This window comes from Monodelphis domestica, chromosome 7, assembly GCF_027887165.1.
Source record: "Monodelphis domestica isolate mMonDom1 chromosome 7, mMonDom1.pri, whole genome shotgun sequence".
Classification (NCBI taxonomy): domain Eukaryota; kingdom Metazoa; phylum Chordata; class Mammalia; order Didelphimorphia; family Didelphidae; genus Monodelphis; species Monodelphis domestica.
In genome coordinates, this window is record NC_077233.1 from 95,257,877 (window position 1) to 95,370,847 (window position 112,971).

General features: G+C 43.3%; 2 protein-coding genes across 5 annotated transcripts; both read right to left on the reverse strand.

The window, feature by feature from the left end:
• Positions 1–4,162: 4,162 nt before the first annotated feature.
• On the reverse strand, positions 4,163–28,982 carry IBA57 (iron-sulfur cluster assembly factor IBA57). Of its 2 annotated transcripts, XR_008913489.1 has the most exons (4): positions 28,568–28,965; positions 13,603–13,946; positions 5,086–7,322; positions 4,163–5,038 (listed from the first exon to the last, which is right to left on the reverse strand). XR_008913489.1 is itself a non-coding variant. In XM_001376822.4 (3 exons), the coding sequence occupies exons 1-3, from the start codon at positions 28,903–28,905 to the stop codon at positions 6,931–6,933; spliced, it is 1,074 nt and encodes a 357-aa protein (XP_001376859.1). In that variant the 5' UTR covers positions 28,906–28,982; the 3' UTR covers positions 4,163–6,930. The 2 variants fall into 2 exon arrangements, 1 of the variants encoding a protein (XP_001376859.1); XM_001376822.4 differs by having other exon boundaries at positions 4,163–7,322; positions 28,568–28,982.
• Positions 28,983–58,750: 29,768 nt separating this feature from the next.
• On the reverse strand, positions 58,751–104,696 carry GJC2 (gap junction protein gamma 2). 3 transcript variants are annotated; one of them, XM_056805166.1, is made up of 2 exons: positions 104,030–104,696; positions 58,751–63,797 (listed from the first exon to the last, which is right to left on the reverse strand). In XM_056805166.1, exon 2 carries the CDS (start codon positions 63,775–63,777, stop codon positions 62,335–62,337), a length of 1,443 nt encoding a protein of 480 aa, XP_056661144.1. In that variant the 5' UTR covers positions 63,778–63,797; positions 104,030–104,696; the 3' UTR covers positions 58,751–62,334. The 3 variants fall into 3 exon arrangements, with proteins under 3 accessions (XP_056661144.1, XP_056661143.1, XP_056661142.1); XM_056805165.1 differs by lacking the exon at positions 104,030–104,696 and adding an exon at positions 72,500–73,654; XM_056805164.1 differs by lacking the exon at positions 104,030–104,696 and adding an exon at positions 66,826–66,915.
• Between the last annotated feature and the right edge of the window lie 8,275 nt (positions 104,697–112,971).

Sequence of the window (112,971 nt, forward strand, 5' to 3'; positions counted from 1 at the left end):
AATGCCAAGCAGATTTTATTTTTACCTAAAAGAAATGAGAAGGCACGGAAGCTTTTTAAGCAGAGATGTGATGTGGTCAAAGTTGAACTTTAGAAACATTAGTTTGGCAGCTGAGTAGAAGATGGATTGGAGAGGGAAGAGACTATGTATAGGTGGACCAATCAGGTATTATTGAAGTTAAAACTAGAAGTGATGGGAATCTAGTACGAGTAGAGAAAATTAAATAGTTATTAGGGATGTTGAAGGAGCAAAATTGAGAAGACTTGACAACGGATTAGATATAGAAACTGGAGAACAAGGGAGTTGAAGATAATTCCTAGTCTATTGTCCCTTTAAGGTTCTACCCAGTTTTTTCAGAGCAGTTCAGCACTGAGAGGAACAACCAGAAAAAGTATTTTTATGTAAATAAAAAGGATTTAAATCAGCTAGTAAAGGATGTAATATATTGCCTTTGTCATAAATGATCGCTTTGGTGCCCAAAAGGGGCAGGAAAAGAACTTTGGTTTAAAAAAAAAATGCTAAAATACATGAGATGGTCTTCAGAAGGCATTAGAGTAATTGAGTACAGAAAATAGATGGTGGCAAAAATAAAAAGGCAAATAACCCAGTGACAGATATATTGTGATCTCTCATTTGTGTGTAAACAGTTTGATGATTTAAAAGGACAGGGAAAACTCCTGTTAATTAAAAAGACTTTTAAAGTATCTACTATATTCCAGGGACATTTGTTCCTCTCACCAGGTTGTCAACTAAATTATGTATCATGTATGATAGATATATCATGTCTTATTTAAACTTTCTTTCTCTCCCAGCAACTAGCACAGTGCTCTGCATACAATAGGCAATTCACAATTATAAGATAGTCTTCTTTCACAGCATGACAAATAGGGAAATGTGTTTTGTTTGTAAGATAGCTCTACCAATATCAAATTACAATCTCAGGGAAGGTATTGGGGGGAGGGGAGAAGTTGGAACTCAAAAGGTTAGAAAAATGAATGTCAAAAATTGTTTTTACACAATTGGGGAGGGGGGAATAAAACATTACTGAAGAAAAAAATCACCAAGAGGCACCTTTGAATTTAAAAAAAAATGGAATAAATATCAGTCTCTTGGACAGCCAGATCATAAGACTTGAAAGTGGAAGAGCCTTAGAGCTCATTTATTCCAACTTCCCTGATTTTCAGATGAGGAAACTGAGGCCCATAGAGAAAGTGACTTGTTCAGGATCATACAGGGAACAAGAGGTAGTCTAAGATTTGAGGTTTCTAAGTCTGCTCTAGTCCCAGAACTCTCCTTAATCCCCAGCTGGAGCTCAAGAGACCCTAAGGACAAAGTTCCCATGGGTTTTTATTTGGGGGCTCTGGTTTTAGGTGATTATTCTCTTGAACAATATGGAAATATGTTTTGCAGGATAATACTCGTATAACCCAGATCAAGTTGCTCTCCAGATCTGGGAAGGGGAGGGGAAGGGAAGGGAAGGGACAGAGGGAGGCAATTTGGATCATATAACTTCAGAAAACTTATGTGGAAAATTATTGTATATAATTGGGAAAATAAAATATCTTTACAAAAAAACAAGGTTCCCATTGGAGTCAAAGATTTCTCTACATCTGTATCTTACTTGAATCTCTTTGTTCTTCTTGTTCGTTCCTATTTGTGTTTCATTGCTTTGTTAACCAGAAGAGAAAGTATTGGTCAGTGCCTTGTAAATCTTGAAATCTCTGACTTGTGAATGTTAAAAATTTCTCCATTGGGGAATCCTCCATTGGAACAAATTCCCTACTGGAAACATTCCCCATTTTGATGTGAGAACTTGCCAGGATCAGAAATGGGAGGACCTCTACTCCATCCATACTTAAGACTGCTTTAGGGGAAAAAAATCCTTGCTAAACAATGAAAGTACTTGGACCCATGCTTGTGATGAGGCAGGGAGTTCTTTGAGCCATGCCTGTTTTTAGAATTGATACAATGGGATGCTAGGTACCTATAAAGGTCGGGCAGGTTTTCTCTTAATGGGATTAGTCAACTCAACTGTGTTTTCTCTGGTTCAGACTTACTGAGGGGATTAGTCGACTTAGCTGGAATTCAGATGGGCTGTCTTTTAGAAAATATCTACGGTGATTGGTAGATGGAAGAACTTAGGGGAGGTGACATAGGAAAAAAACCCCTGTATAAGAAAAGGAATCTCTTGAGCAAGGGAGGCTTGGAGATACTTAGAGGCTTAGATCCTTGGAATCCTTGGAGATAGGATCCTTGTAGATAGATCCTTTTGGAGGTGGCCCTTTGAAGATCTCTTGAGAAGAAGTCCCTTGGGAGACTGACTCTGGCTGGAACTCCCTCTGGGGAGACTCTGTTCCCCAGACATCCTTGCTTAAGACAAATCTTGTGGTGAGTGATAACTGACTGGTTTCTCTCTTAAGGCTTAGGCCTGGGTTGGCCAGGCCTGCCCTGGGCCGACCTATTCTTTTCTCATTAATTCCTTTTCTCTCTCCTTCTCCTTTTCTTTAACTCCTCATTGTATTATTAATTAAATTCTCTATAAAACCCAGTTGACTTGGGCATATTCATAATTTGGGAATATATTCCCTGGCGACCACCTTATATTTGATTTAAAAACCAAGACACAAGTGAAACATATTTTCTGCAGTAAAATTTACTCACCCTCTCTTATATCTATCACAATTTATATCTTCCACTCTTTTAACTGCCACAGTTTATGGCAGACAACAATTTTTAACTCTTACAGTTTATGGCCTTCAAATACAGTTTAAGGCTCTCAATCATTTTAAATATTACAGCCTCTAGGTACAAGCAAGTGGGCAATGGCAGGATGGAGGGAGAGGGAGCCCTTCCTTGTTCAAGCTTCACCTTTCCATGCTTTTGTTTCCTCTTTGTATCTCCAGTGCCTCACAAACAGTAAATGTACTTAATAAATGTACTTCCTTCCTTGACAACAGTCCACTGTTATTTGGTTGGGGTTTTTTTGTCTTGACTGACTCTTCATGACCCCATTTGGGGTTTTCTTGGCAGAGATACCAGAGTGGTTGGCATTTCCTTCTCCAGCTCATTTTAAAGATGAGGAAACTGAGGCCAACAAGATGGAGTGACTTGCCCAGGGTCACGCAGCTAGTGTCTGAGGATGGATTTGAACTCAGGAAGATGAGTCTTCTTGACTCCAAACCCAGCACTCTTTCTACAATACCACCTAATGGCTCTACAACCCATTGATAGGCCATTAGGCAAAGCCTTCCCAGTTGAGTTGGTCTTCCTTCTGCAAATAGACCCAAGAGGAAGTGGTTGAGGAGGTCTACAGTGAAAGTTGAATTCCTGACCATCTCTTAAAGCCTACATTAAATGCCACCTATTCCCTCCCCTTCTGCCACCCCCAGTCAGTAATACCCTTCTCCCTTTTTGGACCTCACATCCCAGAGGCCCACAGTTTTATGGATGAAAGTCCTTTGTTTAGTTTCCTTCTAAACTCCATGGGGGCAGGGACAATATCTCATCTAAATTCTGTATTTTCCTTAGCAACCAGCCAGGACACTGCTCTGGGTAGAGTAGGCATTCAGCACATGCTTGTGAACTGAATATTAACATCCCACCAGACCTGAGCTTTCTAAAGGCTTGCAGGATATGTAGTTCCTCATGAGTAGGGATGATTCCATTCATTGTATTTGTAGTTCCAGTGCCCAGAACAGTTGGCAATTAAATAAACAACAACAACAACAAAAAACCCTTACTTTCTTAGTATCAAGACAGAAGAATGGTAAGGACTAGGCAGTTGAGGTTAAGTGACTTGCCCAGGGTCGCACAACTAAGTGTCTCAGGTTAGATTTGTACCCAGATCCTCCAAACTCCAGGCCTGGCTCTCTATCCATTGTGTTACCTAGTTGTCTCAACAGTTGGCACTTTTAATAAATACTTGTGAATTTAATGGAATATTTCAGCTTCTCTCTCCCCTTCCCTATTTCCTCCCCATCTTCCCCCAGAGTGTAACCTCTGGAAGGGCAAGGGACATGCCCTATCTAATCTTTGTATCGGATCCAGGGCCTTTCAAGGTTCTACATGTGGTAGGCATGCAGTCTTTGTTTAAGTGAATGGATCTAGAATGGGCGTGAGGGGGAATGACAGGAACCCCCCCCCCCAGGTCAGTCCATATAGATTATTGGCAGAACTACTTTTTATTAGGCAAACATTATGAGACTTTTTCTTCACACATGAGCATTCACCAAGAGTCCCACAGAAAGACAGAAAGGTTAACTGCACAATAAAACAGGATTCAAGGTAGTGATTGTTTAAAACCCCATTTAGATGGAATACATATACATATGTGTGTGTATGTACATATATTTAAATATAAGCACCTATAACTAATTTAAAATAAATTAAATTCAAATGGAATTGCTCCCCAACTGCTATGGAAGGGGCCACCTTTCGCAGAGGAGCCAATGAAAATGTGCCATTAACTGTCCAGTTGGTTTTGTCCTCCAGGAAGTGTTTTACCCGTAATTAAAACCCCACTGCATCTGGGGCAGAGGAGGAATAACTGAAGCCATTTCTAAGTGGCTCATTTTTTTTCAGGGTCATTTCTGAACAGGAAGCGGGAGCAAAGTGAAGGTTTCCAAAGTGCTGTCCTACCCAAAGTTTTTGGCAAGAAACAATTAGTGAGGAACTTTTAAGTGCTGTTAGCTTTCCCTGGGAGGGGAGGATGGATTAATAATTAAGAGAGACAAATAGCCTCCTTATCTTCAAAGTTAAACTTTAAGAGGAAGATGAATTAATGAGTTGTGTTTTTAAAGCATGAGTTCTTTTATTCCTGTGTGATCTGCATATGTGTGCCTGCATGTGGGTAGGCCTATTTATAGCCTTCTGCCTCCCACAGAGAACTCTGGGCCCCTCTGACTGGAAGTGGATAAAACTACAGACTTGGCTGGTCTTGGCCAGGATCAGAATCATTTGTCTAATGATGATCAGGAAGTTGTCCACAGAAAGAAAAGGAACAAAAATATCCCAGCAAACTATTAAACCCCTGAGAAACCTTCAGGCATTTTAGAGAAAACTATCACTATTAAACCCCTGAGAAACCTTCAGGCATCTTAGAGAAAACTATCTCTTAGTGGGGCTGCCCAACAGATGAGGAATATGCCATTGACTCTGGGAGGTTTTTTGGTTTATTTTTTCAGTACATCTTCTCCCAAGAGAAAGACGAGAGCCTTGTCTCAGGACTTTTCTGAGGGGCCTCAGGAGCTCTGTCCTTAAAGCCTGGATCCGAACCTTATTTTTAACATCATAGAATCCTAGGATCCAGAGCAGGCATTCTCTACCTGGGGTCTGTGAACCTCTTTTTAAAATATTTCAAAAACTCTATTCCAATAGCCTTGGTATTTTGTTTTCTGCAGTTAAAACAGTCTGAAGATAGTAATCTTTACCAGACTGACAAAAATGGTTTAGAACTCCTACTGCAGACCTCGAAGTGAGTGTAGATCATTTTACAGACAAGGAAGTCAAGGCCCGGAGAGAAGAGAGATGCCCAACATCACAGAGGCTAGATTTAGGTCTCTTGGATTCCACATCTGGGTCATGTTCCGAACTGGTGGAGGCAGTAGCATGTGGTTAGAGTACATTATATGAGGGTCTTTTACTCTGGCTCTCCACCAAAGGAACTACTCACAGCCACTCATGCTCAGTGCTACAGAATTGTCACAGAGTCGGCCCCAAGTGAAGAAGATTCTGCCCTCTTGCAGGTGAAGTGTGAGGGAGAAGAGGGCAATAACCCTGAGGCAAACCAGTGTCTTCTTGGCAGTCTTCCGTATCCACACTGTGCTAACTTCTGTGTTTCCTTGCTGATAATCCAGCAAGTTGGCTGATGCTTCTGGTTTGATGCTCTCTAAGAGACAAGCCTAGATTCACCTTCTCACTCGATGGACTAAGTGTGGGCAACAGAGCCTGGCTTAAACTTGGCAATGCTCTGCTCTGGTCCCTCCGTGATTCTCTCTCCTCTCTGTCTGTCTGATGTCAATGGTGACTATTATGGCAAGAATAGGACACAGACTTGATGTGTTCCCATTGTGCTGTCCAGCCTGTAACATCTGGGCTCAGCTAGGACAGCTTTTCCCCTGAGTGCAGCATATCAAAAAGTTCATGCTAAGTCGTTGCAGGAGGGATCAAAGAAAGCTGGGGGCAGGGAAGTTTTTGGCTAAGAGAATCAAAGCAGCCTGGAAGCACTGGAAGATATGGGGGCTACATACTAGATAGAGTGGTTTTTATTTGTTTTTGTTCAAAAGGAAACTTTTTTTTTCCAAGAAAGCATTCACACAAAATTCAAGTGCTAGTCAGAAGAGTACCTAACAATTCGGTTTTACTCAGTCCACAGGTACATGGACAAGGTCCTGGGCTGAGTCCTCCAGAGGCCACAGGGCTCACCTGGGAAATGACGAGCTCATCAGTACCAGCAAGAGGGGCACACAGATTTCTGCCATAATAAAACCCAAACCACCAGGAAATAGCTTCAAGTCAGAGGAAGCATCAGCTCTGTGGCATTCCCTGAACCTTGATTCCCTACATGTTAGCCAAAATCCTCAGCTTTGGCCTCTCTGATGACTGCTTCTCCCCCCAGGAGCCCTTTGGTAGCAAGTTCCTCTGATAACAGATCCGGCCAGACCCAGGATATGGTCTCTCCTACCCTTTTGTCCTCAGGGATTCTGGAATAGCTGGTCCTGGCCTGAGAGGAGCCCAACAGCATGTTCCATCTGTTCTGTGGACATGGGCTATTTATAGCGACACCAGCAGCACTAGACAAAGGAAAAGGTAGCTCCGTCCCCGGTGGGATACACTCTCCCTCCCCACCATCGAAGCAGGAAGGGAGAATGTCTACACAGTGTGCACAGAAATGGGTCCAGTAAAATCCACCGGCACTGCTGGGGGCTGACATCATTTGCTAGCTGTAGGCCACCAGTCTGGCACAGATGGAATGATGCTCACACACTGACCTCCGGAGGTCTTGATGTGAAGAGGGCCCTTGATTCTCTCAGTCCGAAGCAAAGCAATGCCCAGGTCACCCTCTCTTGCCCGGTACTTCCCAGCTGCCTTTCCTGCTTCCGTGAGGACATTGGCCCCGGCAGAGATGCCTTCCTCCGGGAGGGGAGCTGAAAACCGAATGGGGAAAAGGCGTTTGCGGATGACTCCCATGTGCTGGGTCCGAGCGGTCAACTCCTGTCCGATGTAGCAGCCTTTGGTGAAGCTGACCCCATTCATGAAAGTCAGGTTGGATTCCAAGGGCAAGGCCACGCCGGGTGGCAGGTCTCTGACCCCTTCTGGAATTCCTATGGAGAGAGAAGAGGAGAAAGTGAAGTCACCCACAGACCCAGGTCTCTCAGGGCTGGGAACAACCCATCCCCCTCTGTACCACACCTGGTAGATTCTTTCCATTCAGCTGGCAGAGAGGCTGCTTTGAGCTTCCAAACAAGTAATCATGACATTTCCCCCTCCAGCATTCTTTCCATGCTGCCAGGCTGCCTTTGATCAAAATGAAATCAAAACGCCAAAAAAACAACCAACAAACCCCCAACCTTTCCACGGCCCCGGTGGCTCCATTAGGGTGAGAACGCCCAGCCTCAGAGTTTAGGGCCCTTTCAGACAACGTGCACACCACAGGGAGCGACTGTCAATCAAGAATGTCTGAAGACTCTTTGGAGGCAGCACAGTGTCGTCCCATATGGGAGTCAGAAGAAGCCCTGAACTTAAACCGTAGTTCACTTGCTGTCCGTGCTTGCCACATTACCCAGGGCAAGTCATTTCATCTTCCTCTGCCTTGGTTTCCCCACTGATGTAATGGGGATAGTGAGACGGGTCCTGAGGCCTTCACAGAGTTGTGAGAAAAGTGTCTGGTGAGCAGTGAAACGCTGGAAAAGTGTGAAATTACTTTAAGATGCTCTAGAGTGGTGCTGTAAATCTTGAAATCTCTCAGACTTGTGAATGTTAAAAATTTCCCCATCAGGGAATTCTTAATTGGAACAAATTCCCTACTGAGAAACATTCCCCATTTTGATGTGAGGACTCACCAGGATCAGAAATGGGAGGACCTCTACTCCAACCCTACTTAAGACTGCTTTAGGGGAAAAAAACTCCTTGCTAAACAAAGAAAGTACTTGGATCCATGCTTATGGTGGGGCAAGGAGTTCTTTGAGCCAGGCCTGTTTTTAGAATTGATACAATGGGATGCTAGGTACTTAAAAGGGTCGGGCAAGTTTTCTCTTGATGAGATTAGTTGACTCAGCTGTGTTTTCTCTAGTTCAGACTTACTGAGGAGATTGGTTGACATAGCAGGAATTTAGATGGGCAGTCCTTTGGAAAGCGTCTACAGTGATTGGTAGATGTAGGGACTTAGGGGAGGTGACATGGAAGAAAAACCCCTATATAAGAAAAAGCAGAATCTCTTGAGGATATATTCCTTTTGGAGGATCTTTGATGAGGATCGCTTGGGAAGAATCTCTTGAGAGAGGCTCTGGAGAAGGGAAGCTCTTGGAGGACAATCTCTAAGGAGGTCTCGCTGGAGCTCCTCTAAGGGGACTCTGTCCCTCTGGAGGCTCTGGAGAGAGGCCCTTTGGAAGAGTCTCTGGTTGGAAGGCTCTCTGGTGAAGTCAGCTGAGGTGGAGCTGGCCTGGTGTCACTAGAATCCTTGTTTAGGCAGACCTTGTGGTGAGTGTTAAAAGACTGACTGACTGATTCTCTCTCTTAAGACTCAGGTCTAGGCCATATTGGCTTGAGGCCCTTCATAATTATTCCTTTCCTACTCTTTCTCTCTTTCTCTAATTCCTCATTATATTATTAATTAAAAATCTCTATAAAACCCAGTTGACTTGGGTATTTGAATAATTGGGAATATTTCCCTGGCGACCACTTTATATTTGATTTAAAAACCCAAGACACTGTAGTGAAACATATTTTCTGAGATCAAATTTACTCACCCTCCCTTATATCTATCACAATTTATATCTTCCACCATTTTAACTCACTACAGTTTATGGGCTTCACTATTTTAAATCTCACAGTGCTCACTGTGAGATTAAAAATAATTACAAAAACTGTCTAGGTTAGAGGCATCAAGCCCAAGGCCTGCCCAAAGTGGCCTGAGCCAGAGAAAATATATTTGGGGAACGTTTAACAAAATAAATAATAAGATAATGCGTAGGTAATTTGTCATTTTCTAGGTCAGTGTCAGCCTGCAGGGATCCGTTTTTATTTCCATTTGACCCCAGTGGTGGAGGACTTGCCCCTAGCTGGGAGAAGCCTAGGCTATTTGAGAGACACGACATTTTATATATACACACCTACTATATTCATATATTCACATATTACCTCTGCATAGACATAATGGATACACGAGCACTTACACACGCATATATACACGAAGCAATTAGCAAACAAGATTACTCGAGAATAGAAATGAAGCAATTCTTGTTCTCTGATTTTAAGTATTCATGAAAGGCAGCTGGGTGGTTCAATGGATAAAGTACCAGGCCTGGACATGGGGAGATGCTGGGTTCAAATCTGGTCTTAGATACTTCCTCACTGTGTGACCCTGGGTAAATCACTTAAGCCCCATTGCCTCCCTCTTTCACCTTGGAACTGATACTAAGACAGAAGGTAAACATTAAAAAAAGGATTATTCATGAATAACTATGCTTCCTAAGGGGCAGACAGTATATATATTCCCTTGAAGGAATCAAATATAGGGCAATTCACACTGCAGTTATAATTGTGTAAAATATGGTATTTGGTTCCAGTTGAGTAGAAATATGTGGTGTTAATTCAACAAATGCAGCCACATCAGGGGACATAATACTGGCACCATTCGTGACTTAGCTGTGTGGGTGAATCATTCATTATTGCAATTAAATACAACTTTCATGAAATTAATCTGATGTAAAAGTGATGGCAGCACCTCAGAAATCTAGGGACCCCTTCCCCCAGGGTCTTTCCTCTCTCTCTCTCTCTCTTCTCTCCTCTCTCTCTGTCTCTCTCCTCTCTCCTTCTCTCTCTCACTCTCTCTCTCCCTTCCTCTCACTCTCTCTCTCTTTCTCTCTTCCTCTCTCTCCTCTCTCCTTCTCTCTCTCCTTTCCTCTCTCTCTGTCTCTCCCTCCCTTCCTCTCCCTCTCTCTCTTTCTCTCTTCCTCTCTCTCCTCTCTCCTTCTCTCTGTCTCTCTCCTTCTCTCTCTCCCTTCCTCTCTTTCTCTCTCTTTGTCTCTCCCTCCCTTCCTTTCCCTCTCTCTCTCTCACTCCCTTCCTCTCCCTCTCTGTCTTTCTCTTCCTCTCTCTCCTCTCTCCTTCTCTCTGTCTCTCTCCCTTCCTCCCCCCCCTCTCTCTCTGTCTCTCTCTCCCTCCCTTCCTCTCCCCCTCTCTCTCTGTCTCTCACTCCCTCCCTTCCTCTTCCTCCCTCTCTGTCTCTGTCTTTCTCTCTCTCTGTCTCTCTCTCCCTCCCTTCCTCTCCCTCTCTTTCTGGCTCTCTCTCCCTCCCTTCCTCTCCCTCTCTTTCTGGCTCTCTCTCTCTCTCTCTCTCTCTCTGTCTCTTTCCCTCCCTTCCTCTCCCTCTCTCTCTGTCTCTCTCCCTTTCTCTCCCTCTCTCTCTCTGTCTCTCTCTTTCTCTGTCTCTCTCCCTTTCTCTCCCTCTCTCTCTCTGTCTCTCTCTCCCTCCCATCCTCTCCCTCTCTTTCTGTCTCTCTCTCCCTTTCTCTCTCTGTCTCTTTCCCTCCCTTCCTCTCCCTCTCCCCCCCCCACAAGAATCCTCTCTGTGATGCTGCTCACCAGGGGCTCTCTCACCTCCAGAGAAAGGGAGCCCCTGATCTCCCCAAGCAGCCTGGCCAGCTCAGATTTTCTCCCTGAAAAGTTTCTCCTCCCAAGGAGCCTAGATCTGCCTCGGGCAACTTCCACCCCCAGCTCTCAGTTCTGGCCTCTTAGATGGAGCAGAACAAATGAAATCCATCTTTCCCAAGAGCCTTTCAAACCCTGTGAGACAGCTCTCAGGTCCCTTCTCCAGGCTACAGACCCAGGACAATGGGCAACTCCTCATCAGGTTTAGTGCCGGCCCACGGACACGCAGGCACCCATTGTAACCAATGTGGTCATTCCACAGACCAAGAGTTTGAGGGGCATCCAGGGAGGGGAAAGAGTTCATGATCCCCCCCCTCCCCCCCCCCCCCCCCCCCCCGCTGGTGGGGTCAGGGTCCGAGGCCTGGCTGCTGCTCTGCCTTCTCCATCTCCCACAGTTCTTTGTGTGCAGACTGAGATCTGCCTGGGAGGTTGGGATGCAAGGAGGCCCCAGGCTCTTCAGGAGACTCACAGCAGCCTTCCAATTCATTCCAGGGGCCCAAATGAGTAAATGGGGGTGAGTGGGTTTTTTTAAGCTATCAAGAGGCAGCTATGTGGCCCAGTGCATGGAGCACCAGACTTAGACTCAGGAGGTCCTGGGTTCAAATTTGACCTCAGATACTTCCTAGCTGTGTGACCCTGGGCAAGTCACTTAACCCCCATTGCCTAGCCCTTACTGCTCCTCTGCCTTGAAACCAATACATAGTATGGATTCTAAGATAGAAGGCAAAGGTTAAAAAAACAACCAATGCAGATAACAACAACGACCATCCTCCTCCTCCTCCTCTTGGCTAGCACTTCTATGGTAAAGTTTGCAAAGCACTTTATAAATACTCTCATTTGATCTTCCCGATCACCCGGTGATGCTGGGGGTGTCACTGTTCTCCCCATTTTTCAGAGAAGGCCCCTGAGGCCGGGTAAGGTAATAGTGAGTGTCTGACTCCAGGTCCAGCTCTCCGTCCACAATGCCAGCCCCGCATTGGATGGTCATTGGCAGCCACGGCTCAGGCTGCTGGGGGGCGGGCCTCCCCGCCTCAAGAGGCTCTACAAGGGGGCCTATGAGGAGGGCCAAGGCCCCTGGAAGGACTGGGTGAGGAGGGCGTCATTTCAGGGAGAGACCGTTTCCTTTTCATTGTTCCTGTGACGGACACAGTTGGCCTTCATCATGTCGCTAGGAAGGCTCCTAGAGAAAAGTGCATTTACCTGCTGCGTCTTTCCAGATTTAGAGCTAGAAGGGATCTGAGACATCATGCAGCCCCCCTCAGAGATGAGAAAGCAGGCCTAGGGAACACACACCGATGGATAATGACTGAGTGGCAGAGAAGAGATTCAAACTCGGGCCTTCTGACTCCAAGTCCTAAATTCTTCCCATCCCAACCTTTTTTTTTTTTAAACTCGTCTTCTGTCTACAAAGAGCAGCAAGGGCTAGGCAATTAGGGTTAAGTGACTTTCCCAGGGTCACGCAGCTAGAATGATCTGAAGCCAGATTTGAACCCAGGTCCTCCAGATTCCAGGCCTGAAGTTCTATCAGTGGGAAGCTGAGCCTCGGAGCTGGCTTGACGCCCAGGTCAGGGCTCTTGGCACTGTCATTTATAACCCCCTCACCAGGTCTGCCTTCCAGGGGTGACTGAGCAGGGAAAGAATAGCATGCATCTTTAGCAGCTTCTGGTGGGCTTCTTGCTCTGGAGGGAGCCAGGAGGACAGTATGAGAAGTGGAAAGGCAGAACCCAGAATGTCAGGGCTAAGGAAGGCCCTCAGAAAATGCATCCACAGTATACGAGCCACACGGGCACAGAAGGAACTGCTGGAATCTGACTGCACGTCAAAGCACGCTATCCTGTGCTTTATTTCCTTCAGGGGTTGCTTGTTGCATGTGTGATACATGCCTTCGGTCATATGGAATGGAGTATGGATTTGGAATCTGACGCAACACATCAGAAAGCAATTGTCAGAAATTTTTTCCACATCGTGATCATCGTGACTATCATTATTATTATTTAACCACCTGGTCCAAGGGCTCTTAACCTAGGGGTTCATGAACTTATTTTATAAAATATTTTTATATCTGTTTTTTAAAAACCCTTGCCTCCTGTCTTAGAATCAACCGTATGGATTGGTTCCAAAGCAGAAGAGTGGTAGGGCTAGGCATTGGGGGTCAAGTGACTTGCCCAGGGTCACACAGCTGGGAAGTATCTGAGGCCAGATTTGAACCCAGGACCTCCCATCTCTAGGCCTGGCTCTCCATCCACTGAGCCATCCAGCTGCCCCCTCTGTTTTCCAATATAATTAATTTTCATTATAGTTGTTGTTTAGTCTTTTTTAGTGGTGTCTAATTCTTTGAGAGAAACCTCCTTTTGAGGATGTTTTGGGAAAGACATTGGAGTGGTTTGTCATTTCCTTCTCTAGCTCCAGCTCACTTTACAGATAAGAAACTGAGGGGACTTGCCTAGGGTCACCCAACAAGTACGCGTCTGAGGCCAAACAAGCTCATGAAGATGAGTGTCCCTGACTCCGGGTCACGCTACCCATTGGGCCACCTTGTTCCTTTGTAATCCTGCCTGCTTTATTTTCTATATTTAACAACCTGATTCTGAGAAGGGATACCTGCGCTTTCCAGGACTTCCCAAGTCCCACGACACGGAAGAGGTTCAGGATCCCTGGCCTGCGCGACTCCTGAACAGCTCTGGGCCAGAGTCCCCTCTCCGCTGCCCACCCCAGCGGCGAGCTCTCATTTACCTTTTTGATACCTGTGCTTATGATAGTCCTGAGAGTGTCTAATCTGGGTCTTGGGAATCACCTCCTGGGCCAGATCTTCCTTGTGGATAATTAGCCTCCAGCCCATGCACGCTGCTCTGGGGTCCGGGGTGAGGACCAAAGGTTTGCCTCCTTTCTCTAACAAGGGCTTTGCGGAGGCCTCAGCTGCAGTTTGTGGGAGGACAGCCCAGAGAGAGAGATCTGGGCACGGGCTGATGCTGACTTTCCTGCGGATCTTGTAGAGTTTGAGGTGGTTTTGAACAGCCCCAGATACGGAGCTGTCGACCTCCAGGAGAAAGTGAGGCTCCTCTTGGTGTTCATGGAGTCTGGGAAGAAAAGAGAAAGAAGGTCTTGAGCAAGGCGGGAGGAAAAAAGATCCAACTTCAAGAATTCAACCCGTATCTAGAAATCACCTGTTGTTTTATTCAAGACACCGTATTTGGTGCTGAGGATACCCAGGTTAAAATGGTTTAAAAAAAGAAAAAACTCTTCCTGTTTTCAAGGGAAGGAATCTAGTGGGGGGTGAAAAGGTTAAGATGTGAGCAAGACAAACGTATAGGTATTCCTTCCACATTGAGGGGGTTGGGGGTACAGCACTGAGATCTGGAAAACTTGCTTAAGATATTTTGGCTTTTGTGTTCTTTTTTGCAAATTTTAACTTTTTCTTTGTTTTAGCTTTAAAAAGAAATGGTGTGTATGTTATTAAGAACAAAATATATTATTATATAATACTATATACATATTTATGCATTTCTGAGTTTCTAAACCTTTTCTGTGTCCTCTGCAACTTCTGCAAAACTCCCCCCAAATTCCCATTTAATTTCTTTTTTTTTTAACCCTTACTTTCTGTCTTAGAATGAATACTGTATATTGGTTTTAAGGCAGAGGAGTGCTAAGGGCTAGGCAATGGGGGTTAAGGGACTTGCCCAGGGTCACAGCTAGGAAGTGTCTGAGGTCAGATTTGAACCTAGGACCTCCCGTCTCTAGGCCTGGCTCTCCATCCACTGAGCCACCCAACTGCCCTGCCCCATTTAGTTCTTTATGCTGACAGGCAAAATATTGAAACCACAATGGAAAAGTCACAGTGTGGAAGGGATACTTGTCCTATTCAGACAAAGCACTAACAGAAATCTGGAAAGGAAGATTTTCATTTTCAGCTGGGTGTGGAACCGGGGAAGGTTCAAAATCTGTATGAAGTGAATCAGAGAAGTTTGGTTTTGCCTCCAAGCATCTGTGATCGAAGAGATTAACTAGCTAGTTATCTATGGGAGCTAGGCAGTGCAATGGATCAAAAGCCAGCCTTGAGTTAGGAAGACTCTTCTTCTTGACTTCAAATCTTGACAGACCCTGAACAAGTCACATCACACCATTTGCCTCAGTTTCCTCATCTGTAAAATGAGCCGGAGAAGGAAATGGCAAACCACACTAGTATCTTTGCCAAGAACTGTCCAAATGGGGTCCCAAAGAGTCAGATACTACTGAGGAGACTGACCAGCTTTCAGTCTGTCTGTCTGTCTCTCTCAATGTTCAATATAGAAAGCACACAAACAACTTTACATAAGGATGGAGTTTCTGTCCCCATCTCAGTACAATACGGGTTCTGAAGAGTGTCTCCATCAAGGGACTATACTAAGCTATCAACATCTGGTCTTTTTTTTTAACTTTTAAACTCATCATTTATTTATTTATTTATTGTTTGGTCAATTTCAAACATTATTCCTTGGTTACAAAAATCATACTTCATTCCTCCCTCCCCTCCCCCCCACCCTTCCCGTAGCCAATGTACAATTCCACTGGGTATTGTACATGTCACCTTGACCAGAACCTATCACCATGTTGTTTAACATCTAGTCTTTTTAACCAATCTCATATTTAAAAGATTGCCGGTGAAGTCAGGGGAGGGATCAGTCTCAGTCTGTGGTTAGGGATGGACCTCTATAATATCACCAAAAATAGGAGTAGTAGGTAAGGTAGGCAGCTGCCCAGAGTATAATATACAAGGGAACAACACAGAGAGAGACTTTTTAAAAAACAGTTTTGTTTTTTTTAATAAAATAATTTAAATTTAAAAAAAAATAATAATAAATGCACCTACCTAGAGCAGTTGGGTAGTTCAACAGATAGAGAGCCAGGTCTGGGGACAAGAGATCCTGGGTTCAAATCTGGCCTCGGACACTCCCTAGCTGTGTGACCCTAGGCAAGTCACTTAACCCTAATTGCTTATCCCTTACTACTCCTCTGCCTTGGAACTTATCAATTCTAAGACAGAAGGCAATGTTTTTTTAAAATAGTTTTTATTTTTTGAAATATTTTTCCATGAAATGAGGGGATGCCTTTCAATTGGGGAATGGCTGAACAAATTGTGGTATATGTTGGTGATGGAATACTATTGTGCTCAAAGGAATAATAAAGTGGAGGAATTCCATGGAGACTGGAACAACCTCCAGAAACTGATGCAGAGCGAGAGGAGCAGAACCAGAACATTGTACACAGAGACTGATACATTGTGGCACAATCGAATGCAATGGACTCCTCTACTAGCAGCAATGCAACGACCCAGGACAATTCTGAGGGTCTTATGACAAAGAACACTATCCACATTCAGAGAAAGAACTGTGGGAGTAGAAACAGAAGAAAAACATCTTGATCACATGGTTGATGGGGATATGATTGGGGGTGTAGACTCTAAACAATCACCTTAATGCAAATAGTAATAATATGGAAATAGGTCTTGATCAATGACACATGTAAAACCCAGTGGAATTGTGCATCGGCTACAGGAGGGGCTGGGAGAGGGGAGGGAAAGAACGCTAATCATTTAATTAATTAAATAAATATTTTCAAATAAAGATATTTTTCCATGGTTACATGATTCATGTTCTCTCCCTCCCCTCTTCCTGAGTCAACAGGCAATTCTACTGGGTTATACATGTATTATCACTCAAAACCTATTTCTATATTATTCATTTTTGTAATAATCTTTTAAAACCAAAACCTCAAACATATATAAGTGATAAATCATATGTTTTCATCTGAATTTCTGCTCCAACAGTTCTCTCTGGAGGTAGATAGCATTCTTGTCATAAGTCCCTCAGGATTGTCCTGGATCACTGCACTACTATTGGTAGCAAAGTCTATTACATTTGATTGTCCCACAATAATTCACTTTCTGTGTATACTGTTTTCCTGGTTCTACTTATTTCACTCTGCATCAGTTCATGTAGGTCTTTCTAGCTCTTTCTGAAATCCTCCTGTTCACTCCAGAGCACAATAGTATTCCATTGCCATCATATACCACAATTTGTTCAGCCATTCCCCAATCAAGGGACACCCCCTCATTTTCCAATTTTTTGCCACCACAAAAAGTGCAGCTATAAATATTTTTGTATAAACAGTCCCCCCCCCCCCTTAAATTTCTTTGGCATACAAACCCATTAGTGATATTGCTAGGTCAAAGGGCATGTATTCTTTTAAAGCCCTTTGGACATAATTCCAAATCAAGGCAATGGTTTTAAAATAAATTCATCTCCCTTCACTGCTGGAAAACCAGGCTCTCCATAACCAATAGGGAATGATTTTGCCATAAGGAAATCTTATGTATTATAGGGAGGGCTCAAAGGCTCTGGTGAACAATGATAATTTTGCCTAGGTTGTAGAAATGCCTCTGCAGGGGGGGGGTGGGTGGTGGTGGTGGGAGGGATTAGGGGTATAGTCTGGAGCCTGAAGCCTGAGTCAGGCTTATAGTCTGGAGTCCAGGGAAGAATTTCTCCACTGGACAAACTGTTTTTTTTCTTGTGGGAAATAGTGGCAATGATGGGCAGCCATCCACAGCTGAACCGCATGCAATGCATGGTGAGAGATGGAGGCAAGAGGAGCCTCTTAGGGAAGTCCAAACCTGCTTTTTTGCTTATACATCTAGTCTTTGTGGATTCTTGCTTGACCTTAAGTAACTTGTTGACTGACCTTAGACTCCAGGCTTCCTCCATTTCATCCTTTGGATTCCTTCCACAGCTTCTAGAAGGTGGCCCCTTCTCTAGCCTACTCGTTACCTTGTGAAAACGGACCCCATTACACCAAACAACCCCCTTCTTTCTTCTGGCCCCTCCTCAGCCCCCCCACCCCCCTTACTGCTATGGGTCCAGAGAGCTACACTGAGGCCAGGCGGAGAGCCCTTGGGTAAAATGAGCCTGGGGTCAAGGGGAAGAGCTGGATGCACACCCCTCTGCAGGCTTCCCTGACCGCATCCCTGCTACCCAGCCACACCAGACTTTAGTAATCCTCATATCTGCAGAACTTGATGCTGAACAGTGAGAAAGACACAAAGCTGAGATGAGGGACAATCTCTGCTAGCCTACTATTCTTGTTACTGGGGATAGAAAGGAAGCACGCATACTACACTGGATAATCTAGCTCTCCTGGGAGGGGAATGGGAATCGGACTTTTAAAATTCTTTAAAACTCCTTAACCTTCTGTTCTAGTATCAGTTCTAAGACAGAAGAATGTCAAGGGCTGAGGCAATCAGGGTTAAAGGACTAGCCCAGGGTCACACAGCTAGGAACAGTCTAAGGCCAGATTTGAACGCAGAAGCTCCCATCTCTCCATCTGGTGTTGTATCCACTGCGCTACCCAGAGCCCCAGGAGCTAGACTTTAAAAGATGCTTAGGGGCTGAGCAGACACATAAAGGCAGTGTGAGTATTTTAAAACATAAAGAATAGCAAAAAGCAAAGGATCAAAAGAAGATGTGTTTAGGGCCAGCACTTAGGTTTTACTAGAATGTGGCATGGAAAGGATGGGGGAGGCCAATAGGAAAATAAGGTGCCACCAGCTGGTGGAGGATCTTGGATGCTAAAGAAAAGAATCTAAACTTTCTTAGAAATTAAGTGCCTTTGTGCACCATAAAGTGAAGAACCTGGCTGGTTGGAAGGCTTGTTTGGGATAATTTGAGTTACTTTATAAGCAACAAAGAGTGAAGACAGAAGAGATAACACTTCCTTTATTCTAACAATCTCCTCAACACTTACAAAAAATCCTCTAGGCCAAAATATGATCATTTTTAATTATTAAAAATCTCAATAAACTAATTTTTAGAATACATTTTAAATTAAAAAACTTCCTTAGATTTTTTTTTAATCAACAGAACAATCCCATATAACAAATAAGCGGTCAAACAAAACCAAATACATTGGCCATGTATGAAAATGGATGTCTTGTTCTACACTCACAGACTACTCCCTCTCTGAATATTTTGCCCCAGTCAACTTTTTTTGTTTCCTAAATTTTTAAAATTCTGAACTTAAACAATGAAAAAAAAAAGCATTTCCATACACATAGAACATAAGAGAATGGTATATGAAACCATGAATTTCTACTTCATACCACTTGCTTAAAAAGAAAGTAAATTTCACATATTCTATTCAAAACTTTCCTACCTATTTGTGCTTCCTTCTGAACTTTTCCCCAAACCCTTCCCCTTCCATGTTTGTATACTCTTCTCACGTACCCCAATTATATGAAATTGAAAATTCTACCCCCTTCTTCCTTTCTATACTAATATGTTTCTTTTGCCACTCTTAAAATCATAAAAACAGAACTAATCCATCCCCAAATCCTTGGTTTTTCTTATTTAATTCCCTTGATATCCTTGGACAACATTAAGCTTCTGAAAGGATACTATCTGTTCTCTCTCATTAGTATATTAGCACAGCATTATCATATGGTCCATTCTAATTGTTCAAAAAAACCTTATCTTTCTAGTTTTTCTAAATTCTTGTGTTTATATTTCAGAATCACTATTCAGCACTGGCCTTTTCATCAAAAATTCTTAAAATTCCTTTATTCCATTCAAAGGCTCCCTCCTCTCTTTTGTTTTACCTTCTGAAGGATTATACTCAGCTTTTCCCAAGTTTTTTGCTTAATTGCAAACTTCTTTTGTCTTTTGGAATGGTATAGTCCAAGATATCTTCTAATTTTTAGTAGAAGCTGGCAGCTCTTGTGTGATCCTGACTGTAGTATCTGGATAAACTTCTAGGTGCTTGAGATATTTCTTCTCTCATGTGGGAACTCTTCATCTTGGTTATCATATTCCTAGAACTTTTGTGTTTGGAGCCCATATCAGGAAAAATACTAAAGTTGATTCTTTTTAATTTTGCTTTGCTTTCTTTCTACTTTTAATAAAACTGGGCAGTTTTTGTTTATGACTTCTTAAAACAATGTCCAAGCTTTTTTTATTAAACCAAAGTGTTCATGGAATCCATTGATTCTTAAATGAGCTCTCCTTGACCTGTACCCTAGGTCAACTGTTTTTGCTATGAAATAGTTTACATGTTTTAATTTCAATCTTTTGATTTTGTTCTAACATTTCTTTCAGTCCCGTGGAATCATTGATTTCTGCTTATTCTGTTCTAATTTCTAGGGATTCCATTTCTTAGAGAGGGTTTACCACTCTTTCTTCTAACTTAGTCTTCTATCATTTAGTGCTTTTATTTCATTTTTAATTTTCTTTCTTCATTTCTTTTAGATATTCATGCAGTACTTGTAGTAGTTACTTTCTTTTTGGGGCCAAGAGGAATCTCCAGATCTACAATAATTTTTTTTATACTGGCAATTATTTTCTTTGATCTATTCATATTTCTTGCTTTAGTTCCTACATCAGGACTTTGTGCTAGGGGTTGGTCCTATCCCCTGCTGCATTTGAGTGGTGTGGTTGGCCCTGCTTAGTCTCATTCTGAGTGCCCTAGGTGTCTGTGCTGACCTCTACCTCCTAGTAATAGGAGACTCTGGATCTCTGGGGTTCAGAGGGCTGGGTCTTCAGGACCTTGTAATAGGAGGCTCAGGATCTCTGGGGTTCAGAGGGCTGGGTCTTCAGGACCTAGTAATAGAGGGCTCCGGATCTCTGGGGTTCAGAGGGCTGGGTCTTCAGGACCTAGTAATAGAGGGCTCCGGATCTCTGGGGTTCAGAGGGCTGGGTCTTCAGGACCTAGTAATGGGGGCTCCGGATCTCTGGGGTTCAGAGGGCTGGGTCTTCAGGACCTCATAATAGGAGGCTCTGGATCTCTGAGGTTCAGAGGGCTGGGTCTTCAGGACCTCATAATAGGAGGCTCTGGATCTCTGGGATTCAGAGGGCTGGGTCTTCAGGACCTCGTAATAGGAGGCTCTGGATCTCTGGGGTTCAGAGGGCTGGGTCTTCAGGACCCTCTATTAGGTTTCAGAACAGAAGAGTAGGGACACCTGGGCTATCCCTCTCTAGTTTCTACTGCTCCTAGCTTACAAGGCTTTACTAAGACTTTCCCATCACTTTGTGGCTCTCCCCTGGGCTTTTTCAGGGAGCTCTTTACCCTTTCTGCCTTTGAACACTGAATCTCACAGGCTATATGCAGCTCTAGCCCTTTACTGTACTGTCACTAAATTGTTTTATGTGGCAAAGGCATATGGACCTCTATGGGAGTCCTCTTCTGATGTCTTGTTGGGTTGTGGAGGCGGTCCACTTAGAAGCTATGCCAGGGAACTGCAAATTCTGGCAAATCCTAAGAAACAGCTTTCAGGCCAGGCCTGGCAATGTACCACCTTTGTCCAAGAAATGGCGTGGCTACATGCTGAGTGATACATCTCTAGAGGATTATCCACCAGGTATGAATTTTTTGACCAACAACCCACTACTACTACTAATAAGGGATTACATCAGAGGAGAGAGAACCCAATGGGTAAATCCAAGATTCTTAAAGTGAAAATGCTGAATTGTGTGACCTTGAAGAAGCCCTTTAAACCTTTCAGTTTCTTTATCTGTAATGAGGGACAATAAAATCTCCACTATATACTTCACAGTGCTGTGGTGAGATAACATGTAAAGTAGTTTATAAACTGTAAAGGACTATGTAAATGCTAGTTATTGCTATTTTACCTCAGTTTTCTCATTTTTAAAATGAAGATAATCCCTGCTCTATCTCCTTTACAGGAGTTTTGAAAGTATATTATGTATTGTAAAGTACTAAAGAAATTGGAGCTATGATGACGTGATATTCTTTTTTCTCTCTTCTGGATTTTTGACAAATTTGAAAAGGATTTACTGTCACAAGCAGAACTGGTAAATAGTTCTGGAACTAAGAGTGGATAAAGCATTGCGCTTGGTGTCAAGAAGATGTGAATTCAAATCCAATTTTAGATATTTCCTACCTGTGTGATCCTAGGCAAATCACTTCACCTCTGTTTGCCTCAGTTTCCTCACCTGTAAAATGGGGATAATAATTATCCCTATTTCCCAGAACTGTTGTAAGGATCAAATGAAATTATATTTGTAAAACACTTTGCAAATATTAAAGTGCTGCCATCATCATCACCATTGTTATTGTTGTTATTATAGAAAGAATTAGTAAGTTGTGTTCCATGCCAAAATTCCCAGTGAGAGCTCCCTTTTCAGCGTGCTGCCTTGGGCCATGGACAATTTCAGGGGAAGAAGCATGATGTGGTCTTGCTGTCAGAAGAACAGGGCTCCAATCCATTCTCTGACCTTACAGACAGTAAGGCCTCAGGCTGGAGCTCTAAATGGCAAGGCAGTAGGGATAGGGAGCAGGAACAAGGCCAGACTCCAGATCTGCCACTGGGTGGCACTGGTGCCATAGAATGCCTGAAGAACCTGGCACTTGGGTGCAATCCAGACTAAGGAAGAGAGAAGGAACCATCAGGTGCTCTCTATTTCTAAACCAGAACCTGATCCATGAATCCTCAACTAGTGATCATGTCCAGGCCTGCCCCTTCTCCTAGGGGCCAGCACCAATGGTCAGGAAGTTTTAGCTTACATGAAGACTAGGTTTAGAGCATCTTTGGTATTCTGGATCAAGCCAAGAGTCTGATCCTCTCTTCTAAGTGATGTCTCTTAGAAGCATGTTGGCGAACCTATGGCATGTATGCCGGAGAGGTCTGCTCCCCTCCCCCTCTCCACGCCTGAGAACATTTCTCCCATCACCCACCCCTCTGCTCAGCAGCCCAATGGGTGCACTTCCTCCCTCCCCTGTATGGGGCAAGGTGGGGGCTCACATGTGTGAGGGTGCAGTTTGGGCACTGGATCTCTAAAAAGTTTGTCATCACTGCCTTAGAATATTTGAAGGAAACTATCCTTCCTTCCCCAACCTTCACCCTCTTTTCTCCCAAGGCTTCTCTTCTCCAGGCTAAAATGACTGATTTCTTTAACTACTCTTCCTGTGTTATAATCTCAAGCTTTCACCACCCTGGAAGTACTCCCCAAGATCTTCCCTTGCTTATGAATGTCCTTCCTAAAACCCAGTGATGAACCCCATCATTGGTTCTGAAAAGTGTCTTCTCTCTGTCACATGTAAAATAAGAAAGTTGGACCAGATGATATATAAAGTTCCCTCCTGATATTCTGTAATTCTAAATTATATCAAGGCACCCTCCAGGCCAGACAAATTAACCACAGACTTCCCTTACCCTTGGCCCCAAAGGCCCTCCCACCTACTCTGTCCATAAACTCCTAACCACTATACCTCTCTCACCATCAGGAAGCTCCCTCTCTGATCAGCCTGGACTAACTTATGTATGGGGCACTGAAGGTTTACAAAGCACTTTCTTTACAATGAGCCTATGAATCACATGGTTTGTTATCTCTATATAACACATAACTAGCTGGCTTTGGACTCCAGGTCACAGAATCACAAAAGCTCAGAGTTGGAAGGGCCTGAGGGGATCCCAAAGATGATCTGATTCCAATATAACACCTAAACAATCTCCCTCTACAACATACTAAACTTGTTATCCTGCCTTTGCTTGATGGCCTTCAGGGAGAAAAGCAAACCACGAGCTCCCAAGGCAGCCCATTACTCTTTTGTATAACTCCCAAAGTCAGGGAGCATATCCTCTCGTCAAGCTGAAATCTGCCTCTGCAAAATTCTACCATTGCTCCTATTTTCTCCCTTTGGAGCCAAAAAGAGCAAATCTAGTCCTTCTTGATAGGATGATCCACTTGAAGACAAGAGAGAGAGAGAGAGAGACAGAGACAGAGAGACAGAGACAGAGAGAGTCAGAGAGACAGAGACAGACAGACAGACAGACAGACAGAGAGGGAGGGAGAAGGAGAGGGAAAAGGAGAGGGAAAGGGAGAGAAAAGTAGAGGGAGAGGGCAGAGGGAGATGGCAGAGGGAGAGGGGAGAGAGAGAGAGAGAAGGAAGGAAATGCCCCTCCTTCATGAAGTTTTTCTCCTTTCCCTTCCCTTAATTTTTTTTTAGATCCTTAATCTTCTCTCTTAGTATCAATTCAAAGACAGAAGAGCAGCAAGGGCTAAGCATTTGGGGTTAAGTGACTTGCCTAGGATCACACAGCGAGGAAGGGTCTGAGGCCACAGGTCTTCCTGACTCTAGGCCTGGTACTCTAGCTACTGTTCTACCTAGCTGTCCCTCTCCTCTGTCCATCCAATTTTTACCCATTCTATATGGCCAGCTCCAATCCAGTCTTTTCCGTTGAAGCCCCATCCTTGACAAATCCAGCCTTCTCTTTTTATTATTCCCTTTATCTCTCTCTTCTCTGAATACCTAGAGCACTGGTGTCTGGGGCTATGGAGGGAACTAATTACTTTAAGTCTTAGAAGAACTGCCATCTGTGAGAGGGATTAGCCTGGTTCTGCCTGGGCACTGAGGGCAGAACAAGGAAGAAGGCAGTGGCTTGTTGCCTCCCAATGCCTATCCTCAGCACTTGCTCACTCCCCTCTAGCACGGTTTCTTGTGCACTTGTTCCTCTTTTCCCTCACTAAATGAGAAGCTCCCTGAGAGTGAGGTCTGGGTCATATCCCTCATTGTCACTCTAGGATCACCACGCTTGGTGCTGTGCAGTACAGGGGCTTCATAATCATCCCTGGAGAACATCTGCTTGAAGGGATCCAGAGCACAATCAGCAGAACCAGGTGACAACTCCCATTGGCTTGATGTTCTCTCACAATTCCAAAGGACTGATGATGAGGGTTGCTAGGGGACTCAGTATAGAAAGAGCCAGACCTGGTATAGGGAAGACCTGGGTTCAAATTTGGCCTTGGATACTTCCTGGCTGTGTGACCTTGGGCAAGTCATATAACCCCCATTGCCCAGCCCTTACCACTCTTCTGCCTAAGAATCGATAATTGGTATTGATTCTAAAACAGAAAAGTTTAAAATTTTTAAAAAGACTGCAGGCTCCTCACATCTTAGCACAGAGGTGATGTTGAGAGGGGCAGCCTGGTGTGTGTGCAGATGTGGCCAACACGAAATGAATTCATTTCACTCAACAGTACTTGTTTGTTACAAGGGAAGGCCTGTTGGTGGACAGTGATAGCAATATCAGATATCAAAAACAAGGAGGAAGGTCACTTAAAACAGTTCTTAAAATACAAAAGAGAAGGGGACACAGCTAAGTAGAGTAATTTGGTTACTAGTTGGATAAATATGATGTACATTTTTAAAAGACAGAAGAAAAGACAATTCTCTTTGTATGTTCATACTTGTCAAGTTCATAATGGAAGAGAAAATGTAAAAGAAAAAATCACTTGAATCAAAGGGCAAGAACAACAAAATGTACGGTGTACACAACAAAAAAAGTAAAAAATGAAAAAAGCCCTTCATTGGGCTTGATAAAGTACTGAGCAGGGGTTGGGCTCCAATGACCAGGCCTGATAATAAGCAGCCTTTTTGAGGTTAAAAAAATCTGACATACATTTCAAGCCCCCCTTCCTTTTCCTGGTCTTTCTTTTTTCTAAGTGCTTACAACACTTATTCGCCTACTGGCCCTAGGTTAGTATTGGGTTAGTCCTTGATCTGTGAACCCAGGCTCTTCAATAATGGCAACCATAGTCAATATTCATCATGGCGACAGAACTCACTCCTTTAGCCCTTTGAGCTTTGAGAAGGTACTTTTCTCATAAACGACCTTGTGTGGTCTGGTCATGGAGAAAACATCGTTCCATTTTAGAGATGAAAAAACTGAGGTCTACAAGGGAAGTGATTTGCCCCAGATCCGACAGCTACACAGGCATGTGAGAGCCAAAGTGGGTGCCTGGTTTCCTGATTCTACATGCCTGTGGCTAGCCTGGCCGTCAGTGTCTCGAGGGCTGAGTCCTCTCCTCTCCTATCCCTTCCAGCACCACTTAGCAAAGGGCTGCTCAAACTGAAAGGATGAGGTGCTGCCCTCAAGCCATCCAGGCCAGAGCCCAGCCTCGGGCGGCGGCTGGGCTGGGCTGGGCTGATAGCTGATAAATAGGTAGGAGAAGCTGCCCTGCACCCCTGTAGATAAAGGCTGCTAGATTGTGGCCTGTGCTGTTTTCCCCAAAAGGATAGACAAGGGCCAAGACTCGCCTCTGGGCCAAGGCAAGAAGATGGGACTGACCTCAGCTAGCTCTGTGACCCTGGGCAAGTCACTTAACCTCCCACTGCCTAGCCCTTACTGCTCTCCTTCCCTGGAACCAATCACAGTATTGATTCTAAGACATAAAGTCAATAAATAAATGCTTGACTGACAAACCTGACTTCGGGTTCAATGCCCAGCACATATGGCCCTTCCCCAGACTCCTAAGCACCCCCTCTACCTGCTGGGGATACAAACTGGGAAATGAAGAGCTGACCCAACTGAGGGTGTGTGGGGGGGAAGTGACAAACCAGCGAGATCCTCTCCAGAGAGGAGGAAGAAGGAGAGGAGGAAGAAGGAGAGGCGAGAAGGAAGGCCTCGCAGAGGAGAGATCACATTCAGAGCCCCCGGAGGGTAACTGGTGCGGAGGAGGGTCCAAGGAGAGAACAGGGAGTCTGGCTAGAAGCAGGACCAGCACATAGCAAACACTCGCTCGATGTAGGTGTGGAGAGACTGACCAGTCTAAACTCACAGCTGCTCCATGTCTCCAGAGTCCTGCCCCACCATCCATCCCCTCCTGAGCTCATATTCCCGCCACCACTTGCTAGCCCCAGGACAGGATCCTTTGGGTCTCCTCCCCCTGACACCCCGCCACCTAGAAGAGCCTGCGCCATCCTCCTAAGGCGATCCAATACTGTCTTCTCTCTTATTTCTGGGCCCTGCTCCTGACTCACCCTCTCCTAGTCACACGGGTACCCTTCAGGACACAATCGCTGAATCGGAGCTGGAAGGAAACTCCAAGGCAAGAGTCACCCAGTGCCTGGGCTCTCAGGGGGCACCCATTCAATGCTGCTGGACCAACTGGCAAGAAACAGGAGGGCAAACCCCACATCTCGAGCCATTATTCAGCCCCATTTGGGAAGCACTCCTAGGACTCAAGGTTCAATGGCACATGGCACATTTATACATTGGAAATTGGCAAATAATAAAAATCAGAGCCTTGTATCAATTCCAAGACAGAAGGTAAGAATTATTTATTTATTTTTAAAAAGTATGTTGTAGGCATATTTTTTTGGATGGCCAATTGTCAAATTTCCCAGAAAACCCCAGAATAGAGCCAAAGGCATATTTGACTTAATACTTGAGTAGACTGTGGGCAGGTTAACATAGAAAGACTTTGGAAATAGCTGGATTTGCTGTCAGGAAATCTAGGTACAAAGACTGGCTCTCTAGTCGAATGTTAACTGGGGCAAGTCTCTTCCCCTCTGCTAGGTGGCACCATGGGCATATTGGTCCTGAAGTCAGGTGGCCCTGAGTTCAAAACTATCTGCAGACACTAATTAGCTATGTGATCCCTGGACAACCTATCTTGCCTCAGTGTCCTCATCTATAAAATGGAAATAATAATAGCACCTACCTCTTAAAATTGTTTGAGGATGAAATGAGATAATATTTGTAAAGGGCTCAAGACTGTATCTGGCATACAATAGGTGCTTAATAAATGCTTATTCCCTTCCTACCTCTTCCCCACACTGCCTTTGTAAAATAATGGGGTTAGATGACCTCTAAAGATAGGATGACTATGACCCACTTATATTAAAAGAATGTGATTAGAATGTAATGAGATATAACATAAACTTGAAAAGGCTATTAATGGAATCATTGCTACAGTATTATTATATCAATTATTAATCTTGAACAAGTCATTTCACCTGTCTCAATTTTCTTCATCTGAAAAAGGGGGGTAAAAATACTTTACCTACCCCATAAGATTGTTGTGAAGTTCTAAAGTGATTATATATGCATAATATGATATATGAAAGATGTTGCATTGTGTAAACATGTTACACATATATACACATACATTGCAACATGATATTTAAATATCAGCTGTATTAGAATGATTTTTGCAATTTTACAGGCAGTAGTATGGACCCTTCCAGTAGGTACCTAGGTCATTTCTCCTCTTTCTAAACTTCAGCTTCCTCCTAAACTGGGGACAAGAATACTTAGGGAGAGAGGATGTCATTGGGCACATCACTTCACCACTGTTTGCGTCAGTTTCTTCATGCGTAAAATGTAGAGAATAGCTCCCACCTCCCAGAGTTGTGAAGACAAAATTAGATGACTGTAGGTACTATCTGAAAGCTAGCTGTTATATTTTTATCATTATTAGAAACATGGACCTGGCATTTCACTGGTATGAAGAAACTCGCGTTATCAATGCAGGTGGGCACTTCTTAAAACTATAGTCTTTGAGAGCTGTCTAAGGCTCTGAGAAGTAACCTACCCAGGGTCACACAGCAGTACTGAGACAGGAAGCACTATAGAACTACCGGTTTTCTGCACCTATGGCCAGCTTGCTTGGCAATAAACTACACTGTTTCTCAGTAAGGATACTGACAACTCCTTATTTCGCAGGCTTATTATAAGCTCAAAAGAAATGTGGGTGATTCTCAAGAAGCTGTAAATGTCAGTTATTATTATACTGATATTAATAAAAGGTACAGATAATCCTTTTCTTCCTCCCTCCGCCCACCACCAATATGGAACTCGATGTAGTAATTCACCCCCTAGTCTTCAACATGGTCTTTCCCATCCTCCCCTCCACCCCCGCCAATCCCATCGCACCTATAGAGGATGACGTCATAGAGCGTCCGGCCCTGGACGTTGAGGAAGTGAGCGTAGTGCGCGGGCGCCGGGGCCGGCTCAGATGTTGCCCCGCCCTCAGGGACCGGTCGCGGCAGTTCATTGGTCACTAGCCCCAGAAGAAACGACTCTGTATCGGGCCCGTGCACGCGCAGCGCGTCGCGATCACGCAGCGGGAAGTACAACCAACTGCCGCCGGCTTCCACGTCCCTACCGCTTCCTAGGCTCAGGCGGCGCCTCAGTCCTGCGCCAAACGGCAGCCCCCATAAGGAACTGTAGAGGCCTGGGCCTGCCCAGCGGAGAAGTACCGCCGCAGCCATCTTGAGGAGTAGCACTGTGCCCTTTACGGGAGGAGGCCACAGCTCCCCTCCCCCCACCACGGCTCAGGCCCGCCCACAAGCGAAGGCGCCCAATGAGGGGCGGGAGGGGTGGGGTGATTATGGCTTTCAATCAATCTGCTAGCCAATCGTGTAAGCCTTATCCGTCGGACTATGCTTGGGGGAGCTCTTGCTATGCTAGCTGAGCTGCCTTTCTTTAGAGAAAGTTCGGATATTTTACCCTTGGGAAGCTTATAGTTCTTGCGAGTGAAGAAAAAAGCGTCACCAAAAGCCTTCCTCCTCCAGGAATCCCTCCTTCCTAAACGCAGCAGGGAGGATTTTTACCACAAAGCTTTCACTTTCCTCTTCCACTTTCTCCAGTACTTGGAACTGACAACCTGCTGATTCTCACTTAATAGAATAAGAAAAAACTGGATTTAAAGACAGAGGTTCTGGGTTTGAATTAGAGGCCGTTGAGAGGAAGTTTGATTTCTCCTCCCCTACACCTCAGTTTCCAGTCCTTGAAACTACATGCCATCTCCCACCCCAGCATTTTTTGCAGTCTGTTCCCCAGACTTAAATCAGTTTTTCAAATTCCTAAATTTTACAAGCTTTTATTAAGTGCAAGGTAGAAGACACCTTAGTAGGTATTGAAGATACAAATGTGAACAGTGCCTGTCCTCAGGAAGCTTGCCTGAGGCTAGTAGTGGTGTAATATTACCTTCGTATAGATAAATAAATAGGAAATGTTTTCAAGAGGAAAAGAGCTATAACTAGGCAGGTGAAGAGACTTTCCATAGGAGTTGTACATGAGCTGAGCTTTGAGTGAAGGTGTATTTGGGGAAAAAAAGAGAACGTGCACCCAAAGAATAGGGTGTGCTTGCTTGTGCAAAGGCTTAGAGGAAGGAGATGGTAAGTAGTCCATTTTGGCTAGAACATCAAGGAGAGTAACTTGGAAAGGCAGAGCAGGGAGCCCTACTGTCTTACAATTGGTTTGCTTTAAGAGTAAAGCTTTAAGAGTTTATATTTTTTGTCTTGTTTGGGCACTTTTGAGGATTTGAAATTCTGTATTGATAGCATGACTGTTGAACTTCCATGATTATAATATATGACATGTGTAACTATAATGCATATTCCTGTAGTGTGTAAATGAATAAAATTTATGTTTGATGTATCACTGTAGCACTAGATTGGAAATTCTTAAAATGTTTTTAATATGAAAAGTCACAGTGAGGAAAAGATTTTTGTGTGGAGGCCAAGAATTGCATACCTAGAGAAGTTTTCACTCCTTTAACATCTTTTCCCTTCTTTTTTGGTAGTCTGGCCCAAACAAATATTCCGTAGAAAACAAAATGTTTAAGCTGTCAATGACATTTCCCAGAATATGAATCAACTTTAATGGTTCCAGGGACTTTAAAAGAACCGGAACTGTCCTAGGTATGCAATTCCTGACCTCATAAACATGAAAGAACAGACCTTCCCTCTACATATTACTGTAATTGGATTATTGAATATTTATAAGGTTCAATAAATTTACAAGGCAGGAATGACCAAATTTCTTCAGTGCCTTTCACTCAGGGTGCAGATCAATAGAGACAGAACAAATATCTGCTTCATTCTGAATTCAGTTCCATGATCTCTTAATATTTTAAGATTTCCCAAAATATAAAGCAAATAGTCACAAGGCTGAAATTTTGAAACCCCTCCTTTCTGCCTCATGGTTTATAATATGTGTGTATATATAAACATATACAAAAATAAAATTTTCCTATCACCCCTATTGCCTCTCATCCTAATAGGATGAGAAGAAAACTGGATTTAGAGACAGAGGACCTGAGTTTGAATCATAGGTATTTGAGAGGAAGTTTGATTTCTCCTCTGTGTATATATGTGTATATGTACATATCTGTGCACATATAGCCCAACATTCCCTCATTCCTATGCCAGGACTAACTTGGCTCTTCCAACCTGACTTAGGGCAACTACTCCTGGGCACCCATGTCAGCAATATCACAGGTGCCTTTTGGAAAATTCCATCCACCTGTGGATATGTATTTAAAATCTCCTTTTAGTCAAAGCAAAAATATTAGGAATATTTTCCTTATTCTTTCTATACTTTTTCTCCTCCTTGGGAAAGTGAGTTGGACAAAAGCTAAAGTATTTCTTGGAGAAAGTGATTAATAACAAAATCACTAACTTCATTACTCCAAATGACTGTAAGATACATACTGATGGAAGGGAAGAGGCCCTTTTGTTTAACTCTAAGAGTAAAGGGAGTGGTTGAGTGTGATGGTGACTTGATAACACAATTCTGGAGTTTTAACCCCAAATTGTACTTTTACATATTGTGACCTTTACCTTCCTCAATGTAGATGTCATCTAAAATTTTATCAGAGCAGAGGGTCATTTTAGAAACATGGGGAATTATTACCAATTTGCATCTCTCATTAAACTAGAAATGACTCGGACACAAATCAAAATGAAATGAAATTAATTTGACAAATGAACCAAAATTGCAAAGTATAGATTAACATTAAATATTATTTTCCCTTGATATCCCTCTACAACACACCTACCCTATATACACATATCTACAGCATGCTCTTCAGATTATTCTGTAGCTGAAGCAGGCACCCCTTGTAGGGCAGGCAGGGAGTTCCTAGGCAATGATGGTAAGAGCTTCACCACTCTTTTTGTCTTGTGTAGGACCTAATGAGTTGGCATGGATGGATTGGACTGCATTCCCCAATGCAGGTCTCATTACATTCTCTTTTCCCCAAACCCATCCCTCCTCCAAACATACTGAAAAGATCAAAATTACTATTGCCTTAAGTTTCTATTGTAATTGATTTTTATGCCTAATTGATTTTTTTTTAATTGAGAGTACATCTGCTTAAAACCACCTTTCTATTTCCTTGAGAACTCAGAAATTTAGCCTTCCCTGAGTCTGCTTAAAGTTAGTTTAAATAAAATGGTGTTTGTTTTTTATCTCACATTCTGGTACTCACTGGAATACTTCCTGACTATTTGTTTATTAAGCCCCACAAGTTAATGTGTTGCTATCCTCAAAAGATATGCCATCTCTCCTTGCCGGTCTTTGTGTAATTATGGAAGTCTTTATCTCTTCTAAGGAGACAGCAAAACAAAAAGTCTAGTAGTTGTGATCCTCTAGCAAATACTACAAGATTACAAGACCCCATTTCTCCAGACCATGAGCTTCGTCAGCCAGTCAGGGTATGATGGCCTCCAGCACATTTTCCTGAATTAAAATCTGGCCTTAGACACTTATTAGGTGTGTGACCCTGGGCAAGTCACTTAACCCTGTTTGCCTCAGTTTCCTTATCTGTCAAATGAGTTGGAGAAGGAACTGTCAAACCACTCCAGTATCTTTGCCAAGAAAACCCCAAATGAAGTCAAAGATAACTGGAAAAGCAAGGGTTTGCTAGAGAAGGGTGGGGATTAACCTCTGAATGCCAGTCCACATTCTTTAACTGCACTGTTCCAGCCTCGACTTTATAGCCTTTTTTTCCATGCCCTCCTATGTTGTATGTGAGTAGAGACTCCTTTTCTTAGAGTCTCTGGCTTTGCTAAGGTTGCCAGTCTGACTGGCTTTGTTACCAATTAGATGTATCACTTTTTTTTTTTTAATTTGCTTTCTGTTTTAGTAACAACTCTAAAACAGGAGGGCAAGGGTTAAGCAAAGGGAGTTAAGTGACTTGCCCAGGGTCACACAGATAGGAAGTGTCTGAGATCAAATTTGAACCCAGGACCTCCCAACTCCAGGCCTGACACTCAATCCACTGTGTGACCTAGCTGCCCGTATATGCAGTATATGCATCACTATCAATAGACAGATCTTACTTGAGTTTTTACCTCAGGCTACCTTTATTGGATTTACTGGATACTTCTTTCTTTTGAGGGTATTACCACCCTTTTAGTCATCTAAGATGAAAGTCTAAGAATTGTGGGGGGAAAAGACCCCTTAACCTTGATTGGATTTTAGTGATAGTGATAGGTTTAAGATAATCAGTATTGTGATTCTAAAGTGATTAGCATAAATCCATTATAATCTCAATATAATCAGTAGAATTCATGATTTTTTACATGAATTTCTAACTAAAGCATAAAAACAGCTTCTATCTTAAGGTCAAAAAAGGTTTTTTGTGTTGTTAATAATCAAAATATTTAAAAATTTTAAATATTGTTTCTTTTTTGCTTTATCGGTTTGAATATGTCTATTTTGTGTATATTTTTATGTATCCATTAGTACAATAGTATATATAATATACTTTTTTTTTTAACCCTCACCTTCCATCTTGGAATCAATATTGTGTATTGGCTCCAAGGCAGAAGAGTGGTAAGGGCCAGGCAATAGGGGTCAAGTGACTTGCCCAAGGTCACCCAGCTGGGAAGTGTCTGAGGCCAGATTTGAACCTAGGACCTCCCATCTCTAGGCCTGGCTCTCAATCCACTGAGCTACCCAGCTGCCTCCTACATATATAATTTGTAAAAAAATAAATATATATATATATTTGGGGCATATTATAAACTGGGCCTGACTAACAAGTTCCCCCAGTAGTTTATGTTCAGGATTGGAATAAAATAAGGCACTTGTAAGTCATTTAATAGTTGATAAAAGAATTGCTTAGCCATTACTGGAGAAGGATGTTCAACAACTTTCTCAATGGGTGGGGGAGGAGATGGAGGGAGGGAAGGGAGAGAGAAATTGGAACTAAAAATAAACTTTTTTTTTTAAAAAAAGGATAGGTTTTGAGAATACCTTGAGTTGATTAAGCTGAAACAAGTTCCCTTCCCTGAATTAGCCCATCACTTTAGACCAATCTGGAGCTCCTCATGTTTCTTCTATACTTGGCCTTTAGGCCCCCAAGCCAACCAAGTCTTGAGGATGACTATAATACCTTTGGTGGAAAAAACTAGTCTGACTTGCATGGGGATTAGAGCATAGCTCCTACCACAGAGTCCATATTCTCCAAACTTTTTTTTTATTACATTTGAATATCAATTTTAAAAAAGTTTTAGGGTGCACCTGGGTGGCTCAGTGGATTGAAAGTCAGACCTAGGATGGGGGGGGGGGCGTGTTCTAGATTCAAATCTAGCCTCAGATACTTCCTGGCTGTGTGACCCTGGGCAAGTCACTTAACCTCCATTGCTTAGAAAATTACCACTCTTCTACCTCGGAACCAAAATACATAATATTGATTCTAAGATGGAAGGTAAGGTTTTTTTTTTTTTAAGTTTTAAGCAGGTACCCAACATATAGGTATGTGTGGATATATGTATATGTTTATATAAACATATGTATGTGTGCATGCATAAATATATGTGTGTGAAATGGAAAGATCATGTTTATAAAGTGGAAAATATATATATATATCTATATCTATATATGAAATGAAAGCTATAGGGGTGTGTGTGTACACATCCATCTAGCTAAATTAAAGAACACTGACTCAGAAGTCAAGTGAGTTACTCCTTTGACTTCAGTTTCCTCAGCTAGGAAATGAGGACATTTGTCTTGGTGGCCTGTGAAGGCCCTTCTAACTCTCAATCTCTAATCCTATAATCCAACAACTACCTTACTATTATGTGACTATAAAACACAAAAACAGAAATGAAAAAGTACAAGAGAGAGGAAATATTTTTAAAATGTGAACTTCATCAACAATATAAAATCCCTTTTTGCTCTTGCTAAATAGTATTAATATAAATATAAATTAATATGAAGAGCAGAATAGGCTTCCTATTTTTAAAAAATCTCAGTTCTTCACCCTGTGAGAAAACAATGTGAAGGTTTAGTTCTAAGTTCAGCTTATTTTGAAACCTGGTTTTAATGACTCTCATAGTTGAAAAAGAGACCTCATAGAGATACAGAGATCCAAATGGCTGCTCTGAATAAATCATGATGTTCATTTTTCAGTCCCATCCATCAATTATACAAACATTTTTATTGAAATTCAACAAATTTCCCTCATCAGATGTTAATTAGTTTGGTTTTGCAACTAATCAGAAAGTGTTGCATTTTTACATTTTTTTTTTGGCAAATATGTTCAAAACCCAGTGAAATTCTTCTTCTGGAACATTTTTAAACAGGTAAAAAATTCTGTTTTCATGTTTTTAAAGTGCACAGGTTTATCGGTCGCACGTTTTGGGAACAAATTCATTAGAGCATTAAGTAAGATCTCAAGGCACAATACACACTTAAGATGAGATTCATAGAGAATGGTATTGTATATAAATCCATATGTCCTGTAATATTCTTGGTCATCTTTGAAGATATTTGGTTGACTCTAGTCAGATCGTCTTTGATGTTGCCTTACAATGAGATTGACCAAGAGCCTGCACTAAGAATCAGACAAGGACCAGCTTTGCCATTTTCATTTTGGTCAATTGCACATAAAGTATTGCTAGTATTATCTTAAATCTGCTCTTTCTTTGCTGGAGTTTTAGATGACTTGTCCCTAATTCATAAATCTAATTAAATTAACATGTCATATTATGCCAAAGGTGAGCAGATGAATGAGGATCCATTGTCATCATCTTTTTTTAACCCTTATGTAATAATTAAATGGGTTTGACAAATATAAGAACAAAAATATTGTTGTGGTCATCATTTATAATAATTAACTCAAGTCAAAAGGCTGTTAGTAGCTTTAGTAGCTTTATTACAGCAAGGTAAAGTATCAACTAGAAAAAACACAGAACTATTAAATAGTCAAAAATCACTCTTTAATCAAGGGAAAAGGGGTTAGCGCTACTAATAGGACAATAGAGCTGCTTTCCAAGACTGCACAGAGTCAAGACGCCCCGGTCACCAGCCCCTGGGAGTGCCACCGACTCAGGATGGGCTCCAAGGAACAAAAGAAATTGGGGAACCTATATACCACTCTAGGTGACCTGGGGGGTTTAGGATTAGAGGGACAGTTGATTGACTTTACAATGGTAAGAAAGGAAAATGAGGAGTTCCAGACAGGAATAATAGTGAGAGGCTGATGCCCTACAATGGACACAAAAGGGAAAGACTCAGCCCAGGGCTGGGTCACCTTGGTCATGGACCTTAGCCTAGGGGGAGAAACCATTGGGACAAAAGGGATGTTCAATATTGGATGGACTGGATTCCCACCCAGACTACCAGGAAGTTCACTGTCTGGGGAAGAGGGACCTTCCCTCAGGGGGAAACCTCTCCTGTGACAAGGTCAAAACCTGGGGTTTCTACACTCAAACTAAATAAACTGGGGATCTCTAGATTTCCATGTTGACAAGAGAAAATAAGAGAGGGAAATGTAGGAAGGAGGTAGAAGATATTGCCTAGCTAAATTCCCTAAGCCCAGATCCAAAGAAATCCAGCTCAATTCTGACAAAAGCTCCCTCAGGTCCCCATCTCCAACCTGGAGTCACGGTAGTCTCTTCAGCAAGAGTCTTGCCAGCACAGAATCAATCTCCAATACAGAAGTCCAAGGCATAAGAATCCCCAAAGCAGAAGACCCTCCAATGCAGAAGTAGTTCAGCAAGAGTCATCAAGGCAGCAGAATCCCTCTTTCACTTAACTTCTGTCCAATACCACGTACTGGTTCTAAGGCAGAAGAACAGTATGGGCTAGGTCATGGGGTGAAATGACTTGCCCAGGGCCACACAGTTAAGGCAGTGCCTGAGGCCAGATTGAACCTAGGATCTCCCATCTCTAGGCCTGACTCAATCCACTGAGCCACCCAGCTGCCCCTATATCATCATCTTCACATTGTGAAATGCCCCTTCAAGATACCTTGAATACTATACATGCTATGACTGTCTGATATATGGACCAAGTAAAGACTCTCCTATTAATCCATATAGTAAACATTTAGTAAAATCCTTTTAGATAAAATAAATAGAAATAGAAGTTCTATTTTCACCCCATACAGCAATGGATAACCTCACTTTGAAGGCCACTTTGAAGACTGTTGAACTAGGGAAAGAATTGGTTAGTAGACCGCTGCCACCGCCCACAGGGGTGTTTTTGAGGGTTTCTCAGATGGGTGTCGGTAGTAGAAATAGACAGGAAGCACCACCGCAGTGATACAGTCTTCACTAACCCCTTTCCTCCATAATCTTTGGAATCTCCAATCTGAAAGAAAGAAATTACCTTTTGTCTTGAACTTTTGTCTCATGTGTCCTTCTGCCTTAACAGAGACCTAGATTGACCCAGATTCCACCATGGGGAGGCAGTGTGGTGTAGTGAGAAAAACATCCTCCCCAACCATCCATGTCCTGACTGCCTAAAACTGTATGCATCATACTTTACTACTGAAGGCTCAGACCAGGGCCTTCCTTTCTCCTCTATTCATACTTTTGATGACTCCAGAGAGCACAGAGCCTGAAGTCAGGAAGTCCTGAGTTCAAATTCAATCTTAGACACCCATCCCCTGGGGAAAAGCAAAATAAATTATAGTATTTCAGTGCAAAGGGATACTTTTGTACCATTAAAAATAACATATGCAGACTGAGATATTTCTTCATATATAAAACTTTATGGGAAGTAATGCTCCCCCGAGTTGAGCAGAGGCAGCAACTGCCAGTTGGTTCCTGGGCAAAAGCAATAAAGATGGGCCAGTAGCACTCAGGATAAAGGCCAACATCATCTAGGCTCTGGATTCTTGAATCAGTGATTTATTATAAGCAGCCGTATTCTATCTGGCATTTACATGGGACCTTAAGATTTATAAAGCAATCTGAATATGTCAACCTTACAGTTACCCTCTGAGGTACTTTGGTTATAATTATTATCCCCATTTTACAGGTGAACAAACTTAAGCTCTGAGAGGTAAGGCAACTGGCTATAGAATCACAATGAGGGTTGGAAGTAGGATTTTAGACCTGACTTGAAGTCCTGTCCTCTGTCCTCTATGCCACCGAGTGGCTCTAGAATGGCATTTTCCCTGGGCCTCTTTAGCCCCCAGCCCCTTCTTAGAAATGTTCCAGGAGGTCTTACCCATGGTCCCAAATTTTCTTCTTTTCCTGTTCTCCAACATGAGGGCCTGAAACTCCTGGCCCTTTCTGATCCTCAAGCTTGCTTAGCTCCCAGATTGCAGATTTGCTCCCCTATCACTTACCAGTTCCCAGTTACATAAGGCTAATTCTTCTTCTGCTGTGGCCACTGAATCTTACTGAGTGACTCTCACGTGCATTTGCTCTTTTCCTTCAGCTATCACATGCACTTGACCATCAGAATATTTCCTAGGATTTATTTACAAGGGAAAAGAGTCATATCCAGATTCTATAAGAAAAAGACTGTGGGTCACAGAGAGGAGTCTCTCCAGCGTAACACTGATAGTTCATCTAATCTATGTCAAAAGTTCCTTCCAGTAGGATTCCAGGATAAACTATAGGCCATCTGTCCAAACTTGCTCATAGCTGCCAAAAGAAAACTCACTTTATTTCAACAGATGCAGAAAAAGCCTGTGACAAAATACAACACCCATTCCTATTGAAAACACTAGAAAGTAAAGGAATAGAAGGGTCTTTCCTAAAAATAATAAACAGTATATATCTAAAACCATCAGCAAACATCATCTGCAATGGGGATAAACTAGAAGCCTTCCCAATAAGATTAGGAGTGAAACAAGGATGCCCATTATCACCTCTATTATTTAACATTGTACTAGAAACACTAGCAGTAGCAATTAGAGAAGAAAAAGAAATTGAAGGTAGTAAAATAGGCAAGGAGGAGACCAAGCTATGACTCTTTGCAGATGATATGATGGTCTACTTAAAGAATCCTAGAGAATCAACCAAAAAGCTAGTGGAAATAATTAACAACTTTAGCAAAGTTGCAGGATACAAAATAAACCCACATAAGCCATCAGCATTTCTATATATCTCCAACACATCTAGGCAGCAGGGGTTAGAAAGAGAAATCCCATTTAAAATCACCCTAGGCAATATAAAATACTTAAGAATCTATCTACCAAGACAAACATAGGAATTATATGAACACAACTACAAAACACTCTCTACACAATTAAAACTAGATCTAAATAATTGGAAAAACATTAATTGCTCATGGGTAGGATGAGCTAACATAATAAAAATGACCATCCTACCCAAATTAATTAACTTATTTAGTGCCGTACCTATCAAACTACCAAGAAACTTTTTAACTGAATTAGAAAAAAAAACCTATAACAAAGTTCATTTGTAAGAACAAAAGATCAAGAATATCAAGGGAAATAATGAAAAAAAAATGTAAAGGAAAGTGACCTAGCAGTACCAGATCTTAAATTATACCTTAAAGCAGTGGTCACCAAAACCATATGGTACTGGCTAAGAGACAGATAGGAGGATCGGTGGGATAGACTTGGGGTAAGTGACCTCAACAAGACAGTCTATGACAAGCCCAAAGATCCCAGCTTTTGGGACAAAATCCACTATTTGACAAAAACTGATGGGAAAATTGGAAAACAGTATGGGAGAGATTAGGTTTGGATCAACATCTCACACCCTACACCAAGATAAATTCAGAATGGATGAATGACTTGAATATAAAGAAGGAAACTATAAGTAAATTAGGTGAACACAGAATAGTATACTTATCAAATCTTTGGGAAAGGAAAGATTTTAAGACTAAGCAAGAGTTAGAAAAAAATTACAAAATGTAAAATAAATAATTTTGATTATATTAAATTAAAAAGATTTTGTACAAACAAAACCAATGCAACCAAAATAAGAAAGGAAGCAACAAATTGGGAAAAAATCTTATAACAAAAACCTCGGACAAAGGTCTGATTACTCAGATATGTAAGGAGCTAAATCACTTGTACAAAAAATCAAGTCATTCTCTAATTGATAAATAAATGGGCAAGGGACATGAAAAGGTAATTTTTAGATAAAGAAATCAAAACTATTAATAAGCACATGAAAAGGTGTTCTAAATCCTTATAATCAGAGAAATTAAATCAAAACAACTCGGAGGTATCACCTCACATCTAGCAGATTGACTAACATGACAGAAAGTAATAAATGTTGGAGGGGATGTGGCAAAATTGGGACATTAATGCATTTCAGGTGGAGTTGTGAATTGATCCAACCATTCTGGAGGGCAATTTGGAACTATGCCCAAAGGATGCTAAAAGTCTGTCTGCCCTTTGATCCAGCCATAGCACTGCTGGGTTTATACCCCAAAGAGATAATAAGGAAAAAGATATATACAAGAATATTCATAGCTGTGCTCTTTGTGGTGGCAAAAATTTGGAAAATAAGGGGATGCCCTTTAATTGGGAAATGACTGAACAAATTGTGGTATATGTTGGTGATGGAATACTATTGTGTTCAAAGGAATAATGATCTGGAGGAATTACATGTGAACTGGAACGACCTCCAGGAATTGATGCAGAGTGAAAGGAGCAGAACCAGGCGAACATTGTACACAGAGATGGATGCACTGTGGTATAATAGAATGTAATGGACTTCTCTACTAGTAATAATGCAATGATCCAGAACAATTCTGAGGGACTTATGAGAAAGAACACTATCCACATTCAGAGAAAGAACTATGGGAGCAGAAACACCGAAGAAAAATAATTGCTTGATCACATGAGTCGATGGGGATATGATCAGGGATATAGACTCTAAACGATCACCCTAGTGCAAATATCAATAATATGGAAATAGGTCTTGCTCACACATATAAGAGGGTTAGGTGACTTGCCCAGGATCACACAGCTGGGAATTGTCTGTGGTGTAAAGATAATTTTAGGATTTTGACTTAAATCCAAATTAATTGGTTGCCAGGGGAAAATCCCAAATAAAATACTCAAATCAGTCTGGAAATATATGGTAATTTTAATTAATATAGAGGGAAGGAATTTAAGGAGAAGGGAAGAGGCTATAGGATTTCTCCCACCTGGCCTGTGCCAGGGTTAGTTTAAAATCTCTGCCTCTAGGTCTCTGAGGAAGATGAGAGGCTTCTAAGAGGATAAAGTTGGAAAGTAAAGGAGGGAAATTTCAGCCAGAAACTCACCACCAAACTGGAAAATAGCTGTAGCCACGTCAAGATGCCAAAAGGCCCAGTATGCTGCTATCAGCCATCTCTCTGCCACCAAAGGTACCTGAGAGAGGAAGTGAGCCAAATATATAGACCTTTCACCCTTGTGTCCCCTCCTCTAAATGCCCATTCTTTAACTCTCTCTTCTTTGATTAGATTATATCTTTAGAGTTACTTAACACTTCTTTGTTACGTTCACCTTTTGTTAGTTACTTGACCTTTTTGTGATTAATTTAACCTTTATAGTTATTTAACACCTTTTTGTATTAAGATCTAAAAATAGACTTAGCTTAAAGTTCTAGCTTCACTATAAGGTAAGAGCTAAGTACCTTCATTGTTCAATCAGGAGATTACAACTTTATCTTCCCATAAAGTAAGGTCTAAATAGGGTGGAGTAATTTAAAGTTCACAGTAGTCAGATTTAAACCTAGGACCTCCCATCTCTAGGCCTGGCTCTCAATCCATTTAGCTATCCAGCTGTCCCATGGAAAAAAATATTCTAAGTTAACTAATTAAATAAAATTCCCCCCAAATAAAAAATAAATTAATAAAAAATGTTTATAGCCAGATTCTATGTGGTGGCAAAAAATTGAAAAATAAAGGGATGTCCTTTGAATGGGGAATGGCTGAACAAATTGTGGTATCTGTTGGTAATGGAATACCATTGTGCAGAAAGGAATGATGAACTGGAGGAATTCCATTTTAACTGGAACAACCTCCAGGAATTGATGCAGAGTGAAAGGAGCAGAATCAGGAAAACATTGTACACAGAGACAGATACACTGTGGCACAATCAAGTGTAATGGAATTCTCTACTAGTAGCAATGCAGTGATCCAGAACAATTCTGAGGAACTTAGGAGAAAGAACACTATCCACATGCAGAGAAAGAACTGTGGGAGTAGAAACACAGAAGAAAAATCACTGCTTGATCACATGGGTTGATGGGGATATGATTGGGGATGTAGACTCTAAACAGTCACCCTAGTGCAAATATTAATAATATGAAAATAGGTCTTGGTCAGTGACACACGTAAAACCCAGTGGAACTGCTCATTGGCTACAGGAGGGCGATGGGAGGAGGGGAGAGAAAGAACATGAATTTTGTAACCATGGAAAAATATTCTAAATCAATTAATTAAATAAAAAATTTCAAACAAAACAAAAACAAAAAAAAGAAAGCTCACTTTCTTCTCTAACTTCTGAACTAAACTCATCCCTTGGTTTATAAGCCTGAATTTGCTTATATACGTCAAGAAAGCCTTCTGAGCACAGGCTGAGTTCCTGGTATTCTGACCATATTCATTCCTAAATAATTGGTCATCTAATTATCCACGTCCTGTCCAGACCCCCAAAAGCAAAAAGCCAATGAACACAAGTGAGTAAGTATAACAGGAATCCTGATCTCAGAGAATAAATAATTAAGCCTATTTCCCGCCTTTACCCCAAAGAATGAGGGCTCCAATGGAAGCAGGGGGGTGAGGTGGCCAGTAGCAGCAACAATGGGGAGAGAGCCCAATGTCCGAGAGGAAACTAGTGCCCTTTCAGAGCCAGGTCTGAACGTCTAGAAATCTAGGCTAAAGCTGTTCAGAAAGAAGTCCTTTGGGTGTTTAGATTTTTGTTCCCTCCCTCTCTCCCCACCCCCAGGTCCATGTCTGAATCGTGTAACAATGGAAAAAAAATAAATAAAATTTTAAAAGTTTGAAAAGAATTGTCTAAAAAGATAGCATAAAACAAAATAAAAGTGGCTATGTAAGGGGCAACTAGGTGACTTACTAAATGAAATCTACACCCAGTACTGGAAGGTCCTGGGTTCAAATGTGAGATCAGACACTTCTTAGCTGTGTGACCCTGGGTAAGTTACTTAACCCCCACTGCCTAGCCCTTACCTCTCTTCTGCCTCAGTACTGATTCCAAGATGGCAGAAAAGGGTTAAAACAAAGTCTTTGTGCTTGCCCTTTCCCTGGGCTCTCTGGCACCCAGCACAGTCCCCCACCTCCTTTCAAGGGCCCTGGCTGTTTGACACAGACCTAACATTCATGCTTCTATAATGACTGAACACTTCCAAAGTGCTTTTCCTCTAAACAGCTCGGTGAGGCAAGAGCAAATAGGAGTAGCGTGCGTAAACCCTCCTTTTAGGGAGAGCCCAGGCTCAGAACAATGAAGTAACTGGCCCATAACCACCCAACGCAGACAGGCGAACCCAGGCTCCATCTGGCAGGCCGCCCTTCCGTCCGCCTCTCGGCACTGTTCCTGGGGCGCATGCTCCTCAGTCTGGCCCGGCTTTAAGCTCCCCTCCAGCACCGGCTGGCTTCTCCCCACCCCTGCCGCCAGGGCCCTCCGGCTCCTCTCTTCTCCAATGAAAGGCCTTCCTGTTCTGCTCCCCAGAGCCGGACTTGACCCCTGACCAGGAATTCCTGTTGTGGGTGGTCCCTGTGGCCTGGTACAGTGTTGCCACAGGCCAGCTTCTGGGGAATAGAAAACGGAAGAAGGATGAGAATAATAACAAGGCACAGGCAGGACCTGGCTTGACCCAGAGGGCCTCACGGGGCACATTCCTCCCGGTTTCTTGGCTGTCCTTTAGAGGCAGGAGACCCGGATCTGACAGCCGAAGAATTCCCTTCCCACCCTGCAGCAGCCTGGGCCAGAGAAAAGCTTTCAGGAAGAGGGAAAGAATGAGGCTGAACTACCAGAAGATGCCACCTGCATTGGGTGCCAAGGATAACGAAGGCTGAGCCAAGCAGGCAGCCAAGAAGCTGGCCCACTCCCATTGACACTGTAGCTTTAGGCCTGGAGCCCAGGCCTTATGCCAGGCAGCCCGTGGACATGGGCAAAACCTCCCTTGCTGACCTGGAGGACCAGGATGTCCCTGTGGCCCATTATTCCTCTGGTCTTCTTTAGCTGTGGCCTAGTCGCCCTTTGTGGCCATGCCCGCCTGGCCTCCTGCTTCTTCCAGTCGGATAGAGTGGGAAAATGCTGTTTTCAGTCATCAACTTTTTATAAAATGCCTATGTGTGGCAGGTGCTGGGGATAAAGATGGAAATGAATAAAAATCAAGTGTCTTCTCCTTTTGCCCTAATGACGTGGTCAAAAAGAAAAATGGTTAAGAAAAGCCAAAGGAATATTTATTGCTGCTCTTTTTGTGGTGGAAAAGAATTGGAAACTAGAGGGATGTCCCTTGGTCTGGGAATGGCTGAACACATTGTGGTCTATGATGGTGATGGGATACTACCGTGCTGAAAGGAGTGATGAACAGAAGAGCTGGAAAGACCTCCATGGATTGATGCAGAGTGAAATAAGCAGAACCAGAAAAACATTGTACACAGTAACTGAAACATTGTGGAACAATCAAATGCGATAGACTTTGCTACTAACAGCAATACAATCATCCAGGACAATTCTGAGGAACATAAAAAAAAATGCTATCTACCTCCAGAGATAGAACTGTTGGAGAAGAAATGCAGATGAAAACATGATTTGTTTATTTGGGCATATGTTTGGAGGTTTTGATTCTATAAAATTATTCACTTACAAAAAATTTTTTCTTTAAAATATATCTTTATTTCTCAATAAACTCAAAGCTTTTTTTAAAATAAAGTTTTAACACATTTTGCATTGACAAAAGAAAGTAATTTCATCCACATTGACTGAGAAGGCTAGTGACCATTAATAAAGAAGCAATCCTACACATCTTGAATTACCAAAAAAATCAAGAATTTCAATTGCTACACAAATTTAGAAAACTGAAAAGAATTTCCTGTTTTGTCTAATAGACTAAAGGTGGGTTTTTTTTCTGTATATATATTAATTTGGAAAGAAAAGTTGTAAAAAACTACTTTTAAAAAGTTAGGAGTTTCTTCATCTTTAAATGTTTTAGATAAAAAAGAAAACCCACATAAACCCACATTTAATTTATCTACTTCATTATTGGATGGTCTTTTAACCTTCCCATTCATACACAGGTATAGATGAGTGTTCTGAACCTTTGTTTGTTCCAACTATCACATTTGGCTTTTTTTTTTAATTAGAAAAATGAGAAAAATAATATGTTTTTCATGATAATACATGTGTAACCCAGATGGAATTGCTTGTCAACTCCAGGAGTAGGGAGGGAACAATAGAGGAAGACCTCATGTTATTCAATTAACATATGTGGAAATTTGTTACTAAAATAAAAAATCCAAATTAAAATAATATTTAAAAAAGGGAAAAACCAAAGGACAAGACAGAAGGGAAAGAGTATCATTATTTGTTGATTAGCTCAAAGTCAATAAATATTAGTTCCTTACTCTATGATAAGCCCTGAGTAAAACACTGGGAATACAAAAATAAGACATGACCCAGCCCTCCCTTTCAGACATTCAGATGGACCACTTGAAAGTAGAATCACAGGAGCCAGCTGGGTAGCTCAGTGGATTGAGAGTCAGGCCTAGAGATGGGAGGTCCTAGGTTCAAATATGGCCTCAAATGCTTCTTAGCTGTGTGACCCTGGGCAAGTCACTTAACCCCCCATGGCCTAGCCCTTACCACTCTTCTGCCTCAGAACCAATACATAGTATTGATTCCAAGATGGAAGATAAGAGTTAAAAAAAAAAAGAAATAGAATCACAGAATGTTGGAGCTGGAAGAGACCTTTGAGATGATCCAGGAACAGGAAAATGAAGCTAAGTAGTGACCATGTACTATACTACACTGCTTCTAGATTACAATCTGGCTGAGGAGGTGGGGTTAGATGGGATGTCCATGGCTAAGTATGGTTCTATGTGGGCTGTGAAAAGGCCCAGCCTAGCTCTGATGCTATTTTAGCAGAGTTAGCTTGGACAAGTCATTGAGCTGCTCTTACCTCTATCCATGATTGAAAGTGATTTCCCTTTGCTCCGATTTTCCCAGGGCACTTTGTGCGCTTCCTACAACAATATGTCTTGTATTATATTTATTTATGACCATGTGGCATTGCCACTACCAGATTATAAGAATCTCAAAGGAAGAGATTCATCTTTACATGCCTCCCTTGTGCCAAGTGGAGGGCCCTGAATATAATAGATGGTGCCGTGGAGAAAGTACCAGGCTTAGAGTCAGGAAGATTTGTCTTTCAGGGTTCAAATCTGGCCTCAGACACTTACTAGCTATGTGTCTCTGGGCAAGTCACTTACCCCTGTCTGCCTCAGTTTCCTTATCTGTAAAATAAGCTGGAGAAGGAAATGACAAACCACTCTAGTTTCTTTGCCAAGAAAATTCCAGTTGGGGTCACAAAGAGTCAGGCATGACTGAAAAAACTGAATAACAACAAATGCATACCTAAAAAACTAATTCAATTTTCTGAATCAAGTTGGTCCTTTGCAGTCTAAAGATACCTCACTTTTTTGTAAGTAGGTCTTGGAAAAAGAAACTTCAGCTAGGTGGTAGAGTAGGTAGAGCACCGGGCCTGGAATCTTAAAATTTTTAACTTACACTATTTAAAATTTAAAATCTGGCCTCAGACACTTACTAGCAGTGTGACCTTGGGCAAGTACCTTAGCCTCTGCATGCCTCAGTTTCCTCAGCTGCAAAATAGGGATAATAATAGCACTTACCTCTCAGAGCTGTTGTGAAGATCTAATGAAATAATATTTGTAAAGCACTTTGCAAAGTACCTGACATATATATATATATATATATATATATATATGTATATATGTATATCCAATGTTTATATAATGCCTTTACATAAAGGCATTATATAGACATTGGCTATTCTTTTTTTTCAAGTTTTGGGAAATTTTATTTAATTAATTAATTTAGAATATTTTTCCTTGGTTACAAAATTTATGTTCTTTCCTTCCCCTCCCCCCAGCCCCTCCCGTAGCCAGTGATCAATTCCACTGGTTTTATATGTGTCATTAATCAAGGCCTATTTTCATATTATTGATATTTACACTAGGATGATCATTTAGAGTCTACATCCCTGATCATATCCCCATCAACTCATGTGATCAAGTAGTTATTTTTCTTCGGTGTTTCTGCTCCCACAGTTCTTCCTTTGGATGTGGATAGTGTTCTTTGTCATAAGTCCCTCAAAATTGTCCTGGATCATTGCATTGCTGCTATTAGAGAAGTCCACTACAATTCGATTATACCACAGTGCATCCATCTCTGTGTACAATGTTCTCCTGGTTCTGCTCCTTTCACTCTGCATCACTTCCTGGAGGTTGTTCCAGTTCACATGTAATTCCTCTAGTTCATTATTCCTTTGAGCACAATAGTATTCCATCACCAACATATACTACAATTTGTTCAGTCATTTCCCAATTGGAGGACATCCCCTCATTTTCCAATTTTTTGATTGGTATTATCTTTTTTCAATTTGGTAAATAGCTTAAGGTACCTACTGTGTGCAAGTCATTTTACCATCCACTAAGGCTACCAAAAAATAGTCCCTGCCCTCAAGTGGCTTATATATAGTCTACTAGGGGAAGATATACATCACATACACAAATAAGTCAATGCAGAGTTTATTCAAAATAAAGCAAGGTAATTTCAGGAGAGTGAAAGCACTAATAACAGGACATCAAAACCATAAAGATATGTGCACACAGAGACATATATAGATGTACACATACACATATATGTATATAGAATATATATTTCCATTATCAGTACATATCTCTACACAAATACAGATATGTGTATATATACCAATTGTAATAGATAGATAGTCTGTAATAGATAGATATTTCCTGAGGGTGTCTATTGATTCTCTAGATGACTAATGGATCAAGTTTTGCCTACCCTTCTCCCTCAAATGCCTTCTGTTTCCTCCCTCTTCAAATCTCCCTTCCTCCCCTCTTCAGAAGCCTTCAGCTTCCCTTCCCCCTTTCCCTTCAGTTTCACTCAGTGTGAACTATGATGCTTTAGAGAAAATACTCTTTTCTCTCCTTTTACTCAAGTAAGGGTTTATTTGGGGAAGACAGGAAAGGATGGAGGATAAGGTAAGAGGGACAGGCTTCCCTATTCTATACAAGGAGCCTTGGTTTGGAGGATATTATGAAAATGGCAATCAGTCACTAGCAGGGACAGTCAGAGAGATTAGGAGGACAACTGTATATCTTCTTTTCTTCTATCCAGGTAACCTCAGTCAGTCAGCAAAAGCTTCAGGGTCTTCACCATCAGCCACAAGCAGCCAAAACGTAGTCCAAAAGCCAGAAACCCCAGCTTCTTCTCCACCACTTTCTCAGAAGCCAAAAGCTTAGTTTCTTCACCACCAGTCACAAGTCCTTCAGCCCAGTTCAGCCTGGCTTGGCTCCAACTGTCTTTCCCAGGAACATTCCAAATGGAATGTTCCTTTTGATTGACAGCTCTTCTGCCCTCAGTTTTCTGTCTTGCATGCATGTCTTCTCCACACAATGTATACATGTGTATGTTTGTGCATAGATTGTACACCAGTTTCCACAGAGATATCTATGAATAAATTTGTCTATCTCTGTGAAAACTGATATATGTATGTATATGTGTGTTTACACATATACAGACATACACATGTATATATATATGTGTGTGTTTCTCTAACACCTATAGATAGTATATATATATATATATACACATATACATCTAACTGCTTCAATGAAGTCTCAGTCCAACCAAATGTCTTTCCAAGCCCTACTTGCATAAAGTTGAGGCATCTTTAAACTCCAAAGGACCAACTTGATTCAGAAAATGGATTCATTCTTTAGATAGGTATTTGTTGTTAAATATTTAGTCATTTCCATCATGTCTGATTCATTTGGATTTCTAAGATCTCTTCCACATCTAAAGCCTATGACTTTTTTTTGGAACCCTTCCTGTCTGTCTATCTATGGAAACTGGTACAGACACACAAAGACAAAGACATCTATACATATTGTATATTTATGGATGTTGGGGGGGGGGGTGGAGGTACATCCTGCTGCTGAATGAGTAGCCCCATGGAAGGAAACTTCCATCTGGAGTCGGAAGACTTGGGTTCCAATTTTTGCTCTCCTCCCAATGCCTGTGTGATCCTCCTCATTTTAGCTCCTTTGGCCTCGATTTCCCCTCTTTCTCCATCTTTACAATGAAGTGAACAACAGAAGGTCTCTGCCAGTGATAAATCTATAATCTTATGAAGGAAGTGGGTGAGTCTCTTTGTGAAAGCAATACAAAAATCCTCCCCCTATAAAAATAATCACAGCTTGCATTTAAGCAGATGTTCAAAGCTCTTTCTTTTTTTCTTTTTTTTAGGTTTCAGGGGAGAAAAGTAATTTTATTTTAATTTTTTAAAGCTCTTTATAACAGTATTGTGTGGTAGGGAATACACATATTATTAGCATTTTATGAAGGAAACAAGGGCTCTGAGAAGGAACTGACTTGCCTATACAGTTAATAAGTGGCAGGTCAAGGAGTTAAGACTGAGTTCATCGCAGTCCCCATCTGGGGTTCCTTCCATTCAGCTGCCCCTCAGGAAAGAAGAGAAAGACACACTATTTAGTGAAGGGGCTGGAGCAGTCAGGGAGATCCACTCAATGGATGGGAAATGAGAAGATCTGGGTCCAAATCCTGGTTCTCCTGGTTCCTGACTGTGCATTTCTCCACACTGAGCCTCAGTCCACTCTTCTGGAAAATGAGGGAGGTGGAGTAAATGGTTTTAAAGATCTCTTTCGTGCCTATGACTTTTTTTTAAAACCCTTACTTTCTGTCTTGGAATCAATTATCCAAGGCAAAAGAGTGGTAAGGGCCAGGCAATGAGGGTTAAGTGACTTATGCAGGGTCACACTGCTAGGAAGTGTCTGAGGTCACTTTTGAACCCAGGACCTTTTGCCTTTATATCTGGCTTTCTGTTCACTAAGCCACATACTAGCCACAGCTTATGACATTTTACACCAGGACTCTAGCAGACATGGAGAAGTCCTCATCCCCTTATGGTGACAGGGACTTGGACTTGCAGGGGGGTTCAAATCCTATCTCCAATCTTTTCTAGCTGTGTAAGCCTGGGCAAGTCACTTAACCTCTCTTTTGTCTCACTTTCCTCATCTGTAAAATGAGAGGTTTGGACTTGATGACCTCTAAGGTCTCTTCTAACCTTAATTCTAAGATCCTGTGATCTTTATAATGTAGGTCGCAGAATATACAGTTGTTGTTTTAAAAAATTATTTTCATAAAACTTCCCTCTGATATGTTAGCTCTTCATTAGAATATAAGCTCCCCAAGGGCAGTATTATTTTCATTTTTAAAAATTATCTCTATTGCATAGTGCAATGTTTGGCATATAATAAAATATTATCAAATTCTTGTTGATTAATTGATTGTGGCCAATCTGCTTGAAAGAGGTGATCTGATGTTATTCAGTGGAAAATTTCTCCCATGTTTCAGTAAACATTGGGTTTGAGGTGAATAAATACAAACCATGTGATTTAAAGAGGAGATCAGGGAAAGCTTCAAAAAGAAATTGATAACTGAGGCTGTTTGTTTTTTTTAAAACCGTTGCCTTCTGTCTTAGAATCAATACAATGTATTGGTTCCAAAGCAAAAGAGTGGTAGAGGCTAGGCAATGGGGGTTAAGTGACTGGCTCAGGGTCACCCAGTTAGGAAGTGTCTGAGGCCAGATTTAAAACCAGGACCTCTCGTGTCCAGGTCTGGCTCTATCCACTGAGCCAACTAGCTATCTTTTGAGGCTGGGTTTTGAAGAAAATGAGAATTCTGTTGTAGATTTGCAGAGGGAATGTATTTCAGGCATGGAGAACTACTTATGGAAATGCATGGAAGCAGGAGAAGGAATGTCATAATTGGGAGAACAGCTAGTAGTCTAGTTTGGCTGAAATAAATAGTTTGAAATGAAGTCAGAAAGGTGGTGGGAAATAATTGTAGAGGACCTTATATACGAGGGTAAAGAATTTGTATTTTATTTTTTAAAATATACTTTGATTCTTCTTGGTTTTTACATCATAGTAATTTCCAGATACACATCTCCAAAAATATCCCAAATGATCTCTTAAAACAACAAACATTTATTTTTATCATTTTTTTTTACCAAATATGTGGATTAACAAATTTCCATACAAGTTTTTCTAAATCATATGATCAAAATTATGTCCTTCCCTCTCTTCCCTTTTCGATTCAGTCTGGGTTATCCATGTATTATCACACAAAACATATTTCCATATTGTTCATTTTTGTAAATGAGTAATTCTGTAAAACCAAAACCCCATAACATAAACCCAAATAAACTACAGTCAAGAATAGTATGCTTTGAAGAAACAGAAAGGAAGATCAGTGGAATAGACTGGGGGAAAGCGACCTCAGCAAGACAGTATACGATAAACCCAAAGATCCCAGCTTTTGGGACAAAAATCCACTATTCGATAAAAACTGTTGGGAAAATTGGAAGACAGTGTGGGAGAGACTAGGAATAGATCAACACGCCACACCCTACACCAAGATAAATTCAAAATGGGTGAGTGACTTAAACATAAAGAAGGAAACCATAAGTAAATTGGGTAAACACAGAATAGTATACATGTCAGACCTTTGGGAGGGGAAAGGCTTTAAAACCAAGCAAGATATAGAAAGAATCACAAAATGTAAAATAAATAATTTTGACTACATCAAACTAAAAAGCTTTTGTACAAACAAAACCAATGTAACTAAAATCAGAAGGGAAACAACAAATTGGGAAAAAATCTTCATAGAAACCTCTGACAAAGGTTTAATTACTCATATTTATAAAGAGCTAAATCAATTGTACAAAAAATCAAGCCATTCTCCAATTGATAAATGGGCAAGGGACATGGATAGGCAGTTCTCAGATAAAGAAATCAAAACTATTAACAAGCACATGAAGAAGTGTTCTAAATCTCTTATAATCAGAGAGATGCAAATCAAAACAACTCTGAGGTATCACCTCACACCTAGCAGATTGGCTAACATAACAGCAAAGGAAAGTAATGAATGCTGGAGGGGATGTGGCAAAGTAGGGACAATAATTCACTGCTGGTGGAGTTGTGAACTGATCCAACCATTCTGGAGGGCAATTTGGAACTATGCCCAAAGGGCGACAAAAGAATATCTACCCTTTGACCCAGCCATAGCACTGCTGGGTTTGTACCCCAAAGAGATAATGGACACAAAGACTTGTACAAAAATATTCATAGCTGCGCTCTTTGTGGTGGCCAAAAATTGGAAAACGAGGGGATGCTCTCCAATTGGGGAATGGCTGAACAAACTGTGGTATATGTTGGTGATGGAATACTATTGTGCTAAAAGGAATAATAAAGTGGAGAAGTTCCATGGAGACTGGAACGACCTCCAGGAAGTGATGCAGAGCGAGAGGAGCAGAACCAGGAGAACATTGTACACAGAGACTAATACACTGTGGTATAATCGAACGTAATGGACTTCTCCATTAGTGGCAGTGTAATGTCCCTGAACAACTTGCAGGGATCCAGGAGAAAAAAACACCATTCATAAGCAAAGGATAAACTATGGGAGTGGAAACACCGAGGAAAAGCAACTGCCTGAATACAGAGGTTGAGGGGACATGACAGAGGAGAGACTCTAAATGAACACTCTAATGCAAATACTATCAACAAAGCAATGGGTTCAAATCAAGAAAACATCTAATGCCCAGTGGACTTATGCGTTGGCTATGGGGGTGGGGGGGTGGGGGGGAGGAAAAGAAAATGATCTATGTCTTTAACGAATAATGCTTGGAAATGATCAAATAAAATATATTAAAAAAAAAAAAAGAATAGTATGCTTTGATTTGTATTCTTAGTCCAACAGTTCTTTCTCTGGAGATGAATAGCATTCTTTGTTTTAAATCCCTCAGAATTGTCCTGGATCATTATACTGCTGAGTATAGCTAAGTCTATCACAGTTGTTCATTTCACAATATTGCGGTTAGTGTGTACAATGTTCTCCTGGTTCTGCTCATTTCACTCTGCATCAGTTCTTGTAGGTCTTTCCAGTTCTTTTTGAAATCCTCCTGTTCATCATTCCTTATAGCACAATATTTTTCAAATACATCACCATCATAGACCATAATTTGTTCAGCCATTCCCCAACTGATGGACATTCCTTTAGTTTCCAATTCTTTGCCACCACAAAAAGAGCAGCTATAAATATTTTTGTACAAGAAGGTCCTTTCCCCTTTTCTTTGCTCTCTCTAGGATAGAGACCTAGTAGTGGCATTACTGGATTAAAGGGCATGCCGTGTTTTATAGCCCTTTGGTCATAATTCCAAATTGCCCTCCGAAATGGTTGGATCAGTTCATAGCTCCACCAGCAATGGATTTGTGTCTCAAAAACATCCCCTTCAACATTTGTCATTTTCCTTTACTGTCATAATGGCCAATCTGATAGGTGTGAGGTGGTACCTCAGAGATGTTTTAATTTACATTTCTCTAACCAAGCAGGTTTCAGAACATTTTTCATATGATTATTGATTTCTTCATCTGAAAACTTATTCATATCCTTTGACCATCTGTCAATTAGGGTATAACTTGGATTCTTATAAATTTGATTTAGTTCTTTATACATTTGAAAAATGAGACCTCTATCAGAGAAATTTGTTATAAAATGTTTTCCCAGCTTGCAAAACAAAAAAATTTAAACAAAACCAACCAACAACGTGATAGCATATGCATTGTTCTACCTCTATAGTCCCCCACTCTTCTACTGAAAGGAGAGAGATACTTCCTCTGGATAAATCAGGGCATCAGGAACCACAGAAGTATTTTAAGGAGTGGAATCAGCATAGAGATGAGATTAGAGTTGATGAGCTTAACTTGAGAGGTGCATCTTGTCTTTGCTATCTGTGTCTTCTACTTATTGATGAAGATGCTGGCAAGTACAGACTCAGCCAGTTAGTTCTGTGCTAGCAAGTGACCTCCCCAATCTTCAATCCACTCAGGACTACCTTCTGGGGCCAGTCATTTAGCCATAGCCTAATCTACCCAACTCTATGATTCCATTTTATCTGTAGGGTTTGAATTTTCAAATCAAACTGTTTTCAGCCCTTTGCCAACTTGCAAGTCTCTGTTCATTGAGCTTTTGGCTTGGAGTCCAGGCTGCCACATGAAACTGGCCGCCCAGATGACTTATTTTCCCCGCCTGTTGTCATCTCCTCCTCCTCTATTTGCTTTTGAAAGCTGGGCTGTGGGACAGTTGAGGAGGGATGGAAACCCAGCCGTTGGAGGGGACACAGGTCTCTGCAAGGCTGGCTAGGGTTTTCCTGGAGCTGCTACTCTGGGGCCTTTTTTTCCTGTTATTCTCCTCTTAGTCACCAGTCCCACCCCTTAAGCCTAATCCTGGAGCTCAAAGAGAGGAAAGCTCTCTCTGCTTGGGGGTGTCTCCATTACACCTCCCCACACATACACACACACACACACACCATGGCAGCAGTCTATGAAATATTTCTCGTATGAGCACAAGGAAAATTGGCTCAATGGATGGAAATGAGTTACATTGAATGTCTCATTCCTTTCTGATTGTGCTCTAATATCCGATTCTCCACCTTTCACGTCCTGTCTTTCCCTGTCCTCTGGCTTTAAGCATCCTAGGACAGGTGTGAGATTCCCTAACTGGAAAAGGAAATTTCAAAACAGCAGCTCTTCCCTAGACCACGGGTTCACATTCTTCTGGGTTGTTAGGGGATTCAAATTAGTCAAGAGCCAGGCCATGTCTTTCTTTATATAACACTCCACCTTTCTCCCCCAGCCTTCTTACATCCTAAAGGAGCTGATTCTTCCTTCCTGGGCTTATGGTCTCAGGGGACTTTGTTTCCAGCTCTTTTTCAGTGAGTCAAGGCAAAAATATATCCTTAGGCTGGGAGAGATCTTGAAAATTGCAGAAGTTGCTCCAAGTATGAGAGTAGGTCAAGGCATGGAGGATATGGTGGGGAAGACATTGAAGAAGCTTGATGCCCTTGTCTCATATCCACTCTCCTAGGTACCAACTCTTCTGCTGGAAACTCATCTAGGGATCTTTTGCTCTAAGAGCCAGAGATTCCCCTCATGCTTTCACCAATGACTGACTGTTCCATCTCTTAGGCCCTGAGCTCCCTAGGATCTTGAGGACCTAGTCTTTTGCTTGAGTTATGAACTGCATTCCATTCAGACTTTATTCACCTGTCCCCACTATGCTAGTGACTAGATGTGGGTGACCATTTTTTCTTCATGGTTGCTTACATTTTTTACCTGCCTGAGGGTCAGAGGATTTTGAGCTCAAAGGGGTTATAGAGATATACTAATCAAACATTTTACCATGAAAGAATGAAGGCTTAGATAGGTCAAGTGACTTTGCCAAAGCCACACAGATACTAACAACTGCCAATGTTTGGATGATATTTTAAGGTTGACAAAGGTCTCTATGAATATGATCTCATTTAATGGTACCCGTTTTTCAGAACTGAGGCCCAGAGAGGTGAATTTACTTGCCTTTGGCTTCAGATGCTCAAGTGGATCCATGTTCTCATTGATTCCCAGCAATGCAGACTGTGATTTCTCTGTGCCTGTACTATCCCATGTTATTCTTGTTAATTGTTTCCCCCAAAGTTCACCATGGAGGTTCCACCCAGCATACTGCAAGTCTTTCCTGAAAGTCACTCCATGCTTTCAGTGGAGCCAAAGCAAGAGAGAACAGTCAAAGAGAAGGTCCCATGGGCAAGGGGCATTCTTTATCCATTTCAGCTTTCCTCCGTGGATAGATCAGCCAACCAGCTTGGTTTGTGTACCCATGGTCATGCAGATAACAAGTGTCAAAAATGGCATCCAGACTCTTCCTGGCTCCAGGTATAGCACTAGTAGCAAAGCTGAGACACAAATATTTTAGCAAACATTTCTGGCATAAGACCCTAGGTTGGTTTAGGATTAAAGACAGCCTTAGAGTTTGGGTTGGGATTAAGGTTGGGGTTAGCATAAATTTTGGATTAGAACTGTGAATTGTTTTGGATTTGGGATTAAAGATGGCCCTGGAATTTGGGTTACAGTTAAGGTAGGGGTTAGGATGAGGTTTGGACTGGAACTAGGAATTCTGGTTGTGTTTAGAGACAGGTTCATGCTGTGGAATGGTAGATTAGGATTAGATTTGAGAGTCAGGACCAAGGTAAGACTTAAATTCTTCCCCCACCCCCAAAACTTCCTAGATATGAGTAGAGTTGAATCATAAGTGGTAATGCTATTTAGGAGTCTGGGCTGGGACAGGGGAGTCCTGGTCCTGATTGAGAAAAGAACAGAGACGTTGAGATCACTTGGACATGAACCCCTGACAGGATATACTCTCTCCTTTAAAGGGGCTGATATGGTCCATGGCAGATACCCCCATAATCAGAACTTAAAGATGAGTTAATGACCAGGGTTAGAATTCAGTCCATAGCTATGGAAGGGTGTGAAGCTTTAGAAGGAAATGATTCTTCTCCTGTTTTGATCTTTTCTTCCTCTTTCCTTTGTCCAGAGGGGGAGGAAGAAGGGAGCCAGGGCAGGTCTGCCAGGCTGTGTCAGTGTTCCCCTAGAGAGGATGAGCTTTCCTGACCTCTATTGAGTTCTGGCACCTTAATGACCCATTGTCCCAATGGAGGACATAGCTGAACAGAGCTGGAGGATGGAGAGAGGGGGTTGGGTGGAAGATGGGAAGTCTATTTCTGTGTGGAATGTTTCTTTTCTTTGTTTAAAAAAGTATTTTTTTTAATTGGAAACCTAAACTTTATCCAAACACAAGGATGGAAATCCAAAATAAAACTTAAACATTCTGAATGATTTACATTTTGAAACTTCAAGATGCAGGTCGCAACCTTTTAGTAAAAACTATCTTTGTAAATTATTGTTTTTAAAAACTTAGATATCCCCAGCTGACCAATCCTTCTGGGTTTAGCCAGGCTGATCTAAGGACCACAGTCTTGCCCTAACTTGGGAATTGCTTCCTTGGGTCTTGGTTTCTTTCTTGGTAAAATGAAGGAGTTAGACTGGATGACCTCTAAGGTCTCCTTTAGCTCTAATACTCTATCACTTGTTTTTACATTCCTTCCGTTTGTGCCATGCTGGTTGCTAGTGTACTGTCGGGACTGTTAGAAGCCTTCCCAGTTTAATTGGTTTCATCCAGAGCGTACATTTGATTTATACAACCTTTAAGAATCCAGGGTCACCTCCACACCACAAGGAGGCACCAAAGGAAGACTTTAGTGGTGATAACAATGGAATAAAAGGGAAAATAGAAGAACTTATTTGCTTTGGGTCCTTTCTTGATTGTTTTCTTTTTCTTTTACTCTTTATTAGCCTTTCAGTATTCTCTATTTTTTAAATGAAAAAATTTTAAATTAATAAATTTTTTTCCCTTCCACCACCTCCAACCCATTGAAAATGAATAAAAGAAGGCCCAAATCCTTGTTACAAATATGCATAATTCATTAAGAGAAGACATCTGTTCCTGGATAGGGTGATCCTTGAGGAGAGAGACATCTTCTGTCTGTAGTTTTACCTCCAGCACCATGAATAGAATAATCAATTAATCTGTAAACATTTATTAAGTGTCTACCATGTGCTGGTGATATAAAAAGAGACAAAAGGAAGACCCTGCCTTCAAGGAGCTTATCATCTAAATGGGGAAATTAGTGTAACCCTTCTCCTATATCACATCCCTTTAAGTATTTGAAGACAATAATTATGATTCTATTCAGTCTTTTCTTTTGCAGGTTAACTAAGTTCCACCAATTGGTTCCTTTAGCCAATCTTTGTTGAAATAGGAGGGAACTCTACAATTAAGATCTCACACAGACACTGCAAAAAATTGATTTGGGGACAGCTAGGTGGCTCCGTGGTTTGAGAGCCAAGCCAAGAGATGGGAGATCTTGGATTCAAATATAACCTCAGACACTTCCTAGCTGGGCAAGTCACTTAATCCCAATTGCTTATTCCTAACTGCTCTTCTGCCTTGAAATCAATACTTTGTATTGATTCTAAGATGGAAGGTATGGTTTTTTTTAATTGATCTAGAACATTGCTCAGTGAGTGAGATTAATGGAGAATCAGTGTTTCCAGGGGAGTTAGGTTATCATATCATGTCATATCATGTTTTAGGAGGAATGATCCTCAATTCTCATTTCCCCCTCAATATCCTGCCCACTATGAGTGGATTTAGAAAGCTTTGTTGCTGTTATTTTTAATATGGTTATGATCAAAATATAGGTTGTTCAAATTCAGCTTTATTTCTTATGCATCACTTTATATGTGTTCTCACACAGTTCCTGTTTTAGTCATGGAATTTCAGAATTTTTTTTTTTGTGATATAAAAATATTCCATTGTCTCACTATGCCAAAACTGATTAAGTCATTCTCCAGTCAATGGATATGTTGATTATTTTCAATTTTTCAATATTCTTCATAAAAAGTTTTTATTAAAAGGTTGGGTTTTTTTTTTAACAGTTAGGTTATTTCTTTTTTTTTTGTCACATCCCCTTAGTTAATGAACCCTTTGAAGGCAGGAGGGCCCAATGTATTTCTTAACGAGAATTAGCCATCTTGGTATCTTTTCCACCAAAAAGTCTGAAAGCTTTGAACACAGGGTTTGATAATGATGAATGAATGAGAATGAATAACTGAATGACAGTGAGTGAATGAACAGAGAATGAGTGAGTAAGTGAACCACACAATTTAGTGTGGTTCCATCTTGGCTGCATTCCATCTTGTATTGTTATGTGTTTCATGGATGTGAGTTGATTTCTCAACTAGGCTGGGAACATCAAAGAACAGTTATTGTATCACCTTTTCTTGTCAAGCCTTGGATATAAAGACTAGTCCAGGTCTGGGAAAATAGGAGGCACACACAGGATATTGTAAACAAAAGTCAAGTTTTATTTCATTTATTTATTTCATTCTATTAGTATTGGAACCTGCATCTCCCATGGTGAAGTGGGGTTGGCTGAGTGATGACATGGGGAGAGAGGACCGAAGGGAGGGGCCTCCTGGCCTCCTGCCCCTCATCCTGCTATCCTAAGAATCAGGCTTCTCAGCCCTACACTGGCAGTCCCAGATGCAAAGGTGAGTTAGTGCTGGAATAGAAACAGAACTCACTGGCTAGTTCATTGGCTGGCCCTGAGGCTTATGAAGACTTCAAGTATTTCTCCGGGGAATGGAAAGTCAATGGTTTTCGGGGGAAAGGAAGTCAAAGGTATCCTCAGTGAAAGTACCAGGACCTTGAAAAAGGGAATATCTGCTCTGAAACTCCCCTTCATCTCTCCACTCCCCAAACCTAATTTTAGGAGAGTCTCAGAGTACAGAGGACCTAGGAAATCACTTGGACCTAGAAGATAATTGACCTGGAAGTAAGAAATCAGGTTGTGGTGCCAGGAAAGTGAGAACAAGTGAGCTAGAGCTTACCCAATGCCCATGAGCCTGGTTTTGTGTTTCCCAGAGATGTGAATTTGTCCTAGTCACTAGAGGGATTACTTTTCTGGGTATGTAAGGAGAGAGGAGATGCCATAAAATGTCATTTTAGGGTGGCTCTAGGGAGGCAGAATCCTGGGTTGGTTTTGTTAATAATTAAGAGTTATCCCCTGCCACCCACCAACTGTGTTTCCTCTAGGCTAAGATCTTTGCCTGTTGACTGTGTTGTGCTTGACTAGTCCCTTCCTTTCGTCTCTCCAGCGGTATAATCGGCTATGCCTGAGGAAACTTGAGTCTGGGAGACAATCTCAGCCCTTTACCGGAGAGAGGAGGGAGGATTCTGGCATCCCTAGAATCACCTTCTAGGCATCTCTATACTCTTGAAATAATGCTGAATTCCTCCAGATCCTCATTCCATCTCTACTCTCAGTCTTCCACTCCCCAAGACTGTCCATTTCTCTTCCCATTGGGAAGGGAATACTTGCTTCCTAGTCCCAAGATTTATAGACCATCCAATCTGGGAAAGGCATTGAAGAGTGAATGTGGACTGACAGATCTGGAAGAAACCCTAATAATTATCAAATGTATCCTCTCTATTTTATAGAAGAGAAAACAGGTCCAAAGAGGGAACCAATCCACCTATGATCACACAACTAGTCAGTAAGACAGTTGGGATTCACTAGAACCTGTGGTCAGGAGAGCCTAGACCAGACACACACACACCCACACCTCCACTTCCTTCTACTTTCTGTTTCATCACCTTCCTCCATGCCTTGAAAAATCCATTTTGTGCCTTACCCCTATACTAACAGGAGGGTTTATGCTTAATGAGGGGTCAACTAAGGCATTAGCTGGTAACTCATATGTAACTAACAGGTATAAAGTATAAATGCTTTCTAGAGAACAGAGAGACCTTTGGAAAGCTAAGGAGCCTTTAAAACCCAAAGCAATCAAGAGATGATGGTAGAATCTCAAGCACTACAACAGGTAGTCAGAGGGAATGACCCTCAAATTACACTGTGAAGGCAACCTCTTCTCTAACTCTTTCTTTTTTTAAACCCTTACCTTCTATCTTTGAATCACTACTGTGTATTGGCTTTATGGCAGAAGAGTGGTAAAGGCTAGGAAATAGGGGTTAAGTGACTTGCCCAGGGTGTCACAGCTGGGAAGTGTCTGAGGCCAGATTTGCATTTAGGACCTCCCATCTCTAGGCCTGGTTCTCAATCCACTGAGCTAGCTAGCTGTCCCCTCTCTAACTCTCTCTAGGGACAGTCATGGGAAGAGCATTGCTTTGGCTTTAGGTCATAGCCACATGGGCTCCAAAACCTGTTGGACTTACTTCTGAAACTTCTCAGCTCCTGGGGGCCTCTAGAAGCCATCCTTTTATCACTATTTTAATTCCCTTCTTTTTAACATACCTTTCTTTTCCCCTCTCTCTCCAGCCTGGATCCTGACTCTTGCTGGGATCTGAGAGGAAGCAGGAGAGAAAATGGGGATGATGCCAGGCAGGTCCTCACCACACTCACCAAATCTTGTCTCTTGGATCATGGTAAGGATACCACAGTGAATTTTGCTTTCCCCAAAGAGTGTGTCTTGTTGCTTTAGGAGGGAATGGGAATGAGGATAAAAAAGGAACTCCTACCTCTTCCCAGATGGGGGGACTGTAATTCCTTCCCCGAGGCTTCCCATGCTTTAGACAAACCTCTAACAAATACTAGTCAGGGCAAGAATACCCTTTGCACAATTAATGGGGCCATGGATAGGCTAAAAGACTGTACAAACACGTGGTAATATGGTGAAGAGATAAGGTCAATGATCAATTAGCTGCCCAGTGGAAAGATGGCAACAAGACTCCTAATGCTGAGAATCTCCACCACATGAATCCATCATTTATGTTTGACTTGGGGATGTATTCTGTGGTTCTTTCCAAGGAGAAAGGGGAGAGGGAGGGACTCTTTATCTTTTAGTTGTCTGGCTCAGATAGAGATTAAAATAGGTCTGCCTTCCCTGATCACATGCCAATGAACAGCCAGGAAAAGACAGAACCAAGGACAGAGACACAACACTCTAGGCATACTGCTCACTCTGTGGATGAGTTTCTACCTCAGCTCTTACCACAAGGAAAAGCAGAAGGTGAATTTAATGTGCGATCACTGAATCCCAGACCCTAGATGGCTCTTTTCCTGTCCCCCAGAAAACCTAGGGTCCTGTGACATTGAGCTAGAGGGGATTTGAGACAGCCTCTAGAAGCTCACCTGAAATCTAAACCCAAATCTTGCCTCCCAAGCAATTGTGCTTTTCTCTATACCAGTGTGCCTTAGAGGCAGCCTTACCATTTCCAAACTCAGATTCCCTTATGAATGGTTCTAGAGAGCTGGCAAAGGGGCGTTCCCAGCAAATTATGAACCCCAGGATGTCTGCCTCTTCCTCTTCCATAGTTCTATAGGGGTCATGGTCATATGGAAGTTGTGTCCTTTTTCCTAGATCATACTACCTGTAAAAGGGTTTCTTTTGCCATCTTTAGAAAAGATACATCTTCTAAAAGAAAATTGTGATGACAATGGGTCAAGTGAGCCTTAAATTTAAACTCCATTGCTTCACCTCAGAGCCTTGATTCCTGGTATTCCCCAATTTCCCCACCCCCAAAACTCAGAAAGGGGGAGGCAGGTTGAGTTGCCACCCACAGGGTTTAAATCACAGTCACAGGTTACAGCTAGTCCAATGCCTTCATTTTACAGAGAAGGAAACTGAGGCACAGATAAGGGACATGATTTACCCAAGGTCACACCAATAGGATAACCAGTATCCAAACCCAGATCTCCTGACTCCAGGACCAATCCTTTTCCCACTATCCCACATTTCCTTATTTCTCCTCAGTCTATGAACTAATGCACTTCTGGGTTACAAAACCAAGGCCCACTTTGGGACTGGGTTTAAGGTGACGTTGGGTCCAGTTTGGGGGAAGGAATGGAGGCTAGGGGTCATATTAAGGTTGACTCTTGGCTGTCCTCTTTCCCCCCACCCAGAGGTCTTCATATCCATACAGATGTCTTGCCATCTTTGCTGCTGACGCTGCTGCCTTTCTCCGAGTTGGATTTGGCTTTGGCCCCTTGCTGCCCTGGGGCACCATTGGAATGATTCTGCTCCACAATGGTGCCTGCCGAGGCTGGGCTGTCAGTCCTTGAAGGCAGTGGCCCGACCTGAGCTGTATAAGCAGGAAAGCCGTTGCTCCTGACCCCAGGGGCAGGGTCCTGGGTGCCAGCCTGATGATGAGTAGCTCGGAAGGCAGCAGCCAGATCCATGGGTGGAGGATTCTCCTCTGAGCCAGGGCCCTGAAGCTCTTGCAGCTCCTGCAGGACGCCATTGGCCAGGTTCTGCTCGTGGGCCAGGAGGCCTCCAGGCACGAGGCGCCCGGCTGCCGCTGCCCTCTCATTCCTGACCACCATGTTGTACTCAGGAGGGCAGGAGATGTTGCGAGCGTACAGGTAGCCATGGGGTAGCTGCCGGGGCGCGGGTGGGGGGGAAGGATAGCCGGCCGAACCCTGGTCGCGGCCCCCGACCCTGCGGCTCCGCACCGCATCCTGCAAGCTGCCCAGGCCCAGGTGGGCCATCTCACAGAGATTCAGGATGAGGCACAGGCAGCTGACCACGTACATCACCAGGAGGAAGACAGTCTTCTCTGTGGGCCGAGACACAAAGCAGTCAACGGTGTGAGGGCACGGATCTCGGCTGCAGCGGAAGAAAGGTTGCACCTCGAAGCCATACAGGAGGTACTGCCCGACCAGGAAGCAGATCTCAAAGGAGGCCCGAGCCAACAGCTGGAACACGTAGATCTTCATCAGCCCCTCCTGCTGGATCCTTCGCCTCCCATCATGCTTCTGGTTGGCAGGCCCGGCCTCTGGAGCCCCCTTGCCTTTCTCCCCCGCCAAGGCCTCCTTTTCTTCTTCTTCTTGCTCTCTGTCCTCCCTGCTCCCATCGCCAGCCTCCTCTTCTTCCCCCATGCCAGCCCCAAGGCCAATCATGGGCTCCTCCTCTCCGCCATTCGGGGTGTCTGCCCAGCCCGGGTGGGCCATGGGCGGCAGCCTCCTCCTCTGGGGACGCCTGCGGCCCCCGCGGCCACCCTGGCGCCCGCGCCTGGCCCGGCGCCGCTCCTCCTCCGAGGCTCTCGCCAGACGATGGATGGCATAGCCAAGGTACATGACGGACGGCGTAGAGATGACCACGATCTGGAAGACCCAGAAGCGAACGTGGGAGAGGGGGGCAAAGGCGTCATAGCACACGTTGTCGCAGCCCGGCTGGCGGGTGTTACAGGTGAATTTGCTCTGCTCGTCCGAGTAGATGGACTCCCCCCCTACTGCGGTCAGCACTATCCGGAAGACGATCAGCACGGTCAGCCAAACCTTGCCCACAAAGGTGGAATGGTTGTGGATCTCCTCCAACAGCCTCGTCAGAAAGCTCCAGCTCATGTTGGTCATAAGGGCTGATCAGTCAGGACCTGTGACATGAGAGACGGCAAAGAGAAGGCATGGGAGCCAAGAACGAGAGAACCGGAGCTGGAAGGAGCCTCGGAACCCACGTCCACACTCCTTTCTGCAGGGCCTGACATAGAGCAGATGCTTAATAAATGTCTGTTACATTGGACGGAATCCTGGCTTTCAAACTGTAAGCAAGTCAGTACCCCCTCCCTCTTCCCCCCTGAGACTCAGTTTCCCCATCCATAAAATGGGAATAAAAACACCTGCACAATCGACTTCACAGGGTCAATGTAAGGAAAGCATTCTATAAACGTCTACGTATAAGTGTGCTAGAAATGTGATTTATTATAGCATGCCTTATAAATAGCATTCCAGCCTCTGCTCAAATTCTTCTAGTAATGGGGCCCTCCTACCTCTGGCACTCCCTGATTTGTTTTGAGAGCCCTTCTGTCACACTTTCTTCAATGCCACCTATATGGGCTCCTTCCTCCAACCCAGTGTATCGATCTCTTACAGTCCTCTCCCTGCCTCCTGATTTGTTAGAGGAGGGCAGTGATTCTGACCTCCCTTTCCATTCCACTCCAACCTCCCTTTAGCTTTTGACTTCTGACTTGCTACTTGTCCATTTCTTTTCTGTAGAGACTCCTTCACTTCCCTCAACTCCAATTTCACCCACCTGCCAGGGGTCTCCCCTCTCACTTCCTTGCTTTATTTTTCCTCCCCTTCCAAACTTAGGAGGTCCCAGAGTGTCAGGGATCTCTCTACATCCCTCCTCAACCCCTAAGGAGTCATGTGTATCTCCTGGAGTGCTTATCCAAATGCCATTCAGCTTCCCCCTTTGAGAATGCTGGAAACTGAGTCTGAGGAGGGGATTCTAGATCTTCTAGTCTTCTTATTGTCTGGGAAGAATCAAGGTAGGGAATGAATGGTTCCAAGGACTAGAGAGAATCAGGGTGGAGGCTGAGGGGCAGGAGGCTGAGGAGTTAGAAGTCTCACTCTTTAAAAATTTGAATTGTGAGTCATTATCATGGACAGATGGGAAACATCAACCTTGTGTCCCTGGGGTGTTGAGAACCTCCTAAGAAGCCTCTCCACTGAAAGAGCTTAGACGTCCTTGATCCTAGCCTTACCCACTCAGGTCCTCTGAATCACCACAGGATTCTCTTTCTTTCTGCCACTGAAGGTAGGGAGAGGGGAGACGCAAGGCAGAACAGAGCCAGGCATGGCAGTCTGGTATAGTAAAAAGAGCCGAAGATTTGAGACCAAAGGCTCTGGTTTCAAATCCTGACTCTGTCACTTAGAGAACAGTGGGCAAGTCACTCTCTCTAGTTAGCCTTCAGTTTCCTCAATGGAGTTGGATCAGATTGGCAAAGATGACAAGACAGAAATGGAAGATAATTTGGAATTCTATAGTAATAGTTGCTAAATTGTATATACTCTCTGGCCCAGGTATACACTACCAGGCATTAACTTTGAGGAAAAAGACAGGAGGAAAGGAGGATGCTATATATAACAAAACATAGTAGCATTTATTGTAGTAGCAAAGAACTAATAAGGAAGGAAAGAAACAAGCCTTAATTTATGCTTGTACCTACTGTGCGCCAGGTACTATGCTAAGGGCATTATGCATATCATCTCATCTGATTCTCCCAACAATCTGCTATTTTTTTATTATTATTTTATATATATAATTAATATAATTAAATTATTATCCCTTAGTGAGGAAACTGAGGCAAACAAAGGTTAATTGAGTTGCTTAGAGTCACCCAGCTAGCAAGTGTCTGAGGCTGTATTTGGTCTCGGGTCCTCCTGATTCCAAACTCAGGCACCCATAGATTGGAGAATGGTCAAATCAATTGTGGTATATTAATGCAATGGAATACGATTGCATCATAAGAAATGACAAATGGGAAGAATTATATGAACTGATGCAGAGAGAAGCATGCAGAACCAAGAGAACAATTTTCCACAGCGACCACAATAATGAAAAGAAAAACAATTCTGAAAGACTTCAGAACTCTGCCTAATGTAATGACCAGCCATGACTTCAGAAGGACTAAGTCAGCTAGGTGGCACATTGGAACACGAGTTCAAATCCCATTTTCTGGCACATATTACCCATGTTACACTTAGCAAGTTATTTAACTTCTTTTAGCCTCAATTTCTTTGTCTGTAAATGGGGGTTGGACCAGAAGGTCCCTTCGGGATCTGAATCTATGACCCTATGGTGAAGCCCATTTCCCATCTCTTCTGAGAAAAGGTGGTGTACAAATGAGAAAAGGTGGTGTACAAATGAGGAATCAGGCTTTTTTTTTTTTCAGGCTGATATGCTGAATTTGTGGTTTAACTCCTTATGAGGGAGAGGAAGGGAATTTTTGGTTTTAAAGAAATCATTAAAACGTTTTAAAAATAGATGTTCTCAAAGGAAGTCCCTTCTCATTCTAAACCCCCTGCTCCCGGGGCCCTCCTGCCCTTCCCTCAGCCTGGATGCCACTCAGTCCAGTGCCCTGAAGGTGTCTCCCACAGCACACCCACCCACCCACCCACCCACTCTTCCTGGAAAGTTTCCTGCCCTCTCCCTGGCTCGCCCTTTAGAGTGAAAGGTTCCTAGAGACGAGGCAAAGATTCCAGAAGACTTTCGCATAAAACGTGCGTGCCAGGAGTCAGGGAACCTTGGGGGGGGGGGGGGTGAGGCTGCCCCTCTCTGCTGTGGCCCCCCAGCCAACCTTTACCTTCTCCATCAGAATTTCCGAGCTCGAGAAAAAACAAACCAAAAAAATAAATAAATAAATAAAAATAAAACCAAACCAGGCTAACCCAGAAGAAGAATCTACATATCCGGAGAGCCACAGACAACCACTGCGAGTGACTGACGGACCTAAGCTTACATTTTCCTCAAAGAGACACAAACAGACCAACCCAGTTAGCCGGTCACACACACACACACACACGGAATGGGAGGGCCAGGAACATCCCAGAGCAGAGGGGCGCTTGGAGTGGGGTGTCCCCGACCCCGAGGGGGCAGGGGAGGGAGGGAGTGCTACTCACAGAGTCATGGTCCTCCCGGATCCCACTTCCAAGCCCGCTCCCGGGCGGGCTCTGCAGCCTCCTAGCTCGGCCCCGCCCAGCCAGCCCAGCCCTGCCCTGCCCAGCCCCAGGCACAGCGAGCCAAGGCTGTCCCTGATTCCGCCAGCTCCCAGCCGGGTCACTCTGGCGGCAGAAGAGAGGAAAGAGTCATGGGCTAGGTGGGATCGATAGAACCCCAGGTCTAATCGGGGCTCTGCCTAAACTCACTGCAGGAACTTGGCCATATCCCCTCTCTGGGTCTCAGTTTCCCTGCCTGTAAAACGAGAGGACTGGACTTCGCGGTCCTTGAGGTTCCCCTGAGATTTGACTCTTCTGAATCCCGGAAGAGATCCCCTAAACTCTAAGTCAAGTAGTTCTGGAATAGTGGAACTGGGGGAGACCCAGACCTGGGCACATCCTCACCCCACTCAGTCCCAGAGCTTCCCAGGAAGACCTTGGCTTCTCCGGGTTCTCCTCCTACCTGTCTGAATGGTACTTTTCAGTTTTGTGTGTGTGTGTGTGTGTGTGTGTGTGTGTGTGTGTGTGTGTGTGTGTGTGCTGGATCCTTATCCATATCTTGTCTTCTAACTATGGATATGACCCAAGGTTTTGCCCTGGGACCTCTTCTTTTTCTCCGTTATCTCTCCTGGTGATCCCCTGGGTTCCCCTGGGTTTAATGATCATCTATATGCAGATAGCTCCCAGATAGCTCTGTTTCCAGCCCTTTCCACTCCCCTGAATTCCAGTTCCCCTTCACTAATGCCCCATTGAGTATCTCAGGATATGTTGTGGGAAAGTATTAGCTTTCCCACAAAACCCATCCCTCTTCCAGTGTCCTGTTTCTGCACTGTCCCATCCTTCTAGTTATCCATATAAGCCAATCAGTGGCCAAGATTTGGTTCAACCTCCACAATGATGCTCATATTTGTCCCTTTTTCTACACACACACACACACACACACACACACACACACACACAGAGCTTTCATCACCTCTTGACTATTGCAATAGACTCTTAATTCCCTTTAAACCATCCATCATACAGCTACCAAAATGATATTCCTAAGGCACCTATCCGAGTCTGTCTGTCACCCCTGGGTTCAGTAAACTCCAGTGGAATTTCTAGAATCAAAAGCAAATCACTGTGTTTGGCACTCAAAGGGCTTTATAACCTGGTTCTAGCCTGGTTTTTTAGGTTTATGTATTACCCTGGGCAAGTCACTTAATCCCATTTGCCTCAGTTTCCTCATCTGTAAAATGAGCTGGAGAAGGAAATGGCAAACCACTTCAGTCTGTTTGCCAAAAAAATCCCAAACAAGGCACAAAGAGTTGGAAGTGACTGTTAGATGGCTGAAAAATGCAACATATTACCTCCCTTCTCTCTATGGCCTTCTTGCTCTTCCTCACATACATATAGCATGCCATCTCTAGTGTCCACGTCTTTGGATAGCTGTCCTGTATTTCTGAAATGCCCTCCCTCCTCTCCTTGCCTTTTAGAGTTCCCATCTTGAGCAGTCACACCTCAGATGGGTTCCTTCTCTCATCCCCTATCTTGTCCTGCTCTCCTCTTGGCCCAGGTGCAAAAATTCTTTGTTAGGGCTCTGGAAAGTATGTAGGATCATGGAATTTTGATCTGGAAGGAAAGTTAGAAATCATCTAGTCTAACCCCCTTCATTTTATGGATGATGACTCTAAGGCCCAGAAAGTTGTATGATTTACCAAGGTCACACAGGCAGCAAACAGCAAAGCTAGAATTTTTTTTTAACCCTTACCTTCCATCTTAGAATCAATAATGTGTATTGAATCCAAGATAGGAAGATTGGTAAGGGCTAGGCAATGGGGGCTAAGTGACTTGCCCAGGATCACACAGCTAGGAAGTGTCTGGGACTAGATTTGAACCCAAGACCTCTTGTCTCTGGGCCTAGACCAAAGCTAGAATTTAAGCCTAGATTCTTTGACTCTAAACCCACCACTATACCATATTGCTTCAATACTCTGGCAAAAATCATACTTCTCTTCTATGGTTTAGATCTATATCTATAGATGCCTATGGGACACCTCCACCAGGATGTCCTAGAAGATATCTCAGACTCGACATTGTCTAAAATCAAACTCATCCTCTTCCCAAAATAGGGCAGCTGAACTTGGATTCAAAAGGTCTGGAGTTCAAATTCTGCCTCAGACATTTGTTACTTGTGTCTGTTGGCAGGTCACCTAGCCTCTTTTTCCTCATTTGGAAATTGGAATAATGAGGACATCTACTTATTAGGGTTGTGGTGAAGATCAATTAAGATAATCTCATATAATGCTTTGCAAACTTCAAAGAGCTATACAAATGTTAGCTATTATTTCTACTGATCCCAATGATCCAGACTTGAAATCACACCACCTTGACTTTTCTCCTTTATTCCCTAATCACTCTCCCTCCATAACATCTCTTAAATTCATTCTTCCTTTGCCAGCTCCAGCTCTCTTCACTTCTTGCTCTGGACGTTGTGGTTTTTCTTTTTCTAGAAATACTACAATAGATCCTTATCAGGTTTTTCTGATTTCAGTCTTTTTCCTTATTCCAGGCTTTCACACACATCCTACCATATTGATTTTCCTAAAGTGCATCTCTGATCGTGTTGCTCTTATGCTCAAGAACCTTCGATGACTCCCTTCTTACTGAATAAATGGCATTTATATAGCACTTTACAAATATTATCTCATTTGGATCTCACAATAACTCTATGAGGTAGATACTAACAGTACCATTTTTGATATTTTGTAGGCAAGGAAATTGAGACTCAGAAAAGTGAGATAATTTGTTCAAGGAGTTTCGTGTGAGACTTGAACACAGGACTTCCTGACTTTAGGACCAGCACTCTACCCATTACACTCTGCTATGCCAAGGCTTCTCAGCCTAGAATTCAAGGCTCTTCATGATCTGGTGCTAATATACCTTCCAGCATTATCTTCTTTTATACATGTAGCTATAGAATTATTTACATAGTTATAGAACTGTAGACAGTTAGAAGTTGGAGAGATCTTAGAAATAATCTATTCCAACCAGCCACTTCATTTTTACAAAGGAGGAAACTGAAGATCAGGAATGGGGGAAGTGTCTTGCTCTAGGTCATAGAACTGGACAGTAGCAAAACCAAGTACTTGAACCAAGGTTTCCCTGCTCCTCTCCTACTACACACACAGAACTGCCTACCCTAGGCAAGTCAATTCACTGGAATTCTCAGACTGCAAAATCTCTAAATAATACCAAGTCTTTCCTTCCTCTCTCTCTTCCTTCCTCTGTCTCTCTCCATCTATCTTTCTTTCTTTCTTTCTTTCTTTCTTTCTTTCTTTCTTTCTTTCTTTCTTTCTTTCTTTCTTTCTTTCTTTCTTTCTTTCTTTCTTTCTTTCTTTCTTTCTTTCTTTCTTTCTTTCTTTCTTTCTTTCTTTCTTTCTTTCCTTCCTTCTTTCCTTCCTTCTTTCCTTCCTTCTTTCCTTCCTTCTTTCTTTCTTTCTTTCTTTCTTTCTTTCTTTCTTTCTTTCTTTCTTTCTTTCTTTCTTTCTTTCTTTCTTTCTTTCTTTCTTTCTTTCTTTCTTTCTTTCTTTCTTTCTTTCTTTCTTTCTTTCTTTCTTTCTTTCTTTCTTTCTTTCTTTCTCCTTCTTTCCTTCCTTCTTCTCTCTCTCTTCCTCTGTCTCTCTCTTTCTTTCTTTCTCTCTTCCTCCCTTCTTTCCTTCCTTCTCTTTCTCTCTTCCTCAGTCTCTCCTTTCTTTCTTTCTTTCTTTCTTTCTTTCTTTCTTTCTTTCTTTCTTTCTTTCCTTCTTTCTTTCCTTCTTTTTTTCTTTCTTTCTTTCTTTCTTTCTTTCTTTCTTTCTTTCTTTCTTTCTTTCTCTCTTTCTTTCTTTCTTTCTTTCTTTCTCTCTTCCTCCCTTCTTTCCTACCTTCTCTTTATCTCTTCCTCAGTCTCTCTTTCTTTCCTTCTTTCTTTCTTTCTTTCTTTCTTTCTTTCTTTCTTTCTTTCTTTCTTTCTTTCTTTCTTTCTTTCTTTCTTTCTTTCTTTCTTTCTTTCTTTCTTTCTCCCTTCTTTCCTTCCTTCTTCTCTCTCTCTTCCTCTGTCTCTCTCTCTTTCTTTCTTTCTCTCTTCCTCCCTTCTTTCCTTCCTTCTCTTTCTCTCTTCCTCAGTCTCTCTCTCTTTCTTCTTTCTTTCCTTCTTTCCTTCTTTCCTTCTTTCTTCTTCTTCTTTCTTTCTTTCTTTCTTTCTTTCTTTCTTTCTTTCTTTCTTTCTTTCTTTCTTTCTTTCTTTCTTTCTTTCTTTCTTTCTTTCTTTCTTTCTTTCTTTCTTTCTTTCTTTCTTTCTTTCTTTCTTTCTTTCTTTCTTTCTTTCTTTCTTTCTCTCTCCCTAACCTTCTGTATCTGAGACAGATGACTGGTAAGGGCTAAGCAACTGGGTAAGTGACTTGACCAGGGTCAAAAGCTACAAAGTGTCTGATATCAGATTTGAACCCAAGTCCTCCTAACTCTAGCCTAACTGGCTCTCTAGCCACTGAGCTACCTAGCTGCTCCAGCAAGTCTCTTTTCTAGAGAGCTTTGAGGTTTGTAAAAGCTTTCCTCCCAGGACCCTTGTGAGGTGGGTGGCAAAAGTGTTATTACCCTCATTTTACATCTGAGGAAACTGAGGCTCAGGAAATAAAAGAAAGTCACCTAAGGTCACAGGGCACTGACCAAGCTCAGACCACTCAGAGGATCATGTGAGACAAGGGAGGAAGAAGTCATGTGTGAAGGAAGGTTTGTGTGTGCAGCCTATCTATGTCATGATAAATGTCACCAGGGAAAGTAAACAAAGAAGAAAAGAGATTCAGCTTTTGCCAGTTTGTGGAGAAGGCCAGCCCAAGGTCGGGCTGACAGCACCAAATGATGGTGTGTATGTGAGCAGACCGTGGTGTGTGAAGGATGGATCACCTTCTAACAGCCCAGAATCTTGGTTCTGTCCAGACTTCTGAGCGAGCGCCCCTACTGGGGCTGATGATTTGGATACCAAAAGGTTTCTCAGTTTCTTGTGCCGAGTGAAGCTCCAAATGCCTGAAGGATGGAGCCGTCAGGGAATAGGAAAATGTAGACTTCAGGGGAGGGAATAAGGAAGATTGCTCTCTTAAGGACTGGGGTGCTCCCTTGTCCAACTGGGCTCCTAGCCTGGATCTCCACGCTCAGAACAGGGACTTTCCTGCCTTGAGCTTCAGCCCTTCCTCAGATTGGTGGCTCCCTGAAGGCAGAGCCAGAGCTCCCCTTCCTCAGAGGACTGGCAGCCCAGCTATGGCCGGGAGGTGGGGGTAGGGGAGAGAGAGAATTAGGTCTGGAGTTGGGGGTCCCACCCTCTTCTTGCCTCTAGTCAGTGAATGCTGAGGGGCAATGCACACAGTCACGCACCAAAGCACACGTTCCCCACGCACAATCTCGAGCCCACACGTGCTTCACGCAAACATCCACACAAGGATGCCAAGATCACTGCTTTCCACACACAAAACCACAGCCAGGGAAACACAGTGTTGCCCACACATGCCTATCACCACACGGAGAGGCACCCAAAGGAACAGCCACACACAGATCCAGCCCCAAAGATTCAGCCCTTCCAGGGGATCCTGAACGTCCCTTCATCCCCACCCCTTCCAAATACCTGCTCCAGGGTGGCTCCGTCCAGGAGAGGAGAGGAGAGAAAGAAGACAAATCCAGGGCTGGCTGGAGAGATGGCGCTGTCCTTGCTCTCCCTCCCATGGATGGCCGAGAGGGCTGAGGGATGGACACATTTCCTGACCCTATTTATGTGCCCACAACCCTGCTCCACCCCTTCTGCTCCCCTGCCTGAGGTCCTGGGGAAGGGGGAAGGGCTAAGTAGAGTTCCTGGGGAAATGGTAATGGGCCTCCTGAATCCAGGGGAAGGCAAAAAGACCTCAGAGAACACCTACTTAGAAACCTCTCATTTGATGAATGGGGAAACGGAGACCAAGAGAAGGGCCCAAAGAAAATAGATTCACACACAGAGCCAGGATTAGAATCCAAGTTTTCTAATTCCAAACGAAATGCTTTTTTTCACTCACTATAGTATGATGCCTCTTGAGTCTAACCAAGACTCAGATCTGCAGGGGTCCCCTGCAAATCCAGAGGGAGCCAGCCACTGACTTCCTTAAGGCTCCCCCAAATCCTAATGGTGCCAACGGCCATGGCAGGGCTTGAGGAGATCCAGAAATGCCCTTTCTTCAAACATATGCCTCAGGACACAATTCTGCACCTGTGTCCACACCCCTCCACCCATTTCCCCAAGATTTCAGGAGCACCAAGCTCTGTTTAGAGAGCTTATCGATTCTGATCATCCACACCCTTCTCAACTGGAAAGTTCTCTCTCTATTCTAACCTTCATTTTGACAGTTACGTTGAAAGATCAACTTCCTCTGGCCCCAGTGCCCATAGGTTACAGAAGGCAATGGATCACAAGCTCCAAAGGAGACCATTCTGTGGCTCCCCCCACAAACAGTCCCCTATTCCAAAATAATCAGAGAGAAGTTACAGGATCAGAGAAGCTGAGTCCCAGAGGTAAGTGACTTGTCCAAAGGCCACAGAGGTAGAAAGTAGTAGAGTCAGGATTCAAAATCATGTTCCATCACTCCAAGTTCAATACACTGCACTGGACCATAATTCCACCAGTATCTCAGGATGCTGAATATAGAATGTCGGAGCTGGGAGGGTTCTTAGACCATGAAATGTCAGAGATGAGAGGAACCCCAAATAAGGATCATCTCATTCAAAGCACTTATAGTACAAAGGAGGAAACTAAGATACAGAGATGGCAAAGTCTCCCTAAGGAGACCCAGAATCAGACCTGGAACCTAGATGTCTACCTTCCACCAAAGAATCAATACTATGTGTTGGTTCTAAGGCAGAAGAGCAGTAAGGACTAGGAAATGGGGGTTAAGTGACTTGCCCAGGACTTCACAGGGCTAGGAAATCTTTGAATTTTCAGCCAGATTTGAACCTAGGAACTTCCATCTCCAAGTCTGGCTCTCTATCCACTGAGCTACTTAGCTGCCCCCACTCGCTCCGCGACGAGGTGTCTTTTCAACACTTTAGTTCAACAAGAGTCTTCTGAGCCATTGTGTTTTGTTCCTCCTTCCATTTATATCAAGTTTCCCAACTCCAAATTTCAGACTCAAAAATATGTTTGCATATTTTGGAGAGAGAGAGAGAGAGAGAGAGAGAGAGAGAGAGAGAGAGAGAGAGAGAGAGAGAGAGAGAGAGAGAGAGAGAGAGAGAGAGAGAGAGAGAGAGCATTGCTTCATCTCATTTTCTCCAACTCTAGGAACCTTTCCCATTACATCAAATTGCTTTTCAAGGTCAGTAACACCAGTTATATCCTCCTGAATAGCCTTTTCCCCCTACCCCCTCTTCCAAGATAGAGAAAGGGAAGAGAGAGCAATGGTTCCCATTTTTAGGTAACCCTCAGATTGAGTTGTCAACAAGCGCTTATTAAGCACCTACTATGTGCTAGGAATTAGACTGAGTAGATGAGACAAGGTACAATCCCAGAACTACTAAGATGGAGACTTCACTAGTAGTAGCCAGATGATGTTATGGACCTAAGAGTTCAATGGACATTTCAGAAAAGAATGGAGTAGCCAGTGGTGATCAGTGAGATCAGCCTTCTTGGAGGTGAACTGGGAGTTGAGATTTGGAGATGGAGAAGGGCAGAGTTTGGCATGAAGGATGGGAAGGGAAAGGGTTTCACGTCAGGGAATAAGTCTAGAGGAGTGGTCTGCCTGCTGGCCTTTTTTCTTGCCTCCCTTCCTCATGGCTACCTCTGTTCTGGCCATCTTCGCCTCTTACCTGTACTATTATGATCATCTACTCCATTCTCTTTGCTTTCCCTTTCCATCTGGTACATGTTGTCCAAGTTATTTTCATGGACTCTTGAGGTCATGACATTTCCCTACTCACAGACTTTCAGGCAGCAGCTACCCACTGCCTACTGAGTAAACTCCAAACTTCTTATCCTTATCCTTGTCTTTACCAAAGCCTTCCCCAAGCTGGCTCCCCATTACTCCTCTAGCCTCATTCATACTCTTCCCCTTGGGACATTTACACAGCAGCCAAGCAGAAGTCTTCCTCATTCCCTGACAGCCACCCCACTGTCTCTGGTCCAGTAGTGGCGGGCAACTTTCTCCCATGTCTCAAGTGGATCCTCTCATTACTGGCCCTTCCCCCAGTCTCCTAATCTTTGCTTGTGGACATCCTTCCCCTTGGTCAGAGACCAATTCAGGAGCCTCTTCTGTTCCCCCAGCATAGAAGAGGAGACGAGTCTGAGAGAGTGACAAGACTGGCCCAAGGTGAGAAAAGTGGAACAGCCTGGACTCAGAGCCGGGTCTTCTGACCCCCCAAATGATGCTCTCCCTAATATATCAGGTCAGTCTCGTTGTGTAATAAATATCTGTAGAACTGAATTGAATTGACCTCTTTCAATATGTGCTCCCCCACCCCCCTGCCCCAACTCTTGTTTCTCTCCCCGGGGAAGCACTTACTGTCCTCCAATCACAGCGCAAGTATCAGAAGGAGACAGTGGATTATCATTTTAAAGAGAATCCTGGAGAAAATATTGGTTTTCACCCAAATGGATGGAACACTAATGGTGGCATTTCAGGCAGTATGACAGGCCACTGAAGTATGTGTGTGTGTGTGTGTGTGTGTGTGTGTGTGTGTGTGTGTGTGTGTGTGTGTAGATGTACATTTGCCCTTCTGGTTCCTCTCACACTATACTCAGCACCTGGGCCATTTATCAAGCTCGCTGGCCTTAATGGGATGGGAAACCTGGCCCTTCCCTCGACCCTCTCAGCTGTTGTTTGGCCCTTGGACCATTCATATCCCTGTGTCTGCCCTGTAGGCAGCCAATTCTATTCCACACCCCTAAAGACCCTAGAACCAAGCTGTGTAAACAGTTCTAACAGGACCAGGGCGGAAAGGGACCTGCCCCAACCTCCCTGGCCCAGGGTAGCAGCCCCCACCCTTACCCAATACACAATGCTGGGAGAATTTTTATGAATGAGCAGGACCCAGACCTGGCCTCTCCTTCCCTCCCTCATCCCTCTCCCCTGCCAACCCTATCTCTTGTTCTCACTTAGCATTGGGCGAGAGCCAGAGAGCTCATGGATCCCCCCTTCCTGCTTGCCCTCCTTCTCATCCCTGTCCCAGTAACAATGGTGACAATTAGGGGAGAATGACCACTGTAGGGGGACTAATGGGAGAAGGGTTAGTGGAAGAGGGGATTAAGTAGAGATGAGGTAGATGGCAGGAATGGTTCCATTTAAGTCATGATAATAATCATAATAACAACTTACATTTCTTTAGCTCTGAGATATAGATGTTTTCTTAAAATGTTTTTTTTTTCCACAAGAGTATCCCCATTTTACAAACAGGGAAACTGAGTTTCACAGAAGACAAGTCCCTAAACAAGAGCTCTTAGCCATTTTTATGTCTTGGTCCCCTCTGGCAATAAAGGGAAGCCCTTGGACCCCTTCTCAGAAAACTGTCTTGAAGTATATAAGATTAGGTACAAAGGATTACAAATGAAACTGTCATTCCTGGCTGATAGGGGCTAATGAGACAGAAAGATTGAGTAATATAGCAAAGCTTTATTGTGGGAAAGGGGAAGGGGAAGGGAAAGCAAGGGGGAAGCCCCCAACCTATAGGTGGCTAGGGGTCCCCACCATGGTAGAGAAGGGGGCAATCTTTTATAGGATGGTAGTCCTCTTTCAATTTTCAATTCTTTGTAAGTCAGTTCTTTTTAAAAAAATCATGTGGGGGGGGCAGCTGGGTAGCTCAGTGGATAGAGGGCCAGGCCTAGAGATGGGTGGTGAGGTGGTGTCCTAGGTTCAAATCTGGCCTCAGACACTTCCCAGCTGTGTGACCCTGGGCAAGTCACTTGACCCCCATTGCCTAGCCCTTACTGCTCTTCTGCCTTGGAACCAATATACAGTATTGATCCTAAGATAAGGTAAAGGTTTCAGAAAAAAAAGTTAATGGACCCCAAGTTAAGAGCTCTTACATCCAGGATATAGTCTCTATTTTCCTTATGTACCTTTCTACACAGGGCTCAAAGCCTGTATTTTATATGGGAATTGAATTCTTTCTAAAAGACAAAATTGTTCTAAGACCAAGGATACATTAAAGAGGCGTCCAGAGCAATTACGACTTGAGATCCAGACTCAACATGAATTTCCGTATCTAAACTCATGTCCCTGTTGACCCAGGCCAGTCCACACCAATCCAACCCAATCCGATTCAGTTCAACAAGCATTGAAGTGCCTACCGTATGCCAGCCATGTGTAATAGAGAAGCTGGGATGCAAAGACAAAATGAAAAGTCCTCCCCATCTGTAGGTGGTTTACCTTTTGGAGGGACCCAGTGACAAGCTTCTAGACCTGGGACCAATTTGGATCTAACAGAGCCAACAATAATAATAGCTCCCCCACTCAATAGCAATTTCAGACTTACATGGCCATCACCTTGGCCATTATACCCCAAGATCATGGCGCCTTTCCATCAGACTTACAGCTGAAATCTCCTCTCTTAGAATGTGGACTCCTGAATGGCAGGGAAGCTTATTTTTCTCTTTGCACCTCCAGCTCTTTGCATAGAATTTTGCCTATAGTAAGTGCTTAATAAAAGCTTTTTTTTTCATTCATTTATAGCTTATATTTTCAAAAGATTTTACAGTTTATAAGCTTTTTTCACATATTATTTTATTTTATTTCAGAGAAGATCTATGTATATCGATCATATATATAATATATATCCTACATATATATTACACATGTGTGTACAGGAATCTGTTCCACATCCCAGGAGTTAAAAGCATGGCACCCACCATGATCAGGAAAATCCGAGTAAAAATTTTCAGCTCTTCCTTCATACCAGAGAAGAAATCTGTTTTTTTCCTTTGTTTTAATGTGGTATTTACAGTAAAAGGAATTGTGTATATTTGTGGTATTGGAAGACAAAATATGTTGATATTATAGAATGCTATCCATACATTTTATGCATTTCTAAGTTTTTAAACTTTTTTGTGTCATCTGCTGGCCTTTGAGTGTTGTTGAAGGCTTCCTTCTGGCCCTCAGATCTCTGCAGCTTCCTTCTCCAGGCCTGAACTCCTTTGCTCAAGGACAAAGCCTTCCATTTGCCCAGTTAGAGAGGAGAAGGAGCCTGTTATCCTGGAAGGAATCAGGAGACTTGGGTTCAAGCACCAGCTATTTATTTTACTAGCCATGGGACCTTGGATAAGTCATCCATTTGCTCTGACCCTCAGTTTCTTCCTCTGTGAAATAAATGAATTAACCTGGATCGTGCTTGGGACCCCTCTAATTTCTGACATTCTCTGTTGTAAGGACATTCTCTGTTATCAGATCTCTTCTAGCTCTGTTAGTATGGCAAAACAACATGTTGGCATTGCAGTCAGGGAGATTTGGGTTCAAATCATACCTCTGGGGAGCAGCTGGGTGGCTCAGTGGATGGAGAGCCAGGCCTAGAGATGGGAGACCTGGGTTCAAATTTGACATCAGACACTTCCTATCTGTGTGACCCTGGGCAAGTCACTTAACTCCCATTGCCTAGCCCTTACCACTCTTCTGCCTTGGAACCAATACACAGTATTGATTCTAAGACAGAAAGTAAGGGTTTTAAAAAAATCACACCTCTGATATTTTGCTTGGTATTTGCCCTGGATAAGTCAATTAATGTCTTGAGTCTCAGTTTTCTGACCTGCAAAATAGGTACAATAATAACTCACAGGGCTATTGTAAAGCTCAAGGAAGATAATGTGTCCTAGCACTTTGCAAATCTTAAAGTGCTATATAAATGTGAACTATTATTATCATCTCATTTATAATATTCAATTCAATGTAACAAGCTTCTATCAAGCACTTACTATATGCCAGGTACTGGGGAAGCCAAGACAAAAATGAAAATAGTCCCTATCCTCTAGCCCTCTAGGAACTTATATTCTTATGGGGAAGGGGTGGAAAGAAGGAAAGAGGGGCTTTTGTTTCCTATTCTGAGCTGAGATACTTGTTAGAAATCTTTGAAAAAGATATATTGTTTTTGGGATAGCTAGGTTACCCAGTGGCTAGAGTGCCAGGCCTGGAGTCAGGAGGACCTGAGTTCAAATGTGACCTCAGATCTTTGCTAGCTGTGTGACCCTGGGCAAGTCACTTACCCAAAGATATTTCCTAGCTGTGTGACCCTAAGCAACTCCTTTAACTCCAATTGCCTAGTCCTTCTCACTCTTCTGATACTTTATTTTTATTACTTTTTATTTTTTCTTCTGATACTTTAGTAACAATTCTACGACAAAAGGTAAGAGTTAATAAAAAGAGAAAGATTTACTGCTTTTATTCATGTATCCACGGACTGTGGAATCAATCAGTCTTAAATATTTATTAGATGCCTAGTAAAATGTCAGCTGCTCTCACAAGACCTGGGGATCCCCAAAGAGGCAAAAGTCCTCCCCTTCAACAAGCTTCTAATCTGCTGGAGGAGACAACATGCAAATCCCTCCATCCAACACAAGCTAAGTACTGGACAAATAGGAAGGCATCAACAGAGGGTAGGCACTGGAGTTCAGAGGGGCTGGGAAATGCTTACTGTAACCAACGGGATGTAAAGGAAACCAGGGAAGAAAGCAGGTGGAGATGAGGAGGGCAAACATTTCAGGAGACAGCCATTGCATTATTGGAAATTGTTTTTATAAAATCACAAAATCAACAGAAATGACAGAAGGTGGTTGTGCAAGCTCTTCCTCCCAGATACCCAGGTACCATGGCGTAGATGGCGGCCAACAATTTATGTTCTCACCAAACTGCATGACGGAGCTCTCTGCGTTTTCACCAGATCAAAAATCAGATCAGGATTGGGGTTTCCAAAGAAATGGAGGGACAAGTCAAAGGGTGACACCATAATGCATATTATAAGCACAAGTCTCCTTAGAGTCAAAAGATATGGCAGGAAAGGCACAAAGAAAAGTCAACAAAAAAGAATATTTCCTATACAGAAGAAACTAAGGGGCAAATGATGCTCATGGGATATAATCTGTTCCTTGACAAATGTATTCCAGAAATACGTGGAATCAAGGGAGGGAGTGTCTTGTTCATGGAACAGCCAGGGGGCCAGGGGTTGGGCAAACTGTGAGTTGTGTGTATGTGTACATGTATGTGTATGTATGTGCATGTAAAGAAATGTTCCTGACATTATAAGAAACAAAAAAAATATGAAAAATTTCCCCAAACATGGAAAAATGGACATGAAGTGATGCTGGATAATCAAAACACAGTCATGAAAATCCAGAATAATATAAAGAAGAAAAAAATAATATAAAGAAGAAAAAAATTCTGCCTCTGTTTGAAGATTTTCTAGGGGAGAAGGGCTCACTGCCTGTTCCGGACTCCCCTTTCTCCTCTGGACAACAGGTACAAGAAAATCTCTTCTATCATAAATATCTATATAATTCTTAGCACATATTCCCTTACGACAAGCTCAGATCTGCCTCTCTGCAACCTTTTCCCATCCATCCACGCTCTGCCTTGCTTAGCCAAACAAAACAAGGCTAATCCCTCTCTCATGTGACAGCCCTTGAAGAGAGTGGTCCTGACCTCCCATGTTTTCTCTTTGGAGATAAACAAGACTCGTACACAAGAATAAAACAACAGGAGAACAATACCCAGCAGTGTAAAAGCCTGGTGCCAAAGTGTGTGTGGCACAGTGAGTACCCTCTGGGGGAGGGAAGGATGGACTGATGGGGGATGGAGTGAGCAGGGTAGGTACATCCTGGAGGAGAAGAGACTCAGTTGGATTGCCAAGGATGGAGAGGATTGAGGACCAAAGTCTGTGATTGGAACCTGTGGACAGAACCATCCTGGCCAGGGAAGAGTAGATGCTGGAAAGGAGGAGATAAAACTAGAAAGTTTATTTGTAGTAGATTTCGAAATCCAGGTTGAACTGCAGATTTTATTCTGTAGGCAATAGGGAGCCATTGAATGTTTTGATGCATAGTACTAATGTATCCATAGTGGGAGCAATTACTGGGGTGTCATATGCAGCAGGGCTTAAAGGGGGAAGGTCTGGAATGAACTCTTAAGAGACTATTGCTGAGGGCCAGGGAAGAAATGATGCGGATTGAAACAAGAGCTGGGGACCTGAAGAAGACATATTCCAAGGAAGAAATCTGAATATGAAGGGGTTAAAGGAGAGGGACTATTGCAACAGCCTCCAATCAGTTCTTGCCTCTTCCATGCTCTCCCCTCTCCAAAGTGTCCTTCATCAAATAACAACATTCACACCAGTACTGACAACAATAAGAATCTTCCATATGCCTGTAGCTGGTCCCACCATCCTTGGACTCAAAACTCTTTGGTGGCTAGGGACAGCTGGATGGCTCAGTGCCTTGAGAGCCAGGCTTCCAGAAATGGGAGGTCCTGGGTTCAAATGTGGCCTCAGACACTTCCTAGCAGTGCAACTCTGGGCAAATCATTTTGGCCCCATTGCCTAGCCCTTACTGCTCTTCTGCCTTGGAATCAATACACAGCATACCCACAGAAGGTAAGATTTTTTTAAAACAACTAACTCTTTGGTAGCTCCTTGTCTAGTTAATAATCTGGGACTATCCTGCCTTTCTAGTCTTAGCTCATAGTATTCCTTTACCTTTATGTCCAGCCACAGTGGATGGTTCTGCCTCCAAAATATGCTTTGTAGTTTCCCACTTCTGCACCTTTGCTTATACTTTTCCCCATGCCTAGAATTCCCTCCCCCCCTCCCTTTCTTCACCTGTGGAATGCCTATCCCTCCTTTAAATCCCACTCAAATGCCGTCCCTGCCCACCACCAATGAAACCTTCCTTGGCACCCCCTTGTCTCCAAGGACCTTCCCTCTTAGACTCCTGAAATACTTGGTTTTACAGTTTTACATATAATAAATACTGTGTGTTAAAATTCCCTCCAATTAGAGGGCAGCCAGGAGGAGCAGGGGACAGAGTGCAGAGTCAAGAAGACTCATTTTTCTGAGTTCCAATCTAATCTCAGACACTTACCAGCTATATGACCCTGAGCAAGTCACTTAACCTTGCTTGCCTCAGTTTCCCCATATGTAAAGTGAGCTGGGGAAAAAAAGGCAAACCATTCCAATATCTTTGCCAAGAAAACTCAAATGGGGTCACAACTGAAATGACTGAACAACAACAGTTTTAATCTTTCCCTTCTACTTCCACCCCAGCATTTTACTGATCGGTTCCTGTTCTCATGGACCCCGAACTCCATGAGAACAGGGATTGAGTTTTATTTAACCTTTTTATCTGCCTCAGCAATGTGCCCACAGGAAGCGCTTACTGAATAAATGCATGGGAGAAAGGAAACAACGATGACCTGAGCCTGCTTTTCTCCCCCATCCTCTGTCCTCCACAGCCTTCTCATTCCTTTCACTCCAACTTGTCAGTGGCAACAGCCTTATCATCCCTGCCCAGGCAGCAGCATTCACCACCTTCTTGCCTTGGCACAGCCTCTCCACTATCCCAGCGTGTCACAGTGAAAAGATCAATGGATCTATCATTAGACTAGGAGCTCTTTGAGGGCAGGGAGTCTTCTGCCTCTTTTTGTATCCCCAGCATTTTAGCACATAGTAGGCACTCAAGAAATGTTTATTGACTGGCTGACCAACCTGATAGTAGGAGAGTCAAATTGGAAGCCACATTCTGCAACTTTTTGGGGTGACTTTCAGAAAGTTATTTTCTCTCTCAGTTTCCTCATCTGTAAAATGGGAGTAAAGATAACTACTTGCATGTCTACCTCATAGAGGAGTTATAAAGAGTCTTTTGTAATTCTGAAAGCATTCTAGAAATGGACTATTACCCTCATCCTATACTTATCACTCCCCTTTTCTGACCTACTTCTTGACTGGCTGGGCTTCTCCTCTGGCTCGGAGCACACACTCCCTGGTAATTCAGTTAAGCCCAAATATGGATACCATGACTCTTGCTTCTGGGGATCCTCAGAGACTTGGACTGAGGGTCTGTCATTAGACTATCAGAAAAACCTTATAACGATTGGCTCTGAGCTTTGGAACTTGGGTGGCTGGGCCAAGGATGATGCCCCACCAGAAAGGGGGGAAGAGAAGCTGGATGTTGGGCTTGGGGGAGGTGAACGTTCTCTTTAGCCTAGTCTTGTTGTGTCCAAGTGTCCAGTGGGTCCCAATGGTGATGTGGGTGAGAGGCGGGAAAGGGAGAAGATGAAGTTGTGTTGGGAATAGAGTACAGGGTCCTGACCAGACAGAAACAGAGACAGACAGACAGACAGACAGAGAGAAAGAGAGAAAGAGAAACACAGAGAGAGAGACAGAGAGAGACAGAGGGAAAGAGACAGAGCCAGTGGGAGAAAACCATAAGTCAAGGGAGTCTGATAGTGCTGTGGTAGGTTCTGGGTAGATGAGGAGTATAAATGCACATTAAATGTGTAAATTGATAAACGGAAGAGGACAAGAGTGAGTGTGAGGGACAGAGGGGGGGGAGTTAATATCAGGACACCAATTGGGAAGAGAAAGAGATCAGGCTATACTTGAAAGAGTAATGGGCAAATTCTTCTGTTGTTGTTATTGTTTTCTTCTAAATTCTGTTCTTAATCATCAACAAAATGCAAATATTTCAATAAAGAAAGAAAAAGAATGAAGCTGGAATAACAAACTGTGGACTTCAGATAGAGACCTCAGCCCCAATCTAATCGCTAATAATGGCTGTATGGTCCTGGGAAAGTCATGGTTATCTCTGTGAGCCTTAGTTTCCTCCTCGGTAAGGTAGATGTACTATTTCTTTTGCTCATGAGGCAGTGAGTTGGAACAGTGATAGAGAGCAAAGTCCTGGAATCAGGAAGACCAGAGTTTAAATATGACCTCAGATACTTCCTACCTGTGTGACCCTGAGTGAGTCACTTAACTTTGGTTTGCCTCAGTTTCCTCAAGCTTAAAATGGGGAAAATAATAGCACCTACCTGCCATGATTGTTGTAAAGATCAAGATATTTGTCAGAGTGCTTTGGAAACCTTAAAGCATTACATAGGTGCTGGCTGTTATCACTATCTGTCTCACAGGGTTATTGTGATGAAAACTTTTAAGATGTCCAAATCTTAACAAACTATAGAAATATAAAGGAAATAGAATTTACCTTAGGATCATGGACTTAGAGTTGATAGTGACCTTAGGGGTCATCTGGTCCATTCCTTCTCACTTTATAGATGAGGAACCTGATGCCTAGAAAGGTGAGGGACTCATCCAAGGTCTCACAGGTAGTAAGTATCAGAGTTAGGATTTGAACCCAGGTCCTTTGACACCAAATCTTTTCTTATCCCCTTATGCCATGCTACCTCCTTCTATAAACCTTCCAGATCAATTTGCATCTAGATTCCTCTCACAAATGAAGCAAGAAGGAGAACTCATAACAGTAGGTGGTCAGTTCATCATAATCCAGGAATAGTCATTAGCCAAAAAAGTGTCCCTCCTCTCTAGAACAGACAGATTGGAACTTTCCATAGACTGTCTCTGGAATAGGCCACTGAGGCCACAAAAAGAAACAATGTACATGTTGAAGAAGTTATTTATGCCCAAGTGTGCATTTGTACTCCTCCTTATCTACCAGAACCTATCACAGCACTATCAGACTCACTTAACTTATGGTTCTGTCCCTCTCTCTCCCTCCCTCCCTCTCTCTCTCTCTCTCTCTCTCTCTCCTTCCCTCTCTCTCTCTCTTTCTCTCTCTCTTTCCCTCCCTCTCCCTCTCTCCCTCCCTCTTTCTCTCTCTCTTCCTCTCTCCCTCCCTCTTTCTCTCTGTCTGTCTCTGTCTCTCCTTCTGTCTGTCTGTCCGTCTCTCTGTTTCTCTGTCTCTCTCCCTCTCTCTCTGTCTCTCTTCCTCCTTCTCTCTTTCTGTCTCTCTCCCTCCTTCTCTCTCTCTGTCTCTCTCCCTCCTTCTCTCTCTCTCCCTTTCCCTCCCTCCTTCCCTCCCTCCCTCTCCCTCTCCCTCTCTCTCTCTCTCTCTCTCCCTCTTCAGAATCCACATTTAATGAATGATGGCATCCAAGCCTGAGAGAATGGTCACACAGCAACAGAAAGTGGATCCTAGAGAGGGATGGGACCGTGAATTTAAAATTAGAAGGGGCCTTATAGATCATCTAGTTCAACCTTCTCAGTTTACTGATGAGGAAAGAAGGGAGGCGACCTGCCCAAGAGCCTGCAGTAATTATCAGAGTCACCGTGGAAATCTGGATCTCCGATGTTCTCCCTACTTCACTACCAGGCTTCCTGAGGATGGTCATGGGATGACGACCAAAGACCCTTTGAAAGCTACTGCCATATCTTGAATGAGATGAGTTTAAGAAAACAAAATATATTGAAGAAGAGCTTCCTGAAAATGTCTTCACTCACCAAAGGATCTTATCTGCTCACCCCTTTTAAAAAATTTTTCCCCACTATGGTTTTTTTTTGTCTTTAGTTTATGCTTTAGCCATTCCTAAAGGTGCAATCTAATGGGACAGGATCTTATAACATAGATAGGGTTAATATTTCAATCAACTAAGTGCAAATTGCATTTCTGCAGGTCTTAGGAAAGGATAAGGAAAGGGGCAGCTATGTGGCTCAGTGGATTGAGAGCCAGGCCTAGATGGGAAGGCCTCGGACACTTCCTAGCTGTGTGACCCTGGGCAAGTCACTTAACCCTCATTGCCTAGCCCTTACCTCTCTTCTGCCTTGGAACCAATACACAGTATTGACTCCAAGACGGAAGGTCAGGGTTTAAAAAAAAATAAAAAGAAAGAAAAGGCATTTGATTAATTCTGCTGGACAAGAGTTAGTAGAGATGCCCCAAGTGGGAAGCTACAGAGAAACAGATTTCAGCTCAAAGAAGGAATCTCTTCCCAGTGAGGAGAGGTGTCCAAAAGTGGGATGTGATACCTTATGGGGTAGTGAGATGCCCATCACTGGAAGAATCTTAATGCCAACTGGATGAACCCTGTCCAGGGATATTGTGAAAGAGATTCCTACTTATGTAGGGAGGCAGCTGGATGTCCTCCATGGCCCCTTTCAGCACCGAGATTGTTACTGTGTGAAGATTGGGGTTCAGGGGTTCAAGTGAGAGGCGGGACAGGGTTTTACTTGTGTTGGATCAGGGCGTCAGGGTCTTCGGGAGAGGAGTCTGTATTGTCAAAGCCAGCAAAAGAGAAGGGTTGGAGATTGACGGTAGGCTATGGGGAATTCGAGTTGGATGGGATCTGCTCTCCTCCCCTCATTTTACAGATGGGAAAACTGAGTCCAAGAGAGAGGAAGAAACTTGCCAAGTCAGTATCTAACAATACTCCAAGATTTTCTTCTTTCTCCCGATTTCTCTTTGTAGGACTTCAAATTCCCCTGAAGATGGCGGGGTGAAAAGGGCCTCAGAAGCAGGAGCTCTTCTTCTCTCGGGTTCTGATTCTCCATCCCTGAAACCACTTGGCTGCCCCCAGAAAATGTGAATCATTCTAAAGAAAGGCGGGAGTCCTTGGGGTGGGGAGCAGAGAAGTGCTCCATCTCCTCGCCTGGGCCCAGGGTTATGTTCTCATCCTCAGCCTCCCCTGTCTGAGCGGGGTCCTGGGGGAATCATTTGGGAACGGGAACAGCAGCCGAGCACACCCTCCCCTCTAGGCTCTCTTCTCTCTTATCCTAAAAAACAAACATCTTTCGAGCTGGGTGTGGGCGGCCGCTTGGAGGGACCAGGAGGATGAGCCAACTGGCTGGGGGGGGCAGAAAGCCCCAGCTGCAGGCAGGAGAAGCCACTCGGTGACCCCCGTTTGACGAAGCCCCCCCTTCCTGCTGGGGACAATGGCCGAGCCGGGGACCCTGCCCAGGTATTTCCTCCTTGCTCCACCCCCCTGGCCCTGCCCAGCCTCGGGGCATCACTTCCTTCCAGTAGTCTCTGCACACAGACGCCGGGTCCCAGGCGGGCTCCGATGAGGAGAAGGGGCGGGAAGGGAGGGAAGGGGGCAGCAGGGCACCGGATCACCGGGCAGTTGCCATCCCCAGCCTGAGCCCTCCCTCTCGGACCCCGAGCCAGTCACTCCCCACAGGAGGCGATTCGGTCCTTTCCCACTGCCTGGCCTTTGCCACTCTTCTGCCTTAGAACCAATCCACGGCATTGATTCTAAGAGGGAAGGTGGAGGTTTTCCAAATCATCATCATCACAATAATAATCGCTTCCATTTTCTATAGCCCCTCACACCCAGGGACGCTGTGAAATAACGAAAATAAATTCCAGACGCAAACCTGAAAGGCCTCTATGCATGCCAATGACTATTATTGACCTCCCGTCCCTGGGCGTCCAGACTGGTGATGGTTGGATTCCCCTGAACCTTTTACGGCACGCCTGCTAAATGTAAGCCATGTTTAGAGAGCAGCTAAAAGGTGTGTTGTTAAATGTTTAACTACCAGCTACTGGGGGGGGAGGGGGGGTGTATGTCTATATAAGAACGATTTTTTACTCGACATAATGCCCCCCCCCCATTTTATAGAAGAGGAAAGTAAGCCACAGAAGGAGTGATTTGCTCAAGATTGCTCAGTAAGTTGACAAAAGAGCTGAAACGGGCCTTCCCTGACCCTTGAGAAGCGAGGCTGCTGGGCTTGGAATCTGGAATACCTAAATTCATATCTGACCTTGGTCTCAGGGCAAATTATTTAACTTTAGTTTCTTCATCTGTAAAAATAAGGAGGATGGGGGAAGTGAGGTGGCTTAGTGGATGGAGAGCCAGACCTAGAGATGGGAGGTCCTGGGTTCAAATCTAGCCTCAGACACTTCCCAGCTGGGTGAGCCTGGGCAAGTCCCTTAACTCCCTTTGCCTAGCCCTTCCTGCTCTTCTGCCTTGGAATGAATACACAGTATTGATTCTAAGATGGAAGATGAGGGTTAAAAATGAAATAAAATAACAGCTAGCATTCATATAATGCTTTAAGATTTACAAAACACTTTACATGTTCTCATCTGAACCTCACAACAATCCTAAGAAGCGGGGGTTTTATTATCATCTCCGTTTTACAAAGGAGGAAACTAAAACAGAAAGAAACTAAGTGACTTGCCCACAGTCCTACACCAATATGTCTCTGAAGCAGAGTTTGAACTCGGGTCTTCTGCCCTTTATCTACAATGCCAAAAGGAGATGCTTTCTACTGCTCTAACTTTCCCTTGCAGCTCTGGCATGAGTGCTTTAACATCTTCCCTGACTTTCCTCACTCCAGCCTTCAGGGATTCTCTGACTCTGTTGTCCGTCCAGCCTGCCTCCCCACGCCTCTCTCCAGGGATGTCTGTCTGACTCTTCAGCATCTGCCCGGCGCTGCTTGTGGGCACTGGGGGCCAGTGAGAAGGGGTGGACCAGCCCTCTGCCTCCTCTGCAGAGGCACAGACTCCCTCTCTTGGCCACTAGCAGAATACAGTTCGCTCGGTCAGCTCTCTGAGCTTGCCTGGTCCGGAGGCCAAGCAATGGTTCTTGACTGATTCAGTGAGAAGAAAGGAGCTATTATGGTTGGGAGAGGCTGGCAGATGGGGCACCTGGTTCCTTGTACTGAACTCTGTGAGGGCCTCTGGACAGGGAGCTCCATCTCTCTGGGTTTCTGGCACACCTGGCCCATCATGTAAGATTGAGCACAATAATCACTGATTTAGATCACACACACACACACACACACACACACACACACACACACTGTGAGCTCCCAGAAAGCAGAGACTGTGTTTTCTCTAAAGAGAGAGAAAGAGAAAGAAAGAGAGAGGGAGAGAGGGGGAGAAAGAAAGAAAGGAAGTAAGAAAGGAAAAAAGAAAGAAAGAAAGAGAGAGAGAGAGAGAGAGAGAGAGAGAGAGAGAGAGAGAGAGAAAGAGAGAAAGAGAGAAAGAGAGAAAGAGAGAAAGAAAGAAAAAAGAAAGAAAGAAAGAAAGAAAGAAAGAAAGAAAGAAAGAAAGAAAGAAAGAAAGAAAGAAAGGAAGGAAGGAAGGAAGGAAGGAAGGAAGGAAGGAAGGAAGGAAGGAAGGAAGGAAGGAAGGAAGGAAGGAAGGAAGGAAGGAAGGAAGGAAGGAAGGAAGGAAGGAAGGAAGGAAGGAAGGGAGGGAGGGAGGGAGGAGGGAAAGAGGGAAGGAGGGAAGGAGGGAAGGGAGAGAGGAAGGGGGGAGGGAGGAAGGAAGGAAGGAAGGAAGGAAGGAAGGAAGGAAGGAAGGAAGGAAGGAAGGAAGGAAGGAAGGAAGGAAGGAAGGAAGGAAGGGAGGGAGGGAGGGAGGGAGGGAATTCTTTTTCATTGGTAAATGGAAAGATGCTTTTCTCCTGTCTCAACAAGATGGGGAGAGATTGAATCTGGCTAGACAGACTTGCTGCGTGGCTTCTCATTCCCAGGAGGCTTTGGACAAATTCAGAGCCTTAGCGACCTCCAACCCAGCCATATCCCTCCCTATTCGTTCTCTTTTCCTGGCTCTCCCCAGTGTTTCTCAGGGAATAGGCAGCTCATCCCTGTTTCTCTACCTCATCAAATGGCTTTCACCTGTGGCTTTCAGGGGGATCTTTGAGCTTAATTTTGCTCAGGGTTAAGGTTTAGTTTAGACTGTGCCCGAGCTTAGAGCTTCCTTCCTTCCTTCAACTGGCTGGAAAATATGCCCTTATAATTCTTTTCCTCCTGTCTGGACTCCTGGGTTTTCCTTTATCCACAGGCTTTCTAAACTCAGAACGTAGAATGTTAACAGTGCAGATTAAACGTAAAAGTGTGTCAGGAGTAAACTTTTTCTCAGAAAGAGATCTGGTTGTTACACATTTACCAGGGCATCCCCTGATCTGTGCCAGAAGGACAAAGTAAGTGGTCACTCAGTTGTGCAAATATTATAAACCAAGTCATATCGATTAGCTTGTGGACAAGCTGGACAAATCACTTAACCCCAAGTCTTTACTGATCTGCTTTGGAGTCAAAACACAGTATTAATTCTAAGACAGAAGGCAATAATTTTAAAGAAAAAAGTTACATTGGATCAAATGCAGTGTAGAACAGTGGGCAGAGACTAAGAAAAGATTCTGGTCTATCAGTCAAAAGAACTGGAATATAGTCTTAACTTTAATACCTATATTAGATGTGTGCTCTGGAGAATGTCTCAACCTCTGAGACCCTCAGTCTCATCTTCAAAATGGGAACAATAATCTGGGACATTCAAGGACTCTGTATTGCCTCCAAGTGAAACTACAAATCTTTCCATTGGTATTTAAAACCCTCTCTGATATGGCACTTGCCTCCCTTTCCAGATTATTTGCTTGTTTGCTTTCATTTTGTACCCAGCACACAAGCAGCATTTAATAAATGCTCATTGAATTGAAATTGAAACATGTCGTCTGCACAGGAAGCCTTTCCTGATTTTTCTTGTTGTTAGTGTTTCTTTATTCCTCAAATTTTCATGCCAATGTGGAAACTCCCCCAAAGAGTCTAAGTTCTGGAAGGCAGGACCTGGAATTTGTTTCCATTTTGATTTGGTATCCTTTCTGCCTTGCAGAGAGGGTGCCGGGTTTGGAATCCAAAAGCCCCAGGTCTGAATCGCAGCTCAGATGCCCGCTGGCTTTATGATGCTGGGCAAGTTCCTTAGTGTCTCTGTGACTCGGGTTCTTCCCCTGTAAATGAGGGAGGAAGACTGGACCCTCTAGCCTCTAAAAGTCCCATCCCACTCTAAAGGTATCATCTCATGAGCTATGATTCTGCAGTGTGGTCAGGCTAGAGCTGGCTCGCTGGCTTAGAAACCCAAGTTGATGGAAGGCCTGGGTTCGAATCCCAGCTTCCCCTCTGACACTAGCTTATGGGACTATTTTTCTCTTGGAGTCCTCTTTGTAAAACAAGGAAATTGGATTAGATCATCAAGTTGCTTCCCAGCCCTTAGCATCCCGCGATTCTGGTTCTCCCCTTCACCAATTTGTTAGTCAGTTCCCTTTCCAAGACCTCAAAGTTTCTCCTTTGTAAAGTGAGACAATCTGTGACCTTTCCATATAAAGTCCCAGTATCCTGACAACAGAGTTAAATTAATCAAACTGAAGTGAAATTAGTTATGTTGAAATTAATTGAATGCAATTCATGAACTCCTAGGACTCCAAGGGAGCTGGATGTCCCTTGGGCATCTCCAACTCAACACATCCAAAATGGAACTCATTATCTTCTCCTCTAAACCCATCCCTCTTCCAGACTTCTGTGTGTTTGTTGAGGGTACCATCTTCCTCCAAGTTGTCCAGATTCCTAACCTCAAAATCATCTTTGGTTCTCTTCTCCCTCACTCCTCCCTTAGCCAATCATTTGTCAAATGATGTCAGTATTATTCCCCAAATTCTTTCCATTTGAACCCTTTTCTCTATTCATGCAGCCTCTATGCTTCTGCAGGCCCTCATCTCCTTTTACCCCAAATATCATACTAAGCTCTCTATTGGTCTTCCTGTTTCTAATCTTTCCCCTTTCTAATTTATCATTCATGTAAGCTGCCAAAATAATCTTCCCAAGATACATCACCCTGAATTTTTTCCCTCCTCGCTAGCTTTCAGGGTTTCCCCATTTCTGTACGACCAAATGAAAACTCCCTTTCCTGGTATTTAAGAGCCACAATCTGGCTATTAACCTCTGTTTCCAGCATCCTTTCAGATTTGTCTCAACCTCTTAGAACCCTGAGTTTCCTTAAAGGCTCCTTCAAGGGGATCCTTAGCTTCTGTCTTAGAATCACTACTGTGTATGAGCTCTAAGGCAGAATAGTGGTAAGAGCTAGACAATGGGAGTTAAGTGACTTGCCCAGGGTCACACAGCTAGGAAGTGTCTGAGGTCCCATTTGAACCCAGGACCTCCCCTCTCCAGCCTGGCTTTCTATCCACTGAGCCACCTAGCTGACCTCTCTGTATTTATTTTTGTGAATGTATTTCACATATATCAATTGGTGCGTGCTATCTCCTCTATAAAATATAGTGAAACTCTGTAAGAACAAAGACTGATTCATTTTTGTATTAATATCCCCAGCACTTAGCACAGGACTTGGAATTTAGTAATGCTTGGGGGCAAGTAGGTGGCACAGTGGATAGACACTGGCTTTGGAATCTGGAAGAGTAATCTTCCAGAGTTCGAATCTGACCTCAGATATTTCCTAGCTGTGGGATCCTAGGCAAGTCACTTCACTGCATTGCCCTCAGTTTCCTCATCTTTTAAATGAGCTGGAAAAGGAATGGCAAATGACTCCAGTATTTCTGTGAAGAAAACCCCAAGTGGGGTGGCAGAGTTGGACCTCCAGCACACATAACAAATGTTGTTCAGCAACATCCCAAAGACTTGAAAGAACTGAATATTATGATTGCCGAAGATGGCAGCTTAGCAAGCAGCAAAAGTTCAGACCTCGTGGAAGACCCTTCCTTACCGATACAGACTGAATGCTCCTAGGGCACCGAAATTCAAGCTGAACAACAGGACAGAAGCGGGGAACCCTCCTTCTGGACTCAAATCAAAAGGTACGCCCCCCTCAAAAGCCGGAATCCGAGAATACTCAGGGCTAAGGGGAAGACAGAGCGAAGGTCCCAGGACCCCTCCCCCACAACCCAGACGGCTGAACTCCCACCAGCAGCGGGAACCTCTGAGTGGGCAAAGGTGCTGGTTTGCGGGGTCTACCTTGTGAGCAGCGGGGCACCAGGCTCGGAGCATCCAGCTTGGACAGTGGGGAGGAAGCCAGGGAGAAACGGGCTGTGGCTGGGTCCCTCCATCAGGCTCCAGTCTCACCATTGCCTCGGGGCACATCCAGACCAATCCAGTTGAACATAATTCCATCAGAACTCCTCAGAGTTTAGGGAGGCTGGCAAAGGCACTTGCGGACAGCGGAGAAGCAGCTGGAGAGAACTGGAGAGAGCCTGGGTGGCCCAGCCTTCCAGGAGTCTTCAGAGCCTCAGTGCTTCATACCACATACAGCCCAACCCAATTGAACTCAATCCAATCAAAAGCCTCCAGAGGACAGGGAAGCTAACATTCCTCCCCTAGAGACTGTACCAAGAAATCTGACAAAGCTCCAAGAGGGGAGACTGACAGCCCCAAAACCAAAACAAAATGAGAGGAGCAAGAGCACAGCCAAATACGGGGAGCAAAGAAGGGATAAACTCGAGCAAACAACAGAAAAAGAAGAAAGAAATTACAATAGACAGCTTCTGCACAGGTAATGAGCAAAGAGCGAATGAAACAGAGGGGGAGGGATCAGCAAAGGAAAAATCAGAAATCCCAGCGAATTGGATACAGACTTTGGAAGAACTCAAAATGCAATTCGAAACACAATTAAGAGAGGCTGAAGACAATTGGGAAAAGAACTTAAAAACTAAGATAAGTCATCTAGAAACAGAAAATAGTGTCTTGAAAGCCAAAATCAACCAGCTGGAAAATGAGGCAAAGGAGATGAAAGATGAGGCAAAGCAGATGAAAGATGAGGTGAAGAAGATGAAAGATGATCTCCAAAGAAAATCCGACCAAAAGGAAAAGGACGACCAAAAAACTAAGGATGAAATCCAGTCTTTAAGAACCAGAATACAACAACTTGAATCAAGCGACCTCACAAGGCAGCAAGACACTATAAAACAAAACCAAAAGAATGAAAAAATTGAGGAAAATATGAAGCATCTCATTCACAAAACAGAGGATTTAGAAAATCGTTCAAGGAGAGGCAATTTAAGAATTATTGGCCTACCAGAAGACCATGACAAAAGAAAAAGCCTGGACATTATATTACAGGAAATTATTAAAGAAAACTGCCCCGAAATCCTTGAACAAGAGGGAAAAGTGGAGATTGATAGAATCCACAGATCACCTCCTGTACTTAATCCCCAACTTATAACACCCAGGAATGTTATAGCCAAATTCAAGAACTATCAGACCAAAGAAAAGATATTACAAGCTGCCAAGAAGAAGTCATTCAGATACCAAGGAACCACAGTGAGGATAACTCAGGATCTGGCTGCATCCACACTGAATATTATGATTGCCAAACCATGGTCTGTGATTTTTGAAGAATGCATAGGATAGGAGATGGGCTAGAGACCTGGAAAAGTGGTCTTAAGAAGAAAGTGGGGGGCAAGCGAGGTGGTTCTGTGGATAGAGAACTAGTCCCAGAGACAGGAAGTCCTGGGTTCAAATCTGACCTCAGACACTTCTTTGTTGTGTGACCCTGGGCAAGTCACTTAACCCCCCTCATTGCCCAGCCCTTACCACTCTTCTGCCTTAGAACCAAAACACAGTATTGATTCTAAAGTGGAAGGTAAGAGTTTTTAAAAAACAAAATAACAAAGAAAGTAGAACCCTTAAAATTTAGACCAGTGATTTTAACTTTGGTTCTTGCCACAATCTTAAATGTATTATTAAAGAGATGCATAGTGAACCTCTAGAAAGGGAAGCAGTGATCTCTAAGAGCCAGAATTTCACCAAGGCTCAGGCATGGCAGATAAGTTTCTTTTTTGTTCTTCATGGGAATACTAGACTGGTGGTTCCAGGGAATGCTGGGTATAGTTTGCCTAAATTTCATTCAAAGATATTTTATTTTTCCAATTACATATAAAGTATCATTTTAAACATACATTTCCCAAAATTATAAGGTCCAAACCGTCTCCCTCTCCCCACTTGGAGATGGTAAGCAATTTGATCTGGACCATGCATGTATTATCACAAGTTGCCTAAATTTCAACAAAGCATTTGATGAGGTCTTCTATTACATGTCTCAACTCGGATCCTTCTTTTTACTCCCATAACTAGCATCTTAGTTCAGGCCTTCATCATCCCTGTCTGGGCTATGGTGGTTGTCTTTTAATTGATCTTTATGTCTCAAGTCTCTCTTCACTCCAATCTCTCCTCCACACAGTTGCCAACAGGATTTCCCTTCACATAGATCTGATGATGCCGCTTACCGACTCCCAAAACTCCAACAGCTCCCTCTGGCTTCATAGATAAAACAGAAATTCTTATTTGGCTTTTTTATTTTTTAATTTTTGCTTTCCAGCTTAGTAACAATTCTAAGACAGAAGGGCAAAGGCTAAGCAGTGGGTTAAGTGACTTGCCCAAGGGTCACACAGCCAGCAAGTGTCTAAGGCCAGATTTGAACTTCCCAACTCCAGGTCTGACACTATCTACTAAGCCACCTCCCTGACCCCCATTTGACTTTTGTAGTCTTTCGTAACCTGATCTCGACCTAGCTTTCCAGGCTCATTCTATATTATTCCCTTTCTATCACACTATAGCTCAGGAAAATTTACCTTTTCTGTACACCTCATACACAAGGCTCCCTCTCTTATCACTGTGTCTTTGCTCTGCCAATGAGTTCATTCCTCATGACTGGACCGAACTTCCTTCTCACCTCTGCCTCGTGGAATCCTTCATTTCTTTTCAGAGTGTTCAGATATCATCTTCTAAAGGAAGCTTTTCCTGAATACCCTCTCTTTTGAATAATCTTGTATTTAATTACCTAGTTTTATTTTGTAGTTATTCTTAGATAGATTGATGGATAGATAGATAGATAGATGGGTAGATGGATGGACAGATAGACAGATGGACAGATAGATAGATAGATAGATAGATAGATAGATAGATAGATAGATAGATAGATAGATAGATAGATAGATGGGTAGATGGGTAGATGGATGGATGGATAGACAGATGGACAGATAGACAGATAGGTAGATAGATAGATGGATGGATGGATAGATGGATGGATGGATAAACAGACAGACAGATAGAGAGAGAGAGAGAGAAAGAGAGAGAGAGATGGATGGATGGATGGATGGATAGATAGATATATGGATACATAGACGGACAGATAGATAGATAGATAGATAGATAGATGGATGGATGGATGGATAGATAGATATATGGATACATAGATGGACAGATAGATAGATAGATAGATAGATATATAGAGAGATATATAGATAGATAGATAGATAGATAGATGGATGGATGGATGGATGGATAGATAGATATATGGATACATAGATGGACAGATAGATAGATAGATAGATAGATAGAAAGATAGATAGATAGATAGATAGATAGATAGATAGATAGATAGATAGATAGATAGATATAGAGAGATATATAGATAGATAGATAGATAGATAGATAGATAGATAGATAGATGGATGGATGGATAGATAGATATATGGATAGCAAGATGGACAGATAGATAGATAGATAGATATATAGATAGATAGATATAGAGAGAGATATATATATAGAGAGATAGATGGATGGATGGATAGATAGATGGATAGATAGATAGATGGATGGATGGATAAACAGACAGACAGACAGATAGATAGATAGATAGATAGATAGATAGATAGATAGATAGATAGATAGATGGATGGATAGATGGATGGATGGATAAACAGACAGACAGACAGACAGATAGATAGATAGATAGATAGATAGATAGATAGATAGATAGATAGATAGATAGATGGATGGATGGATAGATAGATATATGGATACATAGATGGACAGACAGACAGATAGATAGATAGATAGATAGATAGATAGATAGATAGATAGATAGATAGACAGGTAGATGGATGGATAGATAGATGGATGGATGAATAGATAGATTGATAGATTTTTCTAAGAGTTTGTAAGCTCCTTGGGGGCAGGGATGATTCCATTTCTGGTTTTCATGTCCTTAACATCTAGTACAGTGCCTAGCCCATAGTATTTGATTATTCAATGTTTGTTAATTGATTGGTGCTATATGCACAAGATGGACATATGTGGGCTAGATGACAAAGCGATGAAGTGAATTCAGGAACTGGGAGGATAAGATGCACGTAATAGTTACCATACATAGTTGCCTCAGTCTCCACTCAGTGGCAATAATAAAGAAATAGGAGAGTGTGCTTCTCTCACTTCTTTACCACGGTGGGAGACTATGAATGGAGCATCCTTCTGACCTATCAGACATTTTGGTGTATTGATTAATTTTGCTCAGCTGCTTCCCTTCCAATTCCATTCTTTTCTAAAAACTTTTTGGTATAAGGGATGGTGCTCACTGTGAGGGAGTGATATATTAGGAAATAAAGCCAACTTGAAAACAAAAGAAATCAGTAGAAATGAATTTTTAAATGTGGCCTTGGAAGCAGCTACGGTATCACAGAGGATGGAGCATCAGGCTTGCAGTCTGGAGGACCTGGGCTCAAATCTGGCCTCAAATACTTCCTAGATGTGTGATCCTAGACAAATCACTTAATCTCATTTGCCTAGCCCTTTCCATCCTTCTGCCTTAGAAAGTTATCCTTCCTAAAGCCCCGGAATCCGTAAAGAATTGCTGGAGATCATGCCCATTGGACAGATCATGACCTGCTTAGAAAAAACTTTTGAAGAGCTTCTCCTCTCCTGAGTCCATATGTCCCAGGCAGCCTTTCTCTGCTCATTTACTATTAGAAAAAAGACTGTTTCTCTACCTTGCACACACACACACACACACACACACACACACACACACACACACACTCACTCACTCACACACTCACACACACACACACACTCACACACACTCACTCACTCACACAGAGTCTCTTCTCTGGCTCCAGCCTGGCTGGCTCCTTCCTTTTCTTCCTTCCACCCTTCCCCACCCCATCTTGAAAGACAGCTGAAGAATAGGAAAAATAGCTTTGGACCGGGCCTCAGGAGACCTCACTAACACACTGCTGTTGCTAACTGTGTGACCACTGGCAAATTATTGCAATTCTCTGCACCTCAGTTTCCTCATATATAAAATGGGAGTAACAATGCTTGTACTTTCTCACAGATTTGTGCCCAGAGTCCAGCACATAGTAAGGAGTCAGTTGGCATGAAAAAGGTACTTGGATTCAGGAAAACCCGAGTTCAAATCCACCCATAGACCCTGAGCAAGTTGTTCAACTTCTGCCTGCCTTAGTTTCCTCATCTGCAAAATGGGGACAATAATAGCACCTACCTTGTAGGATTGTTTTGTGGATATTTGTAAAACACTTAGCATAGTGCCTGGCACATAGTAGGAGACACCTAGTAAGTGCTTGTTCCCTTTCCTTATATAGCCATAACTTTACCAAGCATTTTCCTCATGATGAATCAATCAATAGACATATACTAAATGCCTGCTGCTACTACTAGCTAACATTTCTATAGAACTATAAGATTTGGCTTTGCAGAGGAAGCTAGGGAGCTCAGTTGATAGAACAGCAGGTATGGAGCTGGGAAGCACTGGGTTCAAATCTGACCTCAGACACTTCCTAGCTGGTGACCCTGGGTAAGCCTCAGTTGTCTAGCCCTTGCCCCCTTCTGCCTTAGAGTTGATACAAAGGGGGGGGGGTGAGATTTGGCTTTGCATAAATTGTCTCATTTTATTTTTTTATTTTATTTTTTTAAACCCTTTACCTTTTGCCTTAGAATCTATATTCATCAGCTCCAAGGCAGAAGTGTAATAACGGCTGGCAATTGAGGCAATTGACCTCCCATCTCCAAGCCTGGCACTCTGTCCACTGAGCCACCCCCACCTGTCCTGTCTCACTTGCCCTCAATAACCCTGTCAGGTGGGTGATGTTCAGTTGCTTCTGGCTCTTCATGACCCCATTTGGGGTTTTCTTGGCAAGAATACTGAAGTGGTTTCGCTATTTCCTTCTCCAGCTTATTTTACAGATGAGGAAACTGAGGCAAATAGTTAAGTGACTTAATGCTGGGGTCACATAGCCAGTAAATGTCTGATTTGAACTCAGATCTTCCCCCTACCACAAAGTTGGTGATAAAGAGATGGAAAAAGAAATCTCTCCATATCTATCTACCTATTTTTCTAATCTCTATCCATCTGTCCCTCTCCCTCTCCTCTCCCTGTCCATTGATCTATCTCTGTCTATGCACCTACCCACCTATCTATTTGTCTGTCTTTGCCTGTCTCTCTCTCTCTCTCTCTCTCTGCTTGTCTCTGTCTGTCTGTCTCTCTGTATCTATCTATCCGTCTGTCTCTGTTTATCTGTCTCTCTCTATATATATATCTGACTGTCTCTCTGTCTGTCTATCTATCTGTCTCTCTCTCTGCTTGTCTGTCTGTCTCTCTGTATCTATCTATCCGTCCATCTTTGTCTGTCTGTCTGTCTGTCTGTCTATCCAATCTCTATCCATCCATTCTTCTATCGCTCTATCCCTCTATCTGTCTCTGGCAGTTGTCAGGGTCCCCCCCCCTTCCCTCAGCCTGTCCCTCTCCCCCACTTTCCTGGGCTGATTCCATGTTTAGCCACTTGAAGCCAGAGCCAGGGGAGCAGCTGATGTCTGTGAATAAAGGGAAGACAAGGACACAGGGAGGAGGAGAGAGTTAAACCCTTCCATCTGGTTCCCCAAATTGTTTCCAAACATTAGAACTCCAGGCCCAGATCAAGGATCCTTTTTCCTCTCTCAGGAAGTCTGGAGAATAGCAATCTTCGTCCTCCCTCACTCTGAACTGTTGGTGACTGATTATCAAAGAGCAGCTCTGAATTTGGAGGTGAAAGACCCGGTTTCAAATCCTGACTCAGATTCTTTATGGTGGAGTTACCTTGGGCAAATCCACTTCCCTAGATTTCCATTTCCTAATGAATAGCTGATTTCTGAGGTCTCTGATAACATGATCTGTGACTGGCTACCCATTTCTGTGGCCATCTCCACAACGCAGAATTCTGAGATTGCTCAGATGACAAAATGCTCCTAAACTTAATTTTCATCCTCAAGACTACTTCCAGCTTTTCTACCTTTCTGCTTTCATGTTGCTAGTGAGTCTTTCCAGTTGGGTCTGATTCTTCATGACCCCATTTGGGGTTTTCTTGGCAAAGATTCTGGATGGTTTGCCATTTCTTTATCCAGCTCATTTTACAGATGAGGAAACTGAGGCAAACTGGGTTAAGTGAGTTGCTAGGAAGTGTCTGAGACTGAATTTGAACTCAGAAAGATGGGTCTTCCTTACTCCAGGCCTGGCACTCAACCCACTGTGCCACCTAGCTACCCCCTCTGCTTTTGTAGTCCATCATATTATCTGGTTTCACTTTCTATTCTGAATCTTGACCCTCTAATTAACTAGTCCGCCTTTATGCATCCTCTACCCGAAAATTTCTTTACTTTTGCCCTTTTGCTACTTACCCATTTCCAAATGCCAGTCTGGATGGCCGTCACTGTCTGGCTTTCCATTCCTACTTTATTTTTATTTATTTAGAAAAATCCTTCCCTTCCATCTTAGAATCGATATTATGTATTGGTTCCAAGGCAGAAGAGTGGCAAGGGCTAGGCAATTGAGGTTAAGTGACTCGCCCAGGGTCAAATAGCATCTGTTTCAGACACTCTCTTCTGCTTGTCCAGCTATACTACCTCCATCCCCTCCCTTCCCCCTACCCTTAATCCCATTCCCTCAAATGACCACCAAAACATTGTCCCCTAGTACTATCTCCACCCTTGCTCCAGGACTGGTACTGTACTTGTACCCTTAATACAATCCCCTTTTTCTTTTCTCAGGTAGCTTACCCATTTGATCAGTCCCTTTCTCTCTAATCTTCATACTCTCTTCATCTTCTATTGTCTACAAACATGCCCAGCTCTTCAAGATCCTTAAAATACCTTCACTTAACTTTGCAACCCCCCAATCGAACATCCTAAATTTCTCTCCTGTTTAGCAATAATAAGTTCCCATAAAAAGCCATCTAAACTCCTTGTGTACCTTTCTTTCCTCTGCATCTTTTAAATCTGGCTCCTGACTGTGTCTCTTTAAGGTTCCCTAAGTTTTTCAACTGCTAAATCAAAATGCTCTTTCTTTAGTCCTCATCTCTCTTGACCCTGTGGCTTTTGACACTTTACTACTTGTTTCTTTCTGGAAAACCTCTCCTCCTGTGTTTTCCTGACACCTCTCTCTGTTGGTGCTTCTCCTATGTGCCTACCAGACTGACTTCTCAGCCTCCTTTCTTCATTCAACATTCATGTCATGTCCACTAACCATGGGCTTCCCCCAATGCTCTTTCCTAGACTTTCCTCTCCCCTCCTCTTCTCCCTTTTCCTCTCCTCTCCTCTCTTCTCCCCTCCCCTACTCTTCTCCCCTCTCCCCTCCCTTCCCTTCCTCTCCTCTTCTCCATTTTCTTCCCCTCCCCTCTCCTTCCCTCTTCTCCTCTCCTCTTCTCACTTTTCCTCTCCTCTCCTCTCTTCTCCCCTCTCCCCTCCCTTCCCTTCCTCTCCTCTTCTCCATTTTCTTTCCCTCACCTCTCTTCTTCTTCCCTCTTCTCCTCTTCTCCTCTCCTCTCCTCTTCTCTCTTTCCCTCTTCCCTTCCCTCCTATCTTCTTTCTCTTCTCTCCCCTCCCTCTCCTTCCTCCTGAGAATTCAAATCCAGCCTCAGACATTCACTAATGGCAGACATTTAGCTGTAAGACCCTGGAAAAGTCCCTTCACCTCAAGTTAAAATGAGGATAATAATAATAGCACATAACAACTCACAAGGTTGTTATGAATATCAAGTGAGTTAATATTTGTATAGTACTTGGCACATAGTAGGCACTTAATAAATACTTGTTTCCTTCCTTTATGAGGCCTTTCCTGATCATACTCATTCCAGACTCATATTGCTCTCCTGCCCTGCATATATTTTATATTTATTTCTTTATCTACATGCTATTCTCCCCCATCCCATCTCTACCCATCCCCACAGGTGAGCCTGCTTTGTCTTTGTCTTTGTGCCCTCGCACCTGGACTGGCAAATATCAGGGCATTCCAAAAATATGCTTGTTCAGTGAATTAATGAATTGAATGAATAAATGTCCTACTTAGAGATGCTGCTGTTGAATACTCCCACGCATGCTGTGTGTCCCGTCTGTATGTCCCATATTATGATACTTCCTGCAATTATACTGTGTTCTGAACTTGAGCACTTCGATTCCCCTCCCTGACTAAGATGTCAGCAGTGGGGGTGAGGGGGTGTTGGACTAAATAATATCTTGAGACCTTTTCAGCTCTGGTAATCTGAGTTCTTTGGTTCCTTCCAGTTCTGATATTCCATGTTCTAGTACAAATGTTCTAGATACATATATATAGTAGGCACACAATATGTGATTGTCAAATTAAATTGAGTTCTAAAGTCCTGTCCAATCCTAACATTCATTGATTTGGGTTCTAAGGTCCCTTCCAGAACAGACCAGATTTGTGTTCTAAGTTTTGAGACCCTTTCAAGCTCTGAGTCTGTGTCCTAAAATCTCTCCCAACTCTGGCATTCTTTGCATGCTTGTCCCAAGTAGAAAATGAAGTTCCATCCCTCCTTGCTCCCAATTTAGTCCCCCCATAGTATCCTCCACCTCCCGTAGCTACCCCACATTGGCTGACTCCCCCCCACCCAAGGAGGGCCTCAGAAAAATGAGAAAAAAAAACCTACTTAGAATCCATGAGGTGGTTCTGACTCCCTCTTGCCCCAGCCTTGGCCCGGGCTGGCTGCTGGGCCTCTGTGCTGTTGGACTAACCATAGGGCCTCCTCCCATGGAACTGGGGCTGGGGCCCGGGCTGGGGCCCAGGCTGGGCGGAAGGCTCCACTCCCACCCCCTGTGACTCTGAGAAAGTCCAAGGACGAGCTGTGTGAATCATCCCCAAGCCTCGTCCAAGATGGCCAAGAGGGTCAGCTTCCCCCTGGGGAGAAAGGTGTCCTTTGTGTCCCTTTCCTTTTGTGGCTCTGAAGCATCGCAGATGACCGCCCTCTCCATTTCCTCTCTACCCCCACCCTTTCCATGGGGGTGTAAATAAAGCTCTCCTCCCTGCTGGCCCGGGTTTCCCATCACACCCTTGACTCCCCTGTGTGTACCTGCTAACTCTTCCCTTTCCCATCTCACAGCCAGAGGATGAGACATGGCGCTCCAGTGCAAAAGGCATCAGATCTGGCTTCTCAGCTCAGCTACTTACAACAAAGTCACTCCCCCTCAGCTTAATTTCAGTTTCCTCAACCAGCAAAAGGAGATGATAATGCATCCTTCCAAGGGCTGCTGGGAGGGAAGTACTCCATCAACTGTCAAGAGCTCAAGAAATGAGAATGCTCAGAAGTGGCCATGAAAGTTAGAAAAACTGAAATCGTAGCAGAAGGGACTTAAGGAAGAACTGGAGATCTCTCCTCTAGAGAAATCAGGCAATCAGAAGCACTTCTAGTATGAAAAAGAACTTGGGGACCAGAGGGTTCTCGTCCTTGCCATTGCAACTGGAGAAGAGTGTGGATGAATTAGAATAGTAGACCAGAGGGACTTCTAGAACATCCTATACCCCCTCAGCCACTTTCTAGACCCTCACCCTAGGCTTTTTCAAAAAGAATCCAGAATCTGTTCTGTCTTCAGTGAGGGGATTTTCCCAGTCTAGTTCTTAGAAGCACGGAATCAGTCTCTGACCTTATCCCAACACACAACAGCTGGGGCTTGGCTAAGCAGGTTGGGGATGGAGGGAAGGAGGGGAGGTATGGAGACATGGATCATGGGTTCTGCCTAGAGCTTCCATGGTCCCAGGTTCTGGAGGCCTGTGGAGATGTGAGAAGTCCCAGCTGCTAGGATTACAGAGATACAGCCTGTGTTGCCTTGAGTGGGGTGGAAAGAAAAGGGAAAGAGAAAAGACTGGTGGGATTTGGAAAGCTCTAGGGCTCTCCCTGACTGGGTGGGAGCCTCTCTAGCCTAACAAGGGGACCCCTATAGGGGCCTAGTCCACAGCTAGACCCCCCTGTAGGCTTCTGCCTTCTTCTCCTCATTCCTCAGGAAAGAGTTAGCCTAGGAATTTGGAATCATATTTAGAGTCAAAAAATGTTAGAACCAGAAGGGAAGGTAGAATAAGGAACACAAAATGCTAGTCTGGAAGGGACCTTAGAATATAAAACAAGGAGCATAGAATGTCAGAGCTGGAAGGGAACTTAACTCAATAAATTGATATCTAGCACCTGCAGTGGGCAAGATACTGAGAGTACAGAGACAAAAATAAGAGTCCCTGAAGTCTAGGAATTTACATTCTTCTATTGGTGATCAACAGGTACACAGAGAAGTAAATAGAAAAGAATTTGAAGGGGCGTAAAACTCTCTAACGATCTCTCTTCCCCAGTGCCAAGAGATGCCCTCCCCTGTGACATCCTACCTTTTCTAGGAAAGAAAACACGGAGTCACGAGGGACTGCTCTTCCACACAGCACCGGGCCTGGCTTGCCTGGGTCTCCTGTCAATTCTTTTGCCTTCTGGGCTGGTACTCGTGCTGGTGCTAGGGGCAGAGGCAGAGCTCTGGCCTGACCCGGGGCCACCTCTCACCACCAAGCACAATGGTGGAAGGGGCAGCCCCCCCTTCAAAGGTCCCATTGTTCCCTGGAAGGCAGCAGCTCCTGGGGATGCTTCAATCCTAGGGATTGTCTCCTGGAGGCCTGAAGGAGGGGGGAAGGGAGGGGGGAAAGAGTGAGGAGGATGAGAAGCATGGAGAGAAAGGAGGGGAGGATGGGCTGAAAGACTAGGGAGAAGGGAGAAACAAAGGAAGAATAGAAGGAAGGGAAGATGAGAGAAAAATACAGGGCAAAAAAGAAGGGAGAAGGGAGGGGATGATTCAGGGATGGAAGGAGAAAAGGGAGAGGATGAGAGAGAGAAGGGATGGGAAATGGGAAAGAAGAGAGAGACGGAGGATGGGGAGTGGTTACAAGGTGAGGGAAAGAGAACGAAAGATGGGGAAGATTTGAGCTATTAGAAATCTGGGGACTCTTCCCCAGGACTCCTTTAATCCCACCCTCCTCAGTCCATCCCTGCTCCTCCATCTGGGACAGGGGCCAAGGAAGAGTTCCGGGAAAGGCAGGAGGGTCTAGGACCTAGGCTGGATTCCCTGGAGTCTCTCTCATCTCTTTCTCTAGGCAGTTCTAACCTATTCCTCCGTCTCATCCCTCTTCCTATGTTTCCATCACTGTATTTGGCTAAGGGGATGCTCAAGGCGCACCCAGTGAGGATCCATGAACTCTACAGCTATAGTGTCAGCACCTTGGATAGCTGCCACTAGATCACCTGGGAAGGGTAATAGCTGGCCTCCCAGCTCCCAGCTCTATGGCTGCCAAAACGCCTTTCTCATAAAAATCCCATAACTGAGGAGGTGGTTTATATGATTGAGACCCTGAGGTGTCCTTGAGTCCTAGTCTAGTCCACCTGCCTCACCTTACAGATGAAGAAACAGAGACTCGGAAATAGATGCCTTGGCCTAAGTTGTAACAAAGTTAGTAAGAAGCCAGCCAGGTTTAAAACCCAGTGCCTTGAAAGTGCCTTGCATATAGAAAGTGCTTGGGGGCAGCTGGGTGGCTCAGTGGATTGAGAACTAGGCCCAGAGATGGGAGGTCCTGGATTTAAATCTGGCCTTGGATACGTTCTAGCTGTGTGACCTTGGGCAAGTCACTTAACCCCTATTGCCTAATCCTTACTGCTCTTCTGCCTTGGAATCAATACCATTTAATTTTTTTAATTTGGAAAGCTTTTATTTAATTAATTTAGAATATTTTTCCATGGTTACATGATTTGTATCTTTTCCCTCTTCTCTTTCTACCCCCTCCCATAGCTGACACACAATTCCACTGGGTTTTACATGAGTCATTGATCAAGACCTATTTCCATATTATTGATATTTTTCAGGTGCCATTTAAGTGGAAGCACAGGGAGAGAAGTTTTGAAAAATTGCAAAATGATCAGAGCTAAAATGGAATTGGTGGCTGGGGTGGGAAGAGAGAAATAATAAATTTCCCATTACTGGGTTTATATGATAACCACAAAGGATCCCAGCCTTTCTAGATCTTAAGTTGAATCAATTAACACGGTCTACAAAGGGAAAAACATAATGGTCTCACTGTCTTCTGCCTTCAACTCCATCTAGAATATTTTTTTCACATCCCAGATACCACATTTGAGGAAAGATACTGACAGGATAGCAGGCTTCCAGAGGAAGAAGACCAGAATAGGAAGGAGCCTGGAGATCATGCTCCATGAGGGTCGCCAGAAGGAACTGAGGATGGTTAATCTGGAGGAGAAAGGACTTAAGAAGGACCTCATAGCTCTCTTTGAATATTTAGGGTGAAAACACGTAGAAGGATTTTTTCCCCTATTTGTCAGAACTAAGAATGAGTAAGTGAAGCTACAAGGAGGCAGAGTTGTTGTTCAGTTTTTCAGTCATGTTGACTCCTCATGACCCCATTTGAGGATTTCTTGGCGAATGATACTGGAGTGGTTTGCCATTTCCTTTTCCAGTTCATTTTAGAGATGGAGAACTGAGGCAAACATGACTTGTTCAGGGTCACACAGCTAGTTCCATATAAAGAACTTTCTAGTGACTTAATGGTCTGAGTCTTAGGTCTGGAAGAGGGAGGACTTGGGTTCAAATCTGGCCTCAGACACTTCCTAGCTATGAGACCCTGGGCAAGTCACTTAACCTCAATTGCTTAGCCCTTACCACTCTTCTGCCTTGGCACAGATACCTGTACTGATTCTAAGTCAGAAGGTAAGAGTTTAGAAAAAAAGGACTTTCTTTAGTTTAGTTTAGTTTAGTTAGAGCTGATTAAAAGTGGAATGAAATGCTTTAGAGGTGCTGAGAGTTCTGATCATTTTGCCCCATTCCCTATAGCTTCCACTTAAATAGCAACTGAAAAGAATTCATAATAGCTATAATAACAGCTCAGATTTAGCTAGCTCTTGCGATGTGCCAGGGGCTATGCTAAGATATGATCTCATCTGCCTCTCACAGCTACTCTGGTAGATGGATGCTATTATGTGCCCATTTTACAGATGAGGAAGAAATATCCTAACAGAACCTGGATGACTGATTGACTGTTAGGCGAGGATATATCTGCTCAGGAAGGTTGGACTCAGTGAGCTCCAGCCTAGTCAGAACATCCGTGTTATTTTCAGAGCGCTCACTGCTCTGTCGGCTTGGAGGGTTTGCAGCTGGGGCTCTTCCTCTCTCCCATGTTTGTTCTATCTCTAACTAGAGTTTATGACCTGGCCTCTGTTTCTTAAAGAGCCCAATCTTCATTTTTCAGTAGCATTTAAAGACTTAACAGAGCTTAAATAGCTTTACCAAGTGATTTCCTTTGACGTAGCCTTCTGGCTCTCTCTGTCTTTACCATCGCCAGGGTTAAAGTGTCTCTCGATTTCACTTGCCATGACTACATCTCTTCTGAACATCCTTTCCTCTAAGGGAACCTGGGAATGATGGGAGCAAGTTGGCCAGCCATTCCATGTCCTTGGAGAGCCCCTTGGATCTCAAAATCATACCACTGAGAACTGGAAAGGATCACAGAGATCATCTCATGAAGTCTCATCACTTTTACACCAAAGGATGCTGCTAGGTGGCACAGTGGATAAAGCACTGGCCAGGAAGATCTGAGTTCAAATTTAGCCTCAGACCCTTGTGGGACCCTGGACAAGTCACTTAACCCTGCTTGTTTCCTCATCTGTGAAATGAGTTGGAGAAAGAAATGGCAAACCATTCCTTATCTTTGCTGAAAAGAAAAACAAAACAAAACAAATGGAACCAAAGAGTTAGACATAACAACAGAGTTGTGTTTGAATCTTTGCTGAGAAAATGGGATCACAAAGAGTTGTACATGACTGAACAACAACAAAGAATGCTGAAGCCCATGGAAGTTCAGTGACTTACTTAAGGTCACACAGGTGGTAAGTGGTAGAGGCATGATTTGAACTCAGGTCCTCTGACTCTAAAGCCAGCTTTCTTCTATAGGAGACTCTCTTTTGCTGTGATAGGTATGACAGAGCAGGAGTACAGCACCAGTCCAGGTAAGTACATAATGATGTACACTCATTCAATTATTTATTAAGTGCCTACTGACTACTGAGTTCTGTTGTAGGTCTTGGAGGAAATCATGCAAAGATAATTCAGCACAGTCCCTTCTCTCATGGAGTTTACCATTCAGAAAGAAAATTATGCCCATATACAGACAGGCGACACTGTACTATATACTACACTACAACTTTGTTATTCAGTTGTTTTCAGTTGTGCCAGACTCTGTGACCCCATTTGGAAAAGAAAACTTGGAAAAGAGACTGGAGCGGTTTGCCATTTCCTTCTCCAACTTATTTTACAGATGAGGAAACTGAGATCAACCATGTTAAGTGACTTGCCTAGGGTCACATGGTTAGTAAGTATCTGAGGCTGGATATGAACTCATGAAGATAAATCTTCCTGAGTCTAGGTAAGACGCTTTTTCTACAGCACCATCTAACTGCCCTATATACTATAACAGTAGAATGCAATAGGAGCATAGTCAAGGATCTGGGATTGTGTTGGTGTAGAAATTTCTTTAGCAGGTGCAGATTTTTAGCCCAAGAAGTACATAACATTGAGCTTTCCTAGGCTGCCTAAAAATTGGAGAGATGAAGTAACTCTGAAGTCGGTGGTGTCAAAACTCAAATAGAAATAGATTTCCACAGGCTGCATATTGACTTAGAAAACCACAAATTTACTTTATCTATGGTGTGTTGCATTTTTCTTTATTTTCTTAGACATCTTCCCAATTATATTTTAATTTGGTTTGGCTGGAAGCCTGGAGTTTTGCTAGTGTCAGGTGGCTAAGAGGCTATAAATTTGAGACCTCTGGAATTGAGAAGAAAAGAAAGAAAGAAAGAAAGAAAGAAAGAAAGAAAGAAAGAAAGAAAGAAAGAAAGAAAGAAAGAAAGAAAGAAAGAAAGAAAGAAAGAAAGAAAGAAAGAAAGAAAGAAAGAAAGAAAGAAAGAAAGAAAGAAAGAAAGAAAGAAAGAAAGAAAGAAAGGAAAGAAGGAAGGAAGGAAGGAAGAAAGAAAGGAAGGAAGGAAGGAAGAAAGGAAAGAAGAAAGGAAGAAAGGAAGAAAGGAAGGAAGGAGGAGGAAGGAAGGAAGGAAGGAAGGAAGAAAGAGTAAGGAAGGAAGGAAGAAAGAAAGGAAGGAAGAAAGAGGAAGGAAGGAAGGAAGGAAGGAAGGAAGGAAGGAAGGAAGGAAGGAAGGAAGGAAGGAAGGAAGGAAGGAAGGAAGGAAGGAAGGAAAGAAGAAAGAGAGAGAAAGAAAGGAAAGGATAAAGAGAGAAAGAAAGGAAGGAAGGGAGAAAGAGAGAGAAAGGAAGGAAGGAAGGAAAAGAAAGAAAAGAAAATGGGACGCATTTAAATTTAATCTGCACATACTTTTAAAGTTTAACATTTTCTCTATCATTTGCTTAAATCTAGACCAGCAACAGAATAATCAAGGTCTCATTTGTAATGATAACCAAGGTATAAATGCTCACACTAAAAATTGAATCCTCTCTCTCTCTCTCTCTCTCTCTCTTTGTCTCTCTCTGTCTCTGTCTCTCCCTCTCTCTCTCCTTCCCTCTCTCTCTCTCTCTCTCTCTCTCTCTCTCTCTCTCTCTCTCTGTCTCTTCTCCCTCCTTCCCTCTCTCTCTCTCTCTCTCTCTCTCTCTCTCTCTCTCTCTCTCTCTCTCTCTCTCTCTCTCTCCCTCTCTCTCTGTCTCTTCTCCCTCCTTCCCTCCCTCTCTCTCTCTCTCTCTCTCTCTCTCTCTCTCTCTCTCTCTCTCTCTCTCTGTCTCTCTCTCTCTCTCCCCCCTTCCCTCTCTTCCCTTTCTCTTTCTCCCCCCCCCTCCTTCCCCGCCCCCTGGCTCTCTCCCCTTCCAGCAGACTCCAGCACACCCCTGTGGTGAAAAATAAATCTCAATCTTCCTTGCTTCATATCCAGCGCTATCTACTATGCTATTGTGCCTCATGAGAGAGGTACACAGCCCAGTTCAAGGGCTGAGGAGGAAATAATTATTTCCCTCTAGGAAAAGGAAGGAAAATTTCCCAGCGGATTTCAAGTTCGGGAGGGGAAAAGGCAATCCTTGGGGCAGGAGTTGACAACTGAATGAACATTTTCTAATTTTAGGAAGGAGAGCAACCAGCTGGACTCTGTCCAGAGCAGGGTGACCTGGCTGTCGATGGCCCCAGAATCAGGCCATATAAGGAGCAGTTGACGGAACTGGGGATGTTTAGTCTCGGGAAGCCTTCTGGGGGACACACTAGCTGCCTCCAAGTATTTGAAGAGCTGTCACTTGGCTTGGAAGGACTGTCAGAGCGGTTTCAACTTTCCCTGCTACTAAGCCACCATCTTGACTGCTCAAGAGCTGTCATTTGGGAGAGGGATGATACTTTGAGGGCCCAGAAGACAGAACCAGGAGCCATGAGGGCAGAGACGGCTTGAGGCTTGCTGGGGGTGGAGACAGGAAAGAGAGGTGGCGAATCTTTCCAGGATGAGGGCTGATCCTAGATGGCAGGGCTCCCTTCCAGGGTAGTGGCTCCCTGCTCCCTGGAGGTCTCCATGCCAAAGATGGCCAGTAACTGGTAAGAGCTGTCAGAGAAGAGGTTCTTGCTCAGGGATAGACGGGACGGACTGGCTAAGCCCAGGACTCCTTTGGCAGACCGGGGAAGTCTAGGGACCTCTCCTTACAATCCTGTTTTTAAATGCTTAAAGCAGAAAACATACGATTACAAAGGAAACAATATCTTGAAAGGCAGTTATCTAAATTAAAAAAGAAAATCTTAGGGATCCTAGGTCCCTGACTAGATGGTTTCTGACACTCGGTGATTCTATGCCCAGGAAGAAGTCCTTCCTACCCCCAATCTTTGCCCACATGTACAAATAACATGGACATACATCATCAAGGGGCAGCTGGTGGCTCTGTGAATAGAGTGCTAGGTTTGGAGCTGGAAGGACCTGTGTTCAAATCTGACCTCAGAAATTTCCTAGCTAGGTGACCTTGGGCAAGTCATTTAATGACGATTACCCAGCCTTTGCCACTCTTCTGTCTCAGAATTGATACTAAAGCAGAGGGTAAGGGTTTAAAAAATGAACCAAAAGGGGGCAGCTGGGTGGTTCAGTGGATGGAGAACCAGGCCTAGAGATGGGAGGTCCAGGGTTCAAATTTGACCTCAGACACTTCCCAGCTGTGTGACTCTGGGCAAGTCACTTAACCCTCATTGCCTAGCCATTCCCACTCTTCTGCTTTGGGAGTGATCCCAAGGCAGAAGGAAAGGGTTTAAAAAAAAAAAAGCATATAGACAGGAACGGGAAAGTGCTTTATATAAGTTTTGATACAAATGCAAAGCCGAGATAACTCCAGACTTTTAGATGTTAAAAAAAAAAAGTGGCTTTGCATGAGAGTTTTTTCTGAAGGAGGCAGGGGGATGCCGTCAAAGACTTTTCAGAGCTCTTTCTAGCCAAAAGGTCTCGGGATAAGCCGGCTCCTCTAATGGGCTGAGCTTCCTCCTCCAAGAAGCCCTTCGGTCTCTCCCCTCCTTTTTCTCACGGGTCTTCTTTTCCAACCCTTTCATTCTCCGAGTCTCCCACATACCTGAGCCCTAACTGTAACCACTATGCAGGCCCTGCCTCGGGCACAGATTGAACCCAGCGCCGCCGGCCATCCCCTACGCTACGTCCGGGCAGTCGGTCCGATGGAGGAGCCGCCCCGAGAGCCCGGACCGCGGCTCAGCCCCGACCATCGCTGGGAGAAACGTCCGCCCCCAGCCTTCTCTCTTCCGGATCAGCTGGCAGCTCCCGGGAGGTTGGGGAGGGACAAAGAGCAGCGGCCGGGGCATCTGCCTCCGCAACCAGAGAAGGGCCGCCTGTCCTCACCCGGGGAATGACCAGCGGCACTCCCGAAAGCCCAAAGCCCTGACCCTGTTTCTCCAAGGCCCAAACCATAAGGCACGCCCAGACTTCCTTCCTGGGACCAGAACAAGCCCAAGTCCCATCGGTGGGACGAGGTTGTCCTGTCCGGCTCGCTCTTGTGCTCCCTCTGGCGTTGGTCTTTGAGTACGACAGCCCTTCAAGCCCCAGCAGACACCGAAGGCTGCGAGCAACCCCTTTATTTTACAGATGGAGAAACTGAGGCCCGGGGACAGGAAGTGACTCGGACATCAGGACTCATGTCCTCTCCACCCACCCTACATCAGGGAAGCCTGTTCCCTGGAAATGAGGCGATCCATCCCTTGGGGTAAACGTTAACCAGCTTCTAGGAAATGGAGGGAATAGATGATGACAAGGACCAGGACAAGTGATATCTGTCTAGTTTTTTAAATTAGCAACATTCCTTACATGCCTTATTTCATCTGAGCTTCAAAATAACCAGGCAAGGTGGGATTTATACCAGGAATACAAGGCTGGTTTTAATGGCGGGGAAATTCTCAGTTTAACTGACCATAGCAATAACAAAACCAGCAGAAATCTCAACAGATAGCAGAAAAAGCCTTTGACAAAATACCACACCCATTCCTATTAAAAACACTGGAAATGGGGGCAGCTGGGTAGCTCAGTGGATGGAGAGTCAGGCCTAGAGATGGGAGGTGCTGGGTTCAAATTTGACCTCAGACACTTCCCAGCTGTGTGACCCTGGGCAAGTCACTTAACCTTCATTGCCTAGCCCTTACAACTCTTCTGCACTGGAACTAATACACAGTATTGATTCCAAGACGGAAGGTGAGGGTTTTTAAAAAACAAAACAAAAAACATTGGAAATGATAGGAATAAAAGAGCCTTTTCTTAAAATAATAAACAGTCTCTATCTAAAACCATCAGCCAACATCATCTGCAATGGGGATAAACTAGAAGCCTTTCCAATAAGATCAGGAGTGAAACAAGGATGCCCATCATCACCTCTATTATTTAACTGTACTAGAAAAACTAGCAGTAGCAATTAGGGAAGAAAAAGAAATTGAAAGGATCAAAGTAGGCAATGAAGAGACTAAACTATACTCTGCAGATGACATGATGGTAAACCTAGAAAATCTGAGCAAATCAACTAAAAAACTAGTTGAAATAATAACTCTAGCAAAGTTGCAGGATACAAAACAAACTCACAGAAAACATCAGCATTTCTATACATTATCAACAAAGTTCAGCAGGAAGAGCTAGAAAGAGAAAATACATTTAAAAATCACTCTAGACAATATAAAATATCTGGGAATCTGCTTGCCAAGACAAACCCAAGAATTATATGAACACAATTACAAAACCCTTTTCACACACATAGTTAGACCTAAACAATTGGGAAAAT

What these genes read in the sequence shown, in the direction of transcription:
- IBA57 (XM_001376822.4), bottom strand. Translation starts at nt 28,905, where the DNA reads ATGGCTGCGGCGGTACTTCTCCGCTGGGCAGGCCCAGGCCTCTACAGT. An exon ending in TATGACGTCATCCTCTATAG is followed by an intron (nt 13,947 to 28,567) that starts GTGCGATGGGAT and finishes TTTTCTTCCCAG; the next exon opens with ACTCCATGAACACCAAGAGG. An exon ending in TAAGCACAGGTATCAAAAAG is followed by an intron (nt 7,323 to 13,602) that starts GTAAATGAGAGC and finishes CTCTCTCCATAG; the next exon opens with GAATTCCAGAAGGGGTCAGA.
- GJC2 (XM_056805166.1), bottom strand. Translation starts at nt 63,777, where the DNA reads ATGACCAACATGAGCTGGAGCTTTCTGACGAGGCTGTTGGAGGAGATC.